This window comes from Dama dama, chromosome 9, assembly GCF_033118175.1.
Source record: "Dama dama isolate Ldn47 chromosome 9, ASM3311817v1, whole genome shotgun sequence".
In the NCBI taxonomy this organism is placed as follows: domain Eukaryota; kingdom Metazoa; phylum Chordata; class Mammalia; order Artiodactyla; family Cervidae; genus Dama; species Dama dama.
Window position 1 is genome coordinate 49,425,883 of NC_083689.1, and position 144,179 is coordinate 49,570,061.

Genomic DNA, 144,179 nt, shown 5'->3' on the forward strand with positions numbered 1-144,179 from the left:
GGGCGGTGATGGGGGCCGGGATTAATGAGCAGTTTTATTGCCTTGCCTGTCAGGAGGGTCATGCGATATTATTTTGATATCGGGGGCCCCCAGAAGCAAACACAACGGGCCAGGTTATAAATGGGAGAAAAACCAAAGAAAAGGCGGCCTCACCCTTTGCCATTGAGCGTTTCCCTTTCTTCTCGGCCAGGGTTGGCCCGGGACCCTCCTCCCGCCCCCAGTGCCTTCAGGTAGATCGCCCCGAGGCGGCACCGAGGCCAGCTCCCAAGATAACACCGGTCAGTGGCGCCTGGCCGTGAAAATTAAACACCATGGTTGCTAAAGAATAAATGGGCCATGCCATCCCCCAGCCACCGTGGCCTCTGATGAGAGCTGGACCACTCAGGGTGACTGAGGATGCAGCCTGCATGACACAGAAGCAAACAAGGGGGCTACTGGCCCCCTGAATTGACTGGTCCAGGCTGCCACCCTCTCCAGGAAGGCCAGACTCAAGAACAGACCAGGGGTGGGGCCTCAGGGTTTTGAGGGATGTGATGGGATGAGAGAGGGCAATTACTGCGCATCTCTTGTTCCCATCCCTTCCCTTTCCTTTTTCTCTTCTCTTGCCTTCTTTTCTCTGTCAGGGCTAACTGTATCTAGGACCAAACACAGTCATCTTACCCAGGTAAACACACCCATGGATGGACAGCTCCACACGTTGGGGGCAGGGATGCGGGCAGAGCTAGGGCTGGCGTGGCTTCCTGGCTGTGAGCAGGCCGCAGACACAGGCTTCCCAGCTCAGAGACACAGTGAGCTTCCCCGGCTGGGACAGAGATACCTGTGTGCCACCTGCCGCTCATCCCTATCACCTGGCTCTCTTGGCCTAGAAGATTCCAGCCTTCCCCACACGGCCTGGCTGTAGGTTGTCTGCTCCAAGAGTCTCCCTGAGCACTGTGAGCCCATGGGTGCAGCTCCCCCTGCCAAGCCCCTGCCCACACAGTGGCTAAGTCTGTGGGTCACCCACGCTGCTGGGCAGAGGCAGCGTCTCACCAGTCCCTGCGGGAGGCCCTGGTCTGAGCCTCGGCCAGAGTAAGCACCCAGTGAGTCCTTGAAGCCCACTATGCATGCGTGCTGTGTGCTCAGTTGTCTGACTCTCTGAGACCCTGTGGGCTGGAGCCCGCCAGCTCTGTCCCTCTATGGGATTCTCCAGGCAAGAATCCTGGAGTGGGTTGCCATTTCCTACTCAAGGGGATCTTCCTGACCCAGGGAATGAACCTGAGTCTCTCGCATCTTCCTCCATTGGCAGGCAGATTCTTTACCACTGTGCCACCTGGGAAGCCACTGGATTGTTTTAAATACATGTTTCTGTTTGCCTATCATCCAGGTCCTGGGTATACCCCCAGGCCAGCTGTGTAGGACCTAGCAGTTGAATAGGCAAGAAGCCATGTCTCACTGGAGCAAAATTTGGGAGCACATACCATAGGAGGGGCCAGTCCCCAGGGCAGAGGGGACGGGAAGAACTCTATCTATAGACGCAGACAGCTGAGTTCAGACCCCATTCCACCACTGCTAGCTTGGGGGATACACTTCACCTCTCTGTGTTGTAATTTTTTCATCTGTAAAATAGGGAGAGTATGATCAACTTCCTAGGTTTGCCATGAGAAGTAGATGAAATGATGGATATAGAGGACCAGTACACACACGTGTGCACATGCACACGCATACACACACACACACAGCAGTTATTGTCAGCGTGGTCCCAGTTGGAGCCACGGCGCTGTGTTTAGATCTCCGATGTCATTTAAAGAAGCTCATAGGCTTTCTGACGAAATCGCCTGGGTTATTCGGGGCAGAGCCCAGCTGCCGAGGGCAAAGGTTGCTCCTCAGAAATAAGCAGGAGGGGGTGTCATTTGCCCAGCCACCGGCACAGGCTGCGTTGCCGGCTGCAATCCTGAGGTCGGGCTGGGGCTCAGGCATGGTGGCCATGTGGCCGTGTGACTGTGGGGTGAGTGGCTCCCTCCCTGCTCACTGCAAGCCCGCCTCCAACACAGCTCACAGCACCAGGGAGGCCGGAACAGCCCTTACCTCTGCAGAGGCTGCAGGTTTCTCCCGTCCCAGAATAATCTCACTTCTGGTAAATTTTACTAACTGCAGACTTGTCTTTGCATTTGAGGTCTGTGTACGTTTCAAGTGGTTCCTTGCACTCATACCATTTTTTTTTTTTTTAAAGTAATGAGCTGTTTTCTTTTTTCCCTGTAAACACGAGGCCGACATCAGAGAAGAGTTTTTGATCTCCGTTCTGAAAACAGACAGGGTGGTTTAGAGATGATGGGGATCCCAGGCAAGGGGCTGGTGTGCTTTCCCTCAGTGTCACTGAGAAGAATTTCTTCAGCGAGCCCACATTTCAGGGGCAAGACACACTCTGGATTATCGAAAGTTTAGAAACACTTAGGTGATTATGGTAAATAATTCACACAAATCCTGACGAATGCAGTCTATTCTTTTGTGCAAACTCGAAGAGCAGAAACCTGCAGCGCTTTCCTCTCTTGGCTTCCCATCCTTTGAGTGACATCTAGTGGACGATCTCTGATCAACACAGGACTGGTTTTTAAGGTGTTCCTTTTCCAGGGCGAAGGAAATGCCATTTACCTAGAAACCACTTAAACCTCTGTTTCATCTGTTTCAGTCTCTGAGCTGAAAACTGCGCCGAGGCCAAATGGCCTCTCTTTGCTGCTGATTAGCATGCCATCTTGGGCCCTGACATGGTGGTCAGCATTTCTGTGTTTAAATCTGGTTATCACTTATTAGCAGTGTGATCACAAGGTACTCAATCTCTCCCAGTCTGTGTTCTCAGCTGTAAAATGGCTCTAACAAAAGGACCTGTCCTACAGGATTGTCACAAGGACAGAATAAATGATACCTGTAAGAGACTCAACACAGTGCCTGACACACAATAAATAACCAGCTCCTAGGGGCCACAGCGTCCACATCACAGACTTCATCTGCACAGGCACTATTCTTGGGTGAAAGGCTACTCAGTATGGTTTGTCCAGGGAGACGTGTGCAGATGTTACTGACGGAATGATCTCATTTTAAGATGCATCCTCTTTTTTTCTTATTATTTTTAAATTTTTGTTTTATATTGGACAATAGTCAACTGACAATGTTGTGTTAAGTTTCAGGTGTATAGCAAACTGATTCAGTTATACATGTATTTATTCTTTTTCAGATTATTTTCCCATTTAGGTTATTAGAGCTTACTGAACAGTTCCCTGTGCTATATAGTAGGTCTTTCTTGATTATCTATTTTATATATGGTAGTGTGTATATGTTAATCCCAAGATGCATCTTTAAAAAAAAAAAAACTTTCTTTTTGCCAAAATATAATGAATAAGTAGGAATATGTAATCTAGACACAGTAAAGATCTTGAGGAAAAAATACAAGTCTTAATAACACGTTAAGTTTAGGAAAATTTCAAAAAATCAGGTTTGAGTGAGAAGTGTTGTAGTTACTTTTTCATTGAAAAGGCTGGTTGTGTGATGGCTTAGGAATTCTATTTTTATTTCCTTAGGCACAGTTTGGAAAGGAAAAACAATCCTTTACATCCATCCAAGATAGCAGTGTGCTATGTATTTCCTCCTGGGTAAAGTCTGCTTTAGAATCAGGCACGTTTCTTTTTTAAAGTGACGAAAGCAGCCTTCTGTGCCTTTTAGGCAAATTTAGATTAAGGTGAACGTATCTTCTGAAGCACAGAGTGTCTGCATTTTGCTAAGGAGTTGAGATAGCCAGAGTTTTGCTACTCTAGTGTGGTAGGGCGGAGAAGGCAATGGCACCCCACTCCAGTACTCTTGCCTGGAAAATCCCATGGATGGAGGAGCCTGGTAGGCTGCAGTCCATGGGGTCACTAAGAGTCGGACACGACTAAGCGACTTCACTTCCACTTTTCACTTTCATGCATTGGAGAAGGAAATGGAACCCACTCCAGTGTTCTTGCCTGGAGAATCCCAGGGACGGGGGAGCCTGGTGGGCTGCCGTCTATGGGGTCGCACAGAGTCGGTCACGACTGAAGCAACTTAGCAGCAGCAGCAGTGTGGTAGGGATCATCCCTAAACACCCACAGCTGCAGGCAGGCGTGTAAAAGCTGACAGCATGATGGGGGCCTGGGTGACAACACCTTCCTTGCCTTTGGAAAGCTCCCAGTAACAGGGACCCCATCCTGTAGGAACCAGCATGGCCTGAGTTGAGGGCTCAAGGATTCTGTCACTCCATCTGGCAAGTAAGTGGCCCAGGGGCTCTGGGTTCAGCCATGACTCAGAGAGATGGTCAGGAGGGAGGAGGTGGCAGGAGAAAGCTGAGCTCAGAGTCTAGAGATCCAGGCTGCGGGACCAGCCTGCCACCTGCCACCCACATGGCTGTTGGAACATCTGCTTTCGCATCCATGAAATGGGATCTCACCCTTGCCCAGCGTCACGGGATGAAAGGAGACTTTATACAAACTCCCCCCCTAGAAACCATCAGGGTCTGAGGCTGCTCTCCCTACCCCAGGGGTGCAGTTGACCACTGTCGTATTTCTCGGGGGTGGGCTGCCCCACCCGGGGTCCCTCATTCCTGTGATGACAGGAACCAACTTAGGACTCAAGGGCACAGTAACTTGGGACACACCGGTCAGTTTAACATTTTACTAAATCAATTCACACAAACCCCAAATTGCAAATATAATCAAGGACAACAGATTCTGCTCTGCCTTTTAAATCTTTCATTTTTCAAATCCAACATTAAGACAAAAAAAGTAAACAAAAATTAAGTCTGCGGCAAATTCATGATTTTTCTTCTTGAGGGGAGAGAAAAAGGAACATTATAGTAAAAAGAACGCCACTGGGTGTACAATAAAGCACCACGACACACGGTTACAAAACGGGCTTCCTGCACTCTGCCCCACGCAGAAGACACTGCTCTCCCCACTGCTCTGCGTCAGGCAGGATTCCATTAAAATAAAACTATAAAATCTCCTAGGTTACACTAAAGTCAGACACGGTCTGGAACAGTGCTTAACAACAATAATGTCAACTATCAGTGCTAACGTAAAGACATTTTAGAAGGTCAAAAACAATTAAACTGGAAACCAAAACCTTATTTTCCCTAGATGAGCAAAACTGGGGAAAAAAAAAATGAAAGGGTTCCCGCCTCCCACTAGGAGTGGAGGGGACTTTTTTTTCCTTTTCTTTTCTTTCTTTCAAATTGGAGGCGGGGGCATGGTGTGGGTTGGCCTGCAGTTCCTCAGCCTAGTTGGCGTCCAGCTTGGCCATTTCCTGCACGTATATGCCTATACTCTCGCTGTCAAAAAGCACAAAATACACTGTTTTGATGGAGGAGGACATTGTGGACACGAAGTAACTGGAGATGGCCTTCAGGATCAGCTGAGCTGCCGTCTGCTTCGGAAAACCGTTCCTGTGAGAGAGAGAACGAGGGCTCAGCAACTACAGGGGCCACGGCGGCCACGGGCCCACCCTCCCCAGCCACCTCCTCCCTCCAGGAGCCCCTCGAGCTCCCTGTGCTGAGGTGGCTGGTGCTGTGTCGGGGTTCACGAGTGGCCCTCAGCCTCTGGCTGCTGGGACACAGGTGTGAGCCCAGTGCCAGCAGGCAGGGGGAGGACGAGGAGGCGAACTGTGACCTGCAGGAGAATACGCTGTGTGCTCCAACAGGGGGCGTGCCGTGAAGCTATCTGAGAGGCAGTTAGCAAGGCGACAGGGTCTGTGTTTCGCGGCGTGGGGGGTGTGTGCCGTCTCTTGTGGGCAGTGTGAACACTCATGGTTCTCTTCCCAACATCACTGGGACTAGCATGGGGTTTAGAGATATAGCCCAGGTTCCCAAAGGCTCCCCGGGGGGCTCAGTCTTAGGGGTCATGGAGGCTGGAGCTTCTCCAGGAAGCACCAGCCTCCGTCTCGTCCATGGTAGAGGGTTGCACCCTCCCCATGGGCCTTCAGATTTCATGGGTGCCGAGTATCCTCCTCCCACCACAACCAGCTTGGACACCCCGTAGGCCTGAGTGTCAGGGAGCTGTGTGAGGGAACAACTCTGGGACAAGTAGGCTCTTCATCCCAAGGGACAGCGTCCAAGTCTCCAGGCCAAACTGATGTGAATTCACATACAATTCCATTTAAAGTAAACATCACGTGGCTCAAAACTCAGGCAAGAATCTGAAGGCAGGACTAACAGGATAAGCACTGTTTGCTCCGTGTGTGCCCGGGCCGTTCCTGGGCAACACTGCCGGTGCGGGACCCACAGGATCCAGGACTGTGGCACTAGGCTCAGTATAGGGGAGATAATGTGGCCTTTGGAGCCAGTGGCCCTGGATTCAAGCTCTTACTGACCCTAGTTTACAGTTCAGGATCCTGAGGGTAAGAGTGAGGGGCTGGAATCCACGGGGATTTCTTTGTTCATCTGCAGGTCTCCCGTCTCCCATTGGACCTGACCTTGGAGTCTGAAGTGTGGGGCCAACTTGCCAGTTTCGGTTGGGACTTTCCTTCAAATGGTGCACCTGCTGCCAGGCGAGAGGCTTTCAGATGTCAGGTACAGGATTTCTCCCTGGCTCACTTGCTAAGCGCTGTGAGATGTGCACCACCATAGCTTCTTTTGGAGGGTCACACTTACTCTATTGTCAGCACTCAGGGCCTTTCAGAGCTGAGGAGAAAACCATTCTTGCAACTTGCTTTCGATCAAACAGGGCTTCACTCAGCTTGATAATGGACCCCTACTAACTCCTGAATGCTTCAGAAGTGAAGTTCACTCTTAGATGACAGGGGCATCACCCCAGGCCTGTTCCCAGTCTGTGCAGAGGAGCCTGCAGGCTGTAGTAGGTGCACCCCAGAGTTGGGGCTCCCTCATAGGTCCCCCGCACCGAGCACAGGGCATTCCTGCCAGGCAGCCAGCATACACCAGCCTGTGACCAGACCAGGGTCAGAAGCTGAGGGAGAGCTGCAGAGGTGTTCTGGCCAGGACGGTGCTCCGGACAGGCAGCTTCCACCTGAGGACCCCTGGGGGCTCTGTGCACCCGCAGAGTTGGGCTGACTAACAGGTGGCCTGGGGTGGAGGGTGGTGGGAACGGTGCAGGAAGAGTTTCTCATCCCCACTCCTGGACCCACAGGCTCAGCCTGGGAAGAAGCTGTTCTCACAAGCCTGGCTCAGCTGCCCTGACTCTCCTCACAGAGGCCATGCTGTCCAGGATAAGACGCTGGCTAGAAAGACTACATGAAATTAAGCCTACCTTCTGTTTTGGCGCTTCTCTCTGGCGAGTGTGCTGTGGGGCTATCCTTCCTTCCCCACCCCCCACTCTTGAAAGGGGGACCAGGCCCACTTTGGGGGCGAGTGTGCAGGCACAGGGTCCTAGGGTCACCCGAATAAGGGCCCACTTGAAGCATCTCACAAAGAGCAAATGTTTATTTTCCTGCTGTAAATACAGATGCTGTCCGGAGAACTCATCAATTAAAACGATCCCCCTTGTTCTGATCCTGATGAGAAAAGCATGAGGAGGCAGCTGCCACTGGGCAGACAGGCAGGAGTGGGGCTGTGGGGGGGGGGGGGGGTGGCAGGACCACAGAGCTCCACCCACCGTGGGGGCAGCCTGCACTCAGGCCAGGAACTCCAGGGGCTTCTGACCAGGCAGAGCTCGGCCTGTACACACCACCTGGCTAGACAGGGGCCGGGCAGCACTGGGAGGTGTTGCCTCTGCACTAGAAGCCCAAGACCAGGCTCCACCAGCCCCAGACACCCCACTAACGATGCCCTCCTGGGCGTCCCTGCCTGCACCAGCACAGGTGAGCTGGGCCGAGGTGAGGGCCGCATGGTCACAGCTCACCTCCTCTGGCGTGTGCCCCACTAGAGCTGGCTCTGGGCACGGCTTTGTGAGCTGCCCTTGTACCACTCTGAGGCTGCTCTGCCCGAGTCAGGGGAGATAGTGTGGTATAGAGACGTGGCGGGGCGCCCCCAGCAGGCCAGCCACTGCACCTGTGCCCAGCACTTTCTGACACAGACGTTCTCCCCCAGCTTCCCACTCCTCTGCCCTAGAGGATGTGTGACTCTGACTGAAGGGACATTAGTCCCTGTTCCTCTCAGTCAACAGTTCTCCACTTTTGCTTCTATCAGGATTACAGAGGGGTGGCCAACATGCAGTCTGCTGGGCTCCAGCCAGGAAGTCTGATGAGGTGAGCCCAGGGGCCATAGTCTGAGAGCCACTGCTCTACACGCAGTCAGGGTGGACTTAATCTGAGCTTGTAGGGTAGGCCCGGAGGTTAAGAACCTACAAGTGGGGAGAAAGGGAGGGGTCAAAGGTCATAGAGCTGCAGTGCCCAGGCCTGTATGCCCCACGGTTAAGGAACACGGGCTTATCTGGCTTGTCCTGCAAGGTTGCTGTTGGTTGACTATCAATGTGATCTGTTTCCAGGAAACCTCCAGCTGACAAACCCAGCCCCATGTCGTGAGGCAGTCACAGCCTGAAGAGGAGACCCAGCCATGGGACTATGGCCACTCTGGACCACACAGGCCACCGGGAAGGAAGGGAGGTGGCAGCAGCTTTCCTCATGTCTTCAGGTAGGGCCTCAAAACGATTTCTAGTAGGCACACTTAGAAGTATTTGTAACAGAATGGAATGTGTAAGTGGATGCTTTCACAGGCAGAGCCCTGCACCCTTAAGACAGGGGCAGCTGTGTGCACGCAGCAGCCTGGAGCCCCACAGGACTTGAGTCTGGGCCTTGTTTCCCCACCTGGTGAAATAAGGCAGGTAATCAAGTATTTATTACCTGGAGAGGCTGTGCACATTGAACAAGATACTACACAGAGCCCTCAATCAATAGTGTCATCTATAAAGTGGGAACACAAGGTCTTTCTAAAGGTACACCTGGTGGAAAGTGGCCTCCCAGGCCCTGTGACGGCTGGGACTGGGTGACTGCTGCTGTCTCTGCTGCCAAAGTTGTAGTTGAGGTCCCCAGAGGGCCACTGTCCAGGCCTGTGGCGTCCAGTTCTCTTGGAGGGCCGTCAGCCATGACTGTTGCGGCTGTGGTGTGGGCTGGGGCTCCGTTGGCCCTCCTGGTCTGGAGAGAGGTGCTCACCTCTGTGTCTCACTCATCTCTTGGCTTATGGGTTGGCTGGCTGGGCTCCCTCGTGGGTGGAATAACCGCTGCCTCTGCTCGGCTGGGTCTTCCTCTCCAGTCACTCTGTTCTACGCCGCCGCCTCTAGAGCGAGGGCGGACACGGGCTCCCACTCCTGTCAGATTCCAGTCTGAATCGTGCCGACCTCTCTCAGCACAAGCTTCCTCCACTGGGATGCAGGTGCGGCTTCCCCGAGAGCTGGGAGACCCCACGTTCCCCTGTGGCCCTAAGTTGCTTTCTGAGAAAGGGCTTCCCACCCCTCAGAGAGTTTATCTTACACTTTGACCTTTTTTTATTGCCTTGTCTTGACCAGACTAAGAAGGTGTCCGAGCTTCCCTGAAGTCACTCCAGTTGTGTCTGAGGCCTCAGTCTCCCTGACTGTTGTAAGTGGACCCCATGGGCTACCTCCATGTGGTGCTCGCCCGGGTCACCTGCTCGGTGATGGCTGGAGGCTGTCTGTACACACCAGTTTCCTGTCCACTGTCCCATCTGGACGGCAGAGATTTGGGTTCACGTGGCACAGAAGAGGGTTTCCTGCCTCCAGCTGGGCTGAGCCCCTCTTCATTTAGGGCTTTGCCAGGCGTCCCTGCTTCCAGTGAGCTTGGCCTGCAGGGCTGGGTGAGGCAGGCCCGCATGACTGCAGGCCAGGGGCAGTGCTGAGGAGGCTGACCAGGGACCCAGAGATTCCTGCGAGGAGAGGCTGTGGCTTGGGAGCTGGAGAACCCAGATGGATTTTCTGAAGGAAAAAGACTAAGGACTAAGCCTAAGAACAAAAGTGGCTTCTAGATGGACTCTGGTTTTCATATTGGACCAGGCCACCTATTTAACTGTCTCGGCTGTTTGGAAGATGGATAGGGCAGGGTAGCTTGGGTGATGCGGGCAAAGTGTTTGTTGCCCCATGTGGACCGCGTCTGCTGGGAGTAGGTCTCCCTCACACTGTGCTCCTGGGCCTTCCTGTGCTCTGCCTGGCTTTGAATAACTCCAACCAGAGACGACTCCATCCAGAGGTAAAGACCAGGCTCTCAGGGTCCGAGCTGAGAGCGGTGGGTTACGAGAGGGTGAAGCTAAAATTCAGAGGGTATTGGCATCCAACGCAGTGCCTCCAAAGAGAGGCCAGGGCAACACAAACCCCCCAAGGCCTCTTACCTTCTCTCCAGGGCTCATGTAAGTAATTCTCCCCAATAGAGTTTGTCTCTGTTCTTTGTATTTGTCTTCTAAGGCCCATGCCCAGGGAGCAGGGAGGCTGATGCTGTGCCTGGGCAGGTCAGGGAATTCCGAGCAGTGTTTCCAAGGTTCTCTAAAATCTACTCCCACAGAGAGTGCACAAGGAGTGGTGTGATCCTCTGGCAAGGCTGACCAGAGGGGGACAGCAGGCGGGGGTTCCATGTGCCTAATATCAAGAGCACTGGAGCCAAGGGCCTCGGACGAAATGCTGGCTCTACAAGTACATGCTGTGTGACCTCTGGTGAGTGACTTAACCGTTCTAAGCTTCCCCTTCTTTGCCTTTGAGTGGAATTAACAGTGCTGCTCACCTTGTGGGATTGCTGTGAGGACACTGCAGATAGAAGGTCTAGCACCACTCCTGAAACTCAATGAACAGCCATAAATGGTAGTTTGAAGAAAACAAACTGGCTTTCCTTTTTAGGCTCATAAATCTAAGGAGAGTTTAATCAAAGCCCCACACTAGCTATTCCCCAAGTACTGCCCCTCCGGAGAAGGGTCGTCCCCTAATGTCAAACAGAGCGGAGGGAGTGGGGGGATCCATAAATACTGTGAGCAGGATGCCCAAGGACAGGAGGGCCAGAGGCGGTTTCCCAAGTCCGGGGTTACACTGTGGGGGTCTCATTTGCCTTCAGTGGGCTCTAGGAAGGCAGTGCAGGGCTGTGGTCATCCTCCACACGCCTGTGACACCGGGCCTTGGCCGAGAGAAAGTGATCCCACAGCCCTGCACCAACATGTTTGCATTTATATTGTTTTAATTCCAGCATGACTTTTATGCTGGAGACACTGGATGCCACAAACAAGCTGTTTTATTTCCCCTCCTAAACCCCACTGTGATTTATGGCCGGCTCTTGTGTAATCCCATTCTCTGCTCATGAAAGGGAGGGCAGCTGTTTACACGGCTCTGTGGGGCGAGGTCTGCCCCACAGATGTGGGGCCGGGCGGCAGTGCACATGTGCTTGTCTTTGGCATTCCGCCCTCTTAAAAGCTTTCAACTGATTATTTTTTAAAACATTTTACTCCGTGAAAAATGTAAATAAGTTTGTAATAACAGATGCTCTTTTTATGGGCATGACTTTTATGCTTCAATTAAAAATTTCCCAATAGTCATATGAAAGAGCGTGAAATCATTACCTCCAATAAAGACTCCTCTACTGCTTCTCTCCTCGGAAGCACCTTTCATCAGAGTAGATCAAAGTGCATCCGAAATGCTAATTAACTGTGCCTTAGAACCGTCTGTGAGGAAGGGCAGTCCCTTAGCCTCACTAGCTGATAAGGCCGGCCAGGGACAGAGAAGGTGATTCACTTCCCAAAGGTCACACAGCAGAGCCATGCCAAAGAATAGAATTTCTGTGGGAGGACGGGAAAGTGGGAGAAGCAGGAAACTAGCTAATTATGCTAAGATCCAAGAGCACGTTATTAAAAAAAACAAAACACTTGACTCTGGGATTCAGTAGGGTCAGTCCCTACTCACATCTCCACAGTTCCTGGGGAAATTCGTCCTGCTGGGTGCTTGCTGACTACCTTATGAAGGGTGCGTGTCTTTGCCAGGTGCTCTGAGAACCAACTGAAAGGGCTGTTAGATGCTCTAGCTCTGTCAGCTTTGCTTTCTTCTCAGTATGCATTTACATGGTATTGACTTTTAAAATGATGGTCAAGTTTTGCTTCTGGCAGAAAACAGAATGAAGATGCATGGCAACTAGAAAGACAGACGGCATTCCAAAACAACAATGGTGTTGGTTCTGGACTTACCTGCACTTGGAGGTGAAGGGGCTAGAACACAGGGCAGGGTGAGCATGGGAACTCAAGCCTGGGGCGGCATGCACTTTCACTTGTCCTTTGTTCAGGGTCCCCCCCCACCCCCCCAATGCACCAGCTCTGCTAGTTAGCCCCAGAAGAGAGCCCACTTCCACAGTGGGACCCTTGTGCCCCCTCCCACTGTCCAGAACTGCAGGGCCTGAGAGAGGAGGCATGGCACCCATAGCTCATCTCCAGGAAGGACAGCAGGGGGATGCTCCTTCTGTCCTTGCTGGAGGGGGACGGGGAGAGGCAGAGGCTCCAGAGGAAGAGTTTTCCTGTATCGGGTCCTCTGGTGTGACCACCATGACCCCTGGGAAGCCCTGGTGCACGGTGCCTGTCTGCCTATAGGCAAGGCCTTCTGGGTATAGCGGCTAAGCTCTGCTCGAGCAAAAGTCCCAGGACCAGCCACAGCACTTGGGCTGTGGGACCCTCAGTGATGGCACTATTCAGGGAAGCAGCATTACAAGGTCTGCACGAGGTTAAAAACAGCAAAGTCCACTCTCTGTCCTCCTTGTGGGTTTCAAAGGGGAGTCCTTTGAAAAGAGCAGCTTTCTGTATGCACGAGGAGTGGTTCTGGCCCAGGAGGACAATGTAGCTGGCCGTGTCATGGGACGTCAGGGTGCTGGACCCATGCGGTACTGCATAGCCCGCCTTCCTCGGGTACTGGGAAGCATTGATGGCAGAGACCCTGCAAGGCTCTCCATGTGCGCAGGATGCCCCAGGGACAGCTACCTGCCGACACAGTGCCCTGGGCTGCAGCAGCTCTGAAGGCCACTTTCCACTTGCTACTGTGCCCTGTCCAGAGGGTGAGGCTTCTAGAGGCCTGAGGCTCAGACCCTGGGGAGGGAGGAGCCTAGAGATGTGACGGGCAGTGAGACACAGCCTCAGAGGCAGCCATCCCACCTTCTTCATGGCAGAGTTCTCAAAGCATGCTCTTTTCAGAGAGCACCTTAATGTCTGAGCAGTCCTGAGATGCTGCGTTGGGGGTGGGAGGGGTGGGGGGGACGATCACATTTCTTTTACAGGGTAGGGGCTTAGAGCCAGAGTGCGGGGTTCATTTGCCTGCTATCACTCGCCTGGTTAGCCAGGCCCAAGCCTGAGCACAGTGCTGCTGACAGGCAGGGACCTTGTGGGCTGTGTGCTGACATCTGGGGTGTACCACTGCGGGACGTGGGGGGGGTTGTGGTTGGGGCTTGTGGCTGAGTCCTACCTGCCCCGTTAGAGGTTCAACAACTACACCCTTCCAGGGCTGCCCCTCTGGGTTGTGTGTCTGTCTTAGGGGCAGTTGTACTGCTCCCCACAATCTCTCTAAGTCTCCTTGGGGAGATGGCAGGGTTGGGAAGAGGGGGCAGCCCTGTTTCACGTACCTGCCCACTCAGATCCACCTCATGTGCAGGGCAGTGAGACACAGGTAGAGAGGCGGGTGGAGAACGCTTGGGAATCCACAGGCAAGGGGCAGAGGGCTTTACCCAGAGAACGCTGGATGCAGCCTCAGCTGACCATGTGCACAGAGCTCTCTGCAAGCGTGGCCCACACACACCCGGGAGAGAACCACATGCCCTTACCTGCCGCTACCAATGGATGGAAAGGCAATGGACTTCAGCTTCTTGTCATCTGCCAGCGCCAAGCAGTTCTTCACCGTCTTTTCCAGAAGTTCCTCACACTTGTCTGCACCCCAGACGGGACTGTTACAGTGGATCACAAACTTGGCGGGCAGGCCATGGCCTGCGCTGACAGCAGCTGCAGGGGACGAGAGAGGAGCAGTGAGTGGGGTTCCCACACAAAGCACAAGGACCACTCTCCAGCACATCCCTCCAGACTGCCTGGTCCCAGAGTCTCCTCCCTCGGTAAGGGGTCGCCCACCCCCACCCCCACCCCTGGGAAGCTGGCGTTAGGATGCATCACCACCAGGAACTTCAGCCAAGGTCACAAGGCAGAGCCTTAACCATCTAACTTGACTAAATGTGTCAGAATGTTTGTAGCCTCCAATTAATTGCCTTCTGGGGTCTCCAACTGCCTTTTCCTCAAGTGGATTCATGTGCATTTAATTATGATGTATCTATAAATCTCTCAGACACAGTTCAGAATAAACCTATTGGGAAAGTAATCTAAATAGCATGTCTGCTGCTCTAGTCTTCTCCCTGACTAACCCATCCTGCTAGTTTTGACAGAATTAATTGGATGGTGTTTCTAGGATGGAACTATTTTCCATCTTACTCTTTTCCTCTCTTAGAAGAAGCCTCTTTCCAGCTAAAGATCTCTAGAACAGACCTGCCTTTCCAGGCGTGTTCTCAGTCTCTGCCCTGGGTCAGATCTGAAGACAAAGGTCTTGGGTCTGCTCCCACCAGGAAATGTGACAGGTCAGCTCATGGCTCCCAGAGCACGTTCCCAGGATTCTCATCCCAAAAGCTGCAGCGCAAAGAAGGTGGTTCTAGAACCAAGGTGTCTGATGAATGCTGCCTGCCAGATTTCTGTACTGGAGCACACTCACGTCTCCACCCACTGTTCCACTAAGACACCCAAACCTTTTTGATCAAATGTTCCCTAAACCCAGTTTGTGAAGAACACCCAAGTGCTATCCAAGGGTCTTGGTTGTTACCGGGTCTGCTATGTGACTAGCAGAATCCAAAGGGGGTTTGTGAGAAGTGTCTCATGGTGCAGTGGCAACAGTCTGAACCCAAAGTCACAGGTCTGACTTTGAGTCCTGGCTCTGCTGACCGGTTCAAGAACTGCGGGCTTGACTGACACTGCGGGACCTAATTCACAGGTCTGCCCACATGAGAAGTAACTGCTAAACCATGCTTGGAAACGACAAAACCTGTGTTAGTAGTGATTATCTGTTTCCTTCATACTTAAAAATATTTTAAAACATTTTCTAAAATCTTAGAATAAAGAACAAAATGGGTTCTTGTTTTTGAAACAAGCAAACGTACCTTTAGTTGTGCTAAGTCTAATGGGCTGGCACCAGCTGTGGCTCCTCGTCGCCAGCTAAGACGGTATGTGGCATCTTAGCCCCTCTCATCACACCTCCTGCTGAGGCCACCAAACCGGCTTGAACTGAAGTACCAATGGGAAGGACGCCGGGCTGGCACAGAGGTGTGCCAGGAGGGGGCTGAGGAAAGGCCAGGAGCCCCTGGCTGGGTGCTTTATGCTGCGTGTGTCTTCCCTGTTCAGTGTGGGCAGTTTCAAGGGCAACTGCCTCCAAGAGCTTGGTAACTGTGCCCCCACAAACTCTCCACAGTGCCTTGCCCTTTGTAGGCAAAACAGAACTGAACTGGCTGAGCAGAGGTCAAATGCAAAGCCATCCTTTTATCCCCGCTGGGACCCATGACTAGCCCAGGATGAGAGGTCACGTGCAAGCACTGGGGAAGGAAGCATGAGGCCTGGGGGACCCTCAGAGAAGGCTGTGTGGGTGTGACCTAGGAACCATTGATGCCCATATTTAATTAAGATTCATTTTAAAAATCATAAATAGGATGTGGAGTGGGCATTGGGGAACCATCTAGTAGGAAGAAGAAACGAGCCTAGAGAGAAAGGAAGGGAATGGTCTGTTCTCACATAGCTGGTGGGTGAGCCAGCCTTGCCCCCGTCCTGACTCTCAGGTGCTCGGGAAACCCTGTGTCCACCTAAAATCCCCCGGTCCAGGCTGGCAGCCGTGAGTAGTGGCCTGCCTTGAGTTCTCAGCAGTAACTCTCCTCATCTCACACTTCATTTTCTTACCCCTCTTATCAGGAAAGGTGTAATTGGCAAATGACAGATGTGTATTTATATTTCTCCCATTAAAAACACAGATGGCTGAATGGAAATGATTCATTTGCATCTCTCATCAGCAATTTTGCAGATGGCTCAGTATCACTATAATTCTCGGCTCTCAGATTTGCCAAGTTTGGCTTCTGTAACTGCTTAAAATTTGAGGGCTAGACATCAACCATTTAGAAGCTATTTTAAGTAATAAGGAAAAAAGTTTAGAAAGGCAATTTTCACAACCCTTAACTCCCCTGACAATTAGCATGTGATAAAAAGTCTACCAGGCTTTCTTCTGCCTTCATCTCAGAGACACCCATACACCTCTGAATTCTAATCTGTACTGTAAAATGGTTTCCATGATACAGCATGTACCATTTCCAGATCATCAGGGTGCTGCCCCTCCTTACCTCCAGCTACTTCCAAGGGCCCGTTCTTTTTCCGGAGTTCCAGGACAGCTTCCACAAACTCCTTGCCACCTTTCTTCTCTAGTGTGTTTCCTAGACAAGAACAGGGCGAGGTCAGATCGCCATCCCTGGGTACCAGGGCACACACAGACACTTAGCATGTCAGATGATTACATACTAAAAATGATCTGACCAGCTAAATTTCCAGGCAGCTGCAAAATAGGAACAAAGCTGTGGCTGAGTCAGAAAAGTGAAATTTAGAAGAGATTCACTATCGGCCAGTCACCACTCTGCACAGCTGGTCACCGGGCCACCTTTGATGCCCCTCTATGTTGGGGTGACTTGGGGTGATCCTGGACGTGCCAGAGATGTGGAGGAGATGCCTGTTCTCTGCAAGCACGCCTGTCTCGCATGCTTTCCATCAGCGTGAGAAACCAGATGGTGTTGGCTTCCAAGGCTGATGCCTCCCCCTGGATTTTCTTCTCTGTCTCTGGGGAGAACCCCCAAATAAGGAGGTTTTAGAAGAAGCATACCAGGCTTCCATCAGGCAGCTAGCTCTCCTCTTGGCAGCAGGCCCAGAAGAAAGCATTCAGATTTGGCCACCTTTGGACTAGCACTACTACCAATGCTTAGTTTCTATTTTGCAGCTTTGGTGTCATATGTGAATTTAAAAAAAAAAAAAAAAAAAAATGGCCTCAGACAATATTTCCTTAATCACACTCATGATTCAGAATTGTTTTAGGTAGAGGAGGGCAACATCAGAAACAGAGCTTAAAGATGACCTTATATCAAAGCTTGGAAAGAAGGGTGTCTGTTCTGGACCAGGTTTTAAAAATCAAATGGGATTTGGGGAGCACTTCTTCTTAAGTTAGGGTACTTACTAAGTAATCAGTGCCTGCTATGAAAGCCAAGTTCCCAAAGACAATCATCAGCGCCTGTAATAGGTCTGTGGGTTGAACGTCTCGCCAGGGAGCACCAATCAGAGTTGTCCTTTGAAGCCTGGCCAGCATGGGGTCCCAGTCTTCCCTAAGCTCTGCCTCCTCAGCTGTGCACATTTTAAAGCACATTCCTCACAAGAGGATAAAGTACTCCCCTTAAGATTCACCATTTGTCATGGAAAATTCCAGGTGCCCCTGGCACATTCTGGTATGGGTCAGTCAGCGTGCACTGGGATGCACCAGCCCAGATTCTCTTTGGATTCACCCTGGAATGACCAGGTCTGATTATCTTAGAGAAACCTGCCTTATTAGCATGTTGTTGTGGAGGGGTGTGAAGTAACTCCAGGAAATGTCTAGAAGGAAAAGCAGATGGCCTGGGCACTGTCACAAATAAGTCAGCACAAGGGCTACTGGCAAGCACCACCTATAAGCCACCCACTCTACAAAGTCTGGGGGCCTGAATGAGTGTGAACAGCAAGCCGTCACCCATGAGGCGCTCTCAGCTAGGAGAAGGCCTGGCTTTCAGACAGAGACTAATGTGGGATCCCTGAGGTGGGATCCAGTGCCCCTCCTCGTTAGCCTGGACTGCCCACAAACCTCCACCTGTCTTGGAAAGCGGTGAAGTGGGCTTTAAATGGCAGAGGCGTGCAGAGGTAAAACACACCCACCCGCTTCAGACACTCTCACTGACAGCGGTAGCGGCCTCTGATGTTTGTGACAAAGTTCAGCATCAGGGACAGTGGCCAGTGGGCTTAGAGGAGCAGGCCTGGGCCACATGGCTCGGCTCCAACCAGCGGGAAGTGGAGAGTTTCGGGTTACAACCCAGGTGAGTGAGGCCCAGTTACAGGTTCACCCGAAATATCCATGCAACCGAGAGAAATGAATCTGAAGTCTAAATCCGCTGGATCCCAAACACTGCTGCCCAACTACACCTGGTCTGGCCTTCCCTCCATATCCATCCTCCAGCCTGAGAGATGGATACGAACATGCTCTAGGCAGGACTATTTCAGGACGCATTCTCTATTCTACCTACTCTTTAGGAGGAATGGGAAATTTGGAAGATAAAATAAAATCAGTGCTGTATTAATACTACCGACACCTTTCTGAAATAGAAAATATTAAGAAAATGGGCTGATTTATAATTAAAGGTGTTTTATCTTAGGAAGAGTGTTTACTTTAAAATTTTTGCTTATAATTAAATCTTGCTTTAATTAGAACTGAAATTTGCACGTTAAATTACACTTAATGCATTTCCCAAACTTAAAAATTGAACCCTAGATTGCAGGCAATCAACCCGGTCAGGACTTGACTCCTACACACACATATGTATGCACATGTTCATGTAGACACACGTGTACTTTTTAACAAGAAACAGGCCCATTTCAACTGTATTGTCAACACTCTTAATGTAAGACTCTTGCTTTTAGGCTTAACTTCAGGGTTAATCATAAAGCAATTTGCTTATTTGCCCCCAAGCATAAACATGTGTTACTCCCATGAGAACAAGAACATTATTTCATGCTTAGAAAGCAGGCATAAGTATCAGTGTTCAAAACAGCCTAAGCAAAAATTTAGGCTTGGACAAATGTCAGGCTCAGCCTGTGGTCTATTTCACTGTTAGAAAGAACTTTTTGATGGGTAAAAGTTAATCACTGGGGCTAAGCATTCCTGCACTCGCATTCCTTCTTCCAGCAGTCTCAGGACTCGGGAATTCACACCAAATATGAGAAGTGGAGTGATTACATCCTCGCTTCCTCTTTTCCCCTCTCACACATCAAAGTGGGAGCTGGAACCAATTGAGACCATGTGTGAATCTGGTTGATCATTATTTTGGTATTGTAAGAGATCTGGGTTCAGTTCTAGTTTGGACTGGTTCAGAAAAAAAGCACAGAGGTGGGCTTTGGAAGCCCTGAGTTCTAGTCCTGGCACAATCTTGCTCCCTGGCCAGTCAGGTTGTCTGGACCTGTTTTGACAGTGTCTGTGAGTGACACGCCAGGCAACCTTGGCAGAGCTCTCGGACCTGAGTTAATTACATGTCACTGAGGCTACTCTTCCCTGCCCTGTGCACACGAGTGGGTTAAGGGCACGCATGTCAGAGAAAAAAGCACTGGCACTGTCATTATTCCAAGGAGACCAGTTCCATTCATGGTTTAGGAAGGACTGGGCTCTTGTGACGTGGGGACAGTTGGCTCTGCCTGTTACCCTAGCTGGCCCCTTCCAGCCTCAAAGCCTCCAGCTCCACCTCCTGGTGTGGCTAATCCTGAGGAAAGACTTCTCCAGTGGCAGCAGGCTGGCCCTTCCTTTCTCTCCCCTGGGCAAGATTATTTTGCCCAGCAAGTTTCATAATTTCCATTTCACCCAAAGTCCGGGATGGCAGGATGAACCCAGGCTTTAGCCAATCCTGGCTGAAAAGATAAGCCCTTGGCTGTTCGTTTATTTTCCTCCAAATCAGCACTTCCCTCCCATCAAGTTTTCACTTGGTTAAGAAAGGAAGTATCTTTCTCTTAAGCTGCTTGACTTAGGAGCTCTTAAACTCCTCCAAAATCTTGAGAAAGGGGAGTTTATTTTAATTGCCTACAGCCTGATTTCATCTGGGCCTAGCAGGTTTGGCAAATCCCGACTTTCCATCCAGTTTGTCTTTCCATCCTTATCCAAAATCCAAAACGCCCAGGAGAGCAATCAGCCCAAATCCCAGTGGCTAGGGTAGACTGTGAGCAGCGGGCTTTGTGACGGACCCTGAGCAGAGCTGGACAGCTACAGGTCGCTAAGCTGTTGTGCTTCTGGTGTCTGGGACACTGAGGCAGATCCCTACAGCCTCATCCTTCAAGATGACTTCACTTTTGCCCTTAATAGAAATGTATCCATTCTCTCTGGAAGCAGGTATTGGAATCTACACTCAGAAATGCTACTCTCAGGATCAGCATGCCTACTGTAAAAATCATACATGCCCCTGAGAACAAGACCACAACAGTAAGCCCCTATCACGAGCCAGACGTGAAGCAGGGTGCTTTGCTTACATGATTTAACATAATTCAACACAATTCTCATTGTTAACACTATTTTACGGATAGGGAAACCAAGGCACTGAGGAGTTAGGTGACTTGCCAAGGCCCCAGATCTGGTAGATGGTAAGGTTAGGATTCAGGATTCTTCTACCTAGCTCCAAACCTGCTCTGTTTTGCCATCACACCCGGATGCCTTCACACCCACATTACAGAAGCCCCTCAACACATTCGTCCAGCAGGGCACTGTCTATGCCAGTCTGCAGCCACAGGGTCTTGGCGCCCTGCGTGCTCATTTTGCCTTGACCCACCCGCAGCTACTTAGGGCCAGATGCCACCATGTGGGTCAGCTGCTGGGGAGAGGAAGGGGCTCTCTGGACCCAGGAGAGTGTTTCTCAAGAGTGTCTGGAAACACGACATCAGAATGAGGGGACCTTCGTGCACTTAAGGTCAGAGAACATGAGTGTGGGAGAGGGTTGTCAAGTTCCTCCAGCGTGCACTTAAGGTTGAAGGCCACTGTCAGGAACGAGCGTGCTTCTGACACAGACCTGTGCTTCTGTGCACAGGCGTTCCTGCGTGTCTGGTCCACAGAAGGGCACAGAAGCGGTCATGGATGCCACGCAGCCCATCAGGCTGCATCCCCCTGGCAGCTTCAGATCACACGTGAACTCAGTCTCCAACAAAGCTGTGCCTCGGGAAGCAAGTGAGGACACGATGTTGCTGAACCAGTTTCCAAACCAGAAGTGGGCCCAGCTGGGAGCAGCGTGATGCAACCTGGCTGACAGTTAGCTGTACTTCTCGCATTCATGACCCGGGGACAGGAGACCTGGGGAAGGTCAGGACAGCTGGAAGTGTGAAATGAATGCAGCCCTGCATAGCTGTCAGAGGATCAAGCTGTCTGCGGCGGCCGACTGACCATGCACACACACACTCGGCAGCACCCGGCTAGGCATTACCTACTTCACCACCGGTGTAGAAGTCAGTGTTTGTCGGGTGAACGACAGCATCACTGTCGATCGAGGCAATGTCAGCCTGTACAACTTGCAACTATAACAGGTAAACAAATGTATATCAACTGTGTTGGACCGAGACCCACGCACAGGCACATTTACTAAGGCCCCAGTGGCAGGGCTGGCCTACCTGGTCGATTCCAATATACGAGCCAAAGGGCAGTCAGTCCACGAGGTGTGCGCACGTGTGGGTGGGGGTGAGCGGAGGAGGGGGAGGGATATCAAATGTGACATGTTTAAATTAAACATTTGAATGATAGGTCCAAAAAAAAGAGAAACACACACGAGATCATTTCCAAAGGTTAAAAGAAAGAACAACGAATGCCCCTTTTCACTTCGCAAAAGCCTGTAAGACTGGCACCCCACTGAGAAGGCTATTAAAACATGGCATCTGTTTTTTTTTTTTAAAATGTGGACTATCAGGCCAACCAAAACAACAAGTTTCTCCATTTTCTCGGCAGCAGTCACTGTTTAGGGTTTGATTTTTATTCCTGTTAAGTTCATTTTGTCTACCTTCAAGGGACATTTCTTGAAAACGGAGAAAACAGTATAGGTGTGCACAGAGGAGTGCCTTTATTCTTCCCCTTAGATGTGTAAAAATATTTTTCTAGGCCTGCCTCTTATTCTAATATTGTTTTTATGTATACTGTGAATAGATGAATCCTCCTCGCCTTTTCTAGCTTGTGGGCTTTTTTTTTTTTTTTTTCTAAAAAAAGAAAGGATCTGTTTAAGGCAGTTGGAAAACAAGTTCAAGCAGGGCCTTTTTGAGTCCCAGTTTTCATGTCTTCAGCCCACTACTGCACCCAGTGTGTGTGGGTCGGGCCTGGGCTCTGGCATGGGCGTCTCTCCCGATAAGGAAATCTGCCATCTTACAAAGGCGGCCAAAGATGAGAGCTAAAGGCACATAAAACATACCTAAGTCAGTACCAGACATACGGCTGCCTTGGTGGGCACGTGATAGCCTGCTACCCCTGCAAGGCTCACAGCTAAGGAGATAGGAGCCTTCATTGTGCCCTGAGCCGACGGGTCCTCTCTACAAAGGTGAGACCACAGAGTGGGACTCCTGAGAGCTACCTCTCAGCTTGTCCTGAACCGTCCACCCTCCTGGACAGGGACTCCACAGCTCTAGCATAGTTTTCCTCTGGAGGAACTCACTCAGAAAGAGAGTGAGTGCCTTCTCTCTAATATCATACTCAAGCCAAAGAATTCATGAAGGTGGCACCCAGTCATATACTGTTTTCAGTTGTAGAAAAAGTTGAAGTGGCAGTACATGGTAAATTTAGGGGAATCCAATTTGCTGGTGGATGAAAGACAACTTAATAATATCCTGATGTGCAGGTTAACAGTCTCCCTTCTCAAGTGTTTTCATGCTTTGTTTAACTGTCATTTCTAATTAAGGCTTAAATGGAGAAACTCATTTTGTAGTTACCTGAGATGTTTCAATTCTTTAAAAAAACAAAAAACAAAAAAAAAAAACCACAGTTTTAAAAAATCCCCCCCAAAGTAACCAGCAGTCAGTGTGATCATTATGGAAGAGAATTTAGATGGCAATATATTTATAATCAAGGGGAAAGCAGCCAATAGGGCTTAACAAAACTTAATCACATCATTCCCAGTTGGAAGGGCTTACAGTAAGTAGACATTCAGTGTCTACCCTCAAATATTAATCTCGGTTTTGGGAATTTAGTTTGACCATCTGAAATTTGAGAAGGTGAAGAGCCTAAATTCTGGGTTCCATAACTTTTCAACTGACAGCTGATGGTGCCAAACCCCATCCCCAATTACCTAGGTCATCTTTAAGGTCAATGTCAGCATTGGTAGGATTGATTATGGCCTCCACCTCAAAGCCGGCTAAATTACTGATTTCACTGTGAATAAGGTTCAGCTGAAAAGAAAAGCATGAGGTGGGAAATAACAGGACAGCTGGGAAGTCACAGAAATGGGAGCCTTGGGATACGGATGAAGGGCAGGGGATACTCCAGGTGCACTGGGCACAAAGGGGAAGAGGGACTCACTGGCTAAAATGAATCCATTTCAAATGAAAGACTCAAATGCCACTCAGGATGCTAAGAAGAAGCAAGCTAGGCTGAGGGTCCAGAACCTGTTTGGTGATGCCTGGGGCCAAAGGGAAGCCTAAGCCAAGTCAGACTGGGGGATCCACCTTCCTGTAAAAGAATTTGTGATCTGGGTGCCAAGGTACAGCAGCTCTCAGGACCCAGAGTCAAGTAATCATGGCTGGGGTAGGGTCGGGGGGTATATGGGACTGTCCTCTTTTTGAGCACTGGGATGCTACAGAAGTCCTAGCTGGTTTGGGCAAACCCCTAGCATTCTAGCCCTGCCATTCTCTTCCAAGTGGCCATGGGTCTCTTAGGCTCTTCTTGTCACTGTGAACACTGGCTAAGTGGCTCCCATGCCCTGCTCAGGGGTGGTGAGCGAGAATGGTCTGTTATTTAGTAACACCTAATTTTACATGCCTGTTAGTTATATGATGCTGAAGATCTGGCCAAACCCAGGAACAGACACAGCAGTTCTCCAACAAGATAGTGTGTCTTTTAAACTGTGTTCACCTTGTTGGTGAGGCTACTCCAAGGCGCAATGGGTAGAGTGACTGTTATGAGTACCCCACCAGCCGAGTCCTTATAAAGCGCCCCTGCAAGTCCTGCCTCCCCGCTGCTATCCTGGTGCCACAGCAGCCCTCACTCTGAGAGGCTGTCAGAGGTGCAGGAGGGTTGGGCTGGCCCAGGACTCCCCTTCCTGCTCTCAGGCCCAAGCGCCTGCAGCGGAGCGCTCACTCTTTCCCAGGGAAGATGGCTGTTCTTAGGTGACAGAAATTCCGACCAGCTGCACAGAGAGCCATGCCCAAGCGGCCCCCAGAGGAGCTGCTGACCCAAGACAAACTGCAAGCCTGGCTAGGGGAGCTGACCACACCCACTGGGCCCAGCAGAGCAGGCGTTCATCCCCCAGGAGGGGGCCACGTGCGGACACTCGGCCGGGATGCTCCTAGCCACCGAGCTCTAAGTGACTGAATTTCTGGGGCCAGACATTTTGTTGCAGACAAAACTAAAACAATCCAAACCCTGACATTCTATAAGCAACAGAAATATTACCCCCCATTTCTGATTCCCAGAGGCAATAAGCAGATTCTCAAAACAGGGACCTGCTTAAACTAAAAGTTGTGGAAATGAATTGGTCTTATGGCCAGGGAAGGACCCTGGCTAGGCCCCGCCACAGCAAAGGGAGGCCTCATCTTCAGTTAGGGCTCAAAGTGGGTAGAGGCACAAGCTCTCTCCACTTACACTTTCTGGGGTGCGAGTCCCAGCACTGCAGGGTGATCAGGGGCCCTGACATTCTGGCAGCTGAAGGATGCCCACCGAGGTGACCTCACACAGTGACGTGCTCAGAAGCACATGTGGGCCCTGGTGCCAGGACAGAGGCACAGAAGGGATGGCATCGGGGCGAGAGTACTCATGGTTGTGCTCAAGGGGAAGGGGTGTGGATGGGGTGTGATCTCAGAGTAAGGCAAGTGAAACTTCAGGACAAGGCAAAGGGTTTGATTATGTATCATGTACGTATTGCATATGACTTCAAGCAAATGCTGTTTATAAAAGCTCAAATTAAGCCAATATTCCCTGTTCCTTTCACCAAAAATAAAAACACACTGTGTGAAGCAGCAGGAGGTTCTAGCGGGAGGAATGGAAAGGAGAAGGGGGTGGGGGACACTCCACTTGGTGTTATGGGTGAATACGCTTTAAAGACATCTAGGAGATTTTATTTTTTTGGTTTATTTTTTAAATTAAAAAAAAATTTTTTTTGTTGTTTGTTTTAAAGTGATACATGTTTAAATCTTTAAAACTCATGCTGTTTTTTTCCTCAATTGTATAGATGCTTCTGGATTTGTATTCAGAAAAGCCTCAATGGAAAATCAGCTATTTCCATGGGCTCTGATTCAACTAGCAGGGGAGACCCTGGTAGATTCTATCTCTGTCTCGGAAGAACCGCCCCCCGCTCTTTAGCGGGAGGGGTGTTCTGGGGAAACCATAGGGCTTCAGGGCCTTGCTGAAGTGAGGGAGAGGTTGCAAACAGAATTCCCAGTTCTCTCTGGGCTGACCTTCCCTCTGAGTGGAAGCAGTTCCCCCTCTTGGAATCACAGAATCCTGCCTATCAGGGAGCCACTGCCCCTAGCATGGAGAAGCCCTAGCTAACCAAGTGCACCTTCACTCTCACCCACATCCGAGCCTTGATTTCCCAACTCTGTTCTGCCAGGTGCCAGGCTCAGAAGTAGTCCTCAGGGTGAGGGGCTGAGCCACAAAACAGTATTGCTATTTAAAATGTTTGTGCTTGGGGGAGGCCCAGTCTGTGTTTGTGTTGGGGGGAGAGGAAGGGGGAGGGGAAAGGACAGATTGCTTCAGGTACTCTGGACAGGTACTTGGGCAATCATCTTGGCTTGGGCAGGCTGGACCAGGTGCAGAAGCTGACAGTGATCTGATCATGAACAAGGACAGAAGCTCCCCTAGACAGGAGGATAAGTAGAGGCTGTGCATGCACATGCCTGGAAAGGATCTGGATGTGCAGAGGACATATGCCAACACGCCTGGCAGGCCCAGAATAGATGTCCAGTAGTAGGAGGTCCCAGGACCGCCCCCCACAAGACCCACCCAGGATCAAATCCACTTGGGCCTCTCACCCAAAGCGGTGCACAGCTGTCTGAAGCACATGGCAGAGCAGCAGTGTTTGTGGGCTGGGAAATCAGATGTCTGGGGCACTGTGAACATTCCCAAGTTGAGCCTGATTTTCTGGGAGCAGGGAGGCTTGTTAATGATTTCGGAATGTGAGTAAGGTGACTACTTCCTTGTCTTAATATTGGGAAAGATGGAAAACTAAGTTTTAAACCCCAGAATGGTGAATTTAAAATATCTGTGAAGACTACTGGCCACTGGAGAAAGTGACCAAAGAGCATCGCCAGGCATACAGCAGAAAAGGGCCCCACCTGGCTGTGGGGCTGGGGGAAGGAGACTGAGCCAAGGGTCCTTCAGGATCTCCTCCACCATGGGGACCTGATGATGCCCAGGTCACGGGCTCTGCTGGAGCCAGCCTCTGATGTCTACGGTCCCCAGTCTTCCCTCAAGGAGTTATGCCTAGTGAATCCTTGTTGTCTACTTCTGATGTGAACTCGTTAGGGTGCAAGCTCCTTGAAGGCAGAGAGAGGGCCATCCAATGCCTATGACAGTGCTCAGGTCTCTGTAGGCCCACAAACAGAGCTGGGATTGAACATCAAACATCCAGACATAACTCTGCGATGAGATGAACAAACCGCTTCCCTGAAAGCAGGGATATGGAGAGGTCAGAGCTCAGGAACTGCCCTTGTCCTGGCTGGGACCTGGGTTGGCTCAGAGCTGACCTGGCCATCCTGGAGCTGGCTGGGAGGCAGCCTGCCTGTGGTAAGGAAGGAGCTTACCTTGGGGCTTGGGGCTACTGGAAGGACATCTGGGCTATCCTGACATGACCTCCTTGGCTAAAGGAAGCAGTACAATCCTTTTTTTAAATATATGTGATCAGAAATTCAATTTTAGGGAATAAAAGTCAGTATTAAAGATTATCTGAGTGACTCAATGAGTATAGACTGTCATAGTCCAAGCTTTGTCTTTCTCATTCCCTCACAATGGACAAGGAAGAAGACTTCTTTCCCTGTATCCACCACATAAAATGGAACTCTTCTCCTGTCTCCAGGGTCCACTTCAACTAAGGCGAATGGAGAGGCGAGGTCCTCCACAGAACTGTCTCCACCTCCTCACAGAGCACATGTCCCTGTGGCCTGCTTCAGGACCCACTCCCGCCCCGGCCCCTCAGGTGAAGGGGCTTCCTCCTCTATGCTATGCTGCCCAGCCCACACGTATGCCTGATCTGAATCCCCCAGAGGCTCAGGTCTGGTGGTGACATCTGGTGCGTTTCAGGCTAGAATGTGCCACCCAAGGATAAGGACTCAGGACACGGCTGAAGGAAAAGCATGGGATCGCCCGTGTCCTAAACTGTCTGCCGTAGGGTGGAAGGGTGTGGTGGGCCTCTCCTCCACGTTACTGCTTCAAGAGCCCTCTCTCTCTTCACTGTTCCCTAGCCCCGAGACTAGGGTGTCTGGATCTGAGGAAGAAAACCCCTGGTGCCTACCCCTGCCTCGAGCGGCCTACAGGGGTCTGGCTGCAATCCTGATAGTGTGTGGTGGGGGCGGGGAGGGCACATACGCATGCCCTCTTGACACCGCCTTCCCAGCCGCTTCTAGTAACACTGACTCTTCCAGGGACGTCTACATCACTTACTACCACTGACAAAGACTTATAATACACCTTGGAAGTACTGCTTTTGAACATAAAGCTTTTTAAATCTCTGAAAAGATGCTGAGAATCTCCACTGAATCACAAAGCAAACACATCTCATCAACTTGGATTCGCAGCACTGTTTCCCTTTTGAAAACAATTCAATAATGTGTGTGAACACTGGGTAAAATCAAAGAATAATGAGAGTGATTACTCCTGAGACAGCTGTATGTGAAATACATCATCATCATCAACAATTAGATCCCAGGCTCCTAAGCCCTGGGCCAGCTTCTCCTGTGAGTAGCTTAGCAACCATGCCTTTCAGGGCTGTAGTGAGCACAGTATCGCCTTTCTGACCTCAGCTTGCCTGCACTACTCTAGCATTGGTGTCATTGTCACAGGTGGAAAACAAGACTCGTAGAACATAGGGTACCATACAGTCATCACTGTGAAGTATCCTTTCTGAAACATTTCTGAAAATCCAAGTCAAAATTAATGCCTGTACTAATGACATTTTAAAATGTGCTTTGTATGAAAATCCCTGTGTGTCAGTCTAACAACTCAGGCCCCTTTTGCACTAAATGCCATGACTTTCCCCCGACAGTAAAAACTAACAGAGGGCCAGAAAGTATTGCTTCACAGTAATGCTGCTAACTATGAACACCTACTGCCTTCCTCACGCTGCAGGGGCACGGGGATCCAAGGACACTATCTTCTAAGAGGGTGCCCCGGTCGACTTGAGATGTTGATTTATTCTGTGATAGCAATTTTGGGGAGACACAGTTTACTCTGCTAAATGGTGCCTACAGGACTGGGTCTGGGGTAGCTCATCCTGGATGTGTGTATCTGAATACACAGCTGCACAGGAAAGAAGGTGGGTGTTTCTTCCGGCTCTGCACTCAGCCCCGTCTCTCACAGCTGACCATGTAACACTGGCTCCACTCAGCCCCTCCTCTCAGGCTCTCCCTCCAAAAGTCGAGATACTGAACAGCCACGTTAGCGTCACTGTCGAGCCCACCGCTTCCATTTTCCTGTATTTCCTATATAGTATTAGATAACATACCTGTAAATTACTCTACAGTATCAGTGCCTCTCTGCGGCATTTTGGACTTCCCCTTCCAACCTAAGTCAGGTGTAGTCAGTGTTCACTAAATTTGTACTTTCCGGTACTTTCCTGCCTGTGGTGCGGACCCTGAGGTCAGAGGCCAGACCTGTACCCATCATGGAGCAGGTGGCGCTGCCTGGTCGCAGCAGTGCTAGCCATGAATCTGCAGCCTTTGCTGGCTTCCTCCCAGGCCTCATATGCAGCACATGAGGCCCTGATCCCATGGCCAAGAAGAGCGTCTCTATGTGTACACGGGCACCGTATGGCCAAGTACTGCCACTGTAGGGATCCTGCAAGGGGGTGCGAGGAGTTCTGATCTGAGGTTGGTTTTGGAGTAAACAGCAGGAGAGAGCGAGAACACAGGGAAGGGAGAGGCACCCAAGGGTGGGGCAGGGGAAGGAGTGGGTGAGAGGGTGGCCCCTGGGCTGAACTGTTCTACCTGTTTAACAGGCTTCCAAGTGCCAGCTAATAGTCAGCATTTGGGATCTAAAGCACACTGGAGCTAGTCCTTAAATCGCAGAGCTTTTTCACACTTTAGTTCAAATGAAAGCAACTTGGGTGACAGGTCACATTAACTTTCAATATAGTACCCAAAGGACAGGTTAAAGGGTGAAAGTAAACCCAGGTGGTTGCCTTCACTGCTGTGCTGAAATTTTATCAATAAAAAATATTTTACACAAAAACTTTCAAAGCCCCAGACCTTAAGATGACAACTAGTGCTGCTTATATTTTCCCTTTGAAAAATGCATACAAAATACAGACAATGGTTATAAAATGTACACTGTAATGGTTATTTGCTGGAACACAGAGTCCACCACAGGAATTGCATCATGAGGGCCTGAGTGCAATTAGTGACAGGAAGCGGGAGGGGGAGGAGAAGGCTTGCAATGAAGTGAGCAGAAGGACTGTGTCACTGAGATGCAAAAGAAAACTGACGGTGAGCTTTTAAAAATGATGCAGCTTCAGGACCAAGTTGTTCACCACATTCGAACTAAATGCAATTTACGTGGAAGTTCAAATCCATGCCTTTAATACTTTTTAATGTAGGATTAAAAAAAAAAAATCAGCCAAGTAATTCCCACTGTCTCTCCACCCCCTTTTTTGGTGTTAACAGAGAAATATTAACCCTCCTTCTGAGGTCTTAAAAGCCTTTGCATCATTTTTATTTTCAACAAAAGTGAATCATCTGTTACAAAACCATATAGTGTCCTGGCAAATCTGCACCACTGGGGCAGCTGAAAACATACTGTCCACGGTTAAAACAAACAAACACCTGGCTTGAGGACTCCTCAGGTGGCACGGTGTGTCTAGCAACAATCCCGGCCCCTGGATCAAGGCTCCGCCTCCAGTGTCCACCAGAATGCCTGGGCTGCCAGCTAGATCTTTCTCTTTCCAGGCCCTGGTTTTGACTTTCTGGCCAGGATTATAGGATGACCAGGTCCTCCCATGTACGCAGCTCCTTCCACAGACCGAGCCCAGGGTGTCTCCAACCCCACAGGAGCTACTGTCCCTCTTCTTCACCACCATATCTCCTCTCCCCACCTGCCAATCTCCCCTCAGCAACTGGCCCAGCCCTCCCCGACTTCTTTCCTAAACCGCCCGCCCCTACTCTCTCCGCCAGCCCACGAGGCCAGGAGTGGTTCCCAGGCAGCCTTTCTGCTGGTGGAGGCACCCATCCGTCCCAGGGCCCGCGAGCAGACTGGGGTGAGCGTTGGCCTACCTTCTGGCCGAGGAAGAGGCTCTTGGTGGAGAGCACAGTGAAGCCGTCGGCGGGCGTGCCCTCAGTCGTGCTGTCAGCGCTGGCGGCCTTGCTGACTTCTCCCTGCTTCTTCTTACACAAATACAAGAGTCAGTGTGAGGCCCGCACAGGTGGAGACCACGCGAATCTGGGCTTTTCTGACAGGCGAAAAGAAAGCCTTGCCCATAATACTCAAGAGAAAACAGGAAACTAAACCACTACCAGTTCTCAGCATTTGGGGGCTGCAGGCTTATTTTCAAGTCCAAGAATTCCATACAGAGTGCTAAATTGTATATTTTCATCACTTTAGAATCTTAAAAAAAAAAAAGCTAAGGCAGAACTTCACAGTGATAATTTACAACAGAAACACTTGTATAACTGTAGACCAAGTAAATGTCTCTTAATTCAGAGTCTTCACTTTCTAGATGCCTGTACAGTATCTGCATCTGAGAGGAAAAAACAAACTGCTCTGGGTACTTAGTTCTCAAAGAGCCAAAAAAGTAGACCAAGGACCATCACCCTCCAAGCCTCCCCAGCTCAGGAGGTAAGATTCTCCCACTTTCTTTCACTAAGACCCACCTCGGAGAAGCCTCAATATGGGGGCTGTTGGTGAGCCGATCTGCCCCCTTGAAATGCCCCAACCCCCAGCAGTGGGCATGAATCTTGGCAGGCTCCTGGGCCTCTTTCTGGCATCATTCACATTGAAGGATGTACACCCTGGGGTTTCCAAGAGCCATGCAAGGGTACGTTGTGTAGAGAGGTTTAATTACTCTCCAGATCCTCAGCTTCCTAAAGTACTTACTTCTTCCTGAAATGGATCAGACCTAAGAGTGATCTACGCCAGCAATCAAGGCTTCATGCTGGACCTTGCTGGACAACCATTTCTCAGTTCCCAAGAGTGGACGCTGCATGGTGCACCACCCTTCCAGAAGAGATACATGCCTTTCTCAGTCTTTCATTTCTGTTAAGGATGTATTAGAAATGGATTTTTTGGCTCATCTGGGGATTTATTTTACATTCAGATATATTGTTGAGTAAGGAAGGTGAGCACAATGGCAATTTTTGTTTAGATACTTCACTTTTTTTCTTTCCCCAATTATTATCAAAAAGGACATCACTCCTGAAGGATGGTCTAATGGGAGCAAATCAAGAAAGTAGGGGGTGAGAAATATAAGTGGCTATGCCTTCCTGAAGGAAGGATCTGGACAGTAAATTCAGGGAAAGGCCCATGCCCTATCCATTTGCCCTTTTAATACTCAAATTCATTAACATATTAACATTTTTACTGACATTGAAAAGGTCTAGTTTTACTAAGTTCTTTAAAAATAAGGACTGGTTTGGCATTTAGGTTACATGGCTAATCTGGAACATTTTCTATAAATAAAATGAGCTAAATTTGATGCTTCGAGGTGTTTATATAAATGATAAGACAGAAAGCATTTTATTAAGAAGTATGGTATTAGCAAAGATCTATTAAAATTATCGCTATTTTGTTTCTCCTAACAATTTGAGTGTATCAGATTTGACAAGTAAAAGAGAAACAGGTATAATTAACAATTACATGGTAAGTCTTAGTAAAGCCTTTTTTGATATACTTTCCAGGAAACAAGAAAGGCAAAGGCTGGATGACAAATCCTTTCACAAGTCAGATGTTTCTAATTCTGTGCTTTCAACAAACCTGAAGAAATACCAAACTGAGTTAGCAGCTGATTCATCATTAAAGAAAGGACTGATGGAGTTTAGTTAATAGTAGTGGACCAGTGCAGGTTTCTTAGTTGTGATGAATGTACCAGGGTTATGGAAGATGTTAACAACAGTGAAACTAGGTAAGGGATATTCAGAAATTCTCTATACACGCTTTGTAACTTCTATAAATCTAAAACAATTCTAAAATAAAACATTTATTAAAATAAATTGATGACAGATTACTATGTGATTGTTGGCATGCAACTCAGAAAGAGTTCAGAGGATTGAGTGATGTTGCTATAACAAAATCCTTTCCATCCCCATTTAATTATTTTTGTGAGCAAGACTTTCCAGGCACTTGTACCTATAAGTATAAAAATATAGGATGATGATTCATTTTTACAATAAGCAACATTCATCTCAGGGTACTTGAGTTAATTGAAAAAACTATCTCCTTGAATCCTATGACATGATACAGCTCCAAAAAACTTTTACTTTCTCAATAGTTAAAATGTGTCAAGTATTTATCAGCTTGGTCAATTGTGTATTATTAATAAAGATGATAACTATCCAATCCTGTGTAAACCATAACATTTAGTGCTTTTATGATCACAGGAAATTTTTTCAAAGTGAATTTAAATTTATGTTCATTATTTTTGTTGTGCAAATCACTAACACAGTACAAGCAAAGAAAAATGTATTAGGTTAGGATAAAATTTTCTGGGGAAAGGGAAGGGAAACAAGGGCTCAAAGGAGAAAAATGATGTAGATTTTTTAAAAAAGAGCCTGCTTGTGTATTTTATGGTATATCAAACCATCACAGTAATTAGATTTACTTGGATACATTTAAATGAGTGATGAAAGAACTTTCTTTTTAAATTTCAATATTTATTATATATCAAAATTATGCCCTTTATAGATATTTAAATTTATTAGTATGAGAAGTTTAGTTGTCAAATTTTAGATGTATGAGATATGCAGATTTTCAAAACTGCTTTAGGAAGTATGCAAGCAAAAAACTGCTAAAGCCAATGCTCTACCCAGTGACCTCCATTCATACAGGAGAGATTCAGTAAATGCTTGGGAATGGAGTGCAGTTGGTAAGTAGACAAAGATTTACTGCTTCTGTCCAAGGATACATGAATTTTAAGAGGTCAGAAAGCCCTAAATGATAGAATTTCAGGCATCTGGGATTTGGAGCTGGTTTTACTGGGAGGAGGGGCCTGAAGGGCTCCCTGTGCCCCTCATATAAGCCAGCAGCTGCCTATGCAGCCAGGTTACAAAGCTTAGTCTGTGATAATTAAAACTGGTAATTTTCAGCAAGCATTCATTTGCATACAGTCATTTGCACTAAAGCTGTTGCCCTATACTGTAAATTGGTCCAGCCACTATGGGAAAAAAAAAAAATATATATATATATAAAGATTCTTCAAGAAATAAAAAATAGAACTACCATGTGCTATAGCAATTCTACTTCTGGGAATGTATTCAAAGGAAATGAAAACATTCTATGAGGAGTTATCTGCACTCCATGTTCACTGGAGCATTATTTACAATAGCCAAGACATGGGAACAACATAAGTGCCCATCAACAAATAAATGGATAAGGAAAATGTGATACACATACATGCACAAACACATACATACAATGGAATATTATTTAGCCATAAAAAAGAAAATCCTGCCTGGAACCTGAAAGAGTTCCAAATAAGATGAAGCAAAGAAATCCATGCCAAGACACATTACAGTTAAAGATAAGGAGAGAATCTTTAAAACAGCAAGAAAAAACAACATGTTACCCAAAAAACCCCATAAAATTACCAGCAGATTTTTCAGCAAAAACTTTGCAGGCCAGAAGGAAATGCCTTGATTTTTCTATGTGCTAAAAGTTAAAAAAAAAAAAAAAAAAATTCCCACCAAGAATACTCTACCCAGCAAAGCTCTACTTGAGAAATGAAGAATACAGATAACAGTTCTCCAGACAAGCAAAAGCTAAAGGACTTCATCACCACTAAAGTCCCCTTATAAGAAATAATAAAGACTTCTTGAAGCTCAATGGAAAGGGCACTAATTTACCAACAGGAAAATCTATGAAAGTATGTGTCACTGGTAAAGAGTTACAAATACATAGCAAAGGTGGTAGATTAATAACTTACAAAGCTAGCATAAAAGTTAAAAGATAAAAGTACTAAAAATAACTAACTACAGTAATCAGTTAAGGACATACACAAGAAGAGGCTTCCCAGATGGTGTTAGTGGTAAAGAACCTGCCTGCCAATTCAGGAGACACAAGAGACGTGGATTCGATCCCTGGGTTGGGAAGATCCCCTGGAAGAGGGCATGGCAACCCACTCCAGTATTCTTGACTGAAGAATCCCATGGACAGAGGAGTCCACAGGGTCGCAAAGAGTCAGACACGACTGAAGCCACTTAGCACGCATGCGAGCACACGTGAGCAAAGAAATGTAAAATGGAGGGAACAGTAAAAATGTAGAGCTTCTGAATGGGATCAAACTTGTTATCAATTTTAAATAGACTATTATGTTGTTATACATAAGCCTCAAGGTAAAGAATAAGCCTATAGTAGATATGCAAAAAGAAAGAAATGTTAGTATACTACTAAAGAAAATCATCCAATCACAAAGGAAGAAAGCATGAAAATAAAGGAACAGAGGGACTACAAAACAGACAAAAACAATTAAAATGGGAATAAGTACATACTTATCAATAGTTACTTTAAATGTAAATGTACTCAATTCTACAATCAAAAGACAAGGAGTGGCTGAGTGGATGAATATATAACACCCATTGATGTGCTGCCTGCAAGAGACCCATTTCAGATGTAGGAATAATACAGACTGAAAGTAAAGAGGTGGAAAAACATTTTCCATCCAAATAAAAACCAATAGAACGCTGAGGTAGCTATACTTCTATCGGACAAAGCAGACTTTAAAACAACAACAGACAATGAATGACATTGCATAATGATAAACAGGTCAACCCAACAAGAGGATATAATATTTGTAAATATTTATGCACCCAACATAGGAGCAAATAAGTTTATAAAACAAATATTAACAGACCTAAAGGAAGATACAGACAGCAACAGAATTATAATAGGGGACTTTATACCCCACTTTCATCAATGGACAGATCTTTCTTACAGAAAATCAAAAGAAACAATCCCATTCACCACTGCAATGAAAAGACTAAAAAACTTAGGAATAAATTTACTCAAAGAAACAAAAATATTGAGAACTATAAAACACTGATGAAAGAAATCAAAGGTGACACAAATAGATGGAGAAATATACCATGTTTGTGGGTTGGAAGAATCAATAGAGTGAAAATCAGTATACTACCCAAAGCAACCTATAGATTCAATGCAATCCCTATCAAGCTACCAATGGTATTTTTCACAGAACTGGAACAAATAATTTCAAAATTTGTATGGAAACACAAAAAACCTCAAATAGCCAAGCAATCTTGAGAAAGAAGAATGGAACTGGAGGAATCAACCTGCCTGACTTCAGGCTCTACTACAAAGCTACAGTCATCAAGACAGTATGGTACTGGCACAAAGACAGACATATAGATCAATGGAGCAAAATATAAAGCCCAGAGATAAATCCACATACCTATGGACACCTTATCTTTGACAAAGGAGGCAAAAATAAACAATGAAGAAAAGACAATCTCTTTATCAAGTGGTGCTGGCAAAACTGGTAAAAGAATGAAACTGTAAAAGAATGAAACTAGAACACTTTCTAACACCATACACAATAATAAACTCAAAATGGATTAAAGATCTAAATGTAAGATCTGAAACTATAAGACTCTTAGAGGAAAACATAGGCAGAACACTCTCTGACATAAATCACAGCAAGATCATCTACGATCCACCTCCCAGAGTAATGGAAATAAAAACAAAAATAAAGAAATGGGACCTAATTAAACTTAAAAGCTTTTGTACAACAAAGAAAACTATAAGCAAGGTGAAAAGGCAGCCTTCAGAATGGGAGAAAATAATAGCAAATGAAGCAACTGACAAAGAATTAATCTCCAAAATATACAAGCAATTCATGCAGTTCAATACCAGAAAAATAAGCAACCCAATCAAAAAACAGGCCAAAGAACTAAACAGACATTTCTCCAAAGAAGACATACAGATGGCTAACAAACACATGAAAAGATGCTCAACATCACTCATTATCAGAGAAATGCTACTCAAAACCACAATAAGGTACCATCTCATGCCAGTCAGAATGGCTGCCATCAAAAAGTCTACAAACAATAAATGCTGGAGAGGGTGTGGAGAAAAGGGAACCATCTTACACTGTTGGTGGGATTGCAAACTAGTATGGCCACTATGGAGAACAGTGTGGAGATTTCTTACAAAACTGTAAATAGAACTGCCATATGACCCAGCAATCCCACTGCTGGGCATACACACTGAGGAAACCAGAATTGAAAGAGACACATGTACTCCAATATTCATTGCGGCACTCTTTACAATAGCTAGGACATGGAAGCAACCTAGATATCCATCAGCAGACAAATGGATAAGGAAGCAGTGGTACATACACACACTGGAATATTACTCAGCTATAAAAAAAGAACAGATTTTAGTCAGTTATAATGAGGTGGATGAAACTGGAGCTTATTATACAGCGTGAAGTAAGTCAGAAAGAGAAACACCAATACAGTACATTAACACATATATATGGAGTTTAGAAAGATGATAACGACGACTTTATATGCAAGACAGCAAAACAGACACAGATGTGAAGAACAGACTTTCGGACTATGTGGGAAAAGGTGGGGGTGGGACAATAAGACAGAATAGCACTGAAACATGTACATTACCATATGTAGAGATGACCAGTGCAAATTCAATGCATGAAGTAGGGCACCCAAAGCTGGTGCTCTGGGACAACCCAGAGGGATGAGGTAGAAAGGGAGTGGGAAGAGGGTTTAGGATGGTGGGACACATTTACACCCATGGCTGATTCATGTTGATATATGGCAAAAACCACCACAATATTGTAAAGTAATTAGCCTCCAGTTAAAATAAATAAGTTTTTTTAAAAGGCAGGAAGAAAATGACTGCAATGACAATGAATGACACTGCATAATGATAAACAGGTCAATCCAACAAGAAGATATAATGTAAATATTTATGCACCAAACATAGGAGAAAATTAAGTATATAAAACAAATATTAACAGACCTAAAGGAAGAAATAGACAGCAACACAATTACAATAGACTTTATACCCCACTTTCATCAATGGACAGATCTTCCTTACAGAAAATCAGTAAGAAAACACTGGTCTTAAAAAACATATTAAACCAGGTGGATTTAAAAGATACATACAGAATATTTCACCCGAAGCAACAGAATACACAGTCCCTCTCAAGTACACACACAACATTCTCCAGGATAGACTACATGAATGGCCACAAAACAAGTGTTAATAAATGTAAGAAATCATAAAATATCTTTTTTTGACCATAATGATATAAAATCAGAAATCAATTATAGGAAGGAAACTGAAAAAAATCACAAATATGTGAAGGTTAAGCAACATGTTACTGAATAACCAATAGGAAGGAAACCAAGAGAAATTAAAAAAAAAAAAAAAAAAACCCAAAAACCTAGAAATGGATAAATTCCTAGAAACATACAACCTACCAAGAGTGTGTTGTGAAGAAACAGATAGTCTGAACAGACCAATTACTACTAAAGAGGTCAAATCAGTAATTAAAAACCTCCCAATAAACAAAAAATCCAGGATCAGACAGCTTCACTGGTGAATTCTACCAAAGATTTAAAGAAGGATTAATACATATCTTTCTCAAACTCTTACAAAATATAGAAGAGTCAGAAACACTCCCAAACTTATTTTACGAGGTCAGCATTATCCTACCAAAACAAGGACACCAAAATAAAATTAAAGGTCAATACCCCTAATGTACATAGATCAGAAATGCTCACCAAAATATTAGCAAATTGAACTCAACAATATATTAAAAAGATAATACACCATGATCAAGTGGAACTTATTTCAGGGATGGGAAGATGGTCCAACGTCTGCAAATCCATCAATGTGATACACAAAATTCAACAATACATTAAAAAGATAATGCACCATGATCAAGTGGAGCTTACTTCAGGGATGGAAAGATGGTCCAACATCTGCAAATCCATCAGTGTGATACACCATATCAACAAATGAAGGATAAAACTCATGATCATAACAATAGATACAGAAAAAGCAATTGAAAAACTTCAGTATCTATTTGTGATGAAAATCCTTCAGCAAAGTAAGTACAGAAGAAGCATACCACAACATAATAAAGGCCATATATGCCAAGCCCATAGCTAATATCAGATTCAATGGAGAAAAGCTGACAGCTTTTCCTTTAAGATTAGGAACAAGGCAAGGATGCACACTCTTGACACTTTTACTCAATGTAGTATTTGAAGTTCTAGCCACAGCAATCTGGCAAGAAAAAGAAAAGGAATCCAACTCAGAAAGAAAGAAGTAAAATTGTCACTATTTGAACATGACATGATATTATATACAAAAAAACTCTAAAGTCTCCACCAAAAAAAAGTTAGAATAAATGAATTCAGTAAAGTTGCAGGACAAAAAAGTAAATACACAATTTTCTGTGGTGTTTCAAAACATACACTGATAATGAGCTATCATAAACAGAAATTAAGAAAACAATTTACGACCACATTAAAAGGAATAAAATACCAAGGATTATACTTAAACAAGGAGGTGAAAGTTCTGCATAGTGAAAACCATAAGACATTGATGAAAGAACTTAAACACACAAATAAATGGAAAGATATTCTATGCTCAAGGATTAGAAAAATGCCATTAAAATGTTCATACTACCCAAAGTAATTGACAGATCCATTACAATCCCTATCAAAATTCCAATGGTGAGAGATCTCTGCAAGATGGCAGAATAGAAGGGCCTGAGCTCACCTCCTCTCATGCAAACATCAGAATCAAAACCAACTGTTGAGCAACCAGTGACAATAAGATATTTTCAAAGAAAAGAAGAAGCCACAACAAGATGGCAGGAGAGGTGCTTTTGTGATATCATCAAATCCCAAACTTTAGCCAGACTCATCAAGAAAAAAAGGGAGAAGACTCAAATCAATAAAATTAGAAATGAAAAAGAAGTTACAACAAACACTACAGAAATATAAAAAATCATAAGAGACTATTGCAAGCAACTATATGCCAGTGAAAACAAACAATCTAGAAGAAATGGACAATTCTTAGAAAGGTACAATCTCCCAAGACTGAACCAGGAAGAAATAAAAAATATGAACAGACCAATCACAAGCACTGAAATTGAAACCATAATTAAAAATCTCCCAACAAATCAAAGTCCATGACCGGACTACTTCACAGGTGAATTTTATCAAATATTTAGAGAAGAGGTAATACATATCCTTCAGAAACTATTCCAAAAAGTCACAGAGGAAGAAAACTTCCCAACTCATTTTATAAGGCCACCATCACCCTGATCCTAAAACCATACAAAGATACCACAAAAAACGAAAATTACAGGCCAATATCACTGATGAACATAGATGTAAAAATCCTCAACAAAATACCAGCAATCTATATCCAACAATACATTAAAAAGATCATACATTATGATCAAGTGGGATTCAATCCAAGGATGCAAGGATTTTTCAACATCCACAAATCAATCAATGGGATACACCATATCAACAAATTGGAACAAACCCATTTGATCATTTCAAAGACACAGAAAAAAATTTTTGACAAAAATCAGCACCCGTTTATTATAAAAAGAAACTCTCCAGAAAAGTGGGCATGGAGCGTACATACCTCAACATAACAAAGGCCAGCTACCTGGAGAATCCCCACAGACAGAGGAGCCTGGCAGGCTATGGTCCGTGGGGCTGTAGAGAGTCAGGACACAACTGAGCAACCAAGCATGGCACACATGACAAACGACAAACCCAGAGAGAGTGTCATACTCAGTGCTGCAAGCTGAAAGCATGTCCTCTTAACACCAGCAACAAGACAAGGATCTTCACTGTCACCACTGTTTCCAACACAGTTTTGGAAGTCCACGCTATAGCGTTCAGAGAAGAAAAAGAAGTAAAGGGAGTCCAAATTGGGAAAGAAGTTAAACTGTCACTGTTTGCAGATGACACAATACTATACAAAGAAGACCCTAGAGATGCTAACAGAACATGACTAGAACTCACCAATGAATGTGGTAAAGTTGGAAGTTACAAAATTAATACACAGAAATCTGTTGCATTCCTATACACTAACAATGAAAGATCATAAATTCAAGAAGCAATTCCATTTACCACTGCATCAAAAAGAACAAAATACCTAGGAATAAACATACCTAAGGAGACAAAAGACCTTTATTTCAAAAACTAAGATGCTGATGAAAGAACCTGAAGAAAACATAAACAGATGCAAAGATATACCATGTCTGTGCACTGGAAGAATCCATACTATCAAAATGACTATACTATCCAAGGCAATCTACAGATTCAATGCAATCCCTATCACATTACCAATGGCATTTTCCACAGAACTAGAACCAAAAAACCCTCAAAATTTGTATGGGGACACAAAAGACCCTGAATAGCCAGAACAATCTTGAAAAAGAAAAATGGGGCCATAGGAATCAGGCTACCTAACTTCAGACTATACTACAAACTCACAGCCACCAAAACAGTAAGGAACTGGCACAAAAATAGAAATACAGATCAATGGAACAGGACAGAAAACTCAGAAATAAGCCCATGCACCTGTGGTCAATTAACCTATGACAATGGAGGCAAGACTACACAATGCTGGAAAGAAAGTCTCCTCAACAAACGGTGCTGGGAAAACTGGAGAGCCACATGTAAAGAAATTATATCATTCCTTAACTCCATACACAAAAATAAGCTCAAAATGAATTAAAGACCTAAACGTCCAACCAGACAGTATAAAATACCTAGAGGAACACACAGGCAAAACACCCTCTGACATAAATCACAGCAACATCTTTCTTGATCCATCTCCCAGAATAATGGAAATAAAACCAAAAATAAACAAACAGGACCTACTTAAACTCAAAAGCTTTTGCATAGCAAAGAAAATAAACAGACAACCCATAGATTAGGGAAAAATATTTGCAAAGGATGTGACTGATAAGGGATTAATCTCCAAAATTTACGAACAGCTTATGAAGCTTAATGGCACCAAAAAATGGGCAGAAGACCTGAATAGACATTTCTCCTAAGAATACATACAAATGGCCAATAAGCACATGAAAAGAGGTTCAATACTGTGTTATTAGAGAAATGCAAATCAAAGCTACAAGGAGATATCACCTCACACCTGTCAGAATGGCTATCATCATAAAATCCACAAACAACAAATGTTGCAGAGGGTATGGAGAGGAGGGACCCCTTCTCTGCATTGTTGGTAGCAATGTAAATTGGTATAGCCGCTATGGAGAACAGTATGGAGGTCCCTTAAAAAATGAAAAATAGAGCTACCATATGACCATAATCCCACTCCAGGGCATATATCCAGAGAAAAACATGGCCTGAAAAGATAAATGCATCCCAATGTTCATTGCAGCATGGTTTACAATAGCCAAGACATGGAAGCAACCTAAATGTCCACTGACAGAGAAATAGATAAAGAAGATGTGGTACACACATACTGTGGAATATTACTCAGCTATTAAAAACAATGAAATAATGCCATCTGCAGCAATATGGATGGACCTAGAGTGTCATATGGAGTGAAGTAAGTCAGACAGAGGAGAAATATCATATGACATCCCTTACTTGTGGAATCTAAAAAGAAATGATACAAATGAACTTACTTGCAAAACAGAAAAGAGACTCACAGACTTCGAAAATGAACTTATGGTTGCCAGGTGGAAAGGATAGGGACTTTGGGAAGGTCATGTACATGCTGCTATATTTAAAATGGATAACCAACAAAGACCTACTGTATAGCACATGGAACTCTGCTCAATGTTATGTGCCAGCCTGAATGGGAAGGGAGTTTGGGGGAGAATGGATACATGTATATGTATGGCTGAGTCCCTTCACTGTTCACCTGAAACTGCCAGAACATTGTTAATCAGCTAAACCCCAATACAAAATGTTATTGCTGTTAAAATTTTTTATTTAAAAAAAAATCACAACTAACTGCTGAGCAAACATTGACAAAAAATACTAGAACCTACCAAAGAAAAAAGATATTTTCAAAGAAAAGAAGAAGCCACAACAAGATGGTAGGAGAGGTGCTTTTGCGATATTATCAAATCCCAAACTTTAGCCAGACTCATCAAGAAAAAAAGGGAGAAGACTCAAATCAATAAAATTAGAAATGAAAAAGAAGTTACAACAAACACTACAGAAATATAAAAAATCATAAGAGACTATTGCAAGCAACTATATGCCAGTGAAAACAAACAATCTAGAAGAAATGGACAATTCTTAGAAAGGTACAATCTCCCAAGACTGAACCAGGAAGAAATAGAAAATATGAATAGACCAATCACAAGTACTGAAATTGAAACTGTGATTTAAAAATTCCTGACACAAGTCCAGGACCACATGGCTTCACAGGTGAATTTTATTAAAAATTTAGAGGAAAATTAACACCCATCCTTCTCAAATTCTTCCAAAAAACTGCAGAGGAAGCAACACTCCCAAACTCACTTTACAAGGCTACCATCACCCTGATACCAAAACCAGACAAAGATACCACAGGAAAAGAAAATTACAGGCCAATATCACTGATGAATATATATGTAAAAACCCTCAACAAAATACTAGCAAACCAACCCAACAATACATCAAAAGGATCATATGCCATGATTAGGTGGAATTTATCCCAGAGATGCAAGGAGTTGTCAATATCTGCAAATCAATCACTGTGACATACTACATTAACAAACTGAAGAATAAAAACCATATGATCTCAACAGGTGCTGAAAAAGCTTTTGACAAAATTCAACACACATTTATGACTTAAAAAAAAAAAAAACTCCAGAAAGTGGGCATAGAGGGAACCTACTTCAACATAATACAGGCCATACACAACAAGTTCACAGCAAACATCATTTCAATTGTGAAAAACTGAAACCATTTCCTCTAAGACCAGGAACAAGGCAAAGGTGTCCACTCTCACCACTATTACTCAACACAGTTTTGGAAGCCCTAGCCACAGCAATCAGAGAAGAAAAAGAAATAAGAGGAATTCAAATTGAAAAAGAAGTAAAACTGTCATTGTTTGCCAATGACATGACAGTATACATAGAAAATCCTAAAGATGCCACCAGGAAACTACTACAGCTAATCAATGAATTTGGTAAAGTTGCAGAATACAAAATCAATGCATAGAAATATTGCGTTCTTATACACTAACAATATAAGATCATAAAGAGAAATTAAGGAAACAATCCCATTTATCATTGCAACAAAAAGAATAAAGTACCTAGGAATAAACATACCAAAGGAGGTAAAAACTTGTACTCAGAAAACTATAAGACACTGATGAAAGAAATTAAAGATGACCCAAACGGATAGTGAGATAGTCCATGTTCTTGGATTGGAAGAATCAATATTGCAAAAATGACTATACTACCCAAAGCAATCTACATGTTCAACACAATCCCTATCAAATCACCAATGGCATTTTTCACAGAATTAGAGCAAAAAATTTTATAATTTGTAAGGAAACAGAAAAGATCTCAAATAGCCAAAGCAAGCTTAAGAAAGAAAAATGGAGCTGGAGGAAATCAGGCTCCTTCACTTCTGACTATAGTACAAAGCTAAGTCATCAAGACTGTGGTGCTGGCATAAAAACAGAAATATAGACCAATGGAACAGACTAGAAAGCTCAGAGATAAAGCCACACACTTAATCTCTGACAAAGGAGGCAAGAATATACAATGAAGAAAAGACAGTCTCTTCAATAAGCAGTGCTGGGAAAACTGGACAGCTATATGTAAAAGAATGAAATGAGAACATTCTCTAACACCACACTGAATGTCAAAGAATTGATGCTTTCAAATTGTGGTGCTGGAGAAGACTCTTGAGAGTCCCTTGGACAGCAAGTAAAACAAACCAGTCAATCCTAAAGGAAATCAGCCCCGACTATTCATTGGAAAGACTGATGCTGAAGCTGAAGCTCCAGTACTTTGGCTACCTGATGCAAAGAGCCAACTCACTGGAAAAGACCCTCATGCTGGGAAAGACTGAGGGCATGAGAAGGGGACGACGGAAGACGAGACAGTTGGATTGCATCATCAACTCAACAGACATGAGTTTCAACAAACTCTGGGATATGATGAAGGAAAAGGAAGGCTGGTGTGCGGCAGGAAGTCCATGGGGTCACAAAGAGTCGGACATGACTGAGAGACTGAACAACAACAGAAATACCATACACAAAAATAAACTCCAAATGAATTAAAGACCTAAATATGAGACCTGGCACTATAAAACTATTAGAGGAAAACATCTGCAGAACACTCTTTCACATAAATCACAGCAGATATTTTTTTTACCCACCTCCTAAGGAAAATAAAAACAAAACTAAACAAATAGGACCTAATTAAATGTAAAAGCTTTTTGCACAAAGATAACCATAAATGAGACAAAAAGACAACTTCAGAATGGAAGAAAATATTTGGAAATGAAGCAATTGACAAAAGATTAATCTTCAAAATATACAAACAGCTCATGAAGCTCAATAACAAAAAAACAACCCAATCAAAAAATGGGCAGAAGACCTAAACAGACATTTCTCCAAAGAAGCCAACTATTGTTGTTTAGTCATTGAGTCATATCCAACTCTTCTGTGACCCCATGGACTGTAGTCTGCCAGGATCCTCTGTCCATAGGATTTCCCAGGCAAGAATACTGAAGTAGGTTGCCATTTCCTTTTCCACGTGATCTTCCTGACCCAGAGACTGAACCCATGTTTCCTGCTTGGCAAGCAAACTCCTGCATTGTAGGCAAAGCTTTTTTTTAAACCACTGAGCCACTAGGAAGCCCATACAGATGGTCAAAAGGCACATGAAAAGATGCTCAACATAACCAATTATTACAGAAATGCAGATCAAAACCACAATGAGCTATCACTTCACATCAGTCAGAATGACCAAGCAGGGAACTCAGCTCAGTGCTCTGTGGTGACCTACACAGATGGGGTGTGGGGGAGAGATGGAGGTCCAAGAGGAAAGGGATATATGTATACACAGCTTGTTCACTTTGTTGTACAGAAAAATGAACACAAAGTTGTAGAACAACTATACCCCAATTAAAAAAAATAAAAGAATAGGTATGTGTATAACAAAAATCACTTCACTGTACACCTGAAACTGATACAACAATGTAAATCAAATATGCTTCAATATAAAATTTAAAAGATAAAAATGTGCTATTAAATAACTTTATAAGAATGTATATATACACGTGTCTGTGTGTGTAACCGAATCACTGTGCTTTACAGGAGAAATTAACATTATAAATCAATAATACTTCAATTAAAAAAAAAGAAAACAGTAACATGTGAAAAAGATTCCAATGGCATTTTAAAAAGAAATAGAACAATCTTAAAATCTGTATGGAACTGTGAAAGACCCTCAACTATCCAACGCAGTCTTGAAAAAGAACAACAAATCTGGAGGCATCATGTCCTCTCATTTCAAACTACATAGGAAAGCCGTAGTAATGAAAACAGTAAGGTACTGGCACAAAATCAGACAATGGAACAGAATAACAAGCCCAGAAACAAACACAGGCATATATGGTCAACTAATTCACAACAAAGGAGCCAAGAATATACAATGGAGAAAGGACAGTGTCTTCAATAAATACTGTTGGGAAAATTCAACAAGCAATGGAAAAGAATAAAACTGCACCACTATCTTACACTATACACAAAAATTAACTCACTATAGACTAAAAACTTGAACGTAAGAGTTGAAACCATAAAACTCCATGAGGAAAATAGACAGTAAGCACTTTGGTATTTGTATTGGCAATGATTTTGGAGTTGATGCCAGAAGAGGCAACAAAAGCAAAAATAAATAAACAGGTCTATATTAAACTACAAAGTTTCTACACAACAGAAGAAACAATCGACAAAATGAAAAGGCAATCTATGGACCTATATAAAAACTCCAACAACTCAAGAGCTAAAAACGCAAGAGCACTTTTCCAAAGAAGACACACAAATGGCCAACCAGTACATGAAAAGGTGCTCAACATCACTAGTCATGAGGGAAAATGCAAATCAAAACCATAATGATATAGCACCTCACACCTGTTAAGAGTGGCTATTATCATAATGACAGGAAATAAGTGTTGGTGAGGATGTAGAGAAATGGGAACCCTGGTACACTGTTGATAGGAACATAAATTGGAGTGGCCACGATGGAAAACATTGTGGAGGTTCCTCAAAAAATTAAAAATAGAACTACCACATGATTCAGCAATTCCACTTCTGAGTATTCATCCGAAAGAAACAAAAACACTAACTCAAAGGGATATAAGGGCTTCCCTGGTAGCTCAGCTGGTAAAGAATCCGCCTGCAATGCAGAACTGGGTTCGATTGCTGGGTCAGGAAGATCCACTAGAGAAGATAGGCTATCCACTCCAGTATTCTTGGGCTTCCCTGGTGGCTCAGCTGGTAAAGAATCTGCCTGCAATAGGATATATGCACTCCATGTTCATTGCAGCATTATGTGTAATAGCCAAGATATAGAAATATGGAAACAACCAGAATGGCCATCCATGGAAGAATGGATAAAAAGTATGACACACACACACACACCCCTATATAAACAAAAAGGAGTATTAATCAGTCACAAAAATGAAGGAAATTCTGCCATTCATGACAAAATGGATGGACCTTGACAGCACTGCTAAGTAAAATAAGTCAGAGAAATTAAAATGCCATATATACTGTATAATCTTTCTTATATGTGGAATCTTAAAAAACAGTAACAGGAAAACCAACCTCACAGGAAAAAAAGATCAGATCTGTTACTAGGGGCAGAGGATTAGCGGAGGAGGGATTAGAGGAAAGTGGTCAAAAGGTACAAACGTCCAGTTATCAGATAAGTACTAGGAATGTAATATCCAACATGAGGACTATGGTCAACATTGCTGTATGAGACACAGGAAATTTGTTGAGAGCAGGTCCTAAGAGTTATCACAAGGAGAAAAAACATTTTTTTTGTATATGAGACGATGAATACTAACTATACAAATAGCTGAGAAAAGTGAAAGGCAAAGGAGAAAAGGAAAGAGATACCCATCTGAATGCAGAGTCCCAAAGAATAGCAAGGGGAAATAAGGAAGCATTCTTAAGTGAACAGTACAAAGAAATAGAGGAAAACAATAGAATGGGAAAGACTAGCGATCGCTTCAAGAAAATTAGAGATACCAAGGGAACATTTCATGCAAAGATGGGCACAATAAAGGACAGAAATGGTATGGACCCAACCGAAGCATAAGATATTCAGAAGAGGTGGCAGGAATACACAGAAGAACTATACAGAAAAGATCTTCATGATCTGCACAACCACAATGGTGTGATCCCCCACCTAGAGTCAGACATCTTGGAGCATGAAGTCAAGTGGGCCTTAGGAAGCATCACTACAAACAAAGCTAGTGGAGGTGATGGAATTCCAGTTGAGCTATTTCAAATCCTAAAAAATGATGCTGTGAAAGTGCTGCACTCAATATGCCAGAAAATTTAGAAAACTCAGCAGTGTCCACAGGACTGGAAAAGGTCAGTTTTCATTCCAATCCCAAAAAAGGGCAATGCCAAGGAATTTTCAAGAGCACACAATTGCACTCATCTCACATGCCAGCAAGGTGATGCTCAAAATCCTTCAAGCTAGGCTTCAACAATATGTGAACCGAGAACTTCCAGATATACAAGCTGGATGTAGAAAAAGGCAGAGGAACCAGAGACCAAATTGCTAACATCCAATGGATCACAGAAAAAGCAAAGAATTCCAGGAAAACATCTACTTCTGTTTTGTTGACTATGCTGAACCCTTTGACTGTGTGGATCACAACTAACTGTGGAAAATTCTTAAAGGGACAGAAATACAAGACCACCTTATGTGCTTCCTGTGAAACCTGTATGCAGGTCCAGAAGCAACAGAACTGGACATGGAACAACAGATTGGTTCTAAATTGGGAAAGGAGTATGTCAAGGCTGTATATTGTCACCCTGCTTATTTAACTTACATACAGAGTACATCATGCAAAATGCCAGGCTTGATGAAGCACAAGCTGGGATCAAGATTGCCGGGAAAGATGTCAATAACCTCAGATATGCAGATGACACCACCCTTATGGCAGAAAGCGAAGAGAACTAAAGAGCCTCTTGATGAAAGTGAAAGAGGAGAGTAAAAAAGCTGGCTTAAAACTCAACATTCAAAAAACTAAGATCATGACATCCAGTCCCATCATTTCATGGCAAAGAGATGGGGAAACAATGGAAACAGTGACAGACTTTATTTTGGGGAGCTCCAAAATCACTGCAGATGGTGACTGCAGCCATGAATTTAAAAGATATTTGCTCCTTGGAAGAAAAGTTATGACAAACCTAGACAGCGTATTAAAAGCAGAGACATTACTTTGCTGACAAAGGTCTGTACAGACAAAGCTATGATTGTTCCAATAGTCATGTACGGATGTGAGAGTTGGAACAAAAAGAAGGCTGAGCACTGAAGAACTGATGCTTTTGAACTGTGGTGTTGGAGAAGACCCTTGAGAGTCCCTTGGACTGACTGCAAGGAGATCAAACCAGTCAATCTTATAGGAAATCAATGCTGAATATTCACGGAAAGGACTGATGCTGAAAACTGAAGCTCCAATACTTTGGCCACCTGATGGGAAGTGCCAACTCATTGGAAAAGACCCTGATGCTGGGAAAGATTAAAGGCAGGAGGAGAGGGGACGACAGAAGATGAGGGGGTTGGATGGCATTACCGATGCAAGGGACACGAGTTTAAGTAAACTCCAGGAGATGGTGCAGGACAGGGAAGCCTGGCGTGCTGCAGTCCACAGGGTCACAAAGAGTCAGACACAACTGAGCAACAAAATTATGGTAAGCATTTTACGATATATGTAAGTCAAAGCATGCTGTATACCTTACATGTATCAGTGCTTTATGTCAATGGTAATTCAATACAAGAAAAAGAATGCTGTAGAAGTTAAGAGGTAGAAATTATAAAAAGAATATAGATCATGAATGTACACACAAATTTAACGAGAGGCCAGAATGTGTTATTAAACAATTTTTTTAAGCTGTTGCCCCACTCACCCTGCAGTGCGCAGCTTTGCAGCCCTCCGCCATCAGGCCTGGGGGATTCTGCCTGGAGAAGAGGTCCACAGTCACAGGACACACAAGTGACACTATGTTTGAACCTTCAAGTCCTGCATTTGAGTCCTGGTCTACTGGCTGAGAAGCCTTAAGTAAACAGTTCACCTTCCCTAAGACTTGCCTTCCTCATCAGTAAAGGCAGAAGAACTGACTAAAGGAGTGGCCAAGGCCAAAAAAGAGGCAAACGGTGTGCAAGATAGGCCATTCCTTCCCAGTTCTCACGGTCTATCCACCTGGAAACCAACACCTGCCTCTTCCTTGCAAGGTTTGCAGCCCATGCTTCACGGGTGCTTCAGGTCTGCACAGCTGCCTCAGGAGACGTCACTACATTCCAGTCACAGTAAGTGTGCTGTAAGTTTTCCTAAGGTCTGCAGTCTGAGATTATGTCTCTTTCTCACTTTTTGGTATTAAGATGCCCTTTCTTACAGGAAATGGTGATAGTATGTGGCAAGTTCTTTTCATATCCTGGCCCAAGGGAGACAAAAGAGAGCAAGCAATACTTTGTCAATCTCCACAATGATTGACAGTTTGGAAATTCATATTGTTTTACAAATCCAAATGCTCCATGTATTGTGCACACACCCAATTTTGTTTTCAGCAGCAGAAAAACCTGTAAGGTCAGAGTCAGCAGGAGGTGTACTTAAGAATCTGTAGATGTGAGTAGGCCCAAAAGACTTGTGTGAAATTATCAACCCAAGATTACCTCAGCCAAGTCTCATCTGCTCTGATGTTTGAATCTCTGGAAATTTCATTAAAAAGTCAGCAAAATTTTGCAAGGATGGCAGCTTCTCAAAAGAACCCATCCCTTTCTTTGGCATCCCTTACCAGAACATTCATCCCTCATTTGCAGTTTAAAATATTTCTCAAAAAAGAAAGAGGCACTCTCCCAAAATCATCTTGGGCTTTTCGCCAGGCAAAAAGGAGCAAGTGTATTTTCTTGATCAAGGAGAGTGATTCACATATGAGGGTGGAGTTCAGTTGAGGCGGTAGCATGGATATATATTTGAAAAATCTGAGGTGAGATAACTTTTTATCAGAATTTTGGCAAAAATTATCTTCTTGGCGATGCCCTAAAGATTATCCTGTGAATCTTGGTGAGTCTTCTGACAAGGAGGCTCAACCTAGAAGATTTAGGCATAAACAGTTTCCTTTGAATCTTCGGTCTTTTATTTTGAGAAAGGTCCCCAGGTTTCTATGATGTGCTGGGGACCCCACATGAAGGCCTGTCCCTTTCTCTCTGGGAGGAGCCCGGTGTGCTCCCATCCTGTGCCAGGAGCTCTCTTCTCTGTCACGGGAATGCCTAGACACCTCCTCCTGCAAGTGCTGCCTAACCAGAGAAGCCTCCCCTGACCACCTAAGTAAGGCGACGCTGCCCTCCCGTCACTCCACCTTACCATGGTCTGAGAACCACTCGCCCCCCCACCCTGCTTCTGTCGTGACTCGGCCTCCCTCACCGAGCGCCGAGGCGCTGTACCCTCACCACCGAGAGGAGGAACAAGCACGCGCTGACAAGAAAACACGGTCGCACGTTATGCGTCTTCCTTCAACAACTCAAGTGTCAAACGTGAGAACAATAAGGCCACTTTCACACTTTCTTAATGGGATAATACGCTGAATATGCGAGTAACAGCCATCAAGGTTAAAAATACACTGTCTCCTTCAGCAAGTCCACCTGGAGGACTTTCTCCTACACATGCATTTGCACACAGAGACCCAGGCACAGTGATGGCCACTATGGCACGGTTTCTCAGAATGGACACAAGGAAAAATCCAGAGAACTGGGTACACTGGTTCTGTCTACAGTATCAGTAACTGGGGTCACACCATGAGATACTAAAGCAGCTCACACGCCAAGATGAACAAGAACTGCCAAGGGAGTAAGAGCAACAGCTGATGTGTGCCAGACACTGCTGCACGCACTCCACATGGATTCCCTTTTAAGCTTCCCAACCACCCTGAGACATACCTCCAGTTTACAGATGAGGAAACTGAGATGCTAGAGAAATAAACTTTCCAAAGTCACACAGCCTCAGGAACTATCAGAACTGGAATACAAAGCTGGCACCAGTAACCACTGAAGCCACACTGCCAAATCATTGGGGAATAAGATTCATATAAATATATATATATGTATAGATGTATGTGTGTATATATATATATTTGTGTGTATGTATATATATATTTAAAGCTAGTAGGATGGGGAAGACTTTATATATCCGTATGCTTTCATGTGCTTAGACTTTCTCAAAGGGTGCATGAAAACTCTGCTCTGGGGAGAAGTGGGAGTACTGTGGTGAGAGTGAGATTTTATTACCACATACTCTTTCATACCGTCCAAACTCACACACACTACCCACACAAATACTCATTAAAGTCACTAAACTGTAGGGCTGTAATGGAACCCATTGTTTCACAGAGGTGGGGGTAAACTGAGGCACAGAGTCGCCGGAGGCCACCCAATTAGAAGGAGAAACCCCAAGGCACTTGCTGCCCCCGGACGCCCAGCGCCCAGTGGGTTGTGTCGCCTTCTCTAACAGTTTCCACTATAGCTGACTCAGCTGTCACAACTGGAGACTTTCAAAACCTTCCAATTACATAGAATTGGGGGAAAAATTATGATTTGGAATTCAAGTGTTGACACTTGAAAAATACCAACTCCCTTTCACTACAACTGCTTTAGCATGTTACTAAGGCTTTTTCTGCATGTCTCTGGAAAGGTTATTTTCAGAACATTCCACTTAAACCTGGAGATGCAGGGTTCTCTGCTGTTTCTGGGAGCTGACACCACAATTTACATTAAACAAATGTTTTTAAAATTAGCTGTTCACGGTTCCAATTTCAGCTTCCCCCAGGGTTTAATGTTAGCCAAATACTGGTACAGTAAGCAGACAATGTGTTTTATTGTGTAGAAGAAAAACAGACCACCATAACAGACTTCCTGCTTTTGTAATCAAGGGAGAAGTTGAGTGTTCAAGTGATTATTGGCATATGGTTATTAGAAACACCGAGTTCCAAATATAGCTACTAGAAGCTAAAGACATCACACACACATGCCCTCTGTATTTCGAGTCCAAAAAGAAAGAAAAAGCATTCCTAATGTTTGGTTAAGTTGTGAAGTTCATAAAGTCATGGGGCAAAAACTATGGCAGAAGACTGGGGGTGATAGGGAGTGAGGTTCAACCCAGGATTGCCAGACACACTAGAGTCGAAGAGGTGCTCAAACATTAAGAAGCAGTGGCCGGCGTGAGCAAGGCCACACTCTGGCCACGGTGCAGGAAGGCTCTGTGGACGGATGCAGTTCTGCCCCTAGTGGCCCCTGCTCTGTGGGCAGCCAGCTTCCTGAGGCCCACAATCAAGAGATGATAGGCTTGGCATCTCTGTTTTCTTTTTTAACATTTAAAGAGGGATGCACAGGCACTTTCCTCGCTTGCCCTGTCCTGCCCCTCCCCACAAATCCAAGTGTTGTAAGGGAAAAAAGAAACAGTTCAATCTGCTAATTTTATAGTTAGCAGGAATGAGTAACAGCATTCTGTGAAATCCCCTGCCTGCCCCGAGCCTGCCCCAAGCCTCCTCCAGGACTTGTGAGCTAGGTGGAGTGCAGTATCTGGAAATAACTTACAGGACACTCTCCAGTATTAGGTTTCTCTCTCAAAGAGGTGGGAGTGATTCTGAGCCTGGTGGGTGGGGTGGGGTGGGGTTAGGAGGCTCTGTGGGCAAGAAGAATTTAGATTTTGTAGTTTTCAGGGAAGTGTTTGAAGACTGAAGGCAGAAGGGGATGGCAGATGATGAGATGGCATCACTGACTCAACGGACATGAGTTTGAGCAAGCTCCAGGAGTTGGTGATGGACAGGGAAGCCTGGCATTCTGCAGTCCATAGGGTTGCAAAGAGTCAGACACGAATGAGTGACTGAACTGAGGGAATGAGGGAAGTGATTGTCTACATACAGAAGGGTGAACAAAAAATATAGCCTCTTAATACCTTAACTAAAGAGTCCACGAACAGTGTGGGTGGGAGGTTAGAGGTCTCAGAAGGTGCCCCCTACATTTGGTGAAGGCCTGCCTGATCTTTGGATGGGCTTGGAGGAGGGGACATGCTGGGAGGGTGGGCTGGTGTGTGGCTCTGGGTCAGGGCTCCTGGACCTGTCCAGGGAAGGTGTCTCACCATCTCACTCCATGGAGGGCTCTGGTAAAAATGTCCTGACCCTGACACTGCATTAGACCCCTCACGGCATTTCCAAGGGGATATGACTTACAAAATAGGAAAGCCACCTTCTGCCACAAGGAATCTCCTCTTAGTCTGGCTAGGGGCCGGAAGGATGACTCCTGAGAGGACAGCACAGGGCAGGGCAGCCTTCAGATTCCATTTTACTAAACACAGAGCAGCACTGGTCCTAGCTTGCTGGTACTGGAGTCTGTGACAACAGCTGAGAGGCAGGGCCCAGCAAGGAGAACAGAGAACATGTGTCCCAGTTACCCTGGAGTCTCAGACAGGTGAGTACAACCAGTTATATGCGTGGACCTCCCGAGGGAGGACAAGCCAGATCCTGGCTTGGGATCAGTTGGCCCGCCCTACTCCATAAGACATTAGGTCACACTCATGAGAAGGTTTCACTCCCCACAAGATCAGCACCGATGGCCTAGTCTCAGTTCAAACCGGGTCTGGCAGGAGGCGCCCAGACAACGCATCCATTTTCCTCCTTAACAAGGCAATCATTTCCAAGAGCTAACTGAACCATTCCTGCTACAACAGGCTTGGAAGAAGACACGAAGCCATGGCAACACGACGACAGTTCTGAGCATATCAACGGTAAGCACTGCAGCAGGCACCTCTGGGCAGGACTTGACAGCTGCTCCCACAGGGAAGCTCCTGCACTCACAGAGGCATGCACATCTCCTAGAAGGGCAGGCACCGCCCCTTCCAGCCTGGGGCTATCTGCCCCAGCACCTCCCCACATCACCTCTGCCTGGGGAAATCGAGTTTCCCACCTGCATCCAGACTCTGTCCACTTGAGCTGGACTAGCTGTTGTCAGCTCCATTTGCTTCCATAGGCCCCCACCCCAAGAGGGGCATGAGCCCTCACCAGGAGGGGGCACCCTTGTGACCCCACCCACCTGCACCTGCCTGGACCCACACCTCACACATTGCTGCCAAATCACAAACTCACCTTGGATTTCCGGGCCCCTTTCTTGCCCCCTGTTTTCTTAGACACAGGCTTCTTCTGGGACGGAGACTTGGCCTTTTTGGCTGGGGGTGGCGTGATGATGGCTTCCAACTTCCCTTTGGATCCTCGTTTCTTCGCTAGCAACTCTGGATGGATGTTTGGTAACACACCCCCACTGGCTATGGTGACTCCTTTTAGCAGCTTGCAGGAAAACCAAATGAGCAGATGGTGAGCCAGACCACCCCTTCCATGACCTTCAAGAAGTCAATCCTCCCCACCCATGCTCCTGCTCTTGGCTGGCAGAACTCTCTCCTCTATGGTATCTACAAGGATGCTAACAGGACCCTGGCTCACTACACAGGGAGCAGGCCTTCAGACTCCTTCACTTGGGTGGAGTTTCCAAACTATCTTTCTTCCAGGAGAGTCAAATATCTTTCTTCATTCTCCCCACCCCCAACCAATAAAGTCTTGGGGACAAATTGCCATGGGTGGTGGGGGTAGGGCAGGGGAGTGGCTAATAGTCACAAGCACCCACAGCCAGCCAAACACCACCCTCCCTCTGGATATATAGCTCTTCGGCCGCAAGACTGCCTGCTGGGGTGTCTGGGTGGGGGAGGCAGAGGAGAGCCCCATACCTGATTCAGCTCTTCATCGTTGGCCACAGCCAGCAGGATGTGCCGGGGCGTGACCCTGCCCTTCTTGTTGTCTCTTGCCGCGTTGCCAGCCAGCTCCAGAATCTCCGCTTTGGGGAGAGGAGAGGAAGGGCATGTGGTCACATTATAGCATCAGAGAGCTGTGTGCACCCTCCCGAATCCCCTGTTCTTGGTGTCGGGAAGGGGAGCAGGCAGCAGTGTCCCAACCCTACCCTGAGCCACGAAGCTGCAGGCGGTCTGCCTGGAAACACTTGGTGGCAAGTCACAAAGGTGTTGAGAGGCAAAGCTGAGGGGGATAAGGGAGACCCCTGGTCCAACCCCTTTGCTGTGGATATGCAAAACTGAGGTTTAGAGAGGAGAAAGGACAACCAGCTAAAGGCCCTCAGTGAGGAGTAAGTGGTAGAGCTCAGATGTGAATTCTCTTCCCAGAACAAGGCTGCTCGCAGTCAGCATGCCGGATATCATCAGCATCAACCCCATGGGGCCAGCAGTGGGGCCCCTGAGCTAGGAGTCATGCAGGGGTTTCTGTGAAGTCAGGGGGAGGTGGCATGTTACTCAGTACATTTCTGTTAACAGAATCAATGTTGAATGCCTGCACACTCAGATTCAAAACTAGAAGGATATGACTGCACCCTTTACAAAGTCAACATCATAAAAACATAAAAGAAAAGAGGTGGGATGTAGTAGATTAAAAGAGGCTACACAGACACAACAGCCAGATACAAACTGTCAATACTCAATGGGATCCTGATTGCAAAAAAAGTTACAAAGTCATTCTGGAGACAACTGAGGAGATTTGAATGTAGGCTGGATAGTAGACACAAAGGAATTACTGATTTTCTTGGGTGTGGTAACAGTATTACCACTCTGAAGGGAGCATCTTGTCCTTAGGAGATACATGCTGAAGTATTTAGGGGTGAAGGGCCCTGGTGTCTGCAATTTACTCAAATAATTCTGAAAAAAAGTCTACAGAGGAAAACAAATGTGGTGAAATGTTAACAGTTGTTAAATCCAACTGTGATGTGAGAGAGTAAGACGTCAAGAGTTCCTCTCTCAATATTCTGTATATTTGACATTTTCCACAAAATAATTAAGAACCCAGAAGGAGATGAGCCTGATCTATAGTTGGTGCTAAGTTAGAGATTGCTGACCAGTCTTTTGGGACAAGGTCTCAGCAGACAAGACGACAGGTCTCCAAAAGCACCAAAGATGGGAGAAATGAGGAAATGCCCTTCAGTAAGAGATTTTTTCCCTCCTTGGTGGCCTAGTTCTCTTTGTTAACTGTCAACCTCATTACTTTTGTCTCATTTTCTTAATGAGAAATGCAGACTATCCCCAAATATATCTTACATCCCCACTTCTGCAATTCTGTCCACACCACAGCCCTGCCTGCAACATCCATCTAGCCCACCCTTCTGGGCTCAACTCAAGTCTGGCCTCTTCCTAGTACTAAAGGATTTATAATATTCAAAGTTATGTTGTAAACACTAGACTTATCCAGCAAAGTTAAAACTTGGCATCATTATAAAATAACTGCAGGAAAAAAATTTAGCTACATTAAAATCACATATTTAAAATTTACAATATTACATGGTTTACCCTGGAGAAGGAAACAACAACCCACACTGGTATTCTTGCCTGGAGAATCCCATGGACAGAGGAGCCTAATGGGCTACAGTCCATGGGGTCACAAGAGTCTGACACAACTTAGAGACTAAACCTATGTGGTTTACAATGTTAAACCATTGTTACAACTGAACCCAATGCAAAAATGAGTCTGTGTGTCAAACTGAACAGCTGCTTGGCTACCCATAGCTGGATCAGGAGGGTTCCCCTCAATCCAAGGCAGGAATTCAATAATCTGATGATGATAAGTGGACACCAGAGGCACCTGAAGCTCTGCCCGCTTGATGCTCCCAGATCACAGGGATCCTTATGTGCATGTGCTTGAAAGGCACACATGCAAGTCACTAGAGTAAGGCCCAGGGAGGAAGGGGGTATAATCAGTACATCTCCCACCCTCACACATTAGCTCCAACAGGACTGTTCCCCAAACAGTCCGAGTACCAGGATCCCCTGTCAATTTTACTGAAGCTTCTCTGTAACTGATGGTTGGCTGCGTGTGCTGAAGCCCAGAGGAGATGACCCTATCATGGCCAAGCAAGAAAGAGTGTTTGGGATGCCTGAGTGACCTGATGTCCAGCTGCAGAAATGAGCCCAGCTTGGCCTTCACTCTGCCCCGTTCATGGAGGAGGCAGTATAACTGCAACACTATTGTCCAACTCACCGCCTGGAGGAAGCCAAGCAGGAGCCCAGACCCTGAGAGTCAGGGCACAGGAAGGAGAGCCAGCCACAGCCAGCCCATGTGGCAGGAAGGCTGGAGAGGGGCTGCTGGCACCACTAGGCTGTAGCCCACTTGGCTGGCTTCCTGATCTCTACCACCCCCTCACCTCCCCAGCCTTTCTCCACTTTGAGGCCACAGGAAACATGGGGCCATCACTATCTACAGCAGGAATATACAGAAGGAGGCTAGGGGATTACAACTTTGTCCCCATAATGTGCTAAGGCCCTCATTAAAAAAGACACAGAGAAAGAGACAGAAACCCACAGTAGTGCCCTAAGCCCATCCCTGTGGTAAGAAGATCGTTTGAAATTACAGTTTCTCGGGAAAGTGGAGGTGGCCTGTTTCCTCTTCCTGCCCAGAGTACTGGTGCAGGCTCTCCCCAAGAGAAGGCACAGTGGCCGTTGGTGAGGGTAGGGGGAAGAGGGATGTGGTCATTTTATTTTTGGCATCACTACTTTAGCTTTTTTCCTGTGGGGAAGGTGGTAACAATGAAGTGCAAAGACCTGGAGGGTGGGGAAGGGTCACCAGAACTCCCAATGTGTTCCAGTATCTGGGTGAGGGACAGGCAGTACGGAACACAAGCAAGGGAAGCAGTGTACTTACCATTAAGTAGCACCCACAGTTGAGAAATAAGATCAATTCTCCAGGAAATCCCCTGAACTTCCACTAATTTCACACCCCTATACACCCCTACACTCTCACATTATGGTGGAAATCTCCAATGGCCCAAGTCTCTCCACTTGCAAAATTTCAAGGATTGTGCTCACTGACTGCCAATTCAAGGCTTCCCTGGTAGCTCGGTGGTAAAGAATCCACCTGCAATGCCGGAGACGTGGGTTCAATCCCTGGGTTGGGACGATCCCCTGGAGAAGGAAACGGCAACCCACTCCAGTATTCTTGCCTGGGAAATCCATGAACAGAGGAGCGTGGCGGGTTACAGTCCACAGTGTTGCAAAGAGTTGGACACGACTGAGCAACTAAACAGTGACAACAACTGCTAATTGAGCCTGGACTCAGGGATGCCAGACAGGATCCATCTGGGAATGACGAGATGGACATGGAGGGGCTGGGGCAGGGGGGTGGGTTGTGGAGTGGGACGAGGAGCATCGAGCACCTTGGAAACAGCTGGGCTGGAGTGTCCTTCCTGTGCATTCCTCTGCCTTTTCAGCAAGGAGCCAGAAAACCCCTTTCTTTTTGCAAAACTCTAGCTCACTTTTGATCTGTGAAGACCAAGACAGTTGGCCCTCCCACTCCCTATCTTCAAAGAGTGGACCCTCAGCCCTGTCGGAAGGGAGGGAGCAGCATCAAATGGGGTAACGAAGAAGGGTAGAGGTTCACATTTTACGAAGAAGGGCAGAGGTTCACATTTTGGCTGGTTGAGCCAGAGCTTTATCTTCTGTTTACTCCTGCATGTTTTCCAGATGGATAGTTACCATAGCAACTCCTTCCTCAAGGGACACACAAGATGGAGCACCTCAGAGACACACCTTTTATGAGAAGTGTGTTCCCGGCTCCACCCTACCCCTGCACTGCGGCAGGCAGAGGGCTGGGGCAGTTGACAAGAGACCAGAAAGAAGCAGGAACCCAGAGCACAAACTCGCCCCTTGCCAAGGATTCAGTAATACGTTCCCCTCTTTCATCCTCAATCCAGTTTTAGAAACGGCAATCGTAAAGGGCTTTCCTGGCTAAGAGACGGCTGCCTGCTGCAGGGGGGGAGGAGAGGTGCAAAATGCCAGCAACTCAACAAGATGGATCAGCTCCCATCTGCTCTCCAGGGCATGTTTGCAGGAGGGCGGGAGAGAGGGCCCTGAGTGCTCAGGAATTGGGGCAGGGCACACGCCACTAAAGGAGATTTCCTGATTAAGTTTCCTTCCTAGTTAAGTGATCCTCGGCTTTGCGAATGATAGCAAGGACACATTTGTGAAAGCCCTAGACTCAGGGCTATGTCTGGGTTCCCGCCACTGTACCCACTGCCCATGGGGACGGCCCCTCCTGGGCCAGGCTGGAGTCAGCTTCAGCTCTACCTGGACTTGAATGGAACCTGTGCCTTCCTACCAGGGAGGGTGTCCTGCACTTGATTAATCTTGTATTTCAGATGGTTTTGTGTGTCTCTAAAATTTTTTTTTGCCTCTGGCTATTTTGAGAGAAAGGGATTCTGAGAAAGAGAACTAAACAAGCACCACATTTACAGATGAAAATTCTTTTCTCCACAGTTTGCAGTGCTCTGTGCTTGGATCCTGCCTCGGAGGGAGTTTCAGGAGCCACAGTGCAGAGACTGTAACCGAAACAAATGGAATCTGTAAGATATCAGCAAAGAGTGGTTAGCAGGAAAAGAAACAGACCCCTGAGCAGGGTCTGCACCCCCTCAAGCCAAGACTTCCTGACCAATGACAGTCCAACTTTGTCACCAGTGACCAACACTGGGACAGGTTTGGGGCTCAGAGCCTGGGGCATCACCTCTGAGAAGACTCTCAGTGTGGCGAAGTTCCCAATGACAGACACTGCAAGGGGATCAGGTCCAACTCGTGTGCCAGTTTTCTGTCCTAAGATCTTTTTTAAGATCTAATTGGTAAAACACCTGAGCATCTCTGGCTCCAACTCCTGGCCAGTGGTGAGCCACTGGCTCCATCACATGCAGCAGCCTGGCCCAGTGATGCGACCTTATTCTCTCCTCCGAGCAACAGGCAGGCAGAGGCACCCCTGGGCCCACCATTCCCTGGCCATGAGGAACGTGATCGTTTTAGGGCCACTTGATGAGAGCCCCACACAGCCTTGAGTAACAGCATTATTTGGCAGCCTTCTCGGCTACAGCCCAGCTGTCTGAACGTGAATGCCTCTGACAGGTCTACTTTCCAAGTTCACCCAGAGACCAAAGGCTTAGTGTCTGTTTTTTTCTTCTCCAATCATCTTGCATGTAGCCCTATCTGTTGTACTGAAGCATTGTGTCTATCTTCCTTCAGGGAGATGAAGTCATGGTTTGCAGAATTAGACCCCTAACAACTAACAGGTGATGCATAGAGGCTGCACCAAACTCTAAACACAACCCTCGCAAAGGAAAGAGTCGGGGGCTCCTACAGAACTGTTTGAAGCGTCTCCTCTCACAAAAGAAATATTGAAAAGAACAACCAGAAATCAAAGAAAAGCAAATGTTCACGTAATCCCGGGGAGAACACAGATATTTGCTACGAAGCCAACAACATGACAAGGAATCTGTTTATTGTATTTCCTTCCATTCATCAGGCTGCCATCAGCAGTTCATTGAGTTCAGAGCTGTTTTACACTATTCTGGAAGGCCTTAACCCAATCAACCCCAATCGGAGACTGACTGCTAAGTGTTTCCTGCATCCTGACTGCACCAGTTTCCTCCAATTCCCTCGGCAGCCCAGAATCCACCTTTTCGGGTGATGAGTGGCAGGAGCTGAAGCCCACTGAGCCATCAGCCTGGAGCACCAGGGCCTCACCTGTGGGCCTCAGCAGAGCTCTCCACTCTGCTTGTCCCGGGGGCCGCCAAGGAACCAATGATTCCACAGGAAAAATAAAAACAGCAGCAGTAACTGGGGGTGTTATGTTCTGGGCAGAAGACAGGGTATTTTGCAGCAATGAGCCATTCTATCACTTATCTGCAGATATTCTGAGTCTCACACAAACTCAGCCATTGCTGTTATGCCCACATGACAGACCCCCCTCCTCAGGGTCCAGGTAGCAGCATGTGGTCCAGTATCCCACCTTCCCCACAAAGTCTCCCAGTAAGAAAGAAATGCAGCTTAGTATCAAGTTTCTAAACTAAGCTAATTTTTTTACACATTTTAAAATAAATAATTAGTAATTTTGCATTATACACATTAACAAGAAAAAAGATTATGATTCTTGGCAGACATTACCATTACCATCATCTAACCCGCCAACCCAGTCTGGTGCTTGATATCTTGCCTTTCAGGAAAGTCTTCCTCTTCTTTCCCCAGATCACTGGCAGGTCTGTGTGAGTTCACCACCTGGGTCCATCTTCAATGGTGGCTGCAGCCCCACAGAGCATCGTGGTTAAGCGGGGGCATGCTGTCAGACAACCTGGGTGCAAATCCCAGCTCCTGCCCTGAGCTGTGAGATTTGCCAAGAAACACCCATGCCTCAGTTTCCCATTCTATAAATGGGGGGTGAGGTTACCTCTAGGCTTGTGAGGATTAATGAGTTACCAAATCACATGCCTAGAACACTTGGTAAAAGTAAACTCCAAATACTGACACCACAAGCACACTTATCTCTTAATAGAGTATAGCAGGCTTGATTTCTAGGCGAAGAAAACTCTTTCTTTTCCTCGATTTCCTCTATCAATATAACTGGCTGTCTGGCTAGGTGGATAGATGGGATGTACGTGAGAGCTGAGAGGAGGAGGAGAGACGCAATATGGAAAACCTGGTGTTTCCTCCCCTGATAGTTTACCCTTTGCTGTTACACTTAACAGTTTACATATGTTTGAAAAATGCACTTGAACCTGCTTAACCTCAGTGCTGCCAGACTTGCCTTGACATTATGCAGCACCCAGGGCGGCCCCACAGGCAGCCTCTGCCTAGGGATGGGGTCTGGGGCTTTTGTTTGACCCTGCAGGGGGTGGCGTGGTGGGGCAGGAGCAGAGCCAGCTGCTGAGGCAGCACAAGTTGAGGCCCCAGGAGGAAGGCGGGAGGCCAAGGTGGCTGGGGAAGGCCAGAGGAACCTGCTCTAACTGGGGGCCTGGCCAACAGCCGGGCAGGGCCCTCTCCGCACGGCTCATTGCTTTCAAGGACTTGAAATTCATTTACAAGGAGATGGTTAATATATATGTTTGTTTTGATATGGAAAATCATAGCCATTTGTTTCTAATTTATCTCAGAAAGGGGTGAACAATCAGAGATGTCTGCTGAAATGAAAAGATTTGAGTAGTGCAATGTAAAGAGGAAACTCATTTAAAGAACCCTGACGTGGTGCCATTTCTGAGACAGACTTCTGAAGTGGAAACAAGGAGCAGAGCAGGGCTTCGGTGGGCTGCCATCCTGTGGGGAGGCACATGCCCGTCCGTCACTGGCGATGCCTGTCGCCCGGGCTTACACACGCTATTTAGGAGCTATGGCACGGCTTTGCTGCCTGGGATGGAGTTGGCGACCAGGTCTGAAGGAGACATTTTGCTCTACCCGCTTGGGCACTAACTGAGCTTATCTTGTGCGCAATTTATTTTTTCAAAATGTAAAAAGTAAACTGAAAACATAGCATAAATGAGAAGAAGCGACTATGCTAGATGCCACCACTGGCCTTGGCAACTGCGTGCCTGTCTTGACATTTGTCCCAGCCTGCTTAATCATGCTTTTGGGATTAAAAAAAAAAAAAATCTGAGCACATGAAGACTTTTTAGGTTCTTTCATAAATGACTTTTTAGAGCCATATAATGATGTCATAGTAGGGGAGGCCCCCTAGAAGGGGCCTGGGGTCACCTTTTATAGACCTACCCCAGCTCTATCTGTCCAAATGGATTCCCAATGCCGAGGGCCACTGGTCTAAGGACTTGTCTAAGCTCTGTTACCTAGGATTCCACCTCTCGTTCACTAAGAGGACAATGAAGGGACATCAGGAATAAACCTTCTGGCTCTCAGAAGTACTAAGCTGAGAGTATAAGCACTATACTAAGCACTATAGCCACCCCACACTGACTGGGCACTGCCCTCTGCTCTCCTCACTGCAGCCATCAGACCACCTCTGGCCATCTGCAAGCTTCTCCCCGAGGACCTCTGTGTCCTGTTGCTGCTATAGGCAGCCCCTCCCACACTGATCAGACTGCCCCTTCCCTAGAGCCCAGCACCCGTCACTCCAACGACCATCACCTCTCTTGTGCTCATTCACTTCTTTCCCACAAGCCCTCAGCTTTCCTCCTGTCCTTCCAGGTTCATCATGTGGGACCCCTGTCCTCTCTGCCGAGGCCAGGCCACAGGGTTGTCTCCCGCCCGGCACATCCACACCACGTGCCCTCTGGCACTCGTGAGATTGCAAAGGGCCTGCCCCTCTTGGGGATCCATGCCTGCCTCCCCAGCTGGGCTATGAGGACAGGAGCCAGCGTAGAGGACTGGGCATATCCCATCTTCTGGAGACGTCCGCTGAAGCCAGAGGAGAGGCAAAGTGGACCAAGTGGTCCCGAGTCCAGCGCTCTCCTTTTGACAGCTAAGATTTCAGCTCCATTGAGAGCATACAGAAATGCTCTGCTAGAGATGAGTTACTGTGCTCAGTGACCTTCGAGAAGTACTTCAAACTCCCGGAGCCTCAATTTCCTCTTAAGCAAAATAGGTGGTTTGAGGATTCAGTGAGTTACTCGATGTAAAGCACTTAGCCAACGCCTGACACACAGGAAACGCTCCACGTACGGCAGGTGTTTTATTACCTACACGGCCCTGCCTTTGCCTGCACTCAAAGCACTGCCCTCTGTGCCCCCAAACTCATATTTTGACAAGCCACAATTTTAATCTGGGAGGGAGACTGCCAGGGCCTGGGGCAGAGGTGGAAGGGCAAAGAAAACAATGCTACTGGAGCTAAGGACTAGCATTTTCTGAGTGAACAGCAGACACTGACTTGGCGGGTCAACATCCGGATTTACAGAGCCAACAGAGCGCTGTTAACCAAAGACGACCTCAGTTACCAATTACCATAGGGAGCATCAGTCAGGACACTGGCGGCAAGGGAAACCGAAAGCTAACCTTTTCCAGAGACCCTGGATTTCCACGTGGTTCTCACAGTTCTGCAGGCAAGAAATGTGGGCTCTGGCAGAGATGGAGCCTCCTTCTCTGAGGAGGACATACATAAATGTCTTCTACCAAGGCCATCGCTACAGGTCCCCCGGCAGACCCCACAGGCCTCTCCAAGTGCCAGGCAACATAACGCTTTCTGGCCACTAGATGGAGGGCACTTGTCTGAAAAGGAAGAAGGTAGGGTGGAAGATGAAGGGAGAGAGAGGGAAGGAGGGAAGGTGGAAGCCGGTCAGAGCTGTAGGCTGGCTGAGCCTGGTAAACCCGAGGAGAATGTGTGTCATCATCCTGGAAACCAGAACTGGAGGGGTGGTGGGGAAAGACAGGCCAGGAGGTGGAGGGAGGCTGCCTGTGGTTAGTACCCCTTTGCATCTGTCTTCTTGCTAGAACTTATTTATAGCTCTGAGGAGTGGTTTTTTGCTCTCTGGTATTTTATTCTGGATTGACTAGACACAGAAGCCTTGAGACAGGGAAAGAAAGTAAGAGGGCTATAAATACGTTTTATTAGTTGCTGATAATTTTAATGGGAAGATACTGAGAGAAGAGATATTTGTGGAATTCTTACCCACTTCCTCCTCTCAGTAAGTTAGTAGTTCCTTTAAAGCCATTCTTGATGTTCATCCACACGGGGACCCGGGGGTATGTATACCTTGAGCACCCCTCCTGGGATACTGCTACTTTAACCAGAGCTCCTGGCTCCCTCTGCGATGCAAGGTACAGCTGAGACATCCTTTTCTGGCAGGAGTGAGAGATCAACACTTGAAATACCCCCAGTGCCTTCCTGTTTGCCACCAACGGCTGCTCTGCCACTGGCCTATCCTCAGGCTGGGCTGGGCCATGATGCCCTGAGGTTAATCCTAATTACCCACCATTAAAAACTCCAGGGGTCTAGTTCAGCTCTCATTCTTACCAATTTCCTGGTAGCATCTGCCATTAGTACCATCCCCTCCCCTCCAGAAACACATCCTTCCCCTAACTGGTCTTCTTCCCCTTCAACAACAATCCAAGTGCTGAGCAGCAGAGCACACAATGATGAGAGAGGGGTGAGAAAGGCACAGCTCCAGCCCTGGGGTCACTAATATGTCCTCTGCAATGTCTGGCCCGTCATACAGTCAATACACATCTGTTGAAATCAACAGTGATTCTTCGGACCCCCCAGCACCCAGCTTAGAATCTTGTACCTGTTCAGAGCTTGGTAACTCTTTCACAAATAGGTCATTACAGATGAATTACTAAACCACTTAACAAGTACTGCAGCATTCAGACGGTGATGCAGGATGGAAGTGCAGGGACACTCTCCGAGCCACTGGCCTGGTTTCATGGATTAGAACACTTAGGATCCATGGCCTGCAGTGTGAGCTACAAAGCTGTCATCCCAGGGGACAGCAGCCCCTGGATGGCCCAGGGTCCAGGCAGGCCGCCCTTCACAGTCTCAAGTCAGGACGCGAGGGTGGGATGGAACAGGGATGCTGGGGCAGGTTAGAGGCAGATGAAATACCCTCAGACTTTGGCTCAGATACACATATACACGTCAGTCTCTGCATCTCACATGCACCTATTATTTTTTGGCATTACATTTTCTAGATTTATTTTAAAATGAAAAGGGGGAGGAATATATTTAGAAACATAAATAGCATATATAAGAAACTGGTAACACTGATTGTCCCCTGGGAGGAGAACTGGGTTTGCAAAAGAGTAGCGGAAGAAATGCATGTCTCACTGTATGTCTTTTGGGAACACGATTTTTACCACTGGTATATATTACTTATTAAAGAAAATAATGTGCTGCGTGCTTAGTCGCTCAGTCATGTCTGACTCTCTGTGACCCCATGGACCGTAGCCCGCCAGCCTCCTCTGTCCATGCAATTCTCTAGGCCAGAATTCTGGAGTGGGTAGCCGTTCCCTTCCCTAGGGGATCTTCCCAACCCAGGGATCAAACCCAGGTCTCCTGCATTGCAGGTGGGTTCTTTACCATCTGAGGCACCAGGGAAGCCCAAGAATACTGGAGTGGGTAGCCTATTCCTTCTCCAGGTATCTTCCCTACTCAGGAATAGAACCGGGTCTTCGGCATTGCAGGTGAATTCTTTACCAACTGAGTTACCAGGGAAGCCCAAAGAAAATATTTACTTTCTATAAAAATAAAAATAGTGAAAAACCTGCCAGATATGAGAAACATCTTATAAAATACCTAACAAGATAAACATAACATTGAAACAGAAAAGAAAGTCCAGAAATAGCCCTATGTATATATAGAAATTTCATGTATGATAAAAGCAGCCTCTTAGATCATCGGGGAAAAGCTGGAATACTCAATTGTGTTGAGATAAATGGGTAACCATATGAAATAAAATTAAGTTGACTCCTCTCCCACACTATATCAGGACAAATTCAAAATGGGTCAAGTAAAAATGTAAAAAATTAAACCATAAAAAGTACTAAGCAAGAGCATGAGGGAATTCCTTTGCAGCCTTGGAGAGAGGTAGACACTCTGAACAATAACTCAAAATCCAGCAAAAACAGCCTTATAAAAATTTCTGATACTAAAAAAAAAAAAAAAAATTTCTGATACTAAATTTATTCAGATAAAATGGCTAATCATTTCACTCATATTAAGTCATCACTTTGTACATTTTAAATATATACAATTATATTTGTCAATTATTCCTTAATAAAGCTTGGGAAAAAAAGAATTATTCAGATAAATACATAAGAACCATGTGTAAAATATAAAGAAAAATTTGAAAATGAAGAGAAAACAAGATACCATGAGGAATGACCAAATATATTCACAAAGGAACCAAACAGAACTTCTAAACTAAAAAATAACAAAACAAACTAAAAATTCAGTGACTGAATTAAATAGCAGATAAGACACAGCTGAAGAGAGAATTAGTAAAGTGGGAGACAGTTTTACAAGACAGACTTGAAGTAATTATCCAGAAAGTAATCTGAAAAGACAAATGAAAAATATGAATGAGACAAACAGATATGGAGCTTAGAAAAAACACTAACAAATCATTAATTTGCATTCCATAAGGAGAAACTAGAGACACTGAAGGAATAACAGGTAAAAACTTTATGGATAAGATATAAAGACATGTTCAAAATCAGAGAAACTTTACCACCAGAAGACCTCTGTCAATGAAGTTCTAAAGGATGTATGTAAAGTGAACCCAGACAGAAGGCCTGAAGTAAAAGAGGCCTGCACATTTTGGGTCACACACTTTTCCTTGCTCACATCCAGCATCAGTTTTGTAGTGCTTTGAGCCTTCCCATTAGCCTGGGCAAAAACAGAACCCCTCATGAGAACTCATCTAAGTACATGCAGAAATGAAAAGCTGCATACCACCCTTCAAAGAGAAATCATGGAGTAACAGTGAGACTCCTTGATCACTGAGGTTTACTAGGCCACGCAGCTTATCTTCAAGAAAGCAGAGGTTTTCAACAAATGGTGGTGGAACAATTGCACATCCATGTGCAAAAAAACTGAATCCAGACACAGACCTAACACCCTCTGCAAAAATTAACACAAAAGGGGTCAGAGACCTAAACGTAAAATGCAAAACTATAAAACTCCTAAAAGATAACATAGGAGAAAAATCTAGATAATCTCGGGTTCAGTGATGACTTTTTAGATACAACACCAAAGGCACAATGCATGAAAGAAAGAACTCAAAGTTTTTATTTTTAAATTAAAAAAAAAAAAACCTTCTGCTCTGTGAAAGACAGTGTTGAGAGAATAAGATAAGTCACAAAGCAGGAGAAAATATTTGCAAAAGAAAGCAATGAGACCTTTCCTTTCTCTGGTCTAACCCACAGGGCTGGGAGATCAGGGGACATGGGGCCCAGATCACACTTATACTCTCCTGGACTACCTCATGGCCTCCTTAGGAGGACTGGGTGAAGGACCAGATAAAAATTCAGTTTTTGACCTCTGCACCAGATTCAAGAGGCCCTGGGAAAAGCGTGTCCTCAAGCTGTGCCGCCACCTCCACACCACGGACGGAGAAGCAAAGCACTGGGGCACCCCACTCCTCACTGCTTTCCACATCTGGCCTCAGCCCTGAGGTCTGACTCACCTGGGTCTGCTAACAGCCTGGTCATCTGACAACAAGTCACCAGGGAAATGGCAAATGCTAAACTGCTGCTTTTCCAAGCACTTCTTGAAGGTTCATCCACCACGGAATCATCTATTTCCCCGGGAGACTAAGGAGGACTGCCAACGTAGCTCCCACCTTAATGACTGCATGATTTGCTTCATATGATCATGTACAGTGATCATCAAGAGCAGACGTTAATAAAAACAGACTAAAATCTAACTCTCTTTCATGCATGTACACCTACACACAAAAGGCATTCAGTGCCAGCTGCTATCTCTGGGCAGCGACATTATGAGTTTTAGCTTCTTAAATTTTTGAACATAAATTACTCACATAACTGGAAAAGGGAACATACATTTAAATATAGGCTGCACACACCGGGTACCCAGCACACTGAGGTTTCAACTTCTGTGTTTCTGATTTTTTTCTAGTTGCAGCCCTCTGGCTTATTCAAATCCAGTCCCCCCAAGACCCTGCTTTCATCTGCTGACAGGCTTTGCAGAACAGTGAGCCCTGTGGGGTTCTGGGAGCCTCAGAAAAACATGAAGTCTCTAGCAATAAGAGTTAGCTGGGTCCGGGCCAGAAGTGTAAGTCTAAGGTAGGGTGGCCACGCAAACAAGCGAGAGACACAGCCATTCAGAGGGCCTCGAGCATCACAGAGCCAGCCTGTCCTGTTCTCCCTGCCCTATTTTTAGCTGGTGAGTACAGGACACACTTGGCTGTTCCGGATAGGAAAGTGGTAAAAGAGGCCAGGTAAGTGACAGAGCCAACTGCAGGCTCTGCCTACCCTAATCTTCCAGGCTTGTCAGATCCTTTCTTTCCCAGGCCAGAAATGCCAAGTGTGATGGATGTTTGTCGAAATAACTATCTGTGTAACAGGACACACTGCTGACAGAGGAGGCCTCTCCCTGTCATACCTACGAGAGGGGGGCAGGGATGGAGTGCAGATAATGAATAACACCAAAGGGATATCCAACAGCTGACCTGAGTTATAGATCAGAAAGCACACAAACTGAAAACTTGGGATGAGGATGATCATTTTACTAGCTAACACCAGGGAGTGGTGTATCTTTAACAACCATCCCTTTTCCCTGGGGTTTTACTACAGGATGCAGTCAGGCACAAGGGCTAGGGCATATCCAGTCTGCAGAGTGGCCATAAGGGTCCCCTGGGTGAACCCTGCTTGTTCCCCAGGTCAGGACCTGACCCTGAAAACTTCACTGTGGCTAGCCTAGTACCTACAGCCAGCTTCAGAATGGAGCACCTGCTGTGAGAGACGCCAGGTGCCTGCTAGAAGTGTGCGGAGGTCCTTCCTGGTCACTAACAGGAGACAGCAGAGAGAAGACTGAGGTCTGAAACACAGGGTGTGGGGAGGGCCAGGGAATGGGGAAATACAAAAGGACTGGTAGGTTAGGAATATGCAAACCTGGATGTCTTCATTATTTTGTAGAACAGAGCCAAAGATGACAGAAAAAAAAAAATTGTAGGCATGGCCTTACCCAATAAGAGGTGGAAATATAATACTATACCTGTAGGTTTTTAAACAGACCAGAGCAGGATATCCAAATCAGCAGATCTCTCATGGTGATCACCTTGAGAGGGTCTATACTTATTACAAACTGTCGACATTCAGTCTTGAGATGGGAATTCCCATCCTCCTTACTGTCGAGAAATCAACTGAGAATAGATTTGATTTTTGCAAACAGGTTTACATCCTAGGAGGCAGGTTGGTAGCTGTGTGATCAGGCTATGTAGCAGTTTCTAGACTCCCCCGCCCAAAAAATATGTCATCACACATCCTTTTGGATTTGGTGATCAGGAACCAGGCCTGTCCTCTCAGGAGCTGGGCGAGTGACTCCAAAGGCACGTCCCTCCAGGGTAAGCCCAGTGGGCAAGGACTCTCATCTGGCACCTCAGTGACTAGCACAGCTCTGAACAGTGGTAGGCCCTCCCCAAGTCAGCAAGTGAGTGGCTCAGCTTCGCAGAATAAGTGCACAGCTTCCCCAGGCCACAGCCTCATGGCACAAATGCTGAAGCACTTGTGTTGAGCCCTGTATGGAGGCGGCAGACCTAGATCTCTTATCTATTAGACAAGCTCTGCACCTCAATGCCACAAGCCAGACCACAGTGCATCCTCCATGGTGGCCTTAAGCTTTGCTTCTTTGGCTGGAATTCCTCGTGGTGCCATTTTCACGTCCTAAACCAGAAGTGTCCCCACACTGCATCATGCAAGGTGTTTATAGTATAGCTGTTCCTTGAAAGGCTCTCTAATAAAAGTTTGGGAACCACTATATATCCAAGTTTCTCCCCTTGGGGATTCACGAGGACCCCCGAATGTTAAAGGCTCCAAAAAGTCCTGCAGTATAGAAAACTGTTTTCCAGTGGTTCCCAAACTAAAACCTGTTGCTTTACTGAGGAACTCAATGAAAGATATTCATATATCCATCTCAAAACAGGGAATGTGAATACAGCCATATCCCAGTTTCATCCACAGAGCCCTATGTTTTGGTGGACTACCTCTTACATTTCACCAAATACCTGGGTTCTGCTGGACACAGTTTGAGCAATGTTGACCCAGGGTGCTTTGCATCCATCTAGTCATAGCATGCTTGCTTTCTGCTCTTCCACATACTTTTCATTCCCCCTACCACCCCCACTGTAGGACTCCAGGGCTTTTAACTTGTCCCTTAGACCTGCCCCATTCCCTTACTGGTCTATGAACTTGTGTGTTCCCAGCCATCAACTTTCCCTAGGGCAAAAACCATGTCACATATTCCTACTTCACATCTCCTAAACCTCCCAGCACTGAGCAGGGCTGTGCTAGGCACAGGGAAGAGACTCCAAAGACGCCTTCTGAGCTGAACTGAGTTCAAGTTCTTCTAAATACCACTTAAGAAAAAAAGTACCACAGTAATATGGAAGCAAAGACAATGCCTCAAAGAAACTACCTCAGTTTCCCCATGATAATACTTCTTTTTATCTATAACTTATTGAGTGTTTACTAAGAATGCTGGCTAAATTCATAAGATGCAATACCAATCTACATAGTGACCTGAGAGGTGGGGCTACTATCACCACTTGGCTGGAAGGTCAAGGGCCACGGGGTGGAGAATGGACTGTGCGGGGGCACCGGGAAGTCCAGCAGACAGCATAACATTCCTCAGGAGGAGCTCTGGGAAGAGTCAGCAGGGCTGCAGAGCCAGGCACACAGAGAGGTGGGGAAGGAGCTGTCTGGTCGCCAGACTCAAGCCTGTTCCAGATGTTGCCTCTTCCTTTTAACTTTGGCAGATGATTGCACTCTGCACCCAAGAGGAGAAACAGACGCCAGCTTCAAGTTTCAGAGAAGACGCAGGCCCCATCCTCCTCCCACAACCACCCCAGCCCGGAGCAGGCCATAAGGAGTAGTAGTGCATGGCCCCTCAGCCCTGAAGACATGCCCTTCACAGGGGATCATCTATCTGGACTCTGACAGCCCTTGGTCTGCAGGGCTGCTGTCTGTCCTGATGCTCTTGTGCTGGTCTGGCCTCAGCTCTGACCTAACCCAGGCCCAGGGCTGGGCATGCTCAGCTCCCAATTAACCAGAAAACCCCTTAAGGTTTTCATGAGTGTGCCAAGAGCTCAAGACAGAAGTAGCTTTTGACACCAAACAGAGTAAGAGTTTGGTAACAGGGCACCTTGGTGTTGAGGGTGAGTCCAGCTTTAGGTGTGTGTGTTAGCTGCTCAGTTATGTCCAACTCTTTGCCACCCCATGGACTGTAGCCCATCAGGCTCCTCTGTCCATGGGATACTGGAGTAGGTTGCCATTCCCTTCTCTGGGGGATCTTTCTGACCCAGGGATTGAACTTGAGTCTCCTGTACTGGCAGGCAGATTGTTTACTGTCTAAGCCAGCTTTAGGAAGAAGAGTCAGATGGCAGCTTGAAATAAACCAGAGGGAGTAGGCTTGTAACAGCCAGGACGTTCTGCAAGTGCCTGGTGAAAGGACACCACACCTGAGTGGGCAGGGACAGCCCCAGCAGCATCGCCAAGGCAAGTGGGCACCCTCGGTCACCTCAGCAGCTGGAGCAGGATTAGTTCCTCTCTGTTGTCACCCTAACGTCACCAGGTTAACAGCTAGGCACCTACACTGTGCAGACACAAAAAAGCACTTCGCGGGCATCCTGTCATTCCCACCTCATAGTAAATCTATGACAGTTACTATAACCCCCATTTCACAGATAATAAAACTACAGCTTGGGGATGTGAGTGAGCTGCCTAGGCCATAATGAGGAAATGGCAGCTCTGACACCAAGGTCCATACTCTTAGCCACCTGGTTCTGCTGCCCCTACCAGATTCTACTGGACAGCACGGCACAAGTGGTGCTGCAGGCTGGCTGGAGATGGCAGCTCCCCGCTCCAGAGCTACCTGGTCCTAGGTGGGCCCTGCAGCTCAGCCACCCCGAGCATACAGACCCCTTCTCAACTGTCCACCAGGGTGTTCTCCCAGGAGGCCTGGTCCAAAGAGCACTGGGTGGCACCCTATCACCATGCCTGCAATTGTGTGCCACCTGTCAGAGAAGGAAACAAATCTTCCAGGGGACCCTTCAGGTGACAACTAGACGACCCGGGCGGCTCTGGTCAGCAGGTTAACACACATCCTCCAGGAAAAGTTTTCTGAAGCCTGATCTCAACATGTGTGGTCCTGCATCATCACCACCTTTTCCTGGTTTGTGCCCGCCTCTGGACAAAGCTTCTGTGGGTGGGGGGAGGTCTTGCTCTGGCTTGATTCTCAGCACTGGACACAATGCAGCTCTCCTGAGGGCCTGTGGAATGGGTGGCACTTTGCTCAGATGCGTTGGAGCACAGTGTCTGAGCCCAAAGCTACATTAGCGTTTCCCAGCTCTGGGAAGAGGCCGGCACCCAGGGGGTGCATTGTGAAGGTGGCAGAGCTTTTTCCTATCTCTCCCAGGGCTGGCTGGCACCATCTCCCTCTCCAGGTCTCAGCTGATTATGTCTCCTCCTCAAATAAAACCCTCCTGGGTCGGTTCACCTCCAGGGCTCCTTGGCCTGTTTACAGCCTCCACAGCCCTTGGCACAGTCAGGAACCACCTGGGTTGGCTGGTTCTTCCTTCCAGACTAGACCGTGAGCTCCACAGAGCAGAGACTATTTCTGCCCCAGCCACTCCTGTGCTCTGGAGGCTAGCACGGTGCTGGGCACAGAGCAGGCGCTCAGGAAGCATGTGAACTGACTGGGAAAGGGTCTTCTGTGAAACAAGAGCAGACAGCAGAGCAGAAAGAGAGCTGGCCCACCTCTGCTTCTCTCTCAGGGACCAAAGCCCAAGTTCTGAGCAGGTAGACAGGCTCCCACAGCCCAGCCTGAGGGGCTCAGGGCGAATCACCTCCTGAGAGCAGTCATGGGGGGCGGGGCACAGCAGAGTCCGGACAGGGGAGTGCAGCAACGCTTCACTGATGCGGCCCTGGAACTCAGCTCCTGCCCATCAGACAACCGGACACAAGACTAGCAGTGATCGAATATAGCGCCGAGGGCCCACGACATCCCCCAAGGTCCCATCACACAGACCAGATGACAATTCGGGGCCCTGGGCAGTGGTCACTCCAATGACTCAACACTGTGTGTAGGCAGAGAAGACGGCTCAGATTCAGCTAACTATAGCTCTTCTGGAAGGACTTGGCAAAATTTCAAAATATGTATTACTTTTTAATACACAGGGGTTAACATGGCTAACGCCAGAGTAAGGATTTGCCTTGAGTGACGTGGCCAGCTCTAGCACTGGACTGCCCTGGTCGTTCCCACCCCACTCTGGGACCACTACTGCACCCATGACAGTCAGAGATGGGCACGGGTGGTGTGGTTCAGGGTCAAGGTGCCTGGCCCCTGTGAGAACACACCTGCTGACCTGGCCCTCACATGCGCTGCGTTCAGTTTCAGAGCCAACCAGACACAGACAAGGAAAACATACAGATTTTCTGTGCAGCAAAGTCAGTAGTTGCCTCAAACATGATGGAGCAGTGGTAGCCCCCCACCAATGCCCCGCTAACTAACAAGAGGAAGCCGGATGGAAGAAATGAAACTGCTGTGGTACTTGACCTAATGAACATGTTTGTGAACATCCCAGCGTCATGCCTGTGCCAGGGGCATCAGAGCATTCGGGAACCAGGAAACACAGGTTGGCTGGATTTACATACACATCATGTCAGCTTTCCCCAGTGTGCTCAAACAAAGTCCCTTTGGATCTCACAGCAGCCTGGAGTTGGTGAAGCAAGGACTGTTGTCTCCAAACGAGCTGAAAGGAAACCGGGATCCGGAGAGGTTAAGTGACTCTCTCTGGGTCACAGACCACATAAACTGCCAAGCCAGACCTTAGACGTCTCCTCTGAGTCCTACCTAGTGACCTCTCCCCTGGTCTCCCGAGCTGACTGCCAGCATTCCATGTCGTTTTCCTGGGTGTGACACCGATGTGCTGGGCTTCTGTTTCCTCATCTGCATAGTGAGAAGAACCATGCCTATGTCGTGCTACCAGGCGTGCCACTTGAACTGGGTCCAAGTTCCAAATATGTGCAAAGGCCTTCTAACTAGAACCCCAATTACTTTTTATGCCTAGACACTTTTAACAGAACACAAAAACTCTAGAACCCTCATGGTTGTTAGGGGAAGCCTTGGTCTTACCGCGAGGGCTGGGAGAGCAGGAAGCAACCCAGCCTTGTCTGGCTGAGTCAGTCTCTCCTTTCTCTCCTATCTCTCTAGAGAGATAGCTGCCCCCACCTGCCACTTGCCCTGATTATGTATGGAGAAAAAACTGGTAAAAGCATTACAAAAGGACAGCAGGATGTGTCCCTTTGCAAGTACTTCCTGGTTACATGTGGCAAATCTTTTCACGCCCCGAGGTTGGTTTCCTCATTACTAAAAATGGCGGCCGGGGTTGCGGGGGCGGGGCGCGCATGAATCCCTGCCCAGCTGACCTCCCACAGTTGCTATGGAGTCACCAATAAGACCAACAAGTTTTATCCGGGAAAAGGACCAACCACCTCGCCCCGCAGGGACAGCTGATTGCAAGACTGGGACAGGGGAAGGTCAGGGGGAGACGAGAATCTCTCATTTTGTTGGAAAGCAAGCATTTCCTTCAGAGAGGGGGAAGAAGGGCATAAAAACCAGCCTGAAGGTCAAATTTGAGACAATGCGACCAAAATAATGAGTAACGACATGACAGTACAAAACATGTCAAATTCTAAAAATCCACGAACCAACATTGGTATTTAAAAAAAAAAAAAAAAGGGAAGGGCAGAAGGAAAGCTCTTCTTAGCAGAAGAATGCCAACTAATAAATGTAGGAGAAAGGACAGGAATAGAAAAACCACTATTTTATAACCACCCTAGTGATTACAGATCCTGGTAATAACATCATCAAGGAATGCTAAAGCCATGGGTGAAAGGCTGCGATCCAGGATGTACAGAAATGCACAGACACCACCTTAACTCAATGACCACAGTGAAGATCACTAGTGATCGGACAAACTCACAGCAGGTGCCTCCTGACATGACACCAGAGAAGGACTCAACATTGCTTATGGAATTCTCCTGCCAAAACATTTAACCTGAATCCAAGCCTAAAGGGCATTCTGCAAAATATCTAGCCTGTGCCCTCCAAAAACATCCATGTCAGCAGAGATTTTTTTGAAAAGCTAGGGAATTTTTTTTTTAAATAAACCTAAAGAAACCTGACAGACAAATGCAATGTATGATCCTAAAATGGATCCTGGATCAGGAAAGAAAATAGAACAAAATCATAAAGCACGTTATCGGGACAATTGAGGAAATTTCAAAACAGACATATTATAATAGCCAAAAATAAATGTACACATGTGCATGTACATGTGCGCACACACACACACAGAATGGAGAGAGAGAAAGCAAGTGGGGCAACATGTTAACAGATGGTGAATCTAGGTAAAAATGTTCACTTACTGTTCTTGTAACTTTTCCATAGGTTTGACATTTTCAAAATAAATAAACAAGGTCCTACCAATCCTTGGAAGCTGTGGTGTCCAGAGTGACTCACGCACACTCACCTGTCAGGTACTCCAGGACGGCAGCCATGTACACGGGCGCCCCCACTCCGATCCTGTACTTGGGGTGGCCTTTCTTGATGTACCGCAGCATCCGGCCCACAGGGAAGATGACTCCCGCCTTGGCGGACCGGGAGGTTTTGGTGGACTTCTTCTTCCCGCCCCGGCTGGACATGGCGGTGGCCCTGGAGATGGATCAGCAAGTACACTGTGGAGGCAAGAGAACGCTCAGGTCAGGATTACTGGGGACATCTCCCCTTTCCCCACACCCTCTGGGCCCTGGAAGAAACGGGCTGTGCCGGCAGATGCCACCGCCTGCAGCCGCGGAGTCCTGCAAGCCCAGTTTCTGCATTCCACCCGTGTGCTTCAGCCCTGGAAAAAAGAATGGCTTAGCTTTTCACATTTTACACCATGACATCAATTTTATCAGCCACTTCCATTTAAACGTTACTCTGACAATGACTGCTCTTAACTGCCTTGCCTTTATGCCACATGATGTAAAAGAAAATGGGGTTTCTTGGCTGAGATCTATATGCTTGTTTAATAATTGTATTTTCATACACTGGAGACCAGGGCTGATAAATTTGCTGAACACTTGATAAAAGAAAACTATGTCACCTGCCTCTACAATGAAGATGTTAAGTCAGATACTTAGGTTCTTTGATGAGAGCAGCCTCTCTCCCTTGCAGTCCTTTATCTGTGAGAGGCAAGAACTGCTCACAGGAGTTAAGTGGGAAGCCAGGTTGGAATATAAGGCCCTCTGAGCACTTCCTGACTGCTAGTCGGGCCTGTCCTCAGAGAACAGAGAGGAGAGTCCTTCCTTCCTTCCCTGACCCACTCACCATCCAAAATGCCCCAAACCTCTTGTGGAGTCCTCTCTTCTCCACTCTGACTGTAACTGGATCCAAGTCACCACTCTCTTAACCAAATGATCACACATTTGGCCCTGAAAAAGTCTTCCCACCACAGGCCACACTCTAATCCACCTGCTCTCCACTGGCTGAGCAGTCTCCGTGCACACAAATCTGAATATGCCGTGGTACTGTTCTTAAGTTTTCCCTGCTGCCACAATTCCCAAGATGCAATCAGAACCTTTGGCCTGTCATGCAAAGCCCTAGAAATCTAGGCCTACCACACCCATCGAGCTTTACCGGAGCTTCCTGAGGTCTAAACACAAACGCAGGGAGTACCCCCAAATGCCCTTCTCCACAGCAGTTGTGCCCTTTAGCCAGGACCTCCTTTATCCTTCACGCTTTTCTACCTTCTGCCAACCTTCCCGAGTGCTCCATCCTCTGGTTCCTATGTGCTTCACACACACACACACGCTCCCCTGTCCTGTCTCTCATCACACTGCTAGGTCTCAAAGGGCTGCCCCTGACTGTATTCCTGGAGCAGTACCACACAGCAAGGTCGCAGATGTTTACGAACAGCATCGAGTCATTCATGCATTCACTTCAGGAATCACGCTTGGGATGGAGATGTCAATGCACGAGGCAGATGGGGGCCGTGTTCTCCCAGAGCTGGAGGGCAGGAGAAATACTGAATAACCCTGCAGCCATTCCACTGGGAACTGCGAAAGGCCAGAGCAGGGTGCTGCGGAAGGGGCTGTGAGAGGCCTCAGCCTGTTCCAGGGCACCAGACAAGACTCCCCACAGATGCTCAGACCACTGAACCAAATGGTCAGATCTCCCATTTACTGGTAAACTGAGGTCAAGCTCCACAGTGTGTGGGCTCCTCCGGCTCTAACAGTCCCTGTCTCTGTGACCATGGAAGTCACAGAGTTAGGAGTCCTTGTTCCTGCCACCCGACCCTACATTCAAGATATACATGGTCCATACCTAACATCAGTATGACCCCCCCCCAAGACCATCTTGGATGGTCTGTCTGACAGAGATGGCCAAAACAGCAGAAGGCAGAATTTCTGGGTACTCTGACAGGCCCATCAGAATTAAGGGGGCTCAAGGCCTGTGTGATGAGAACTCTGTATTTCACCCTGTCAAGGGAGGTACCAAGTCTTAACTGAGCATTGATTGCTAAAGAGAGTCCCAGAGGGTCTGGTTTTTCTGAAACAAATAGTTGGCTCCATTTCTTCTGTAATGAGCTCTGTTTTAAAACATTCCTGGCAAACAGGTGCCCACGCTCACTCTGAGCAGGAAATGGTATTTGTACTTGTGTGTGCATGTGTTGGTAGGGAAAAGTTGTATCTGGGCTCCCAGCAGTCTTTGGCTTTAATACAAATATGTTTCACAGACTAACCCCAGACCTTTGGACTAAGAGTTTTTAGATTTGAATGGCTTCCCTCTTCTAGCAGCAGAGGCCAGTGACCAGGGATGGTTTATGCAGCTCAGCCCTGTTCTTCCTGGTGCACAGACTCCAGTTCTGTCTCTGGGTGGACCTGCCTGGGTATGTTTGGGGCTGACTTTGTGGGAATCGGACAATGTCCTGTCACAGACAGGAGCCACTAGCACCCAGGGACCTGACACGCCTATTCTTCAAAAATAACGTTCCTGGGGATCCCCTCTGACTCGAGCCAAGAGTCTTTAGTCAACAAGCTGGTGACTCCCAGGTCCCTATCCCAGGGCACACCTGGCTGCCGAGCCCCAGGGCTCTGTTCTGACTGCCCTCGGCAGGGCCTGCTTTTAAGTCCCATGTGAACTCCTGTGGGTTTCTCAGCCCCAGTGGTGGCAACATCATGCATCAAGCTCCCAATCAGGAGCCAGTCTGTCCCTACTTCTCTGCCCACCTCCACAGCTCCCAGTCATTAGCTAGGCTCTGCTGAACCCACTTCCATAACTTCACAAGCCTCTTCCCTTCTCTTTGCCCTCCCTGCCTTGGTTCAGCTCCCGCTCCTCGCCTGTTCTCCACAGCACTAGTCTCTCTCCATGGATGCCAAAGGATCTCTGCCACTTTGCTGGTTCTCCAGCTCCCCAAGCCAGCCACAAACAGCATCCTTTACTTCTTCAGCACTGCTTCCCATCACCCCTGCCGGGGCTCAGATGCCCAAGTTGCCCTTGACTTCCTGACCTGTGAAGTTGTACCCAGAATGCTTTTACACATGCTGCTTCTCCTGCCTGCAACACCCCTTGTCCTCTTGCCAAACCTGAACTGATGCTCACACAACCTCTCTTCTTGGTCCCGACCACGGACTGGACTGTTCACTGCTCCGTATTCTCACAGTACCTACCCTGGCACCTTTGCGTGTGCCTGCCTCCCTAGCTCGACTCAACTGGGAGCTACTCCATGCCAGGTGCTACAGTCATTTGCAGGTCCCCAGGTTCCAAGAAAGACCTTAAACATCAGTGCTTAAACGTCAGAGCCATCTTCAGGTCTTGTTTGGAATCAGACTCCTCTGATAAAACAGCCCTGAGTCTTCATTCCCTCCCCAAGACTGCCCTGAGGAAGTTCTGTTCTTTGCCCCTCCTCATGTTCTTGCTGCACTTCTAACAGTAAATCCCTAAGCTGTAGCCACAGCTATGAAAGAATTCTAACAGAGCCACGCAGCTTCATGACATCCAATAATGTGTGGTGATTTTTAAAACATCATTTGGAAAATCGCCTTGTGGCGGTGCAAACTCCAGATAAATCCATGAGTGTGACAGGTCCATCCTGCTCTTCAGAAGTCTAGGGGACAAGGTCGGTTACAGCCAGCACCAGCATGGGGAGGCAGGGTGGGAAGAGTAGCTGTGGCAGAAGTAGCTGATGAGCGCTGTGATTAATAACGTGAGTTCCAAAGTCAGACTAACCCGATTCAAGTCATAGCTCCACCACTGAGAGCCTATATATCCCTGGTCAGCTGCTGTAACAAATAAGCCCCTACTTCTTATTTCTCACCTGGGGAAAGTCCATGACTGGTGTTTCTCTGCAGGATGATTCATGGGTCCAGACTCCTCCCACCCTTCAGTGCACAATTTGCGGTTCCCACTGGAGGTAAAGGGCCATGGAGGAAAACACCTGGGGGCTTTGAGAGGCCAGGTCTGAAAGTGGAGCACACCACTCCTGATCATGACCCACCAAGTAGAACATGGTCACGTGGCCACACCTACTGCAAGAGAGGTTGGAAAATGTCCTCCAGCTATTTCCTACAAAGAAAAGAGGAAACAGCCAGTCTCTGTAACCTGACAAACCAACTTGAGAGCTGACCCTGAAGCCAGGGTCTGAGTGACCAGTCAAAGCCTACTTTGACCCATGTCCTGCGTCGAGCCTTTTCTGAGAGGTAGACAGTCCTTTTGTCATGCAGAATGTGGCTTCCCATGCATTCAGCTTCTCACCGGAGCACTGGCCTTGTTCACAGGAGAAACAGCAACAGTACCCTGCCAAACTGACAAAACTGTGTTCTTCCTTCCCGGATTCATCAGCCAGGAGGGCACCCCATTCAGCAAACCAGAAGCCCTCAGCCCTGCAGAGGGTCCCACATGCTTTGAAGACAGTGATAGGTCTTCAGGCAACCCTGGCATCTGTTCATTACTGAACATTAGCTTGACTGTTATCAGGTCAGGAAATGAAGATTCTGTGGTTGATCCTGAAGGGATCTCTGTGGTCTTTATCTCTGTAACTCCTCCAACTATAAATCAGTCACAATAGACATGAACCTTGTTTGCAGAAACCCAAAGTTCACGCAGACAGAGGGGCGGAGGGGGCTCTACAGAGAAGAACCAGGCTCAATGAGAAGCAGGTCTTTGACAACAAGCCCCTCAATGATCAAGATGTGACTGTGACAACGTGATCTGTCCTCAAAGCACAGGACAAATGAGATGCCCGGCTGTGAGGATCCCGTGAATAAGACAGACATGAAAACACAGGGAAGGGGCAACAGAGGCAAGCAGGGCAAAGGGTCATCCTACTACATTGCTGTTCTCCTCACCAACAGGGTACATAACTGGCTCCTCCATGGGCCGCAAACCACCTTCATCCCCACTTCCACCCTTTGGGACATGCCACTTACTTGGTATGGAACATTCTCTCCTGCCCTCAGTCTGGGGCGATTCTGCCTAGTGGATCCAACATTTCTTTGATGATGGAGATTTATCAAGGAGCTCCCTCCTCTGCCTCTCTGCAGTGGCTGAGCCATGTGGCCCCCAGTTCTAATCTAGTGTGGAGCAGCCCCATGCGCAGACTCTGGCTTTGTACACAGAACCCAATGACCTCTGGCCCATCTTTCCTATTACCAGCAAATGAGGGCTCCACCAGGCCAAATCACTGTTTCCTCAGTAGACATTCCTGCAGTGGCCCCCAAGTCCAGTGAGAAATCCCTTTTAATGACCCTCAGCCACCACTGAAATATGTGCAGTTGTTTTTCTCAGTCTCATATAAAGGGCTCTCTACAAGCAGTGTCCAGCCCATCCCCGACTGTCACTCTAGATCCAACTTACACAAATATTCTAAAGCCACCTACCCCACTCCTAGCACTTGTTACACTGTATCACCACTGCCTATGTTCTTGTCTGTCTTGATGGGATGGACCAGGCCACTCTGCTCACTGACTGTATCTCTTAGAACCTACCACCCTGCCTGGTTCCTGAGAGGCCCTCAAGTGCTGGCTGAGTGGTAACTGATAAGTTACAGTGGCTGGGGGTTCTCTTGACAAAGACGAGGGCAGCATTTGCAAGGACCACAGGACTCAGACGTGGCAAGTGAGACACCACTCTGGGAGCTTCTCTGGGACCATTCATGTGGGAGTCCAGATCCACAAAATTCAGGAAGCTTATGGGGCTACCTTGGGGATTCCCAAGAAGGGACCACCACCATTTCCCTGATGGCTGAGGTATGAGCATGCAGAGGCCTTCTGTGACCATCCTATGACTCCAGCAATCTCCCTTCTTGCCGTTAAGACAGGCACAGTAACAGACCAGAGGAAAAGACTTACCCTCCTCATATCTGTAAGACGCTGACCTCTGTTAAAGCTGCCACCTAGAAAACTCTCAAACAATCAGGGCACTCACGAAACCATTGGAATGGTCAATGGTAAAGTCTTTTATTATCTAAGCAATGAATGTGTGCATATTGATCTTGAGCAAAATATTGATTAGAACTGCTGGGGGGCTGCTGGTCAGACAGCCCTATCTCTGGCCCCCAAGGATGGAAGAATCTGAGCTATCAGCGCTCAGGTCACTGTTACAGAGTGAGAACTGCCCCATCCATTCCCTGCCACTGGATAAGTGCCCACATGTCCACATGCATTTGTCACCTTCCCATCAACTCCAATCACGAAGGCAAGCCTGAGACACTTAATTCTGAAGCGCAGGACACTAATCCTATTTACAGCATTCTCTTCCGTTTACTCCCATCATACCAAATGATTAATGGTGACACTGCTGTCATGTCCCCAGAGGCATGTGGATATACTACACAACTATCACTGGCAGAGCTGGAGTTCAGAGATGAACTCTGATTGGCTCAGAACAGAGACCTCTCTGGTACTTTGGCCAATCAGGAAAAACATCTCTCTCCATTCATAAAACACTACACCATAAAATGAAAGGGATGATTAAAGAACTTACGGTCCATCCTCAGTGAACCAAGGGATTGGAAACAAGAAGAACAGGACAAATAGAGATAATAAATAAACCTTAAAGCAAACACTTTGTTCCAGCAGATTTTACTCTTCTCATGTGTCAGGATTTTAGTGGTGGGAAAAAACAAAAGCCAAAATGAAGAGTGTTATTTACTGCAAGCAGGAACAGTTAGCAGAAAGACAGTGTGGGATTAAAATGTTCACCTCTGCAAATCCACTCTGTGGTATGCATCCTGAGCAACACTAAAGGAACCAGCACTACATTTCAATAGTTATTATGGCACTGTCTGCCTCCTTCGCAAGGAAATTTTCCTTCAAACCTCCTCTCCCTGTTAAAGACTGTGCCAACGAGGGGACAGTCATCCCAGTGGAAGGCCATCAGAGGAAAACGTGAGCTTCAGTAGGGCAAGACCCTGGTCAGGCTTAGCATCTAGAAGCTATTCAATGTTTGTTGAACAGATGAAGCATTCCGAATAAGAGACATCTTCCTCCTATCCAGAGCCTTCACAGGCTTATTACTGTTCTTAGAAAGAAGTTTAAATCCCTCAGTGTGTTTCTGATCAGGATCCCCCTCTGTGATTTGGTCTGTTTGACCCTCTGGCTTCACTAGTTTCCCTCTAGAATCAAGACATCCTGAGCCTCCGGCAGTTCCCCCATATGACCTCTATTCTCATTGTTCTCAGACTTTGCACATGTGGGGCAGGGCTCAAACACTTGTCCCCACCTGCCCTCCTTTGCCCAGCCAACTCTTACTTGGTCTTTCCGTGCCTAATGAGGGCTTGCTCCTGGCTAGGTTACTGTCCTGGGAGCTGCTATGAGAGCTACTGTGGCTTCCTGCACTGACCTTGCAATGGCCACTTGCCTGCCTTCTGCTCCTCGTGTCAGCTTCCCAAGGGTAAGAACTCGACATTTTTTTTTTTTTTTTCCTTTTACTACATACCAGTTTATTAACAAAAGGATATAACTTGGGAACAGTCAGATGGAAGAGATACATTCATAGGGCGGTCCAGGGAAGGGCATGGAGCTTCCATGTCCTCTCCAAGTGTGCCACTCTCTCTAAATCTCCACTTGTTCATCAACCTGTATGCTCTCTGAACCTTGTCCTTTGGGGGTTTTACAGACATTCCATTACATAGGAGTCATGACTGACCAAATTACTGGCCACTGGTGACTAATTCAAGCTCCAGCCCCCTCCCCTCCTGGGAAGTAGGGGGACATGGCAAAACTGGACATTTTCTTGATCCGGTTCTGTCCCTAGTGCCTGACCCCCAAGAAACGTGATTCCCAAGAGATATTTCCTGAAGACTGCAAGACACTGATCTGGCAGGCTTGATCCAAGCTAACAAGCTATACAATTCTCTGGAATGAAGAGCTAACCACTTGGACTCACTCATAAGTGCTGAGGTGGGGCCCAACTTATTTCTAAACCCATATGACAGATATGGGCCCCACTGACCTCTGCCCTTTCCCAGCCCATGTGCCAAGAACAGGGCTCTGAAAAAGCTGACACAAATCCAAGGGCACAATCCCAAGAGAACTAGAAGCTGCTGCCATTCTGATGAATACCACATATAGATTCTTGTTGGGTTTTGTCAAGTTGGGCTTTTGTCAGTTTGGGCTTTTATTTAAGTAAACCTCCTTTAAATGGTTGGGGTAGCAGTAACTTTGAAGATATTAGAGGTAGGTCCCAAAATTCATGTATGTAGTCCAAGCCTCTCTTGGAAATAAGGGATGAGAGGGTCTTCCAGAGATCTGCTATCTGGAGGACCAGAAAAAATGGCAGACAGATGTACCACTCTCTGACCCTGGCCCACTGGGTACAGACCAAGCCAGTGACTTATACTTGTATGAAGTATAGAATGTCGTGTGTGATGGTCTAGACGATTCAAAGTTTAATAAAACGTACGCCATCCCATCCTCATTCTAAAGGCCCTGCCTCAAACAATTTTCACTTATTTAACTCCCTCCCTCCTTCTAAATACCTTTATCTAAGAATCAGTATTAACAATGGTAAGAGATCAAAACAGTAACAAAGTGGAGAGATTTCCTACTCTCCTCCTAAAAATAAAGTAAATAAGATTTTAAAGTCTTGACGATTTAGAAAGAGGAAGAAAGAAAAATAGGTTGAAAAATACATCTCTCCTCACTGGGGAGCCTCTTGTGCAAGACTGAGATGCCTGTTGCCCAGCTTTGGTTAGCAGTGTACATGGGTATTAATTCCAGGTGCAGCAAAGAAGTGTCCATTTCAGAGCTAATAACTCCTTTGAAAGCAGACTAGTAATCTAAAGGTGGCCTGGAGTAGGCGGATCCCATCTAATTCACAAATAAGAGTCTCCCACTCATTCAAATTTAAAACTGTTCAAAATTTCCTGAGTCCTTGGAGCAGGACATCTTGGAACAAAGCACTTTCCCCCTCTTTAATGATGAAACCTCAAACCACAAAGGTAGAAAAAAGAGAGAAGCTGGCAGAAGCGCCCCTCTAATTGTCTATTCTCATACGCTGTTTATTGGATCATTAAAGTCTTAACAAGGACTTCGTGGTAACTGTAATTGTTGAATGTAAGGCTTGTCTCAGCTGTGTGTCTCTTATTTCCACACTCGGGAAAGTATGTTTCCCTAACATTTTGTCTAAAACAACGTCTCAAGCAATCTACTGACAAGATCCTTCGTGAGTGATCTGTGGTCCCTGCAGCAGTGCAGGTGGGACGCGCCATCCCGCACACCTGTTGTCAGGTGACATGACCAGCAGCACCCTGCGCACTCACCTCCTCTTTCCACCCCACCCCCCAACGAGAGACTTCCCTCCTGGCCTTCTCCACTCGAAGAGCCTACAGCCTCCTGGAGTTACCTTCGGGAAGGAAAAGAAAAAAAAAAAAAAAAAAAACACCTCCCAAACACAAAGCAAACAAAAGGCTGATCAGAAAACGAGAGGGCAGCGGGGGTTCCCGCGGCCCCTCTCCAACCAGTCTCTGGACAAACCCCTGCCCGCCCCGCCTTGGTTCCAGTCTTGCAACTCCCCAAACCCCTATCCCACTCTCCCAGCACACCAGCCAGACGCCTACACCACCGCCACCTGGGGCTCGAGCCCCACTTATTGTGCCCGGGGACGGCAACTCGCGAGCAGGCGGGCGCCTCACCAAGTACAACTCCGCGCACAACAGCTCCCGGGCGCCCAGGCCCAGGCCGACCGGCTCCCGCCGCGACGCCTCCCCCGGCCTCGAGTCCAGCCCGCCCGCTGCAGGAAGGGTCGCCAGGGCACGGACCGGGGCTGTCTCCTGCCCACAAAAGCGCCCAGGCGCGGGCAGGAGGACGCGGTTCTAAGACAAGTTGGCTTCCGGGTTTGCTTTTTGAACAAAACCAAAGAGGATCCCGCGCGGCGCGGGCAGGGCCTGGGAGGGCGCCGTGCGCGCGCGAGGCCCCGGCGTGGGCCGCGTTGAGCCCAGCAGCCCGAGTCGGCCGTGCGCCGCCAGGTGCCCGCTAGGCCCGGCCGCTCCCATGCACCCTCGGCCGGAAGAGCTCGGCAGCCGGACCGGGCGGCGGGGACGCGGCGCGCGGCAAGGGGGCCCGCGCGGCACTTACGGGGCGGCTCGGCGGCGGCGGCGGCAGCAGCAGCAGCAAGGTGTCCGGCCTGTGCTCTCTCGGCCGCTCGCGCCTTTTCTCTCCGCGCTCCTCGCTGGCCCGCCCGCCCGCCTCCTCGCTTCCCGCCCGCGCGCACCGCGCTCGCCCCCTCCGCCCGGCTCCGCTGCCGAGTGAACTGGAACCAGTCGCCGCGGCCCCGGGATTCCCACAATGCACAGCGCGCCGCTCGTCACATCCCATCCCGTCCCCGCGCGTCCGGCCACCCCTCCCGCGCCACCTGGGCGCCCCAGCCTTGACCCCAAGCCCGTAGCCGCGCGCGCAGGGGCCCTCCGTGCTCTACCTCCTGGACGTCGGTGGGTTAGTTCCCCAGCCGCACGGCGGCCCCAGCTCTGGTCCTCTGTCACTCGGCCCGGACGCCGCACGCAGGGTCCCGCCCGAGCCGGGGTCTCGCCCTGAGCTAAGTGCTGGGAAAGGGTCGGGACCCTGGGCAGAGGCGCTTCTCCAGCGCGCGTCCCAGCCTGTGCGTCTCGAGGAACGCTTATTGAGCGCCTCCTGGGAGGGGGTGGGGTGGCATGGGGTGGGGGGAGGGCGGCTTTCCCTGCCGATCTCTAGAAGCCTTCTCATTGACGCAGGGAGGGAGGCAAATTGCTGTTATCAGCAAGCATTTTTCCCTCCCCAACCAATGCAAACCTCCCTCGCACCTCAGAACCTCCCGCTGTCTTTGGACCCAAGCCCTTATCAAACCTGGTCTTCTCCACGACCAACTGCTGCGCATCCGGCTCCCCTGGAGTTCTTCGCAGTGACCCCTAGAAGTCTGGATCTGCTTTGTTGCCTGGAAGCCGTTTACTTAGATTCAGCAAATGTTCACTCTTGGACCCAAGTTGAGATTTACTAAACAGTGATTCTCTATCATCACACACATTTTTGTTTGTTTGTTTTTAAATTATTTTCCCTTTCCCTTTATTTTTAAAATTAATTTAGTTTTGATTGAGACAAGCAGAAAGAGGGGCCCGCTGCAAAACCCAACTTGTATTTCTAAATTGGTTTTTGGCCTTAAGACCTTAGTGACCCATCCCAAGTACTAACATAAGAGCCCTCCGGCTCCTCCTCCTCTCCCCTCCATCCATCAAAGCGGGGGGAGGAGGCATTAGCACCCAGCTGAACCAAATTTAGATAATACAGACCCTGCAGAGTTGTTCTGAGGCTGCTGAGTTGGTGGTGGAAGATTACGAGTCATTAATGACCACTCCCTGCCCTCAGGTTGCCCCTGTAGCAGCGGTGGTAACCTCCTCCCTTCACCACGATGCTTTACACTGTATTTCAAAAGTTTGCAAAGCAGTGTCCAATACATGCCATTCATACATGCATTAATTCAGTATGGTCAGACTTTGTGCCATGTACCAATTTGGTTAATGAAGGTGAAGCAGTGATGACTAGAACAGGCATAAATCCCTCAACTCCAGAAGTTTGCAGTCTAGGTGGGAAAGAATATAGCCAAAAGAGATGATGTATCAGATGGTGTAAATGCAATATGGAAAAATAAAGCTGTAACGGGGAGAAACTTTTGTATTCTATTACAAGTTAATCACTAAAGGAGTGTTGCCTATAAGCTTAAATTATACAAAATGGCCCATTTCTGGTAACTCTGTCTAAGATTTAACTCACGGGAAATATCCTGACCAGGCCCACCTGTGAATGGCTTCTTGGAAGAAGAAATTAACACATCCCCTTTCCAGGCTGACCAGAACCAAAAAATGTTTGACTTTATTCCCTCCCCTTTTAGTATAAAAGAAGCCTGAATTCTAACTCAGGCAAGATGGTTCTTTGGAGGCAAGAGTCCCCCATCTTCTTGGTTTTCTGGCTTTCCAAATAAGTTGCCATTCCTTCTCCCAACAACTCATCACTCGGTTTACTGGCCTGTCATGTAGCACGCAATATGAGCTTGGGCTCAATGACAAAGCAAGGAAGAGGGATAGGGGTATAAGCTGGGATGGAGCTTCAAATTTTAGAAAAGGCCTCATTGATAAGGACACATTTAAGGAATTGAGTGAAAGTGAAATTCGCTCAGTCGTGTCTGACTCTTTGCGACCCCATAGACTATACAGTCCATGGAATTCTCCAGGCTGGAATACTGGAGTGGGTAGCCTTTCCCTTCTCCAAGGGGATCTTCCCAACCCAGGGATAGAACCCAAGTCTCCTGCATTGAGGGCAGATTCTTTTACCAGCTGAGCCACAAGGGAAGCCCAAGAATACTGGAGTGGGTAGCCTATCCCTTCTCCAGGGGATCTTCCCAACCCAGGAATCAAACTGGAGTCTCCTGCATTGCAATTGGATTTTTTACCAACTGAGCTATGAGGGAAGCCCAAGGAATTGGGGGAGCAAGCCAAGAGGATATCTGGGGGAAGGGGGGGTGATATTCTAAGCACAGGAACAGCAAATGAGGCAGACAGAAGCATCTCTGAAATCAAAGTACAATGAGTGTGTTCACAAGAAAATGTGTAACATGATAGAGGTGTTAACTCTATGTAATCATATGGCAGTATATAAGGGTAACAAATCAATAGGTTGTACACCTTAAACTCACACAATGTTATAATGTCAATAATATCTGAACTTTTAAAGTGTGAGGTTGTCATGGAATGAGTGAAAGGAGAATTACAGGAGATGAAACTGCAGAAATGATGATTCTTCGGGTCTGAAAACAAAGCATTAAGGATGTGTGAGGATTCTCCCACGGAAGCTGCAGAGAGGTCTCAGAAGAGGGACAGAGACCACCACCACCAACCCTTGCTCTGTGCTTCCCTTCTCCTTGGGGAGGTCCCTCAGTTCTGCAAGGGCCAGCTACCAGGTGAGGCTTCTGTAGGCCACAGTGAGTCAGGAGGATGCCAGACTTCAGTAAGTCATTCAACAAACACTTGCTGACCGCCTGCTGTGGACCAGTCTCCTTCCAGGAGAAAAACCCTCTAGGTGCATTGCCACGCTGCCTAGGTTCTGGTCTGAAATACAAGCAGTACAGTACTCCTGGAAACCTTAACAGGAGAGAACAACTGCGCTGGAGGAAAGCCCAGGCAGTGTGGAGAGGCGGAGACACCTGCAGCCTGCTGGTGCCCTGGTCATGTACAGACCTGAGGCTTCCTCTTTCCCAGGTCTTTAAATGACGGTGAAGGCCAAACACAGAGCAAGATTGTCTTAGAGATCTGCAACCCTAGCCGACCAAGAAGTAATTCGCTCACCTTGACCCCAGCTTTGGTCTCTAAGTTGGTTTCCCTGGTGACCTGGAAGTGGGTCAAGCCTACAAGACTGGTTTTTCTTTCCATCCTATTGCACACTCACCATGTGTCAAATCAGATATTTCCCATCCTTTCTGTTTCACAACAGCCCCAGCAGGCACACTATTTCTGGGACATTTCTATCCCCATTTTACAGGGCACTACAGATTCAGAAAGCTAAGAAACATGCTGGGGATCAGAAAGTGGGTAGGCTGGCACTGGGGTTCAAGTCCAGGTTCATCCAGGACCTGAGTTTTCATGACTCAGTCCTGAATAAAGCCCTTCTAGGGGTGCCCTTCCTCTGCACCCAATATCCATCCTCCCCATGCCGCCACCCCCCAGTTTAGAGTGAGTCTTTTTGTCCCCAGAGTCATGCACCACTGTCCTTGGGTTAGGGTCCTCACCCCTCCAGAGCTGACCTTGGTGCTATCCCCCCACCCCTCATCCCTCCACAGGGTGCCATTCACATAGAACTCACTGGGAATATTGTTCCTGGGAGAAGTTCAAGATGCCCTCTCCTCCTCTCTCCCAAAGGCTCCACACTCCCTTTCTCTTCCCCTCTAATTTGTCTGTCCTGTTCTTCCATGTCGGTGCATGCCCTCTCCCCCAGTCAGGCTCAGAGGGTTCCATCAGATTTTCTTCTTTAAGACTGCAAAATAAATGCATGCTCACTATGTAAAACTTGGAAAATAAAAATGCACAAAAGCATAAAAATCACCCTAAGTATACCTAGGAGAAAACCACTGCTTCCTTTTCAGTCTTTGTATCCATATCTGCTAAGCTGCTGCTAAGTCACGTCAGTCGTGTCCAACTCTGTGCAACCCCATAGACGGCAGCCCAACAGGATCCTCTGTTCCTGGGATTCTCCAGGCAAGAACACTGGAGTGGGTTGCCATTTCCTTCTCCAATGCATGAAAGTGAAAAGTGAAAGTGAAGTCGCTCAGTCATGTCCGACTCTTAGTGACCCCATGGACTGTATGTAGCCTACCAGGCTCCTCGGTCCATGGGATTCTCCAGGCAAGAGTACTGGAGTGGGCTGCCATCGCCTACTCCGTGCTTTCCATATCTACTTAATATTAAATGTATTTGTGTTTCTATTGCATTTAGGACTCGTCACCTGCTTTTTAAACTTAATTGTCCTTTATAAACATTTAACCTGTTGTAGGTATTCTACAACAGCAGTTCTGAAACTATTTGAATTGAAAACACCTTTACTCTCTTAAATTATTGAGGACTGCAAAGAGCTGTTGTTTTACATGGGTTGTATCTGTCAATATTTGGTCTATTAGAAATTAAAACAAAAATCTTAAATATTAACTTATTCATTTTTAAAATGTTAATCTGTAAACAAGTTTCATGTTAAAACAATGTATTTGTATGAAAAATAACTATATTTTCCAAACAACCAAATTTTAGTGAGAAGAGTATCACTGTCTTCCAACTTTGCACATTTCTTTAATGTCTGTTTTAACAGAAGATAGCTAGATTCTCATGTCTTCTGTATTCAGTCATTGCTATTTATTGTTTTAAGTATGTGAAAAAATACAGTCTATATAAAAAATATAGATATGTATTTGGGAAAAATAGAGGATTTTAATAACCTTTTCAGATCATTTTGGATATTCTTCTTTGATACTACTCCAAAACCCCAAAAGTAGTAGTTTCTTGAAGGTTAATAGCAATATAGAATCTGAGACCAACTGATTTGGTACTATCCATTAATCTATATTTTTATTATTTTTAATGGATTTATTAATCTATCTTAATTTTTATCCATTATTTTGATGGACCTTTTAGCAATGCATGATTTGATATAATCACTCATTTGTTTGGAAAATAGTGGTTCACTGAGTTATACAGATCTCCTAATCTTTCAAATGTGAACTCCTTTCATGGTATAATCAGAAAATCACATTTCTGATATCCTTGATATCAGCAGAGGTTTTTAAGTACTGAGAAGTTTCCAAGCTCATGGTGGCAGATAGAAATTTCCAATACTGTAAATTTTGGTTGAAAGTTCAAATTTATCATTGGCAGCATAACATCACAGTTACATTTCTTGAAGTGACAAGTTCATTTCATTCCTTTTCAAGAAAACGTCCACCATATTCTCAGGGCTGCGTTGTGACTTTCCTGGGCCTCAGGCATTCTAACCTTCTTGGGCTCATTTAAAAACAAAAAACCTCCACCACTGGTGTAAAGACAAGTATATTAGCATAATATATACAACTATGCCTAGTGGGGAATTCAGCCTGGTACACACCAGAGTCTGAACAATCACAGTTCATCTGTCAGGCAGGCTCACCTTCTCCATAAGGAATAGAGCCAAGGTCCACTTGACTTTATGGGACCATGAAAGTGTTCCCATTTCTTTAAAATCAGAAGAAGAAAATGAAATTCACTTCTTTTAGATCAAATAAAATATTTTAATATATAACATTCATGTATTTGTCCCTATGCCAATACAGTTGTAAAATATAATCTTTATATCTTTTTATGAAGGAAGGGGCCTGCAAAGACAGAAGTGCCTGGAGCCCATGAAAGTATTAACATAGCCCTGCTGTCCATCGTCGTTTCAAGTAAAATGGTGTTTCGTGAAAAAAGCAGCTAGTTTAGCCCACAACTTAATCACACAAATGCTTTTCCTTAAGGCAACCATCCTAGTTTGTTAAATAGCAGAACATGAAAAGTGAAAGTGGTTCAGTCGTGTCTGACTCTCTAGGCCAGAATATTGTAGTGGGTAGCCTTTCCCTTCTCCAGGGGATCTTCCCAACCCAGGGATCGAACCCCAGGTCTCCTGCATTGCGGGTGGATTCTTTACCAGCTGAGCCACAAGGGAAGCCCAAGAATACTGGAGTGGGTAGCCTATCCCTTCTCCAGTGGATCTTCCCAACCCAGGAAGTAATTCACATATACTTCTCATGTGGTCACAGAGAACATTTTAAAATGTAAAGTATGTCCTGAAGGGTCAAGATCAATAAAATTAGTAATTTTTCTGCTTCATTGTGGAAAAGGAAACGGCAACACACTCCAGTATTCTTGCCTGGAGAATCCCCATGGACAGAGGAGTCTGGAGGGCTGCAGTCCATGGGGTCTCAAAGAGTCATCGTACATGACTGAGTGACTAAGCAACAATTGCTTTATCAAGGACACTCTTAAATGAAACTACTGGGATTTTTTTCTGGCAGTGCTTGTCAATAAAGGATAAAACGATTATTAGTACAGTTTGGTGTCATTGCTGATATGTGCTAAGTCATCAGCAGTTTTACCCACAATTGTTTTTGCACCACTGGTGCAAAGACCAAGACAGTGAAAAAGCTAAATATTGTCTTAACAGTATCACAAAAAGTTTGGATTTTGTGAACCCCTGCAAAGAGTCACAGTGACCTTCGGCGATCAGCAGACCCCATCTTGGGAACTACTATTCCAAACATCCTGGGCTGTACCATCACTTAGTTAACCAATTATTGTTGGTTATTGTTGTTGTTAATGTTTTTCTTTCAGGCAGTTTTGCATTTTATTAGAAAAACCTGATGCATGTCCTTAGCAATACATCTTAGTGCACATCTGACGGCTAAAGGTTAATTCTTAAAAGTGGAACTGCTGGATCAAAGATCCACAGTTTAAAAGCTTTAACACAGGTAGCCAAGTGGCCCTCCAGGGATCCTGGGACTGGGCTGGCAATGGGCAGGACTGAGCATTCCTGCATTTTCCCAGCACCTCTTAGCCCCACCCTGACTATTCTCCAAGACCTTTGATGATCTGAGAGTCAAATGGTGGGGTGTCACCATTTCCCTGGTTTAGCTTGACCTTATTTGTGGGCAAGGAGAGGTCTCTAGTTAGTTCCCAAGCTTTTGATCAAGCCAAGGGGTGGGTGCGGGTGTGTGGGTGTGGATGTCCACATGCGCATAGGAATCCCAGGAAAGAAAGAAACTTCTCTCCCCCACCCTCTGTCTCCACAAGCAAACAGATGCACCCTTTTCCATGGAACAGATGCACCACCGTCTCTTCCATTGGAACCTTTCCTCCTTACTTGATTACTTCAGAGATAAGTTGTCTCGCTTTGATCTGTATTTAGCGGCAACATCTGACTCTTACCCCTGTTCTCAACAATCCCCACCCCCTCCTGTCTTTGTTAAGCAGTTAATGCCTTTCTCTAAGAGAAGTACCCGTGAATATTTACCCTTGATTGAGACTAACAAAGGGACCAAGGAAAACCATCCTGTGGCTTAGGAAGGGCTGTATTACCTTTTTCCAGACCTACAGGCATCTCTAGATTTAAATATTTACCCACCCACCCACCCCCAGGTTAGAGCTGGATTGAAAATATGGTTTGAAAAATTCAGGCTACCCAAAGAGCAGTGGTGCTCAAAGAGACCTTTAGGGGGTCCCTGAGACTCTTTAATGGGGCCTGTGTGTCAAGACTACGTTTGTAATCATACTAAGGCCTTATTTGTCTTTTTCACTGTGTTGACATTTGCACTGATAGTACAAAAAGCACTGGTGGGTAGGACCATGTCTTAGCATAAATCAAGGCAGTGTCCCAAACTGTTAGCAGTCATAGAATTCTTAACACACACACCCAGTTTCACTTAAGAATTAAAAGTGTCTTTAAGTGAGCTGATTTTAAAATTCTGAAAGCTTGTGTCTGCCACCATGAACTTGATAGCTGACAGCTTCCCAAAACTTCAGAACCTTTCTGATAATATTGGTGATGGTATTAAGTAATTTAATTTTCTTATATTGTATAATAAAAATCTGTTAACATTGGGAAAAATCTTAAATATCTTAGACATATATAATATAGTACAACTTGGTGAACTAATATTTTCCAAATGACTAATGTATGATGTTACAACATTATGCATTGGTTTAAAAAAATCCATCCAAAGTGAAAGGAAAATCAGTGGGTTTAATGGCACAGAGTATGCAAGTCCAGTGATATGTTTTAATATCACTACCTTTAAGAAACTACCACTTGTTGAGTTTGGATGTAGAATCGGAGAACAATATCTATAATTATCTTAAAAGGTTATTACTGGGTTGGCCAAAGAGATCTTTCAGGTTTTTCTGTAACATCTGATGGAAAAACCCAAATGAACTTTTTGGCCAACCCAATATAATACTCATCTCTCGACTACATTAAAAAAACACAAAACTTTGCATGGGAAAAGAAAACCACCATAATAAAATCAGAAGACAAATGACAAACTAGAAGAAAATACTGGCAAAATATAACACAGGTGAAAGTTATTATCCTTATCTTAATCTGCTTAGGCTGCCATAGCAAAATACCATATACTGGGTGACTTAAATAAATATAATTTTCTCACAGTTCTGGAAACTGGGAAGTCCAAGATCAAGGTTTTGGTACAGGTCAGTTTCTGATAAAAGCTCTCTTCCAGGTCACATGGCCACTTGTCTTCACATGACTTTTCCTCTGTGCACGTATACAGGGAGGGGGAGACAGAGAGAGAAGTTATTCTCTGGTGTCTCCTGTTATAAGGACACTAATCCTGTTGGATTAAAGCCCCAGCCTTATGATCTCATTTAAACTTAATTACCTCCTAAAGGCCTTATCTCAAAATATAGTCACATGGGGGGTTAGAGCCTCAATATGAATTTGGGGGTAGGGGTGGAAGACACAATTCAGTCCATAGCAGTCATATAAATCTATCTTTGGAAAACTGGGGGAGGAGATTTAAAATTCTATAGAAAAATGCTCAAATGATACAATCAATTAACAAACAGAAATAAAAATGGTGCTTAGACTTCTCTGGTAGTCTAGTGGTTAAGAATCCACCTGCCAAGGCAGGGGACTTGGGTTCAATTCCTGGCCTGGGAAGATTCCACACGCTGTGGGGGCAACTAAGCCCATGTGTCACAACTACTGAAGACCACGTGCCCTAGAGCGTGTGCTCTGCAAGACGAGAAGACACTGCAATGAGAAGCTCGTGCACCACTAGAGCAATCCCTGCTCACTGCAACTAGAGAAAGCTCGTGCGCAGCAATGAAGATCCAGCCCAACCAAAAATAAATAAATAATTTTTAAATGGTGCTTAAAATATGAAAAGATATCCAACTTCACTCATAAGAAAACTATAAATATACACCTAGATATTTCTCACTTATCAGACTAACAAAAGTTCAAAAGCTTAAAACTGCACTCTTTTGGCACAGCTGTAGGAAACAGGCTCTCATACATTCCTGGTAGATATGCAAACTATTACAATCTATGGAGGGGAAATTCACAATATTTAATAAAAGTATCTCTGCATTTACCCTTAACCAAGCAATTCTGCTTTTAGAATTTACCCTGAAAATGCACCCCAGTGATACAAAAATGCCTGCTCATGAGATTTTTCACTGCTTCATTATTTGTAATTGCAAAATATTGACCAATACCTAAGTATCCAAGCATATAAGATTGGTTGAATCGACTCTGATACATATACATAGTATATACTACACACTGTAAAAATTAAGGATGAAGATCTCTATGAACTGATTATGGGGTGATTTCCAGGAGATATTGTTAAATGGAAGAAACAAAGTGCAAAGGAGCATATATAGTGTGCTACATTTTGTATAAGAAAGAAGGAAAACGAAGAAAACATACATAGGGGCTTCCCTCACGGCTCGGTGGTAAAGAATCCACCTGCCAATGCAGGAAACATGGATTCAGTCCCTGGTCCAGGAAGATCCCACATGCTGCAGAGCAACTAAGCCCGCACCACAACTGCTGAGCCCCTGCTCTGCAACGAGAAGCCGCCGCAGTGAGACGCACACACCACAACTGGAGTTTAGACTCTGCTCACTGCAACTAGAGAAAATCCACACAGCAATGAAGACCCAGCACAGCCAACATATGTAAAGTAAAATAGTTAAAGGGGAAAAAAAAGCATACATATACCTCTGCAAATAGAAATGAGCATGCATGCCTACTTAGTTGTGTCCAACTCTTTTGCAATCCCATTGACTGTAGCCCATCAGGCTCCTCTGTCCATGGGATTTTCCAGGCAAAAATATTGGAGTGGGTTGCCCTTTCCTTCTCCAGGGGATCTTCCCCACCCAGGGATCAAACCCATGTCTCTTGCATTGGCATGCAGATTCTTTACCATTGAGCCACCTGGGAAGCCCACAACGGAAAACACAGAAGGGATAAACCAGAAAACAAAGAACATATTTACCTATAAGGGATAATGGATAGAAAGCAAGGGAGATGGATAAAATTTCTCTGAGTATATTTTGCACACTTTTGGCTTTTGGAAGTATGTTAGAGTTCTATATATTCAAAAGCTAAAATTATTATTTATTAGAATGAACAAAGAGAACATTCCTAAAACTGAAATCAAACTAATACCAATGAACTCAATTGTGTTCCAAATGAATACCATAATCGTACTGAATGCAGATGGCAAAGAAACAATTGACTTTCCATGGTGGCTCAGTGGTAAAGAATCTGCTGGCCAATGCAGGAGACGATGGTTCGATCCCTGGGTCAGGAAGATCCCCTGGAGAAGGAAATGGCAACCCACTCCAATATTCTTGCCTGGAAAATCCCATGGACAGAGGAGCCTGATGGGTTACAGTCAATGGGATTGCAAAAGAGTCAGACACAAGTTAGCAACTGAACAAGAACAAATTTGACACTGTGTCTGTGGTGAGAAAGGGAGTCATGGAAGATTTACAAAAAAAACCTGAACCATTTTTATTGAGTTTGGTATTTTGCAGTGCAGTAGGAAAATCAATTCTAAAACAATTTTGTATCTTTTATAGGTTTTAGGAAAAAAAGTAAATGTGGGTTCTCAGCAGTAGGGAAAAGGGATGTAAAAATATAGAATGCAGGAAGTCAAGAAACAACCCTACAAGGATGAACAGGAACTGGAAGTATCAGGTGAGCTCATTTCTAAAATAGGTATATATAAATGTTCATGTGTATATACCTATATATGTGCACACACATATATCTACATCTGTATATAGATATATACATGTGTCTTACACATTCATATATTACCTAGCTCTGTATGCTGAAAAGAAACCCCTGGGGCAATTAGCATATCTATCATACAGATCTTGATTCTAATACCATTGCCTATTAAAAGGAGCCAGGTCTCCTTGGAGAAATGGTTCACTCTAGAGCTGGGGCAGGAAGTACATAAAATGAGACTGGAAGATCTTGTTATCCTTAATGTAGGGAAATACACATGCACAGGTACACACACTCACAAAACAATGAGAGCCAGTTTAAGAAAGAGGCTCCCATGGGCCAAATGTGGGACAATTTGAGGGATTCGTGAATCCATACTGATCATAAAAAGATAATGCATGTACACATATGTAATATGTATTTATACATATATACATATATTGTTGTTCAGTCACTAAGTAGTGTCCAACTCTTTGCAACACCATGGACTGCAGCATGCCATGCTTCCCTGTCCCTCACTGTCTCCCTGAGTTTGCTCAAACTCATGTCCATTGAGTCGGTGATGCCATCCAACCATCTCATCCTCTGTCACCCTCTTCTGCCCTCAGTCTTTCCCAGCATTAGGGTCTTTTCTAATGAGTTGGCTCTTTGCATCAGGTGGCCAAAGTATGGAGATTCAGTTTCAGCATCAGTCCTTCCAATGAATATTCAGGGATGATTTCCTTTAGGATTGACTGGTTTGATCTCCTTGCTGTCCAAGTGATGCTCAAGAGTCTTCTCCAACACCACAATTCCAAAGCGTCAATTTTTCAGCACTCAGGCTGCTTTATGCTCCAATTCTCACATGTGTACATGACTACTGGAAAAACCATACCTCTGACTAGTCAGAATTTTGTCAGCAAAGTGATGTCTTTGCTTTTTAACATGCTGTCTAGGTTTGTCATAGCTCTCCTTCCAAGGAACAAGAGTCTTTTAATTTCATGGTTGCAGTTACCCTTCACAATGATTTGGGAGTCCAAGAAAATAACATCTGTCACTGGTTCTACTTTTTTCCCTATAACATATATATTAATAATATATACTTATATTAGTTCAGTTCAGTCGCTCAGTCATGTCCAACTCTTTGCAACCCCATGGACTGCAGCATACCAGGCCGCCCTATCCATCACCAACTCCTGGAGTTTACTCAAACTCATGTACATTGGGTTGGTGATGCCATCCAACCATCTCATCCTCTGTCATCCCCTTCTCCTCCCACCTTCAATCTTTCCCAGAATCGGGGTCTTTTCAAATGGGTCAATTCCTCGCATCAGGTGGCCAAAGTATTGGAATTTCAGCTTCAGCATCAGTCCTTCCAATGAACATTCAGGACTGATTTCTTTTAGGAGGGACTGGCTGGATCTCCTTGCAATCCAAGGGACTCTCAAGAGTCTTCCCCAACACCACAGTTCAAAAGCATCCATTCTTTGGTGCTTAATTTTCTTTACAGTCCAACTCTTATATCCATACATGACTACTGGAAACACCATAGGCTTGACTAGATGGACCTTTCTTGGCAAAGTATTGTCTCTGCTTTTTAATATGCTGTCTAGGTTGGTCATAACTTTTCTTCCAAGGAGCAAGCATCTTTTAATTTCATGGCTGCAGTCACCATCTGCAGTGATTTTGGAGCCCAAAAAAATAAAGTCCGTCACTGTTTTCCCATCTATTTCCCATGAAGTGATGGGACCAGATGCCATAATCTTAGTTTTCTGAATGTTGAGCTTTAAGCTTTACTTTTTCACTGTCCTCTTTCACTTTCATCAAGAGGCTCTTCAGTTCTTCTTCACTTTCTACCATAAGGGTGATGTCATCTACATATCTGAGGTTATTGATATTTCTCCCGGCAATCTTGATTCCAGCTTCTGCTTCATCTGGCCCAGTGTTTCTCATGATGTACTCTGCATGTAAGTTAAATAAGCAGGGTGATAATATACAGCCTCAATGTACTCCTATCCCAATTTGGAACCAGTCTGTTGTTCCATGTCCAGTTCTAACTGTTGCTTCTTTACTCCCATACAGATTTCTCAGGAGGCAGGTCACGTGGTCTTGTATTCCCATCTCTTGAAGAATTTTCCACAGTTTGTTGTGATCCACACAGTCAAAGGCTTTGGCGTAGTCAATAAAGCAACAGTAGGTGCTTTTCTAGAACTCTCTTGCTTTTTCGATGATCCAACGGATGTCAGCAATTTGATTTCTGGTTCCTCTGCCTTTTCTAATCCAGCTTGAACATCTGGAAGTTCAAGGCTCACGTATTGTTGAAGTCTGGCTTGGAGAATTTCGAGCAATACTTTGCTAGCGTGTGAGATGGGTGTAATTGTGTGGCAGTTTGAGCATTCTTTGGCATTGCCTTTCTTTGGAATTGGAACGAAAACTGACCTTTTCCAGCCCTGTGGCCACTGCTGAGTTTTCCAAATTTGCTGGGGTATTGAGTGCAGCACTTTCAGAGCATCTTTTAGGATTTGAAAGAGCTCAACTGGAATTCTATCACCTCCACTATCTTTGTTCGTAGTGATGCTTTCTAAGGCCCACTTGACTTCGCATTCCAGGATGTCTGGCTCTAGGTGAGTGATCACACCATCATGATTATCTGGGTCATGAAGATCTTTTCTGTATAGCTCTTCTGTGTATTCTTGCCACCTCTTCTTAATATCTTCTGCTTCTGTTAGGTCCATACCATTTCTGTCCGTTATTGTGCCCATCTTTGCATGAAATGTTCCCTTGGTATCTCTAATTTTCTTGAAGAGATCTCTAGTCTTTCCCATTCTATTGTTTTCCTCCATTTCTTTGCATTGATCACTAAGGAAGGCTTTCTTATCTCTCCTTGCTTTTCTTTGGAACTCTTCATTCAAATGGGTATCTTTCCTTTTCTCCTTTGCCTTTAGCTTCTCTTCTTTTCTCAGCTATTTGTAAGGCCTCCTCAGACAACCATTTTGCCTTTTTGCATTTCTTTTTCTTGGATATGGTCTTGATCCCTGCCTCTTGTACAATATCACGAACCTCTGTCCATAGTTCTTCAGGCACTCTGTCTATCAGATCTAATCCTTTGAATCTATTTGCCATTTCCACTATATAATCATAAGTGATTTGATTTAGGTCATATCTGAATGGTCTAGTGGTTTTCCCTACTTTCCTCAATTTAAGTCTGAATCTGGCAATAAGGAGTTCATGATCTGAGCCACAGTCAGCTCCTGGTTTTGTTTTTGCTGACTGTATAGAGCTTCTCCATTTTGGCTGCAAAGAATATAATCAATCTGATTTCTGTATTGACATCTGGTGAAGCCCATGTGTAGTGTCTTCTCTTGTGTTGTTGGAAGAGGGTGTTTGCTATAGCCAGTGCATTCTCTTGGCAAAACTCTGTTAGCCTTTGACCTGCTTCATTTTGTACTCCAAGTCCAAATTTGCCTGTTACTCCAGGTATCTCTTGACTTCCTACTTTCCTACAGTTATACATATATTTTGGAGAAGGCAATGGCAACCCACTCCAGTACTCTTGCCTGGAAAATCCCATGGGCAGAGGAGCCTGGTAGGCTGCAGTCCATGGGGTCGCAAAGAGTCGGACACGACTGAGCGGCTTCACTTTCACTTTTCACTTTCATGCATTGGAGAAGACAATGGCAACCCACTCCAGTGTTCTTGCCTGGAGGATCCCAGGGACGGCAGAGCCTGGTGGGCTGCCGTCTATGGGGTTGCACAGAGTCAGACATGACTGAAGCGACTTAGCAGCAGCAGCAGCATACATATACTATTTTTTTAGATTCCTTTTCATTTTATTTCTTTAAAAAACTAACATTAGTTTTTTTTTCTTTTAATAAAGACTTGCTGGCAACTAGTTCTCTCGTATTTTCCTCCTTAAAATCTTAAAATGTCTATTTCATTTTCATTAATAAATTCTATTATGCAAAAATTCATACATTTACAAAGTAAGCAGGAAAATACAATTAACTCCAGTATATTCATCACTTATCTACAACAATTAAATTCTGTCATTGTCTATACTCCCAAACTCCCCAACCTGATGGTGATTTTTAACAGTTCTTTTAAGGTAAAATATGCATGCATAAAAGGCACACATTTTACTGTGCAATTCTTACAAGTACATACATCACTTAATTGCTTCCTTTACCATGATACAGAACATTTTCATCACCTTAGAAAATTCCCTTGAGTCCCTTTCCAGTTAATCTCTACCTCTGGAGGCAACCATTGTTTTGATGTTTTTCTTCGTATTGGTTTTGACTGTTTTAGAACTTCATAAAAGTGAAATTAGAGAGTATCTCTCTTTTGTCTTGTTGTTTTTGCTTAGGATATCAATCCATGTTGCTGTGTGCATTGATTGTTTTTATTGTTGAATATCACCACATTGTATAAATATATCATGGTTTGTTTATCCACTCTCCTGTTGATGAATACTTGGTTTTGAGGGTTTTTTTTTTTTTCCCCAACTTTTTGTTATTGTGAATAAAGACGTGTGGCACATTCTTGTACAAGTTGGTTTATGGAAGTATGTTTTTTTATATCTTGGATAAATAACTAGGATTGGAACTGCTAGGTCAAAGTGTAAGTGCATATTTAACTTGCTAAGAGACTGCCAAAGAGTTTTTCACAAAATGGCTGTATTCCTTCATGTTCCTACTAGTGACATGAGAGCTTGGGTATTCTTGCCACTTTGCTAATGCCTTGTAATGTTGAGCACTTTTTCACAAATTTATTGGCCATTCAAATATCTTTCTTTGTGAAATATCTGTTGAGTCTCTCACTTATTTTTATGGGGCTATTTTTCCTTTAAATTATTAACTTGTAGGAGTTTTTATGTTTTCTGCATATAAGTTCTTTCCAAGTTACCTATCTTGTAAATATTTTCTTCCAGTCTGTGACTTGCCTGCTTGTTTTCTTCCTGGTGTCTTTTAATGAACAGACATTTTTGCTTTTGATAAACTACACTCAATCAATGATTCCTTTTATAGTTATATCTTTCTAGTTCTGAGAAGTCTTTGCCTAGCCTCAGATCATGAAGATATTTTCCTTACTATTTTATAGTTATAGCTGTTCCATTTAGGTTTATGATCCATGGCAAATTAAATCTTATATATAGTGTGAGGTAGGGAGGTCAAGTTTCATTTGATCTCATATGGATATTTAGCTGTTCTAGCACCATTTGATGAAAAGACTTCTCTTTCCCCACTGGTTTGATTTGGCATCTTTACTGAAAATGAATTGACCACATACATGTCTCTTGAAAATAATGTGGATTCTGAACTCATTTGGTAAATATTTCTCCCCTCAATTAAATCTTATATCCTTTTACCTCTATTGCCTCTATAGTTCTCTAATGCTTTTGAATATGATTTTTATAAGTTGTCTGTGTTTCTAGTTTTTTTTTTTTTTAACTGGGAGCACTGCCTTGCCACAAACTACTTCATGCATCTGGAAGTGGACCTCTTAGTGTTGAATATGCTGTTGATATTCTAACTTCCTGGTGACAGATGCTTTTTCCTCTTTTCTCTTCTATGAATTCTGAGTTAAAAATTTTCTTCTAGGTCCAGGTTTACCATATCCCATAATATCTTAGCCATTCCATAGCAAAATCCTATAGCCTGGATGGCTTAAGCAACAAACTGTATTTTCTCAAATTCTGGAGACTGAGATTCCAAGATCAAGGTGTGAAGAGATTTAAAGTCTGGTGAGGGCCCTTTTCTTGGTCTATACACCTTCCTTCTGTATCTCCATGTGGTGAAATCAGAGAGGGTTCTTGTCTCTTCCTCTTCTTCTAAGGGTACCACTCTCACCATGGGAACTCCATGCCACCTCATCTAAATCTTGATTACCTCTCAAAGGCCCTGCCTCCAATACCATCAGACTGGGCATTAGGGCTTCAACCCATGAACTTTAAGGAGACACATTCAGTCCGCAGCCCATAATTTTAGTATGCTGTATTTTCATTATGATTCTCCTCTCCCTTGTGACATTCTTTTGACCCAAGATTTATTTAGAAGTATATTGTTTAATTTCCAAACATTTGAGTATTTTCTAGTAAGTTTACTGCTATTGATTTTTAGCTTAATTCTACTGTGGTTAGAGAATATCTTCTGTATGATTTCAGTACTTTGAAATTTGCTTTATGGCTCAACATATGTTCAATTTTGGCAAATGTTCATATACACTTGAAAAGAATGTACAGTCAACCCCTGAACAACCAGAGGGTTAAGAACACTGACTCTGCACAGAAGCAGAAATCCTAGTATAATTTTACAGTCAGTCCTCTATATCTAGTCATACATCCTTGGATTCAACCAACAACAAACTGTATAGTACCGTAGTATGAAGTGAAGTGAAAGTCACTCAGTCATGTCAGACTCTTTGCAACCCATGGAACCCATACAGTCCATGGAATTCTCTAGGCCAGAATACTGGAGTGGGTAGCCTTTCCCTTCTCCAGGGGATCTTCCCAACCCAGGGATTGAACCCAGGTCTCCCGCATTGCAGGCAGATTCTTTACTAGCTGAGCCACAAGGGAAGCCCAAGAATACTGGAATGGGTAGCCTACCCCTTCTCCAGGGGATCTTCCCAACCCAGGAATCAAACTGGGGTCTCCTGAATTGCAAAAGGATTCTTTACCAACTGAGCTATCAGGGAATATATGTGTGTGTGTGTGTGTGGGTGTGTGTGTGTGTGTGTGTAATTCATACTGTAGTATATATATAGTACTGTAGTATATACATATATGTATGTGTATATATATATACTACAAGTATATAGTGAGAAAAAATTCCACATATAAGTGAACCCACACAGTTCAAACCATGTTGTTCAAGGGTCAACTGTGTTCTCAATCTTTCACTGTTGAGAAGTGATAGTATATACATTATTTAGGTCAACTTATTTTTTGTTATATGGCTCAATTCTTTTAAATCCTAATTTTTGTCTACTTTTTCTAACAGTGGCTGAGAGAAGTCTCCTATTAGTATTTAAGTCTCCCATTGTAGTTGTAGGTTTGTCTTTTTCCCTTTCAGTTCTGTCCAATTTTGCTTTCTATGTTTAGAGCCTCTATTGTAAAGTGCAGACAAATTTGGAATCGTTATATATTTCTGGTGGATTGACCCTTTTTTTAAAATTCATAATCCTTCTTTATTTCCTTTAATGCTTTGTTTTGAAATCTACTTAGCTACACCAGTTTTCTTTTAGTTATTGTTTGAATTGAGTGTCTTTTTCCATCTGCATTTTAAAAATAATTCTGTATCCTTAAAGTATACTATTTAAAGAAACATTTGGTTAATGTTGTTTCTGAATCTACTCTTAGACTTTTACTTGTAGCATTTTCTTCATTCATACTTAATTTTATAACTGATATTTAGGTTTCAGCATTACAACTTACTATTTATTTTCTATTTGTCCTACCTCTTTTACATTCCATTTCTTTCCATACTCTTTCATATTAACTGTTTTTATTATTCTATTTTTTCCTCTCTATTGGTTGTGACACAGTCATTTTCTATTCTGTTGGTGACAAACCTAGAGATTCAACATGTCTAATGATTTATTAAAATCTAACATAAATATTTTAACAATTTTCCAGGCAATACAAGAATTTTAAAATATCTTAACTCTGAGTATCCCCATCCTTTTGCCTTTGAGCTACTGCTGTGTTTTAATTATGTATGTAATATAATTATATATGTTTATTAGTATTTAATATGTATATAGTTTAATTATAAGTGATGTTAAATGTATGTTTATAATCCCACAAGTCATTATTATTATTCATGTTTTCAACAGAGAAAATTCATTTGGTTTAACTTACCTGTTTACTTTTTTTAAAATAAATTTGTATTTTAGAATAGTTTTAAGTTTATAGAAAAGTGGCAATGATAGTACAGACAGTTCTGTATACCTTGTACCCACTATGCCCTATTAATAACAATTTATATTGCTGAGGTATGTCTGTAACAATTAAAGAACTAACACTGGTAAGTAACTGTTAACTACACTTCACACTTTATTTGGTTCCCATTAGTTTTTTCCTAATGTTCCTTTTCTGTTCCAGAATACTACATTTAGCCATCACATCTTATCTACTCTGTGACAGTATCAAATTTTCCTTTTTTTTGGACCACTTTGAGAGTTTTGAGAACTGGTGTTCTGCAGAGTTCAGTATACCCCCCTTTACACGTGTTCTCCTTTCTCTGACTCACTCCCTTTCTTCCTCATTCCAGCTTCCTCTGCAAGTGTGTTTCCTAGCAAAGTGACAGCATGCAAGTTTTTGCCTCTGGCTCTGTCTTCTAGAAAATCTGGGCTAAGACCCTCTTGTTCTAGGTAGCAGATCTTTGAAATCCCCACTGAAAACCTGGGCTGTACATCATATCTTCTCCTGACTGGCAGGTCTGAGTTCAACTTTTGTTCCTGCACACCGGTGAGAGGTTATCAACAGTTCTACACTTTCTCATCAGTGCTTCAGTCAAAAAGTCCCAACTCAAGGAGAAAAGGGATGCCAAATACTGGGCTCAGATTCCTGGCTTCCCCTTCTCTTTGAGATCTTGCTTCTAGAAATCTTTTGTTGCTCTTTAATGCCATCAAACAGTTTAAAATATTACATATGTATTATATATATGTGTGTGTGTGTATATATATATATATATATTTCTGTCTCCTTTTTTAGTTATTTTCAGCTAGAAGCTTGGTCTGGAAAAAAGCTAGCCCCCCACCCAACCACCCATTCCAGGAAGCAGAACTCACAGCCTTGGGTTTTAATAGGAAACCACAGTGTATTGCTAGAGAAACTGCTGTTTGCTTAGAAACTCTTGCAGGCCCCTGGCCCAAGAGAAAACAAAATAGGACTCTGTCCTCTCATGTGCTTCTCCTTTTATTTCTGTTTTTTTCTCCTCAGTGCCTGTTTTCTAACAGCTCTGAATGTTTGTATATTTGGTGGAAGGTAGCTTTAGCACAATTTTTCCTTACCTCATGCAGCTGGATCTTTCAGTTGGAGAATTTTTAGACATGCAGGAAAAATACAAGCAGAGCTAGTCCTTGGAACAACTGCAAGGGAGATGGGGGTGGAGGCATGTATCTCAGAAGCTTTCCTGACTGTCCCCCACCCCATCACCCAGGGACCTCCCACAATCCTCGTGTCAGCTTGACTTTTTTAATAAATACTGACTTCATTTCTCCATTTCATAAGGACTCGGTTACTATACGTGCATCAGCTATTATATAGTATTGCCCTCTGGTGGTACAGAACTGTCAGCCCTGTAGTGAATGTATCCAGAATGCTACTGTTCTAAGAACTTTGTCAACAAAGGAGATGGCAGAACAATTTAAAAAAAAAAAGAGAGAGAGGACTGCCAAGTCTCATATCTTACAACCAATCTTATCTCCTCACTCTCTTGCCCTAACTCATCTGGGAATCTGGTAAATAGTACCTATTACAGCTGTTTCTGAATTAAAAGTCAATTGGTAACAGGCAAGAGGCCACTTTGGCTTCTCAGATTTTTAAAAATTCTCCAGGGATGGCTCTGTATTGAGAAGATAGGGGTGATCTAGAGCCCAGGATTTGTCTAATTTCAGAATGATTCTTGTATTATTTAAAGTAGACTAACTGCTGTAACAAGTAAGCTATACATTTCAATACTTTACACAATAAAGTTTATTTCTTGCTTGTGCAATGTCCATCATCAGTTTACCTGATCAGGTGACTTTTCTACACAGCTTTCCCCCCCACATTATGTCACAGGGACCTGGACTCCTTCTGTCTTACAGAAAAGTAAGTCCTCTTCAGAGAACTCTTCAATTAGCCAGTAGACACGGAAAGTAATCAACGGTTGTACATGGAGGGTTTATGGGTCAAACAAGGAATTTGTATCCATCACTTCAACCCACTCCGGGTATTCCACTGGCCAGAATCCAGTCATGTGACTACCCCCGCCTGCAAGGGAGGCTAGGTGCTTGCCACAGGCCTCATTTGTATGTGTATGTGTTTGTTTTTCTGCCTTCTGAAGAAAAAGTAAAAGCAATGTCTTTGCTTTTGCCAAAGAGCCCCTAAACGTTCTTGGCTTTTTCACTCAGTTTTCTCAAGCCCTGAATTAACAGCAGCACTGGAAATGGTTTGTTCAGGCTTTTAAGACTTGAAGGAAAATACTTCTAAATTAAAACATGGAATATTTTCCTGAGTGAAGTCTAATCAGCCAACATTATTTTATTTTCTATTAAGGTAATAATGGTTTATAATATTATGTAAGGTTCACTTCTGTATACCCTGCAGTGTACTTACCTCGAAAAATTTAGTTTCCATCCATCACTATAAAGCTGATTCCCTTTGCCCATTTCTCTCCCTCCCCTCACCCCTGTTCCTCTGGTAAACACTACTCTATTCTCTCTATCTATGTGTTGTTTTCATTTGGTTTAGTTAGTTCACTTATTTGGGGTTTTGTTTTGTTTTTTAGATTCCACATGTAAGTGACCATACAGTATTTGTTTTTCTCCATCTGACTTATTTTACTAAGCATAATACTCTCTAGGTTCATCCATGTTGTTGCAAATCAGCCCACATTATTTTTTAACTAAACTTTTTCACTGAAATTTATATAATGTTAAAAAAAAGAGAAGAACCCATAAGTAACCAGCTCGGTGAATTTTCACAGGGTCAATACAGCCATGTGACAATCACCCAGATCAAGAAATAAAAAATGAACATGACCATGATCTCAGAAGCTAACAAGTAAGGATTGGGGAGGACTTCTTAGTGATGAGGGAATTCTAGCGGCACTGAGTTTGGGCTATGATGCCTCCTCCATTAAATATTAGCTCCAGAGTTGAGAAGAAGATGAAGCAGTCTGGGTTCTGCCGTCCCCTTGATTCTAGCCATGAGAATTACCTTTGGCAGGTCACTTCCCCTCTCTCTGTCTCTTTCTCCATGTGTACAATGTAAGGCTTGACTAGCAAGCCACGAAGGTCTCTCAAGCTGAAACAGTGAGGTTTTAAGACTTGCCACAAACCCCACAGAATGGGGAGTGGCGGGGGCAATACATGACAGATCATGAAGGAATCCCTGGGGTAGAGAGATGCTCAAGTCCCAAGCTGTCCCCAGACCTGATGGAAGCCACCTCCACTGAGTCCTCCAGACTGACATCCTGGGAGCAGGTCACCACTGCTCTGTTACAAACGGTGTCCACCCAGCTGGTATTCAAGGTTTTTTTTGCCTTAATTCAGTTCTGTGTGTACTGTCAGGGGTGACCTTGGAGAGTCAGGGAGGTGTACACACAGCCTGTGTGTGTTCAGTTGCTCAGCTGTGTCCGACTCTTTGCGACCCCAAGGACTGGGGCCCACCAGGCTCCTCTGTCCATGAAATTTTCCAGGCAAGAATATTGGAGTGGGTTGCCATTTTCTTTTCCAAGGAATAGCCTGGGGCTAAGGATTTCAGAATGTGGACTTAGATAGACTTGGGTGCAACTCTGACTTTACCACAGATGTGGTATGTGACCTCAGATGAGGCATTTAATCTCCTTGAGACTCAATGTCCTTATCTACGAAATTCAAAGGATACAGTCACCTATCTTAAAAAGTTCTTGTGCAGGTGACATGAGCTAATCTCTGTAAATATGCTTGGAATCATGCCTGGAATCTATATGCTGCTGCTGCTGCTGCTAAGTCGCTTCAGTCGTATCCGACTCTGTGCGACCCCATAGACGGCAGCCCACCAGGCTCCACCGTCCCTGGGATTCTCCAGGCAAGAACACTGGAGTGGGTTGCCATTTCCTTCTCCAATGCATGAAAATGAAAAGTAAAGGTGAAGTCTTTCAGTCGTGTCCAACTCTTCGCGACCCCATGGACTGCAGCCTACCAGGCTCCTCCGTGCATGGAATTTTCCAGGCAAGAGTACTGGAGTGGGGTGCCATTGCCTTCTCCGGGAATCTATATGCTAGTAAGTGTTAGTTAGGAGAACTGCCCTTCCATGCTAATCCTCCAACAAGGGTGCTGTAACTCTTCCCCCATGACAAAGGGTCAGAAACCTGTAACCTGGAACAGAGACCTAGGAGGATATAGGTTTGTTCTGCAGCCAAGTCCAGAATAGTCACCTTTATTTTCTCTTACCACTCCCTCTGAACCCTCTCTCCCCTGGTACTGGAACAATTCATTTCTCATGATTGCCAGAGTCATTTTATCCATAATAATCTCCTTGTAATTTAATTTGAGATCTGATAATAGCCACTGATGTAATTATAATTAATAAGAATGCTTAGAACATGTAGAGTGTTTTTTCTCCTATGTTCCCCAGAAAGCAGTGAGAAAAAACAGGCTTCCAGGTCTTGCAATCTTGGGCTTAAGTAATGGCTCCACTACCCATTAGCTGTGTGACCTTGTACAAGTGACTTAACCTTTCCGAATACAACTGAAAAATGACACTTACTGTCAACTCAACCCTCCTTCCTTGGAGAGCCTGGAAAGTTCCCCAGGTTCCCTTGCAGCTAAAGCTATGGATGGGAAGTAAGTCCCGCTAGTTGGTGGTTCTCATGGGAGGTTTGGGGCTGAGGGAAGGAACCAATTCCTCCTGCCAAGGCATGCTTGGCTGTTGTGAGTTTAGAGGCAGTCAAGAAAGAGGGTCATCAGCTTCAGGCTGGGAGAAGTCATGTGACAGTAGCCATGTTGGTGACTATAGCAGCTTCCTAATGTCTCAGCCATGTAGTGGGTCCTTATAGATACAGCTTTTATCACCCCTTTGCACAAGCAGCTCTTACCATAATCTTATTGGCATTTGATTTCTGATACAAAAATCCCCTTTTGCTCAAAATACCTAGAACTTGTTTCTTGCACTGAACCTGACATAAGATGATGATACTGCTAATTTTTTAGGATCACAAGGATTAGGTAAGCTATTAAATATAAAATACCTGTCACAGAAGGAGTACTCAGTCAACAGTAGTCACTGATACTTACAATAAGATTGTGTAGGTGTTAAAATTTGGGGGAAACCAGTTCTGTAAATTGCATCTTGCCACCCACTGATGTTAGCAGGATTTAACACACACACCCCACCCCCCACCCCCGCACCCCCCTCTTTTTTTCCAAGCAGTCAGCAGGCATCTATAACAAGAGGAAAATGATCCTTGGCTAATGTTGCTTTCCCCTTATGTTCTCGCCAACAATTCATGTTGCCTTAAGAGATTAGGCCTTTTTATTGCTTGCCTCATTGCCCTGCTGTCTGCACCAAAGTTACGTCTTGGCTGGCTGGGCGTGTCCTTCTGATGGAGTCCAGGCCTGCTGCACAGAGAGCAAGGGGGTTATTTGATCTCCTGACTGTGGCTCTTACAAGTCCCATTGAGAGTGCGCTTACCCACAAAGCCCTGCTATGCTAATTGGCCCAGTGTAGCCCAAGAAGCAGAATTCCATCTAAAATGAGTGTTTTCTCTGGCAGGATTTGGCATTTGGGAGAAGGCAGCCTCTATGGGGACTCAGGGGTTAGCTCTGCCGCCCATCCAACGCTTCCCAGACACTCAGAACCCCCATAGCTAATGGGCAGGAGCTTCTCAATAAGGGTGATGAGGGGTCATGGGGGAGGATCCCCTACCTCCAGATAGATTTTCATGCAGCCTGGACTAAAGTCCTGGAATACAAGAAAACTTCTCTGATTGGCCGTCTCTCAAAATGGATCCAGAGCCTGATCTCTTGCCCACTAAGCACTGTTCCACAGACACTGCTGGTGGGAAGGCAGAGGAGCTATTCTCTCCATCTCTGTCTCACATGTTTGTTTGCTTTTTATTAAAAAGCTGGATGGCACTCTTCCCACTGTTAATTCTCATTGTGGTGGTGGCTTAGTTGCTAAGTCATGTTCAACTCTTGTGACCCATGTACTGTTACCTGCCAGGTTCCTCTGTTCATGGGATTCTCCAGGCAAGAATACTGGAGTAGGTTGCCATTTCCTTCTCCAGGGGATCTTCCTGACCCAGGAATCGAACCTGGATCTCCTGCACTGCAGGTAGATTCTTTACCAACTGAGCTATGAGCAAAGACAATTCTTATTATAGCTCTTCCTAAAAAGGTAAAGTTATCCTTCAAAGACAACACACAAAATCATTAGACTCTGGAGAGAGGATCAGATTCTGTCCCTTCCACTGGGAAGAGCTTCACAAGAGTGGGTCCCCAACTGCAGGGCTCCATTGTCACTAATCCTGCCCCTCTGCTCCCAGCTCAGTCACTATCTGCCCAGTCTTCTTAGAAGATCTCACGCCCTCCCTCCCAACTCCCAAACTCTTCAAACTTGCTTCAGGACTATGAGGTGCAGTTGATGGGACACTGAACTCAGCACTAGGAACCAGTGTTTGTTTAAAACAACAAAGAAGAAAGCTCACTCTTTGAAAAACTGACAAAGATCCCTTTCCCTTTACCTGAGCCCTTATCTCTCTCTGTTGAAAGTTCTGTCTCCTTTTTAAACAGTAGAGTTCTCCAACTTTAGTATGCACGAGAATTATCAGAAGAAAACCACAATGAGGTACTACTTCACATCTACCAGGATGCTTACAATTAAAAAAAAAAAAACATGGACAATAACAAGTGTTGGTGAGGCTGGGGATGGAACCGTTGTGAATGGGAATGTAAAATGGAACATGCGGTAGAAAATACTTTGGCATTCCTCAAAAAGTTAAACGTAAAATCATCTACGACCCAGCAATTCCACTACTAGGTATACACACACACACACAAAAATGAAAACAGGGACTTGAACAGGTATTCAAAGACTAAAGTTCATAGAAACATTATTCACAACAGCCAAAAGGTGGAGTGTTTGTCAATCAATAGAAAAATGAATGGGAAAATAGCATGTGATACATCCATGAGATGGAATATTATTCAGTCATCAAAGGAATGAAGTTATGATAACATGCTACATTGTGGATGAAACTGAAAATACTTACATTAAGTGAAACAAGTCAGACACAAGAGGACACATATTGTATGATCTCACTTACATGAACTATCTAGAAAAAAGGCTAACTCATAGAGACAGAGTGGATTAGAGAAGATTACCAGAAGTTTGCAGAGTTATTGCTTAATGACTACAGAACTTCCATTTGGGGTGATAGAGAAGTTTTGGAAACAGATGGTCATGACCACACAACAGTGTTGATGTGACTAATGCCTGTATAGGATTATTCGTTTAAAGATGGTATAAATGTTGGGCTTTCCTAGTGGCTCAGTTGTAAAGAATCCACCTGCCAATGTGGGAGACACAGGTTCCATTCCTGGCCTGGGAAGATCCCACATGCCTAAGCAACTAAGCGCGTGCACCCCAACTATTGAGCCTGTGCCCTACAGCCTGGGGAGCTGCAACTCCTGAGTCCACGCGCCACAATTACTGAAGGCTCTTGCGCCCTAGAGCCCATGCTCTGCAACAAGAAAAGCCACCGCCATGAGTAGCTCTCATCTCGCCACAACTATAGAAACGCCCCCGCAGTAACAAGACCGAGCATGGCCAAAAGTGAATAAATAAAATTATTTTTTAAATGGTTTAAATGCATATTTTATGTTACATATATTTTACCAAGTTTTTTGTTTTTTTAAAAGAATTACCTGAAGAGCTTGCTGAAATGCATATTCCTGAAATCCACTCCCAGACTTGAGTCAATAAGTCCAGGTTGTGTCCCAAGATGTGTCTTTTTTTTTTTTTTTTTAAATATTTATTTATTTTATTTATTTATTTGGCTGTTCCCGGCCTTAGCTGCAGCATGTGGGATCAAGTTCCCTGACCAGGGATTGAACCCTGGCCCCCTGCATTGGGAGCACAGAGTCTTAGCCACTAGACCACCAGGGAAGTCCCTCAAGATGTGTCTTTTTAACCATGTTCTCAGTTCCTAGAACCTGACCTGCGTCTGGTATCTTTGTGGTAAACTCTTTCACATGAGCAATTTTACCTCACCAGTGGGCCGTTTGGCACTTCTACCATAAAGAAAGTAAGGTCACGTAAATGACTGGTTTCAATGTCGTAAAAGATAGTCTGTAAGAGGCCGCTAGTCATTCATAATGATCTTCCAGAGCACTGATTATTGATTCTTTTGGCTAATTTAGATTAACTGTTTCCTAATACTATCTTTAACAAATTTATCATGCAATTTTTTTTGGTTGTGGGACTCAGCATGTGGGATCCTAGTACCCCCAAGAGGGATTGACCCCAGGCCCCATGCTGTGGAAGGACCGAGTCTTAACCACTGGACTGTCAGGGCATTCCCTCTTTTGCTATGTTAGAAGTTGGGGCCAAAAGAAGAATGGAGCACTTCCTACCTCCCTGCCCCCTCATAAATGGTTACATGATTTGGTATAAGTTTCTTGAAAATGGTGGGGAAAAATTTGCTATTTGATAACTGAAAGTGAAAGAGGAGAGTGAAAAAGTTGGCTTAAAGCTTAACATTCAGAAAACTAATAAGATCATGGCATCTGGTCCCATCACCTCATGGGAAATAGATGGGGAGACAGTGGAAACAGTGTCAGACTTTATTTTTTTGAATCACTGCAGATGGTGACTGCAGCCATGAAATTAAAAGACACTTACTCCTTGAAGGAAAGTTATGACCAACCTAGATAGCATATTAAAAAGCAGAGACATTACTTTGCCAACAAAGTTCTGTCTGGTCAAGGCTATGGTTTTTCCAGTTTTTCACATCCATGTATGGTTGTGAGAGTTGGACTGTGAAGAAAGCTGAGCACCGAAAAATTGATGCTTTTGAACTGTGGTGTTGGAGAAGACTCTTCAGAGTCCCTTGGACTGCAAGGAGATCCAACCAGTCCATCCTGAAGGAGATAAGTCCTGGGTGTTCATTGGAATGATTGATGCTAAAGCTGAAACTCCAATACTTTGGCCACCTCATGCGAAGAGTTGACTCATTGGAAAAGACCCTGATGCTGGGAGGGATTGGGGGCAGGAGGAGAAGGGGACGACAGAGGATGAGATGGCTTGGATGGCATCACTGACTCGATGGGCATGAGTTTGAGTAAACTCCGGGAGTTGGTGATGGACAGGGAGGCCTGGCGTGCTGCGATTCATGGGGTTGCAAAGAGTCAGTCACGACTGAGCGACTGAACGGAACTGAACTTGATGGAGGGACTTCCCTGGTGGCTCAGACAGTAAAGAATCTGCCTGCAATGCGGGAGACCTGGGTTGGGACGATTCCCCTGGAGAAGGGAAGGGCTACCCACTCCAGTATTCTTGCTTGGAGAAATCCATGGACAGAGGAGCCTGGCAGGCTACAGTCCATGGGGTCACAAAGAGTTGGGCACGACTAAGGGACTTTCACTTCAACATGATTGATGTAGACAGAATTTTTGTACCAGCACAGAATTTGCCTTAGATGATTTGGTGAAACATAAAGACTGTACATGTGATGAAGCATTTAAATATAGTCCAATATGTACTACCAGTTATATGGGCTACGCATATTGGTTGAGAAATTGCAGATACTCTTATCTATTTGTTTCCAGGGAAATTTGAAGAGGTTTACGACAGATTATTTAATATTGTAAAGAATTGCATACCTCTGACATTAGATCCTGAACCCTTAGTGATCAGGTTTGAGAAAGGAAGATCTCTAAGATATATCCATATCTCTAAGATACATCCAGGTACATACTATCCAGGTGTAGTCATAGAGCTACACACATTTTGGGCTACCTAGGTGGCGCTAGTGGTAAAGAGCTGCTGCTGCTGCTGCTAAGTTCCTTCAGTTGTGTCCGACTCTGTGAGACCCCATAGACGGCAGCCCACCAGGCTACCCTGTCTCTGGGATTCTCCTGGCGAGAACACTGGAGTGGGTTGCCATTTCCTTCTCCAATGCATGAAAGTGAAACGTGAAAGTAAAGTCACTCAGTCGTGTCTGACTCTTGGTGACCCCATGGACGGCAGCCTACCATGCTCCTCCATCCATGGGATTTTCCAGGCAAGAGTGCTGGAGTGGGGTGCCATTGCCTTCTCCGGTAAAGGACTAGTGGTAAAGAAATGCAGGAGAAGAGATGCTGTGCTCCATCCCTGGGTGGGGAAGATTCCCTGGAGGAAGGCATAGCAACCCACTCCAGTATTCTTGCCTCGAGAATCCGATGGACAGAGGAGCCTGGAGGGCTACAGTACATGGGGTCGCAAAGAGTCAGACACAACTGAAGCGACTTAACACACACACACACACACACATTTAAATGTATTCAAATAGTTATTGTATTTTCATTTTCCACAATAAAATCTTTTAAAATCTGTTATTAATTTTCATGTTTCATTGTGTCTTTTTTAATGTCCTCTTTTATTTTCATTATTTTATCTTTTATGTTATTTCAATGGCCAATTCACTGTGTAGTGAAACTTCCAGCAGCAAAGATTCTTAGGAATATTGGTGTGAAAGAAGACAGCATGACCAACTCTAGGAGGTGGTTGGAACCCAAATCATCCCCTGCTCCTGGCTTTTGCCAGGCTGAGCAGAGATCCTTTCTGGAGTAGTGCAGGCCAGAGAAGAATACAAGACAAGGCTCTGAGTGCTGATATGCCATCTTATTCCGGACTGTATCTTCTAAGCAGTAGAGAATAACAGAATACTCTGAGCAAGAGAGCCATGTGATCAGGTTTGCAGTGGGTTTTTTTTAGTGTATGAAAAATTTTGTAAGAAGTGAAAAGAAGAGTAAATGAACCTCTCATGAACCCATACTGAAATTGAACTTTAGTTTTTTTTACACAACTACACTGCCATTATCACATCTCACACAATTAACCATCGTTTCTTAATATCAAATATGAAGTTCATATTCAAATTTCTAAGATGGTCCCCAAAATGTTTTTGTTTTAAGGTTGATTTGTGTGATTCGGGATTCCAATCAGGCCCACATATTACATTTGTGACTTTGTTTCAGAAAGGTCACTAGAGAAGGTGAAGTTTGAAAGGCTCAAGTGTCCTGGCTTGGGAGAAAGGCCAAGCTGCGTTGTTTTGGTTAAAATTACAGATGTGAAATTCAGGAGAGCAGGCTGGGCTGGGATCATCTCCTGTGTTCCTAGGTGAGAAAGGATGGGGTCTGAGCCCTGGGAAGGACCAGCCCTGAGAGTGGACAGGCGTGGAACTCTTAGGCAATCTTCTAAGAGAGATGGGGGAGAGGTGCCTGTGGCCGAGGTGTCTGAGGGTCAGGTGACCAAGCATCAAAAGACAACCTTGACATTTGGTTCAAGGGGCCTACAGTAACTCTGAGGATAGCCTCAGTGAAATAATGGGAGTGGGGAGTCCCTTTGTGGTGCCCTGAGCACTGGGTGGAGAGAAGGATGAGGGATATGGACAGCTTTTTCAGGAAACTGCTGAGAAAGCACCAGAAAATGGCCACGGTGAGAGAGGGAGTCCTGGCAAAGAAGCATATCATTAGGGATGGGAGGTCCATGAGCCTCTTAAAGGCTGAGGCCTAGGAAGGATCAGGATGGTGAGGATAAATAAAAACTGCCTTGTGGAGGACAGATTAGCAGTACATATCCAGCTCTTCGAAGTGGCTATAATATGCAGTTTCTCTCACAGAAACTGGTGCAAAGGACATAATCAGAGGTGCATAACATGATTTATCTAGGAGGTTTGTTGTTGCCTTATTAATAACTTATTATTACTTATTAATTATTATCACTAACATGGATTCTCAACCTCAGCACTATTGACATTTGAGGTTAGATAATTCTCTGTTGTGGGAGCTGTCTTGGGCCTTGTGGGATGTTTAACAGCATCCCTAGCCTCTTCCCACTAGATGCCAGTAGCCAGCACTTGCCACAAGTGGTGACAGCCAAAAATGTCCATAGACATTGCAGAATACTCCCCGAGGGGGAGCAAAATCACTCGGCTTTTTTTGAGAATCAAAAAAATTGGTATGTCAATTTGGTGGCATTTACAGAGTCATAAGGATAGCTTTCAAGAGTCATTAAGGACTAGTTCACAAGTCCTTACAGTATCATATTGAGAAAACAAAAGTCACATCTGTACTTTTAAGCTCAAAAATAATACTAAATATATAAAATACACATGCATCACACATGGCAAGAGGTGGGAAGGAAACAGACTGAAAAATAAGTGGAAGCAACCTAGGATGGTAGGATGAGGGATCTGTTTCCAAGTTTCCATTTTAAAAAAAACAAAACATTTTCTACCCTGAACACGAATGCTTTATATTAGCTTTTAACACAGTTTTGCCATGGACCTGGCAATTTATTTTAATGAAATTTATTATGGAATATAACAAAAGACACACAGAAAAGTGCCCAGCTCACAAGTGCCTGGCTTGGTGGATTGTCACTAAGTGGACACACCCATGTAACCAGCATCCAGCTCAAGAAACAAAATGTCAGCAGCCCTTCAGAAGTCCCCCTGTCCTCCCCTCCGGTCACCACTGTTCTCAAAGACGACCTGCTTCCTGATTTAAACACCACAGATTCCATTTCCTATTTTAAAACCACATATAGATGGTTTTGCATGCAGTGTGAACTGTTTTCCTGTCTAGCTGCTTTTGCTCAACATTGTTGGTGAGATTCACCCCCATTATGGAGTGTAGTTATAGTATGTTATAATGAGCATATAGAGATTTTAAATCATAAAGCTGTTAAAAGATGGCAGATGGACGTTGTTAAAAATCTGAAAGCTTTCACTTCCCGGTGAGGGCTTCTTCTAGGAAGTTGGTCATGTCTTCCGGCCCCCAGCCCACTCGCCTGCAAGTTCTCTCTCCCGGTTGCTTCTCCAGGTCTTGGATGGATCTGTGCCAGTCCCAGCACAGCAGGCTCACTTGCCATCACTGGTGACACATATTGGTGTCTGAATTCCTTGAAGAAGAAACCAGTCAGACAGGGTGGGTGGGAAGGGGGTGTGTGTCTCTTGCATGAGCCTGAAGATGGCAGGAAGTGGGGCCATGGGTGTCCAGGATGGGGTCAGGGCCTCCTGAATGGAGAGTCTTCATCTCTGTTCCTGAAGTGACCATGGCTGACATGCCACCAGCAGAAAATCAGAAGTTTCCCGGCAAAAGCAGCCTCATCTGGCCACCTGGCTTGTCACATTCCTCAGCACCAAGCACCCCATCGGCACTTTTCTATTTCTCACACCAGCCCTATAAAGGTGGGGCTATCATGAGTTCCCATTCTACCACCATGAGCCTGAAATGGAGAGAAGTTAGCTTGTATAAGAGCCCAATCTGGGCTTTGAGCTCAGGTCTGTGTGGATCCCAGGATCGCCCCGTCAAGGCCACTCCTCTACCTTTTTCATCACTGGCTGACATGGGAAGAGGGGAGTCGTGACTCCGTCTCCAGTGATGGATTCAGTCTGGCTGCCTGGTCCCAGCCATAATGTCAGGCGAGCCATTATCTCTGATGATGCTTCTGTGGGTTTAATCATACAACAGGTAGTTCAATATCTCTTGCTTCAAGCCCTACCTCCTGCAACCAGCGGGAATCTCTGGAAAAATGTTCTGGGGAAAAACGGAGGCATTTTTATGACTCTCTCCTCACCTAAACCCTCTGGGCCAGGACAGAGCACAGACCCTTGGGCTCTGACCATTACCCTACACTTTGGACCCAGCCGCCCCCTGCTTTGATGTTGTCTTGGTAAATGTCCCCCAGTCACCAGTGGGCTCTGATCTCTCCAGCACCTAATAATTCAAACAGCCTGGGGCAGTGAGCAGCTAATCAGCTGGACAGGCCTTGCAGCTGCACGATGAGGTTGAGGGAAAAGGGGGTGCTCTCTTCTTAGGGTCTCATTCCACAACCTGATGGCCATGGCAGATGCCCCTTGTCCGCCGGCCCAGGGGTGAGGTTAATTCTCTCAAGGACCCGTGTGGGGATGTGCCTGGCTGTGGTGGCCGTTACACAGTTTGAATCATGGCTGTCCCGGCCAGGCCATCGGGTGGAAATTAAAATTTAATTTAGACAGTCCCGTCTCTGCGGCCCTGGTGGCCGTCGTCTGGGTGATTGACTGGCTGGTTTCTTTCACCTTTGCATGCCTTGGGTTTTTACTGGCGGAGGAAATGAAGGCTGAACTGGGGCAGGAAATTCCATGTACGCAGGTGTTTCTGGTTAGCCCCATGCACCTCACCCAGGGGCACGACTGGGGGCCAGGGATGCCTGTGTGAGCCCGGGGGCCTCCGTGGTGCGGCAGCTGTGGCAGCTTCGCCTCTAGAGAAGCAGGGCAGGATGGTCAGGGCCACAGGGCAGACAGAGGTATCCACAAATGGGCCCCCAACTGGCCCCAGGAGCCCAAAGACTGCCTGCCACTGCCATGAGATCGCATCGGCACCTTGGTGAGAGCCATCCCGGCCCCTGTGCCTGCAGCGGGTGGCTGGTGGCACCAGGCCCTGACCTGGGAGATTAGCGGCGCCCTGAGGTGGTGTTTACACATTGTAGCCAGCACTTCATGTGGCTGACCTGCCCCCATTTTCACATCTTCTGAAGGGCTTAGAGATCCAGAAAGCATGCCTTCCCTTGCTTAAAGGGTCCCTGGAGGGGTTGAGGAGGGCGGCTTTGGGTTTGGTCAGACACAGCCATCTGCAGGCTTCTTTCAGAGGCTGAAGAAGTGGTCTTCTTCATCCCATAATTATCTCCATTCTGCCATCTGGACACCCTCACCATTACTCATTCATCACACTGGGTAAAGGCACTCAGGGCTCCTGTTGAACTCAGAGAGCACCAGGAGGGAGGAAAGCACATGCTGAGAAGTGACACGGGGAGATACTCACCCTGCACCTCGGTTTTCACAACTGTAAAACGAGAATTAGACCCAGGGTCTTCTGTTGGGTTGGCACATAGGTAAATAAGAGGCCATTCATAGAACATCGGGCCCACAGTGGGTAACTAGCACACAGAGAATATTCACACCACTCTCAACTGGGTTCTAGCCCCTGGGAACACGTCCAAGGGAATCATGCAAAAAAAAAATCATTTTATAAATAGTTTAGAGTATTATTTTAAGCCACGAAATTAAAAGACACTTGCTCCTTGAAAGTAAAGCTACGACAAACCTAGACAGCATATTAAAAAGCAGAGCTATCATTTTGCCAACAAAGGTCTATACAGTCAAAGCTGTGGTCTTTCCAGTAGTCATATATGGATGTGAGAGTTGGACCATAAAGAAGACTGAGCACCGAAGAATTGATGCTTTTGAATTGTGGTGTTGGAGAAGACTCTTGAGCATCCCTTGGACAGCAAGGAGGTCAAACCAGTCAATCCTAAAAGAAATCAACCCTGAATATTCACTGGAAGGACCGATGCTGAAGGTCCAATACTTTGGCCACCTGATGCAAAGATGCAACTTATTGGAAAAGTCCTGGTGATGGGAATGATTGAGGGCAGGAGGAGAAGAGGATGACAGAGGATGATATGGTTGGATTGCATCACTGACTCAATGGACATGAATTTGAGCAAACTCAAGGAGACAGTGAAGGACTGGGAAGTCTGGCCTGCTGTAACTAATGGGGTTGCAAAGAGCTGGACATGATTTAGCAACTGAACAACAATAATTACTTTAAGCACACACACACACACAAATGTAACCAATGAAAATGCCCATCACTGGTTATACACTGAGGTATATCATTAATGAACAGCCAATAAGATCAGTGACAAGTATGAAGCCAAGTCAAATGCTCAGGAAATAGCTGAAGAAAGCAAGCAAGTCTACACCACTAATTATGACTGTGGGAAAATGCATGACAAATATGAAGAACAATGGAGGGAGATGTGAGTAATTGCTTATTTAAATATATTTAAGTCATTCAGTATTTAAATGCATAATAAAAATGAAAATGAAATGAGAACAGAGATGGATATGAATGTGTCTACGTTATCGAGTTTCTTCTAGTATGAGAGCCCACGGCCAGGAGTCCAGGACACAAAGTATGTGATCACAAAGGCTGGAGAAAAGCCTGCAGCTGGGACCTTGCCTACATAGAGGACACAAAAGCAGGCTCATCAGAATGTGTGTGGCCACCCGCGTGAGCTTCCAGGGTTAGGCAGGGAGTCCTGAGGGAAATGGGGCTGAGCTCTCATCAGTCAGCCTCCTTTCACAGCCCAGGATCCCCACATACACCCCTTGCCCCTGTCGCTTAGAGAGGGTCCTGGACCCAGTCCTCGATTCCTATCGACGCGCGGCTGCCCCTAGCGGTAGGGTGGGGAACTGCATTATCATTGCTTTTCGGCGTTCCGAGTCTGGGCAGTACTATGGACAGGACCTTGTAGTTTCGAGTGAAGCATAAATGAATGGCTGCTGCGTGGGACCAAGGGGATTGGAAAGTGGAGGGAGCCTAAACTGAGAGCTCCCTGCCTTATCTTCGGGCCCCTGCCTGGTGAGCTGCAAGGCACAGAGGGTGGGCGTCTCTTGCCCTCAACAGAATTCCCATAGTTTAAGTCACAGCTTCATCCTCCTAGCAGAAACCTGACCAGTCCAGTCCTTGTGGTCTGAGCTCAGAGCCCTTCTAGAATCTGGCTGTGGTCCTGGGTCCCTCACCCTTTCTCTGTTGCACCTCCCTATCCCTCCAGGCTTTCATAATGGACCTCAGTTCATTCTTATTGAATTGCCTTGGGTGCAAAATAAAGGTTGGAATAGCAGCAATGGTTTGTGAATTTCAATTCCTCTTCTAAAACCACTTGTAAATATTTCTGCAGCTTTCCTCCCTCTCCCTCCCACCTCTTCTTCCCCACCCCACCCCACCCAACAGACAGGAATTACAAAACAGTAATTCACAACCCCTCCCTTTGCATCTCCTGCTCCTCCTGTGGTTATCAGGATGGTTACTGCAGGGAGTAAGCCTGGCTCTGACCTACCTTCCAGACCTCAGACCCAACAAGCACCATCAGATAGGAGCCTTGTCATCTTGGAAAGAAAGGGAAAAAAAGGTAACTTCCAAATGTTGAGCACTTGCTGTAGGTGCTAAATGCTAAGTGCTGCATCCACCCATTTCCTCCTCCCAAACACCTTAGGAGACAGGTATTTCTGCTTTACAGATGGAAGAAACTGAGGCTGGGAGAGGTAGTAAGTGGTAGAGCTGAGATCCAGAGGTTGGCTATCTGACTCCAGAGTCTAGGCTTTTCTTTCCTCTAAATCCCTTCACTGAACCTTCTCTTTTGTCTGTGGAATTCTAGGAAGTGTCGGTTCTGTTTCTCATCAGCAGGGCCTCCCGCTCCCCATGAAGCAGGGTCTCTGGGCATTTGCACATCATCCCTAGAGAGGAACCTTGGGTGTGCAGAGCCTTGTCTCAGGATCCAAAATGTCCAGAACTAGCTGGAGTCAGAGGCCTTCTGGCCCCTCTCCCCACCACATGGAAATGTCATTTGTAGTCAGCGGCTGTAGTTAGAGAACTGCCTTTTAGGTGCAGTGAGTCAAAGGACCACATGGAATCACTTTAGCCTGAGCCGGCACTGGAGAAGCCCTGGCTCATGGCCATGAATGGTGGCACGTCCAATAATGCTGAACTCCAGGCGTGAGTGTTGCCAAGAAACCAGAGGGGGTTGGAGACTGACCAGCTCTCCCATTGCATGCCAAGGTCCTGCATGGTGCTGGGCGTGTAGGTGCTCAGGAACAGAGCTTCCTGTCTCTGTTAGAGAAGGGCCTTGGTCCTGTGGGCTGAGGGTCTTGGTGATATTAATAAAATGCCCTGTACTATGACCATCTTGGGGGACGGAGGGACCATAGGCCTCTGTGACTGTATGGAGCTTTATGTAGGTTTCTGTATCCGAAGAGGAGCCACAGCTTTCTCTGCATTTTCAGAGGTATCCAAGACTCACAAGAGGCCAAAGACCACACTATCCAAGAGACTGTAGTAGGAACAAGGGGATTACACCATTCAGCATGCTCAAATGTATAAGCCCATCCCTGGCACTGCTGGTGGGGGGAGATGTGCCAAGCTGGTGCAAGTATGTGAGGATGAAGAGTGGGTACCCAGGTCAGGTTGGCTCTCTGAGCAGAATGAAGCTCTTCCTGACTCCATTCCCACACTGACCACACAGACTGGAGAGAGCATACCCACCCCGCAGGCCTTTGGGGAAGATGGCCTCCCCCACCATCATCTGTGAACCTCATCTCCAAGCTTAGGGCTTCCTCCCCGGTGGGGTTGCCCCCTCTCTGAGCTCCAATTTCCCCATCAGCCTGGGGCCGTATATCTTCTCCTCCTTTCTCCTGGCTGCTTTATAGCTTGCTGGAAACACCTTTCCTTAGCACTTCGAAATGTATCACTTGAAAGCATCTTAACGTTAACCAATGTGATTCTTTTTTAATTTGAAGGGGCTTATTTCTCCGAATGGCTTTCCTGATCATATAGGAGGGCATGCTCCCTAATATTAAACTTTTTCTTTATAAAGAGCAAAAAAATGACTCACATCTGTTTGATATTTAATTCAAATTGAATGGCAGGACAGGAACAAAATTACACTGCAAAAGGCCATAAAGCTTGATGTTTAAAAGGGCCAAGCATACCAAACCTACATGTCAGAAAATTTGAAATGACACAGGATTGAGGAGATATGGCCTGGGCAATGGGGTGTCTCCTACCCAAAAGCCAAAGAGGTGGTAGCCAAGCTGGGAGAAGGTGAGAGGTGGAAAAGGCTCATGATGCACTGGAAGATTTTTTAGGGACAGGTTTCTAGCCACATATGAGTTTGGGGGTCTTGATGCCATCTAGAAACCAATGCTAGCTGCTCTGGGTTGACGGGTGGCCTGTCTGGAGCCTCCCAAGGGGCTGCTGAGTAATGCTCACATACTCCCTAAGGGACCAACCAGGCATTGTCCCACTGCCAGCATCCAGCAGGCCTTGGGGTTTGCCTACAGCTCAGAGACTGAGTGGAAAACCCCTCTGCTGATCAGTAAACCAGAGACTCCAGTATCGTTTGTCTAAAGGGGATGAGAAATGGGGTGGGGAATCACATACCCACACAGAGAGTTGTGATTTCCTTCCTCTAAATGCCAGGCAATCTGCCACCACCCCAAACTCTTAAAGAGTTCCCAGGAAAGAAGTGAGCATGGTCTCCTACTTATCACCCCTGTTGCAGAGCCCCAGCACAAGCAGTCCAGTTGTGAACCATATCTGGTGACATCTGCGAGATGGGCATTGACAACGGGGCTCTGCAACCCGAGCTTGACCGCAGCTGGTCGGGTGCCTTTTGGTGAGTGTACATGGAGGAAGGGGGTGGGGAGAAGAGTAAGGATCTAGAAGAAATCAGATGCTGTCTCCCTCATTGACCAGCTGAAGTCACTTGGGCATGCATCTCTTTCAGCCATGGTTTCTTCATCTGTTACATGGAATGGTTTAACATCTTCATGAGGTTATTTTGAATATACGTTTTAAATCTAAACACACATTCACTTTTTTTGGGGGACAGCTATATCTAAATCCTTCATTCTTTCTTTGACTCTCACACAGGACCCAACAGTGCTGTACAGAAACTACACATTTAAAATCAGTGAAAAGATATTAAAGTTTTGCTCTTGTATTTTTTAACCTGACTTTACAACCTGCATTTTACTGACTTTTTATTGATATGTCTGTGGATGTAGTTATAGTAGAAGCATCTATTTCTATTTTATCTTTTTTCCTTTGTTTTGTTTTCAAACATTGGTGCTTTTAAGTACCAAAGCATTGTACAACTTTCTTAGGATAGTTACTCTAACCCCTCTAGGGCTTCTGTACAGTAGCATCTTTATTTCCAAGGCATTTTCACATCAGTTATTTTGTGTCTCTGGCCCACAGTTAAGCACAAGAGGCTGGCACTTTTTTCACACAATGGTGTGTTGGAGCTGTCTCATGCTGTCTTCTAAGAGATAATTGTTAAACAAGTCACTATTAAAAATGCAATGATATGAACTCACAGTTAAAAAAACTATATTATATACAAAGTTAATAAATAATCAAAACTCACAGCTTCCTAATTATTTTACTGTATTTTAGTATATCTATGCTCTTGTAAATTGTATCTGTATGATGGAAATGCTATGAAAGGATGTGCTCACTGTGTGTCTCTTTCCAAATCCAAGTTCAGTGATGTCATATTGATACCTTGAAACTGACCACAGTTGGAGAATGTACACCATGGAAATCAGAGATTGGTCAACACTATACCCAGACTTCACGAACCACTCAGAGAGCTGGTTGTTGAACATTAACCAGCACATCCCCGATTGTTGAGATTGGCAAAGTGAGGCACGTGGAGCTTTTGGTGACAGTCTCACGGCCACAATGAAAGTCCTCCTCTCAACCCACTGCTTTCTCCATCAGACTTAGCTCTTCAGCATTCCCAGGACCTTGTATCCAGGGTATACAGCATTTTGTTACCCAGAACACTCTGGTCTTTTCCAAATGTCCCCTCCCGTTCCTCTTATGAGATCTCCTTGACTTCTGAGTTTCCCCTGAACTGAGCCAAAACATCCACTCTTCTTTGTAAAGTATGCTGAGACTCTCAAGTGAAGGTACTTTCTCTTTCTTTAACTGAAAGGAGCAAAACTCACAGCTCGTCATTACCCCTCAGTTTTCTAACCAACACATTACCTGAAGCGCTTGACAAAGCCCAGAGGCAGGCATGTGCTTGTGAGTATGTGTGTGTGTGTGTGTGTGTGTGTGTGTGTGTTGGGGAAGGAGAAGTCAGACCACAGGAGGCTTTCCTGATGATGCACCTTGAAGTCTGCACAGCAACCGCAGACCCAGGGGAAGAGGAATGTAAAACCGAAAGATGGAGCCCCCTGATGACTAGCTTCCCTCTCTAGCCTCCAGCGAGTGCCACGGGGGACCATGTGTTCCTCAGTAATGAGGCCCAGCACTGGTTCTGGAAGCCTCCAATGTCAAGCGTCCAGCTTGCCTGCTTCCAGGGTTCCTGGGTCACAGCTCCAGCGTGGGAGCCCTGCACTGCGAGCTTATGTTTCCGAGAAGCGAAAAGCTTAGTGGTCATGTTGCACTGCGGACGCTTTTAGAAACAGAAAAACCTGTTGGCCTCTTCTCATTCTGATCAATTCGTTACTAAAACACATGTTAACCTTTTAACCAGCATCTTTGTTGTGGTTTGACTTGTTTCTCAAAGCCTCATTCCCTAAAATTCTGCTTTCACCCCATGCAAATTCTTGAAGGCTATAGACACTTACCAAGGACCTACTATGTGCCAGATGGCTGTTTGATCTGCAGACAGTTGCTGTCAGGGCTTTGCTGGGGGGGGGGGTGCCAGCGTGATACAGAGCACACAGCAAGTCCACATATGCCCAGCTGAGGAAATACCTTTTGTTCCATGGATCTCACCTGGAAATCCCCTCTGAGTGTCCCAACACTGTCTTGGAACTGGAAGGGAGCTGGCTCTTTGTGGAGGAAAGTCAAGGAGGCTTTTGGGAGGGAAGAATATTTAGGGATGGGTCGTGGTTCATGCTGAATAAGAAATGGCTGGCATTTACTGAGCATTTCCAAGGCAGGTACTGAGATCTTGTACAGGCTGTGTGTTTCAGTCTTCACAGAGGTGGAATAGGTACTAATGGTGTCCCCACGTCTTACATGAAGGAAGATGGCCTGGGAGAGGAAGGCAGTTTCAGGGTCAGTAAGTGGAGGGCGGTGGGGGTCTGGACCCTGCTCTACTGCTCTGCCTCTTGGGTGGGAGAGGAGGAGAGTGTCAAAGCAGACATCCTGGCAGGACTGTGTGGGCCAGGCCAGGCCACATCTGTTGCCCTGGACATGTCCTTTGGGCCCTCCACCTTCCTTTCTTGCAGACTCTGAAGGTCACACAGGTTGGGGTGACAGTGGTGGAGGGGGATTTGGACTTGCCAGTTGCCTGCACGACGCCCCTGGGCCGTGGAGCCCGCTGTGCTGCGCCCCACCCCCATCTCCTCCCCATTTTCGGTGGCCACCCCAGGGCTCCAGGGCTTCCCTGTGGCTCACACAGTAAAGAATCTGCCTGCAGTGGGGGAGACCCACGTTCGATCCCTGGGTTGGGAAGATACCCCTGGAGAAGGGAACGGTTACACACTCCGTATTCTTGCCTGGAGAATTCTACCAACAGAGGAGCCTCGTGGACTAGAGTCCATGGGATTGCAGAGTTGGACACAACTGAGTGACTAACACTCACTTTCACTAGGGATTAGGGGGGCAGGTAGCGGGGGCTGAGGGAACTGCAATAGGCACACTCCCTGAGTGAGCTTTCTTCTTCTGCCTTCCCTCTGCTCTGTCCTGCACTGGACACTGCAGGCTGCAAATCCTAGGCTACTCATCAGTTTCTGGTCTCCCATAGAAAAGGGAGAAGCCCGCACATTTTGCACGTTCTCTGGGCACCTTGGGGAAGAGTATCTGGCAGGGGCTTCAGCATCCTCTGGACAACTTCTGTCTCCAAGTTGCCAGCTTCTCGGGCAGGTCTAGCTGTGTGCCGCACAGCGCCCTCTCCGGTAACACAGTCTCTCGCAGGTGACCACGCAGCCCTGGGATGGGGCTAGCAGCAGTTTCACTTCTGTTCCTGCTGATCTCTGAGCTGCAGTGCCTGTGTGGCTTTTCGGCCATTCCACTCCCTGTGTGCCCAATGTCCTGATTCAAATTTTTTAAATACTCAGAGTGGTTTTTTTTTTTACTTTCTTGACTGGATCCTGACTGATACCCTCCCTGGCACTCCCACCCCACCTCCCCCGCAAGCAAGGTGAACAAAAGGGTCCATCTTCCCAGCCCATGTGAGCAAAAGGCCGATGAATGAAAGAATGATATCACAGCATCCTCATCTCTCAGAGAAGCGATTACAGAAACCCCACGGCTGGCTGCCTGGCTGAGCTTTCGCTCCAAAGGCCCCTGTCTCTGCTTTATTCTGAAGATTCCCCACCCCCTACCCCCTGCTTCCACATCTTTAGAGGAAAGTGAGGCAGCCCAGCTGGGGTTCCTTGCAGCAGCTGAAGTGCTTGGCTCAGAGCCGGGGCGTCCTGATGGCGTTGCCCAGTACCTGCTCTATGTAAGCTCTGTGTTAGGTAACACCAAGGGGATCAGAGGAACAGGAGGGGGAAGGAAAGCCCCCTCCACAACTCCAGATCCCACGGTTTCTCCCTCCTTTCCGGATTGTGGTTTGATTTTTACTCATAAGTGCCCTTTCTCGGATCTCTTCTTTCTTGTTCCCCAGTGACTGGCACTGAACCCCTTAAACAAGTAGGCATCGTGGGGAAATGGAGGCAGAGATAAGAACTGCTCGATTGTGCTGACATTGCTGCAGGAACACACATTTTTGTGGCTCAAGCCCCCTTGCCAAATGGCAATATAAAGCCCTTTCAACTCACATGTGTAAAGAAGAAAATAATTAAACTCTTCTGACGAGGATCACCTGGCTCCCCCCATCCATTCACTTAGGATGTTTTGTTCCCACTGGAGCGTATGATTGGAAAACAAAGGTAAATGAGAGCAATTTATTCCCGGATCACTTTTTTCCCCCAGCAGGATTAAAGCTGCCTCAGCCATAAAGAGTTTACAAACTCTAAAGAAAGATAATAACTTCCCTTCTCACAGCCCGGTCATGGGGAGGTAATGCATGTTTCCAATCAGCTGAGAATGTAACTCAAATGGTAGATTTTATTTCACTTTAATCCGCCTGTGAGTTCACTTTCAAGGTAAGAGGGACCACAACCTGCAATGTGAACAGAGTTTATTAACTTCGAAGTCTCCTCCTAAAGGTGGAGGAGCCAGCTTAGTTAATCCTCGCCCCAGAGCCTTGCCTGGCTTGGGGGCCTGGTGCAGTTGGTGCCTGCCTGGGGCCCAGGGTGAGCTCTGAGCAGGTAGAGGGGCTTCAGTGATTCAGAGTCCAGCTAACCTTTATGGCAGCGGCAGCACCACTGCGGACCATGGAGGTGACAACGAGCGGTTCACGGGGCAGGGAGCTCACTTGCTCCTGCGTCTCTGTGCTGCCTGCAGCCTGGCCACTCAGCGGGCTGCTGGGGGACGAAGCCATTCTCAGGCCCTGTCTCAATTCTGTGCTCACATGGCAGACTTGACCTGGACCCCCGTCCCTGTCTTACTTCACACATGTACAAAGTCATCGCCCATTGGAAGGGAAAAGGAGCTGCTTCCTTGATTGGCCTACTGTGGAACCTTTAATGGGTAAGGTTACCCCTGGGAAGCCCTGCCCCCCACCCCCCATCCTTCCGTTGACAACGTAGATGCCTCCAGCAGAGGCATCTTAGCAGATCTTAGCAGGCTTCCCTGATTCAGATGGTAAAGAATCTGCCTGCAGTATGAGAGACCCGGGTTCCATCCCTGGATCAGGAAGATTCCCCTGGAGAAGGAACTGGCAACCCACTCCAGTATTCTTGCCTGGAGAATCTCCATGGACAGAGAGCCTGGCAGACTAGAGTCCATGGGGTCGCAAAGAGTCAGGCACGACTGAGCAACTCACACACACACACACACACACACACACACACACACACACACACCAGGGAATCTCGTTAAGACACAATCTGGCCTGTAAGGAGTCTTGCTTCAGGGAGGCCATGTTTCATAGTGTATGTTTGGGAGAGGAGGTCTGTATGGACCTCAGGATCAGACTCAATCCAGCCAGCCCAACCCTTGTCTGCTGTGGTGCTGTGGCTGGGTGCCCACCCAGGGTGTCTCCTGGGGGCACCTATGTGCCCCTGTTTGGGGCAGGAAGTGCTGGATGAGAGCTGTTTGTTGGTGATGTGGGTCTCTGTCAAATCAGTCAACCTTCCTCTGTAGTCATCGCACAGAGTTTCAAAAACCCAGAGTCCGGGCTGTTTGGGCAACAGAGGCTCAAGAGCTAGGCAGAAGAACCAGCCTTGTCCTGCCCCCAACCAGAGGGTCTGGGCTGTCCCAGGGCGACCCTCTCACCAGCCTAACAGGTGAGATTTATTTTCTACCCTCGGCATGGCAGCCTTCTTGCCCCAGCCCCGCCCACTGCAGGCCTTGGTCCTGCTCTCCCTGGCCCTGAGAGGCCCAGCTCAAGCCCTAGCACCATCAAGGTGACTGCTTTCCTGACCACGCCTGCCTGTCTGCCCACACCTCCCTGCCCAGCTCTGTGATGGCCATCAGGACATCAGCAGCAAGAACCCAGTGTTCTTGTCTGTGTGGAGCTTGGGCTCTCGCAGGAGAGAGAGACGTGGACTCCGTGGGCGCAGCACTCTGTTGCTGGGAGAGAATGGCCATGCTGGGCCATGGCCAGGACCGCAGTGTCTGCTGCATTTGCCCCTACGACAGCTTCCCGGGCCTCTTCGTGCCTCGGAGCCCCGTGCTGGGGCTGTTCATGGAGACTTCTCGTGTCTCCCTCTCGTGTCATCCATCCTCAGGGCGGTGCAGTGACTTACAGATGGGTTGAGGAGACTCTCATTTTTGGAAAAGCAGAGGAATGTAGGGGTTACAGTGCCTGAAAGGGCACAAGGAATAATTTCTAAATTTCCAGATGTTGTCTTAGAGAATTGTAGCACTCTGGGATACACCTGAAGGTAATTGATGTAGCACTTTGTAGCAGTGTGTGTGTGTGTGTGTAAGCTGAGTCCACGGTTCTATATGCATTCCATTCATTCCACTAGATCGAACAATGAAAGCCATCCTATTGAGCACTTCCTATGTGCCAGATACTGCACTAGGTGCTTTGTATGCTGTGCCTCATTTTAACTTCTCAGAGCTGTCATTTTCCCCATTTTCCAGAAGAAGAAACTAAGGTACCAGGAGATTCAGTCATTTGTCCAAGATCACGGAGGTAGTAAGTGTGGAGCAAGAATTCTCACCCAGACAACAGCCTGACTGCAGAGCCCCAGCTTGGAGCTAGCACAGTGCGAATGTGTGTGTATGTGTGTGTGTGTGTGTGTGTGTGTGTGTGTGTGTGCCCATGCATGCCTCTGAGCCACGTGGCTGCCCTGTGTATGGAAGATGAGAGAGTGCAGAGGACACAGTTGAGAGGGACTCACCACCCTGCTCAGTCTGGGCAGCAAAGAAAAGGGGTATCATGTTCACAGACCAGGGCCTGAAGCCAACCTGATAGCTCTAACTAGCTAGATGAGATAGCTAGACGAGATAGCTAGATGAGAAAGGGGGTGGGTATCAGGCTCTGGTGATTGAAATGGTTTCTACCCAAGAAAAATGGAGGCTTGATGGAGTGGAGCTTTGCTGTCTTGGAAACATGCTAGGAGGCAGGCAGTGAGTTTCTGGAAGGGACTTCATGGACAGGTGGGGTCTGAAAACAACAAGCTGGGTGTTTCTTGGCTCCCTTCCACCCTGTCTCTGGTCTTGCCCTCCTTCAGCCTGCTGTGTGGTCCATCCTGGGGCCCAGAGGGCCTCACAGACTTCACCCCAAGTCAGAAACTCCTGCAGGGAGGAGGCAGGCTGCTCCCTCTCCTAGGCCCCGAGCTGGGATGGGTCACTTCCCCCTGGAGGGGAGAGGGCTCTCCGTGTTCAGCAAATGTTCCTTGGTGGAGCAGGGGAGCTGCACCCTGGGGACTCTGGGGAGCCACCAGCCAGCTTCTGCTCTTCTTCCACCTTTGATGTTCAGTCTCCAGGCAGTGGCTTCTCAGTTCTGCATGAGAAGGGCTGCTGATCCCTAATGCATAGTTTGAGGGACACTTTGGTCTCTGGAGGGATTGTTGTGTGAAAAATAAAGGCAGTTCGAGAACAGTGGGCTTCGTCAGACCACACCACACATGGCTTCTGCTGCTCACCAGCCTTGACCCTTGTGTTTCCCATTCTACAAACCTTGAAGAGTGGGCCTTCTGGTGCCAACATTTATGATATTAACCCCCTTCCTGACTGCCCACTAGTCCATGACTAAGACAAAATTTTCCACTAGGGAATCACAGAATGTGGATAAGTCCTTGGGCTCTGGAGTCAGTCTGCCCAGCTCCTAAACTTCTCTCACTCCATATACCTATCTAAGTGAGCCCTTGGGTCAGGACCTATGCTGCCCTCTCTCAGGTCTCAAAATAGAAGCTAATGCTTACTGAGCACCCGCTGTGTGCCAGGTGCTGCCCTAAAGGCTTTATGGATGCCACCTCCTAACACCCTCACAATGGCTCCAGCAGGGAGGTGCTATCATCTTACCCATTTTCCAGGATAAATGGAGAGACAAAAGTAGGCTAAGTCACTTGCCTGAGATCACATAGCTTGCGAGTGGTGTGATGTTGAGCAAAATACTTCACCTTTCTGAGCCTCAGTTTCCTCACTTGTACAGTGTGGCTAATACCATTGTCTTTCTGGGTGTTGTGAAGATTGAATGGGGGAATGCACATAACACCTAGCAGAGTGCTGAGCACATAGCAAGTACTCACCAGACACGGCCACTTAAGCATAGAGCTGAGGTTAATAACCCCAGTGTGGAGAGAGAGAAAATACAAAGTCTCTAGCATTGCCTACAGTGAGTTAACGCCAGAATGCATGTTTTTACTGAGTCCACTGTAGACTCCTTGAGGGCAGGGGTTTGGCCAGCCTGTTCATTGCTGGTCCCTGGGGCTTTGCACAGCCTCTGACACAAGGTCGGTGCTTGGTGAAAGTCTGATGAGTGACTGAGTGAAGGACTGCTTTGGGAGCCCCCTGGGCCACTCACAGCTTTGGACAGCGCTGTTCGCTTACGTCCCCCATCCTCTCCCGCCTTGTGGCTGTGACTTGAGTGTATCTGCCTCACTCCCTGTAAAATAGAATCTTCCCAAGTCAGAGCGGCCTGGGTCCTGCCCACTGCGATCTTTCTCTAGGAGACGATGTCAGACCTGGTGGTGCAGTGGGAAGTCCTTGCAGCCTGGGTGCAGAAGGATCTCTCTTCTTGGGCGGGAAGTGGAGAATGTTGAAAATCTTGCTGAAGGTGTTTACAGACTTGGAATGTGAGCCAGCCAATGGGCAGCTTCAGGGCCTTGGATATCACAGAGCAGGGTCTAGGCTGATGGCAACCATCTGAGTCTGAGGCCCCTTCTTTCATTACACAGGTGAACATGGTTTCTAAACCACACTCCCCATCCCCAGGATGGCACGGAGTGTGGCTGCTTATGCTCTGCTCCCCAGCACTTGCCTCCCAACATTCACTGAGGAAATGATCCTACGCTTGATCCCCTGCTAGTCCACCCACATGGGCACATGAGCCACCCTTGAGTGAAATAACCACTGAACTGCATTCTACCACCACCTCCCACCCCGCCTTCTCATAGACTTAGTCCTGGAAGAGCCCATTGCTGCGGGAAGCCACCTTCCCCTGAAGACCTCTGCTCTCTGGTTCTCCAAGACTTCGATCCACCGGTGAGTGAGGGACCATGAGGATGAGGCAGTTACGGTGACAGTGAATTCCCAAGCAAGCCCAGCCCCCAGCTCCCCATCCCCAGGAAGCCCTGGACTCTACCTTCGTCCCTTCCAGAGATGTGAGCCCCGACCTCTCCAATTTCCTCTTACACCTCTCCTCTATTTCCCACCCCCACCTCTGCGTGACGACGTGGCGTGCATGAGGCCCATCTGGGGGATCAGGGAATCCTGTTGGGCATGCCAGCTTAATGAAATACTTGCAGTTTATTAAACACAGGCTTCCCTAAGCCCTGAGAGCCTGTGGGTATTTGAAAGCCCAAGGTAACCCCGAGCTACCACAAACGTAATTGTTACATGTGTCCCTGCATTCCTGGTGCAACCTCAAACTCCAACTCTTAAACAGCACACAAAATTAGTGACATAAAGTAACTCCTAGTCAGAGGAGAGGGGGAAATGTGGGGAAACACCGAGGGAGGTTCCCAGAATCCCTCAGGGCCTTTAAAAGTATATGAAGTTCCTGTTACCTCGCATAGCTGTGGCCGTGGAGGGCGCTCCCCTCACCCCCGGCCATTCATGTTTGCAGAATTGGTTCATTATTATGCGGGCCGAGGCTGTCAACCTGGCATGATGTAGCTTGAATATTTCAAGTCCGTTTTCAGTCAAGGCGTGCTCCAGGGTGGCCGGCGGGGCTAGCTGAGCACACCGTCTAGAGGCTCCCTCTGGAGCGGTATTTCTGGCGCTTCTCCAGGGCTGGGCTGGAGAGGGCTGTGGAGAAACCTCAGGGGACCTGGAGCCCCCTGCCTGGAACCTGGGGGAGGCTGCTCCTGGAGAACGCTTTCCCGTTCGTCCGTCTCCTCGGCGTGGAGCCTGTAAATCAGGGGCGAGAGGCTGAGATGGAAGCAGCAGACAAAGGCCTCCAGGGAGGTGCCTCCCTCGATGCGGACCACCATCTGGATGCCAGAGAAGGCGACTCTGTTGATGGCGCCCAGGGGCACCTGCTCCAGGAACCTCAGTGTCAGCCCGTTGACCCACACGCTGCCCTTGCGGCTCAGGGCCTTCAAGCTGAAGGCCAGTTGGGCGCCACCCTTCTCCAGGTAGGGCTCCAGTGACAGGTGCTGGCGGGAGAGGCGAGGGAGCTGCAGCCGGAGGTGGGCGTCCGGGCCCCGGCCCACCAGCAGCGGGCTGGTGTCGTGCTCCAGCTGAGGAGGGACAGAAGCAAAGGGGGAAGAGCCCGGCGTGGGGTGGTGCAGGCTCACACGGAGGACTGTGAGGGCCTCTCCATGGACAGGAGCCTGGGAAAGATGGAACACAGATGCACAGGCCTGAGTGGTGGCAGTCACTTCCTCTGTGACTCCTTGAGCCCGTGCATGCTTGCCCCCCTCAGGGGTCCCCGGTCACCTCCAGCCAAGCAGAGCCGGGCACTGAGCGTGGATGTGGTCACTCGGCTCCAGCCAGGCTGTAGCTATGGCCAGAGCTGGTGTGGAAGCTCAGGCCCACTGTTTCTAGCCTCAGCTTCATCCCTAACACACTCTGTGAGTTAGTGGGGCATGCCACTCACTCTCTAAATTTTAGTTCTCTTTAACATAACATAGGTATGTCCACCCTTGTCCTTGCAAAGTCCAAGGCACACCAGCCTGTGTGGTAGGATTTTGGTGGCATATTGGCATTTGGGGACAATTTGCCTGGCTTCCTGGGAAAGGAAGGATGGAAGATAGGACCCACCTTCCTTGTATCTGACAGTCATGACAAATGCTTGCCGAGCCCTCCTTTGAGCCAGGCGCTGACCAGCTGCTGGGACAAGCAGATCAACAGGAGTACCCAGCTGCATAAGGAGAAGGGGCTTCTTGTTCCCGGCATTAAGGAGGGACCCAGAAGAGGGAAGCCCTACCTGCTCCTGGGAGATAGGAAAGGCTGCCTGGACACCCCAAAGAAGAACAAAAACACCTAGCACATTCCAGAGGACGAGGTGGTTGGATGGCATCACTGAATCAATGGACGTAAGTTTAAGCAGGCTCCAGGAGTTGGTGAAGGACAGGGAAGCCTGATGTGCTTCAGTCCATGGGATCTCGAAGAGTTGGGCAGGACCGAGCGACTGAACAGCAGCAACAAGCACATTCCAAGTGCTCCTGTGGATGCTAATGCTGTGAACATCTGCTCCTCACTGTCTAGGGCGGAAGACAGGTCCTGAGGATGCACTTAGCGGGAACTGAGAGCTCTCTCAGAACTGATAGGGGCTCCCTGGAGGTCGACTGGCCATATCTGCCCATGGGCAATGCACATGTCCCTTGCCCCAGCAACTTCACTGCCAGAAATTTGTCCTTCAGAATCTAACTGGAACATGCAGGGAGGCTCTGTTCCCTCATGGAGCTGAGGAACATAAACTCCCTGGCATGTGTACCAACCCCAGATGGCCCAGGACCTGCTACCACGTTCTGCAGGAACTGAGGGCTGAGTGGATCTGAATAGCCAACTGTATGCTTTCTCCAGCTCCAGGCTTTTGTTTACAGTACTTTCTTTCCTGAAAACACGTTTTCCATCCCAAACTGCTCATCTTTAAAGGCCTGGTTCAGATGTGCCCTCTTCCATGAAGCTCTTTTCCTCTGTCTACGCTCTGACTCTCACAGCAAGGAGACCCCCCCAGGGCTGCCCCCTTTCCATGTGTGTCAGTGATGTGGGTCCTTGTCTCATCTTCCTTGTTGTCCCTGAGGCCTCCTGAGGGTAGAAATGCCTCCACGCCCTGAGTCCCACTGCCTAGTACAGACAGGACCTGGCCATGGCAAGTGTCTGAAGGAACATTTGCCAAATGGCTAAATGAGAAGAGGCTCACACACATGAAAATCATGTGAAATCAAGTCCAGAGCGACCCCACCCCATGTAAGAGTCTGGTCCTTAAAGGCTATGGGACAGGCTTCAATCCCCTCCAAACTCTGGACCCACTGTCTTTTGGTGAAGTAATGGTGAGAGCTTCTCAATCTGATAGTGAGTGGTGAGCCCTTAGGACACCCTGTTTTCCCTCATGCATACACACACACTGCCCACACACACCCCATTCACATCCCCCATCTGGCCCCAGTATTCCTGCAGAAAGCCTCTCCCTCAGGTGTGTATACACTGGCTCTATTTGCTTTCATTTATATAAGTACAAGAACAGCTGAGCTGGATGTCCAAGTCCTCAGGCCTGGCCAGAAGCTCGGGGTTCACTTCTAGGAACCAATCCCATGGCCGAGGGACCCTAAGAGAATCCCTGGGAAAGAAGGGTTCACCACTGTTCCTGTGACCTTACTCTGCTTCGCTGGGAACTCCAGAGCCCATAGCAATCCCCCTGGACTTGCAGAGCTCTTCTCCTGTCTCCAGTTATTCTGGGGTATGTGCCTGGAGAGGAGCCTGCAGGGGCCCTGCTCCCTGCCCCGCTGCCCTCAAGTTTAAGTTCAAGCCCCTCTAATCTCCACCTACCTTACTTCCCAGGGCGCATCTAGCCCTGGGACAGCAGCTGTGAGCTCCCCTGGGGGCAGGGGGTATGTGAGTCTGGGCTGGGGCGGGCCTGGGGATGGCAGTGACAACTGCAGTCTGGGGAGGTGATACATCACAATGCACACTGGCTTTGTTGCTCTCTTCCTTTTTCCCTTTAGGAAAGAAACTGGAAGTGTAATTTCCTGTTGCAGAAGTGCAACCCCACTGCTGAGAGGTTGAAAACCCCAGTGTCTGGGACCGTGGCTAGGAGAGGCTGCTGAGTTCCCTCCTGGGTTTCATCTCGGCAGGGCTTCACTGCTCTCTGCCCAGGGACCTTGAGAATGTTTCCAGGGTGTCAACTGAGTTCCTCTTTTCACCTGCCAGGGGTGAGGGTGGGTAGGGGGGGAAGGCATCCCAGACTGTTGGAAAGGGGAGCCCTTTTGAACAGATGGCCAGAGAGGGGCATCCCCACTGCATGTGGGAGGCTGTGAGGGGGCCACTGTGGCTGGGCGTGGTGGCCAAGGGAGCTGTGGGCGGCATGGTGGTCCCCTGAGTGTCTCAGGAAAGGACAGGGCCTCCAGGGAAGGTGAAAACAGCTGCTCACAGAGGGTGGCCTCCCCCACAGTAGGACAGCAGGAGGACCCCCTCCTATGTCCACCCATCTGGAGTCAGTTCCGCTGGCCTTTGGGAGCAGCCTGGACCAGACCAAGAAGGATGTGTGCCCAGCACTGTGGGGTCTGGCCATCCTGGAAGTGACCCAGTGTTACTACAGTGTAACCCTTCACTTGGTGCAGTTCTATCTAGTCTGCCAGTGTGGCCTTCCTTCCATTGTACCTACCGACTAGCTAAGCTGGCAAGAGACATGTGCCCATCTTATACAGGGGGCGAACAAGGCTCTAAGAGGGGCAGGGTCTGGTCCAAGGTCCCAGAACGAGTCAACAACATCATCCTTTCCCTTTTTTCCCTTCAAACCCTGGCTATCCTGAGGATTCTTGGAGGTTGTACAGGTGAGTGGTATAGGCTGGACCACTCCTATCAGCGGGTGCCTTCCCAACCTGCCTCCTTGACCCCCAGGCCCACTGCTTACTCTCTCCTCTTGTTACCCTTGTGGCCCCAGAGATTTCAGCAGGCCACACACTGGGGCTAAGTCTCTGTGGGCACTCTTCATGTCTCCTAGCCTGCACCCTCTATTCTAAGCAAGTTGTTTGCTTCGTTACTAGGAAGGAAAAACGGAGAGCTCTGAAAACAGTCATCCATCCCTGCCCACCCCAGCCTGTGACACAACCTCTGGGGCTCCCCCAGAGACGGGAACTATACCTGCCCCAGAAATGAACCAAGCTATCTCCCTGTATTCCATCTCTTCCATGTGTTCTCCCTCTCTGAGCTCCAATCTGCTGTGAGGTGTGTGTGTGTGAGGCCCGCCCTCAGGGAGTGTACCTTCAGGACACCCAGGATGCCAACATTCTCAGTGGGAGCTCGTGGAGATCTTGGCATACACAGTTGTTGCAATAGAAGAGCAGAGGTGAGAGAGACACTTGAAGTATTCTAGGAGGGCTTCATGGAGAAAGGAGTCCCTAGAGCCAGCTCTTAACCTCAAAGCTAGACTGGAGAGGTTGGCTGTCTAGCAGTTAAAGGTTGGCTTTGGTTTCAGTTGTATCTGGATTCAAGTTCTGTATCTTTTTTATGATTGTCTGATCCTGGGCAAATCTTTTCACCTTTCCTGACTCAGGTTTTCCACCTGTGAAATGGGGACAGCCATAGCACCTACCTCAATGGTCTGTTCTGAGGATGGCTTTTTTGAAAAGCATTAAAAAGCTTAGGTATGGTACCTGGCGCACAGAGCCGAACTCAACAAATGGGAGCTGACACAAATAATCAATGATGAGGTTTCAACTCCCACCATGAAATAGGTGGTGACAGACTAACCTTCCCACTAAGAGCAATTATACATGGTAGGTTTTTTAAAAGATTTGTTTGAAGATATTGGAGAGCAACAAGGCAGCTGGACTTGAGGGGCCAGGACCCCACTGAGAAAAAAAGCCCATTTACTTTAATTTTTTTAAGATTTATTTTTGATGCAGACTATTTTTAAAGACTTTATTGAATTTGTTACAATGTTGCTTCTGTTTTATGTTCTGGCTGTTTTCTTCTTTTTCACCATGATGCATATGGAATCTTAGCTCTCAGACCAGGGATTGAACCCACACCTCATGCATTAGAAGGAGGTCCTAACTCCTGGACTGCCAGCAAAGTCCCAGGAAAGCCCATTTATTTAAGCCTGACTTGCTACCCCTCTTCCTGGTGAGAACTTTGCCAATTTGAAAGTGATGAGGGCTTGCAGACTGAGCAAAGAGTGGCCACTGAGATTCTCAAGGGTCTCCCCAGATAGGGGAGGCACAAACTGGGACTCAGCCCTTGAGAGGCCAAGTGAAAGTGAAAGTCTCTCAGTCATGTCTGACTCTTCGCCACCCCATGGACTGTACAGTCCATGGAATTCTCAAGCTAAGCACCTGGATAAAAGAGCATGCAGAGAAGTGAGCTCATATTCTGTTCCACCTTCAAGATGCCTGCTGGTCTCAAAGCAGGAGGAGTGAGAAGCCAGGAACCAAATAAATGCAAGAGCTCAAAGGCTAAGAAGCCCAGCAGAGGGGCTGTCTCTTGGTGCTGGGAAACCAAACTTGGAGGTCAGGTCCAGCCAGGGAAGAGGGGCATCCTGCTAAAAAATCCCGCAGACTTTCAAATGAGACCCTGTGCAGTACATGGGGACTATGGACAAACCAAATTAGACCAGATCTTAAGAAGGTGGAAACCTGGCCCCAGATGATCCCAATCTCTCTTCTCTAACTGCCTTCTAGAAGAAAAATAAATACTTGCTAGACCAAGTTAACATCATACAGAGCCTCTACAACTTCTCATTAACAGTGTTCTATGATTAACAACAAAAAAATACTAGGCATGCTAAGCTACAGGTTGTTCAGTCACTCGGTAGTGTCTGACTCTTTGCGACCCCATGGACTGTAGCACATCAGGTCTCCCTGTCCATTACCGTCTCCTGGAGCTTGCTCAAACTCATGGCCATTGAGTCGGTGATGCCATCCAACCATCTCATCTTCTGTCATCCCTTTCTCCTTCTACCTTCAATCTTTCCCAGCCTCAGGGCCTTTTCCAATGAATTGGCTCTTCACATCAGGTGGTCAAAGTATTGGAGCTTCAGCTTCAGCATCAGTCCCTCCAATGAATATTCAGGACTGAGTTCCTTTAGGATTGACTGGTTTGATCTCCTTGCAGTCCAAAGGACTCTCAAGAGTCTTCTCCAGCACCACAGTTTAACTGTCAAAAAAAACAAGAGAAAAACAGCAGAAACAATCTCACTACATGTGTCCACAAAAAGACCCGTACAAGAATGTTCATAGCAGTTTTATCCTATTAACCCCACACTGGAACCAGCCCAAAGGTCCATTAAAAGGAAACTGGATAAACAAATTGTATAATATGTATACAGTGAAACACTGCACATCAGCAAAAAAAGAGAATGAACCAATGATACATGTATCACAACATGGAGATGGATCTTAGGACCATTTTGGAGAGCAAAAGAAACCAGGCACAAATGATACAGACAGTATGATTACATGAAAGCAAGAACAGATAAAACTAGCCTATGGTAATAGAGGTCAGAATATTGGATGATCTCTATGGAGAGGTATTCACTGGTGTACTTGTTAATCGGGGCAGCCATAACAAAGAACCACAAACAGGGTGGCTTAAATAGAGAAGTGTATTGTCTCAAATTCCTGGGGGCTAAAAGTCCAAGTCTGTTTCAACAGAACTAGTTTCTTTTGAGGGAAACTCTGTCCTTGGCCTCTCACCTAAGTGCTGAGATTTGCTGGCAATCTTTGGCTTTGCTTGGCTAGTAGAAGCATCACCCTGATCTCTGTCTTCATCATCATGCGGCGGCCTCCTTGAATTCAGTGGTTCCAATGGCAGCATTTCAGGCATGCTGATTGGCTTGTGAGGGAGAGGGACCAGGGGCAGGCAGTCAGGCTAGACTCAGGGCTCTTGCCAGGACCATAACCCTTCTCAGTACGGCTTCACCTCCCTGATGGATGGATGGATAACCAGAAGTCCAGATGGCCACTCTGAGGTGCTGTAACGTCTGCAGACACACCTGCTGAGTGGAAGGTGGCTGGACACATTCCAGAGCCTTTCCTCTCAGCCTGTGGGTCTGCCTGGTCCAGACTACCAGCCAGCTGCCTGTCTCTGAACCATGACCTCCTCCCCAGGGTTCCTCATGTACACTGCCTTCGCATCTTGGCGATGCTCGGGTTTTTCTTCCCACCGGCAGAGATGGGATCCAGGAGGAAACCTGGCAGGAGCTGCGCTGTCCCTAGGAGTATGACCTCGGTCGAGTCCTACCCCCTCTTCATGCTTTAGTTTTTTCCTGGGGCATGGGACACCTCTCCTCATTGCCCCCTGGAAACAGACTTCATTGAGAAACAGGCTGTGTCCACAATCCCAGCCCTGGCATGGGAGAGTGGCTGGGAGGAAGAGATTGCTCATGGCCCCTGAGTTCCCTCAGTTACTCAGTTCAAAGCAGTTCCTGGTAAGAGAGAGAACTGAACCAGCCAGGGAATTTATCGGACAAGAGCAAGAACTGGGGACTTCGCTGGTGGTCCAGTGGATAAGACTCTGTGCTCCCGGTGCAGTGGGGCCTGGTTTCAATCGTTGTTCAGGGAACAAGGTCTCACATGCTGCAGCTAAAGCCCAGTGCAGCCAAATAAATAAGAACTTTTTTAAAAAAAGGAAGAACTGCTCAGGCTACCTCTCCTGAGGGCCAGCAGGAAGTCATGCAGGTAACCGTCTGTTTGGCCTTTCCCTGGGGGCAGGGTGAGGGCCGGGGAGGGTGAGAGTGGGGGAAGTGGAAGTGCTGGCTGCTCTCCGCTCAGCCCCCTTGGCTAGGATGGCCTCCTTCACCTGGTGGTATGACCCTGGGGAGTGTACATCAGGGAGCAAGTGTCCCCAGTTGTGCTCCTTGGGGAGCTCAGGGACCGAAGGACACCTTTCAGGGCTCCTACTGTCGTGGGCAGGAGAGGACACTAGTGTCAGACTCGGGTCTGAGGCTTGGCTCCTTCTTGTGGCAACTGTGTTCCCTCAAACGAGTTACTCAACCTCTCTGATCCTGAATTCTGACCTGTAAAATGAGGATACTCTGTTGCTGCATGAGGGCTAAATGAGATGTGTGCAAAACGCCAAGCACATGGAGAGGGTTGGTAGAGTAGCAGAGTCCAGGGAAGATGCGTCCTGGGGAGAGGGGCTGGCAGACCCAACTCACAGCCTGTACAAACCCCAGATTCTCAGAAGCCTTCAGGTTTTGCTTAAAACAACCATGATTCTTCAATTGAATGTATAATTTGCACGAAGTCAATAGAAATTCCATTTTTGAATGATAATGAAGTAAAACGGATGCTCTAGAAAGAATCTCCAGGTTATGGCAGGGGCACAAGGCTCTAACCCAGGAGTAGAAGGCTACTCATTATACAGACAAAGAAGCTGAGGTTCACAGCAATTAGTTGATTAATTAAGATCAATGGTCTGGGAAATGTCAGAAGTGGGCTTTGGGCCCAGGCCGTTACACTCCTGGGCTTAAAGAAGAAGCCACTGTGCCTCATGGGTGTTCTCTGGGGTCCGGCTGCCCTGCCTTCTCTAAGTGCGTGCTCCGGCTGGCTGGCTGGCAGTGCACTCAGCCCGCCAAGCCAATGGGGCTGCCCACCACCCCCACCTCCCCCCAGGGCTGCCCACTGCCCACCTCCCCCCACTACCACCTCCAGCCCCACCTCATGTCCTTATAACTTCTGGCCACCAGGGGGCAGCACCCCAAAACCCAAGTGACTGGCTCTTCTAGGCAGACCGGGTGGACAGGGCAAGTCCAGGGGAGCCATTCACGGGCCTGCTGGGGAAAGAGGAGAAGATGGTCCACGCTTCTCTGGCTCCGAATGCCCTGAAATGGCCCAAAGGTGGATTTATAGCAAATCTCACCAGAGGACACCCACTCTGAGCGTGGAGATAGAGCAGGAAGCCAGAGTGTGAGGCCACACGGAGCGGAGCAGCGGTCTGTTGCAGTGCAGGTGCAGGGACAGACAGGCCCAGAAAGGTGAAGCCACCTGCCCAGGGCCAAACGGCACACATCGAGGCTGAGAGGCCAGGTCTGCTCCCTTACCTGTAGAATGGAGTAGTCCCGATCCTCTCCAAGGAGGGCCACCATGTGGGGAAATGAAGATGCCACACTTAGCCCAGGCCAGCACTGGGCACTTAGCAAGCGCTCAAGGACACGCTTCCCCGGTGGCTCAGCAATAAAGAATCCCCCTGCAGTCTACGGCCATACCACCCTGAACAGGCCCAATCTCGTCTGATCTTGGAAGCTAAGCAGGGTCGGGCCTGGTTAGTACTTGGATGGAAGAATCCCCCTGCAATGCAGGAGACGGGTTCAATCCCTGAATCGGGAAGATCCCCTGGAGGAGGGCATGGCAACCCACTCTAATATTCTTGCCTGGAGAATCCCACGGACTGAGGAGCCTGGCAGGCTACAGGCCCATGGGGTCACAAAGAGTCGAACACAGCT

At 46.5% G+C, this 144,179-nt stretch overlaps 2 protein-coding genes across 5 annotated transcripts; both read right to left on the bottom strand.

Annotated features, from left to right (window-relative positions):
• Nucleotides 1-4,645: 4,645 nt before the first annotated feature.
• LOC133062400 (core histone macro-H2A.1) lies at nucleotides 4,646-86,856 on the bottom strand. Of its 4 annotated transcripts, none has more exons than XM_061151342.1 (9): nucleotides 86,699-86,856; nucleotides 76,612-76,816; nucleotides 55,328-55,434; nucleotides 54,696-54,893; nucleotides 30,380-30,490; nucleotides 21,193-21,283; nucleotides 16,300-16,389; nucleotides 13,711-13,885; nucleotides 4,646-5,428 (listed from the first exon to the last, which is right to left on the bottom strand). In XM_061151342.1, the coding sequence occupies exons 2-9, from the start codon at nucleotides 76,781-76,783 to the stop codon at nucleotides 5,263-5,265; spliced, it is 1,110 nt and encodes a 369-aa protein (XP_061007325.1). In that variant the 5' UTR covers nucleotides 76,784-76,816; nucleotides 86,699-86,856; the 3' UTR covers nucleotides 4,646-5,262. The 4 variants fall into 4 exon arrangements, with proteins under 4 accessions (XP_061007325.1, XP_061007323.1, XP_061007326.1 ...); XM_061151340.1 differs by lacking the exon at nucleotides 21,193-21,283 and adding an exon at nucleotides 23,032-23,131; XM_061151343.1 differs by having other exon boundaries at nucleotides 30,380-30,487; nucleotides 86,699-86,855.
• A 47,943-nt stretch (nucleotides 86,857-134,799) lies between these two features.
• On the bottom strand, nucleotides 134,800-138,100 carry TIFAB (TIFA inhibitor). Its single transcript, XM_061152243.1, has 3 exons — nucleotides 138,033-138,100; nucleotides 137,564-137,612; nucleotides 134,800-135,402 (listed from the first exon to the last, which is right to left on the bottom strand). The coding sequence occupies exons 1-3, from the start codon at nucleotides 138,098-138,100 to the stop codon at nucleotides 134,800-134,802; spliced, it is 720 nt and encodes a 239-aa protein (XP_061008226.1).
• Between the last annotated feature and the right edge of the window lie 6,079 nt (nucleotides 138,101-144,179).

Excerpts from the sequence above, each read along its gene's own strand:
- LOC133062400 (XM_061151340.1), bottom strand. The coding sequence starts at position 76,783 with ATGTCCAGCCGGGGCGGGAAGAAGAAGTCCACCAAAACCTCCCGGTCC. Across the intron at positions 23,132-30,379 it reads GCCTCTTCCTCGGCCAGAAG|CTGAACCTTATTCACAGTGA; the intron begins GTAGGCCAACGC and ends TTTTCTTTTCAG. Across the intron at positions 5,429-13,710 it reads CCATCCATTGGTAGCGGCAG|GAACGGTTTTCCGAAGCAGA; the intron begins GTAAGGGCATGT and ends TCTCTCTCACAG.
- TIFAB (XM_061152243.1), bottom strand. The coding sequence starts at position 138,100 with ATGCCGCCCACAGCTCCCTTGGCCACCACGCCCAGCCACAGTGGCCCC. Across the intron at positions 137,613-138,032 it reads CTCACAGCCTCCCACATGCA|GGGAGCTCACAGCTGCTGTC; the intron begins GTGGGGATGCCC and ends CCCTGCCCCCAG. Across the intron at positions 135,403-137,563 it reads GATGCGCCCTGGGAAGTAAG|GCTCCTGTCCATGGAGAGGC; the intron begins GTAGGTGGAGAT and ends CATCTTTCCCAG.